The sequence below is a fragment of the Pseudorasbora parva genome, chromosome 25 (genome assembly GCF_024679245.1).
Source record: "Pseudorasbora parva isolate DD20220531a chromosome 25, ASM2467924v1, whole genome shotgun sequence".
Classification (NCBI taxonomy): domain Eukaryota; kingdom Metazoa; phylum Chordata; class Actinopteri; order Cypriniformes; family Gobionidae; genus Pseudorasbora; species Pseudorasbora parva.
The window spans coordinates 22,711,940-22,833,835 of NC_090196.1; the positions used below are offsets into that span (position 1 = coordinate 22,711,940).

Genomic DNA, 121,896 nt, shown 5'->3' on the forward strand with positions numbered 1-121,896 from the left:
GATTAAATCAGTGTGTTAATATTCTAAATATGAACTGCTGAGATATAATTTAATGGGTCTGACCAAACAGTATTGATTAAGAAAAGTAATCAAATCAAAAACAATAAAACTGAATAGGTCCTGAATAGCCATTTATGGGCAATTTTGGAGATTATCTGATATGGAATCCCCTACCACCAGTGTCAGGGTCATGATAGTTGGGGTCCAACCCTCTCTCCAACATCTTGGCAACTTTGTCCACCTGATGATGTTGGATGTAGTCCATAAATTTTCTCAGGTTGACCTTGCAGAAGGAGTGAGAGAAAACGAGAGAGCAGGTGAGGTGAAACAAGAAACATTGACAGCTAATGATTGAGGAGGAAGTTAACAAGTGTTGAAAATGCACAGTTGACGAGAGTGTGAAGGGTCTCTGCTCACTTCCTCTCATGGTGAGATCTCTGGGACACGCATGCCACGATACAAGGCTGGATAAAAATAGATAGGAGAGCAGCTCCCAGTACAGAGACATCAGAGAGAGGAAGAGAGAGGGAGAGAGAGAGAGAGAGAGAGAGAGAGAGAGAGAGAGAGAGAGAGAGAGAGAGAGAGAGAGAGAGAGAGAGAGAGAGAGAGAGAGAGAGAGAGAGAGAGAGGGAGAGGGAGAGGGAGAGGGAGAGGGAGAGGGAGAGGGAGAGAGAGAGAGAGAGAGAGGGAGAGGGAGAGGGAGAGAGAGAGAGAGAGAGAGAGAGAGAGAGAACAGCTGATTTGGCAAGGCAAAGAAATACGAGCGATCTACGGCATGCTACAAACACAGATCAACACACGTCAATGCTAACGCACAACCAAGCACATGCAAAGGCCTCCAAGAAGTAAGAGTATTTGCCAAAGCTGTACACAATATTAGAGTTTGCATTATTTAACTTCTGGATTCTGTTTTACCAACACACGCTTACAATAATTCACACCTTGTTGCCAGCTCACAACTTTAAACTCATTAAGCTAACTACAAATTTGATGCAAAGACTTTATATATAGAAGACGGTGCACTCTGATTACTTGTGATTGGGAGATGTGGAAAATAAGCCCCTCCTTCTAAATGAAAGTCATTGCGTCACTGCAGCTACCCTTAGAAGCTCTGGTTGCTATAGAAACAAGCAGTGTTCTGAGACGTGTGATTAGGACTGTGCATGCGCATTATCATTTCTAATGATTCGTGCTTTCAGAAACAAAATGTATTAGACAGTTGTCAGATTTCATTGGTGATTTCAAATATGAACTTCAAACGTTAGCTTGGCGAACAGTTTTGGAGAATTTTGTTTCCCCGTTCAAAAAGATAGGAGCTGCACTTGCATGCCTGAGGTGTTTCAAAGATGGCCGCCAAGTGAAATGACTTGTCTTAATGAAACTTAGGTAAATGTCACCTAGTGCAGCAACAACATTAGCTCTCCTACACTAGTGTTTTATCAGTGTTAGTCTACAAAAATCCTCTAAAACTTGTTTTATTCATTCAAAAATATTAGTAAATATGAACAAAAAAACCTGTTACACAAAGGGGATTTGTTTATCATGGGAAAACCCAGACAACTTCCTGCAAATTTAGATTTGCTCTGCAAGTAGTCTGGCAAAGAGCCCATTCAAACCCATTTCTAATCCGTCGAAATCCCTGCACCAATCAGAAACGTTGAGGCGGGTTTTACACGATGACGACAGCGCAGCGACGGTGAAGCAGGATGCCGCCGTGGAACATCACTCGTTCGAATCAGCTATCGCATCTGTTTTAAGCAATTTAAGTTTTTCCTTTTCGTTAAAACCCGAGCAAAGAACAACACTCGGCTACCAGATGTGGATTACACCGGCTACTGAGATGAGGAGTATGGGGAGTGTAATCATGTGCTAACACCACCCAGCAGCTCTGGATCGGGCCTTTCTGTGCTTATCTCCTCACACTATATCAGGTAATCATGTAAAAAAATGTAAATAAATAACTAGCGTAACATCTGATAATGTTCTAACACATCTAAAATGACTTAATTTGAATAAAGTTTGTGAACCACAATTTTCCAAAGACTCATCAATATTATTGCGTTCTAATCGCGATACAAATGCCTTACAATGGGGCAAATGCGATCAGAGCTTGATGTTTTCTGTTCGACCATCAATCCAAGATGTTTCAGTCGGTCTGAGATGCTTAGGTTTTCCAAATTTTGCAAAAATGTTGATGAAGTGTCGGTGGACACCAGCTATTATGATAATTATTTCACAACAACGGCAAAAGTCATCAGAAGTCATTGCAACATCTTCCTAGAAAACACAAACAGAATTGCTGTCAGAGTCTCAGATGTTTCTCTGTCACTCTGTATACATTATCGTCCGTTGGTGACGCCCCTTTGGAAGCTTATGTCACGACTGAACATTAGTGATTGGTTATGGCAGATCATACAAATGAAATATATGAGAGTCTGGTAGGACCAGACTAGGATTTTCCCAGCCTGGTCTCACAGAATTCTGTGAAATCAACACGGACCTTTAACTCAAAAATCCGTAGTAGTTTCACGGAATCGCTGAAAATTTCGTGATGGGTTCACGGAAGTGATGCCTATGTAAGTCAATGACAGGCAGCATCCGTGGTCCACACACGGATTCCCAACACACATTTAATTATTTGCGCTTGTAAAAGTAGACATGATTTTATGTATATTTATAGCCTACTTTTATATTTCGGAGCAACTAACTCCATTCCTACCCTAAACCTACCCACTCAACAATATAAAACACATAACAGGCAAATAAATGTACAGTCAGTTATTTATTGCAAAAACGGACCAGAAACAGTATAGAAGTATTAACTCATGTTGCATTCCGAGTCTTCTGAAGTCATAGGATATCTATAAATGAGAAGAGTCAGTATTCTTCAGTTATTACAGTTTTCCATGGATTAAGCCAATAAAATTAATTTGAATGGGTCAGATCAGGTAGAATCTTTAAAGGTGCTGTATTTAATTGTACTAAAACATAAAAATACCATAATACACTTACAGGGAGTGCAGAATTATTAGGCAAATGAGTATTTTGACCACATCATCCTCGTTATGCATGTTGTCTTACTCCAAGCTGTATAGGCTGGAAAGCCTACTACCAATTAAGCATATTAGGTGATGTGCATCTCTGTAATGAGAAGGGGTGTGGTCTAATGACATCAACACCCTATATCAGGTGTGCATAATTATTAGGCAACTTCCTTTCCTTTGGCAAAATGGGTCAAAAGAAGGACTTGACAGGCTCAGAAAGTCAAAAATAGTGAGATATATTGCAGAGGGATGCAGCAGTCTTAAAATAGCCAATCTTCTGAAGCGTGATCATCGAACAATCAAGCGTTTCATTCAAAATAGTCAACAGGGTCGCAAGAAGCATGTGGAAAAACCAAGGCACAAAATAACTGCCTGTGAACTGAGAAAAGTCAAGCGTGCAGCTGCCAAGATGCCACTTGCCACCAGTTTGGCCATATTTCAGAGCTGCAACATCACTGGAGTGCCCAAAAGCACAAGGTGTGCAATACTCAGAGACATGGCCAAGGTAAGAAAGGCAGAAAGTCGACCACCACTGAACAAGACACACAAGCTGAAACGTCAAGACTGGGCCAAGAAATATCTCAAGACTGATTTTTCTAAGGTTTTATGGACTGATGAAATGAGAGTGAGTCTTGATGGGCCAGATGGATGGGCCGTGGCTGGATTGGTAAAGGGCAGAGAGCTCCAGTCCGACTCAGACGCCAGCAAGGTGGAGGTGGAGTACTGGTTTGGGCTGGTATCATCAAAGATGAGCTTGTGGGGCCTTTTCAGGTTGAGGATTGAGTCAAGCTCAACTCCCAGTCCTACTGCCAGTTTCTGGAAGACACCTTCTTCAAGCAGTGGTACAGGAAGAAGTCTGCATCCTTCAAGAAAAACATGATTTTCATGCAGGACAATGCTCCATCACACGCGTCCAAGTACTCCACAGCGTGGCTGGCAAGAAAGGGTATAAAAGAAGAAAATCTAATGATATGGCCTCCTTGTTCACCTTATCTGAACCCCATTGAGAACCTGTGGTCCATCATCAAATGTGCGGTTTACAAGGAGGGAAAACAGTACACCTCTCTGAACAGTGTCTGGGAGGCTGTGGTTGCTGCTGCACACAATGTTGATGGTGAACAGATCAAAACACTGACAGAATCCATGGATGGCAGGCTTTTGAGTGCACTGAAAAAAATTACTTTGTGGTATTGTAAAATCTATTACATTAATTCATGTAATTTATACATTGTAAAATCAAGATTAAGTTGGAACTATATATCATGTAAAATTTACACAATTTATTAATGTAATAAATTAACTGAGAAGAAAGAGTACATTTTACCATATATTTACAAATAGTATTTAATGTTTTATAGTCACAGCACATTCACCTAAAAATACTAAGTAAATTTTAATCTGAAAAGCAAAGTGTGTTTGAATCTGCCCGCCCCGTTTTTGTTGTTGCTCAAAAAGATTCTGGTTCAGTGGCAGAGACGGTCGGTTTGGGATGTTGCTTTTACATGGCTGACTTATTCTGGGTAAGTTCTGACCTTTCTATTTTAGATTTGTGATAACGATGTACTTCGTTTTGATGGTTTGATTATTGCATAGACGTTACGGTTTAAAATTGACTAAAAGTGAGTTTTAATCACAATAACGGTAGCTAAAGCATTATCCACTTCTATAAAGTTGAGACTGGTGTTTAGTCAAAGATAGAGGGGATTAAATGTAGTTAGCCACGTTCTTGTAGAAAAAGTCACCCTGTCTGGTTAACTTCAAAATAATTTAATGTTAGCTGGCCGTGATTAAGTGCTGGCTGCCTGTGTGTGTGTCCTCTAGCTAATGTTAGCATTTTTTTAAAGTGTCTAAGTTAGTTGTTTTTATATCCACTGAAAATTTCACAGCAATTATTATATCAAAGCATAAGTTAGTCTGCACTCTGCACTAAAGAAGGAAAGTTTGGATGGCAGGTGAACTCTGATACCAAATAAGCATTGATGTATAACGTTAGCAACAAGTGCATGAATGTCAGCAATTCTATTTTAGTGAGCTAACGACATGAAGGTCCGGTCACCTTTTTAATGAAAATAAAATGTAATGTTATAAATGTAATTCTGTTTCTTAAATGGAATTGTGTTCTTTCTTTCTTACAAACTGTATGCAGGAGGACAGTCGCAGTGTTGCCGCTGAACATATCCTTAAGATGGTCGTCCATGGAGCTGATCGAGAGGATCCAGTCGATGAATGAGCATTAAGGAAAAGTGACCATTCTGTTTCAGCTGGACTATGCATGTGCTCGTCATTAAAGGGTTAAGTTAGTTCAGTTCAGTCTAAAATGAAATGTCTGTCATTAACTCCTCTCCCTAATGTCGCTCCACACCCGTAAGACCTCCGTTCATCTTCACACACAGTTTAAGATATTTAATATTTAGTCCGAGAGCGTATGCAAGTGTATGCACACTATACTGTCCATGTACAGAAAGGGAATAAAAACATCATCAAAGTCCATATGTGACATCAGTGGGTTAGAGTCTCTTGAAGCATCCAAAATACATTTGGGTCCAAAAATGACAAAAACTACGACTTTATTCAGCATTGGCTTCTCTTCACCGTTTGAATCTTTATTTGACGATTGAACACAAACACGGAAGAGAAGACAATGCTGAATAAAGTCGTAGTTTTTGTTATTTTTGGACTCAAATGTGATACATTTCATATTTGGCTGAACTAACCCTTTAATGTTAGTTATGCCACTGTTGGCTGCTGATGTTTAGTTGAACCATACATGGTTAATTCTACAGTTATTGTAAATTATAATGAATGTACCTTAACTACTTAATCAGTTGATGTGAACATTACTGATTTAATGGTTAATTGTAAATTTTGACATAATAAACTGTTCAACTTTATTGTATTTATGTGTGATTTGTGATAAATGTATTTGATGCAGAGAAAATTATTACATTTATTTGGTTTAAAATAGCAACATTTACATAATAATAGTGAGTAATATAAATTAATTCAACTAAGTAATTCAAAATGTCAAATGGACAAACATTATAAAATCTACTTAATTACTTCATAAGAGTAAATAATACAGATTTATAAAATTTACTTGATTACCTTTAATAAATACAACATGCTAAGTTAAATATAATTAAGTAACATTTACTTAATGTCTTTGCAAATGTTACATTTATAGTTAAGTACATTTTACTTGATATTGGCAAGTAAGCTGTACTTGATATCGCAGCAGTAAATTTTACTTAGAAAAACTGAGTGCAAATTGTTACAAAGATTTTATCAAGTAAATCTTACAAGTTGTTTTTATCAGTGTGTCCTTGCAAAGAAAGGTGGCTATATTGGTCACTGATTTGTTTTTGTTTGGTTTTTGAATGTCAGAAATGTATATTTGTGAATGTTGAGATGTTATATTGGTTTCACTGGTAAAAATAAATAATTGAAATGGGTATAAATTTGTTTTTTGTTAAGTTGCCTAATAATTATGCACAGTAATAGTCACCTGCACACACAGATATCCCCCTAAAATAGCTAAAACTAAAAACTAAAACTTCCAAAAATATTCAGCTTTGATATTAATGAGTTTTTTTGTGTTCATTGAGAACATGGTTGTTGTTCAATAATAAAATTAATCCTCAAAAATACAACTTGCCTAATAATTCTGCACTCCCTGTATATTGCCAAAAAGTTTTGGGACGTCTACCTTTACATGCACATGAACTTTAATGACATCCCATTCTTAATCTGTATGGTTTCATATGGAGTTGGCCCACCCTTTGCAGCTATAACAGCTCTATATAACAACTCTTCTGGCAAGGCTTTCCACAAAGTTCAGTTTATGGGAATTTTTGACCATTCTTCTAGAAACAATTTGCGAGGTCAAACACTGATATTAGACTAGAAGGCCTGGCTCGCAGTCTCCCCTCTAATTCATCCCAAAGGTGTTTGTGGTGTGACAGGCAGCGGGGCGAGGGATCGCGAGAGCGGGCCGGTGATTAATGTTCACGAGTGCCAGCTGCGTGGCACACCGGTCTCATTTCGCGGCCATGTGACGGGAGCATATAAGGAGGAGCAAGGGCTGCGGAAGACGAGAGAGGACCAGGCCTGGATTTTATGTTATGTTTTGTTTTTGTGTTATTATGTGTTTGTGGGCAGTCGTCCGTGAGGGGCTGCCCACGTTTTATTTTGTGTCTTTGCGGGCAGTCGTCCGTGAGGGGCTGCCCGCGGTTTTACTTTCATTTTGTTTATTTATTTTGAGTTAATAAATGTTTGTGAAACGTTCGCCGGTTCCCGCCTCCTTCCTTCCCATCTACGAACTGCGTTACAGTGTTCTATTGGGTTGAGGTCAGGACTCTGTTCCTGCCAGTCAAGTTCCTCCACACCAAACTCGCTTATCCATGTTTTTATGGACCTTGCTTTGTGCACTGGTGCGCAGTCATGTTGGAACAGGAAGGGGTCATCCCCAAACTGTTCCCACAAAGTTGGGAGCATGAAATTGTCCAAAATGTCTTGGTATTACAAAGCATTAAGAGTTCCTTTCACTGGAACGAAGGGGCCAAGCCCAACCCCTGAAAAACAATCCCACACCATAATCCCCCTCCATCAAACTTTACACTTGGCACAATGCAGTCAGGCAAGTATTGTTCTATTGGCAACTGCCAAACCCAGACTCGTCCATTGGATTGTTAGACAGAGAAGGGTGATTGGTCACTCCACAGAACACTACTCTGTCGCCACTGCTCTAGAGTCCAGTGGCGGCGTGCTTTACACCACTGCCGATGCTTTGCATTGCACTTGGTGATGTAAGGCTTGGATGCAGCTGCTTAGCCATGGAAACCCATTCCATGAAGCTCTCTTCTCATCATTCTTGAGCTAATCTGAAGGCCACACAAAGTTTGGAGGTCTGTAGCTACTGACTCTGCAGAAAGTTGGCAACTTCTGTGCACTATGCGCCTCAGCATGTGCTGACCCCGCTCTGTGATTTTACATGGCCTAACACTTTGAGGCTAAGTTGCTGTTGTTCCAAATTGTTTCCACTTTGTTATAATTCTACTAACAGTTGACTGTGGAATATTTAGTAGTGAGGACATTTTACAAATGCACACGTATCAACCTATCACGGTACAACGCTAGAATTTACTGAGCTCATGAGAGTAACCCATTCTTTCACAAATGTTTGTAGAAGCATCTGCATGCCTAGGTGCTTGATTTTATACACTTGTGGCCAAGGAAGTAATCAAAACACTCAAATTCAAGTTGCCAATTGGTGGAAAACACAGCATATTGCAGCCACTGAAGCCAGCAAACAAACTGGGTCAGAGATTGCAGATTCTACCTGACCTAAAAAGCCTCAGCATCTGTTTAAAAAGCTTTAGAGGCATATTAAAATGCAGATAGACGGTATGAGGCTTGTCTCCTTCGATTGTCAACTGCACTAATTCCTGTTGTGTGTACTCAATCTGGCAACCCACCTGATTATTGACTCTAAGGAGGAAGGGGCTGGGGATACAACTCCCTCCAATATTTCAACCACTAGCTGTCAATATTACATACTGCACCTTTGAAGTAACAAATTCACCTTTTCATAATGCAGTCTGATTTTAAAAGCAAACCCCACTAAGCATAATTATAATTCATTGACATTTAGTATGAAGTGGGGTGAATATCTGTTCCTCCGAAACAAAGATGTACACAAAGCCGTTCCTACGTCATCCATTGCAAACCCTGGTGGCTTACGGAGCTTTAATATAATAACTTATTAAGGGAGCTTGAAAGCTCAGAGCAATGAGAGGGAGAATTTTAAATGCTGAGGGAAGCAGTGTGGGGACGGAAGATAAATAGGCTGAGCAATAAAGACCGAGCACAGGACACACAGTGCTGGAAGAAGTCAGCAATTAAAACTTGGTTCGAAGCTTCGGGGCTGCTTTTGGGCGAGGATCGTGGAATAACCTCCACCGGTGATCGCAAAAACGTTCATGACCACAGAGCAAAAACTGGCCAAAACACTAAAACGTCAACATCAATGAACATCTCGACCCGAAAGTCAAAATATATGCAAATGCTCCGGCCCGCTGCATTATTTAGCAGCAGAATCTAAAATGAATCTTGTATGTTAGATATTCAATCCTAGCGACTGAATATAAAAAGCAAGATTTCAAATGTTTCTTTCCTGCTTTAACAGTCGTATCCCAAGACGCCCTCTTCTGCTTGCAATTAAGCAAATAGCTTCCATTTGATATGTATGTAAAAGACTAAATTATCATAACAGAAAACAAGTTAATCACCACCTGCGTGTCAAAAATAGACGTTTTTGATGAATATGCATTTGTAGGCGAATCTACATATGTCATAGCACAATATTTATTACAAAAAATTAAGTCTCACCTGTGTGTGGAGTTTTTCGATTTGCTTTTCATTGACGTTTGGTTGCTTGTAAACTCTGCTCTTGTAGCGGAACTGCAAAATTAAATCACATTGGTTTAATTTGGTAATTAATATCCTCTTTTTTTAAAATATAATATAATAAACATTTTGACAAATACGCCTGAAATAATATTGCAAAACATTTTTTACTACTGAGTAAAAAAAGACTACTTTTGTATTACAAATATAGCATACATTAACTTAGAATTATATTCTATTTCATATCAAAGTACTATAGTATTATCATGTTACCAACACGCTTTTGTAAGCGAGAGAACATATAAATAAGCTTGATAATGTTTTAAAATAATTTTAGAATCTTTAGCTCAAACAAATTATAAAATAGAAATATGTTTCATTATACTCCATTTGCAGCTCTTTTTGGCTGGTCGCTGCCTTGATAGTGATATGATTATATCAGGCCCTGAGGCTTGAATGAACATACAGGAGAACTACAAAGGTTCCTGTTACACCAGCCTGACATCAGCCTTTTCACAGAGAGAGCTGAGAATGCTCCTGTACAGAAAGCACATCTTAGGAAGGACTCCGGCCTTATAACGCTGCATCGGTTGCAATTTAGAACAGTTATCATCACTGTCAAAACCATTTTGTCATTGTGATGCATCCTTGACATGGATAATAAATATGAATGGATATTTCATACTCACATTACACATTTTTATTCCTTATATTAGTTTTTTCATGTTGATTACCAAAGAAACTTTTATTCGTTCCTTTAATTGTAAAAAATAAATAAACACAATTTTAAAAAAATTGCAATACACTTACAATGGAAGTCTATGGGGCAATTATATTACAATTATTTTGATAATCATTAATGATTATCACAGAAAACAAATCTAATGTTCGTTTATGAAAAAAAGCATAAATTATAAATATGCATGGTCCTTTTTATGATTCACAATTTTTTTTGAATTACTTATTGTTCATTTTGATTGCCACAGAAAACCATTTTGATTTGTTCCTTAATTTAAAAAAAATTGGTCTCATTTGTTAACATTAGTTAATGTGTTTTCAAAGAAGTGATGAACTGAGAAATCAACTTTCCCTTGAGCCTTTGCTATATAAAAGGTCATGGTAATATGAGAATATCCTGTAAGGTTCAGAGCTGAAAACTTCCTTGTTAGTAAAAGAAAAGCTTTTATAGACACCAGGCCCAGAAAACAGGCCGCCTCTGTGTGTACGCTGCTTCTGTAACCCCGCCCACCGACTCGTGGAGCTAAACGAGCAATAAACATGTCGAAGATAGAAAGAGAATCGTTTGTAAACGAGACACAGGGGGACACTGGATTTGCAGACATATTGAGATGAGATTAGGGACTTTAAGCAACAGCCACTGATGGAACGGCAACGGCGTTCTGGCGTTCTATTGCGCATGCGCGACTTTAACTGCTACTTCGTGACGTTCTACTGTAACCGTCTACAACGGGAGAACAGCTGATTTGCCGTAGTCATTAATACGTGACAGATTAGATAAGTAAATATAGTTATGTGGCATTTTAATTGTATCTGTTTATAATTTAATGCCAAAAGCAACCATTTCCTTGCTTTTTAAATTACATGTTTCTTTATATTTGGTCAAATTATGTTAAATGAACCATTACGCCGTCTCTTTATTGTTGCTTAGTGATTTTTGCGTTCTTTGGCTACGGCAGTTAAAAGTTTATTTCCGGTCGCTGTTGCCGTTCCATCAGTGGCTGTTGCTTAAAGTCCCTATTAAAACACAATGCTGTGCCTTCTATATTGGATCCGACAGGAATGGTGCAGGACACTCATGTGAGTAAAATGTGTTTTTGTATGTGATAGTATTACATTGTGACAGTACGTATTGATTATGTGTACGTGTCTAACAGAAAATACCTTAGCACGCTGTCACAGGCTGGAGAATCCCTTATTTTTTGGTTCATTGCGATTTGGGATGAGAACCGATCAGATAGGACATGTAATGTTACGGGCCAGTGCTCGCAAATCCCAACATCCCGGGGCTATGTGTTTTTCAGACCAAAACGTAAGCACGTCGGCAGGCCGGTGAATTTTAAATAGTGAAATAACATTTATTTCTTGATCTGCGTTGTTCACTCTCTTGACTTTATATTTGAAGAGAGTTAGGTGGGTTCGCACTTTTATCCACCAATTGAACAGGCCAAGTAATAAAAAAATTAATCAACCGTGGGTGGATAAGAGATAAATCATTGTGTTTGTTTGATAAATACGTTTTGAGAGGCCTGTCAGAGAATTACTCCGGTTGCCGATTTCAAAACAATCCCTCCCGTGAACTGACAGGGGAGTTGAAGCTCATTAAATATGCAAATCTTGTCCAATCCTAGCCGTGGGCGTTTACTTCCAAGTCTCCAGTGCGGCACGCCCATCAAAACTAAGGATAGATTTATTATTATAAATGATCTATTACTTATTAGTTAAGATATTTTTGAATGTAAAAAACGTACAAACGTCATTAGTTGACCTCAGACAACAGTATAAAAAAAGCCAGTTCATGACACCTTTAACTAACAAACTAACAGTAAGTGATATATTATTCTTTTAACATTTATGAATCTTATATTATAAATATATTATATATTATAAATAAATTATTGTTAATGTTAGTTAATAAAAATACAAATGTTCATAGTTTGTTCAAATTAGTTCACAGTGCATTAACCAATACAAACAAAAACATCAGATTTTTAAAAATGATTAGTAAGTGTTTAAATGAACATTAACTAAAATTAATAAATCCTGTAGATATAGTTAACTTATGTTAACAAATGAAACCTTATTGTAAAGTGTTACCAAATAAATAAAACAATAATTGCAATAATGCATTTTCAATGAAAGTCTACAGGGACGTTTTTAAAAGCTTAAATCTTAAAGTTAAAGCTCATATATATATAATAAAGCTTATATAAAGCGAATATATATTAAAGCTCATATTTAATAAAGCACTAAAAATGTATTGTTTTGTACAAAGATGTGTGCTATTTGAGTGTTAAAGTTGCCTAAATCTTCCCACTAGTGACATGACTACTATTCAAGGCAGATTAACTTCTATTTAGGCATCTACCAGCATAATCCCTATGGATGTTTGTGGAAGTACTTTGCAGATAGTGATGTCTCATGTCCCTTTCTGGCATCCTTGCATGCATTGTGCCAAAGTTACATCATGGATCGAGCCTAAGTTGACTAAGAAACATTCAAGCAACAAGCTAGCCAAGGCGTTACCTCAAGGCTCGGAACGCCTTTATTAGAGGATAGCGGATAGTCTCTCAGGGGTCGTTCTTCCTCCAGGAAACCACTCTCCCTCCCATCCACGGCCGGCTGGAAGAGCCCGTAGTTGAGCACATCCCTCAGACTCTGTGTGAGTGTACACAGGATCTGCTGCTTAGCAACCCATACTGTGGCATCAGGACTGAACCTCATGGATTTCTGGCAAAGCCACAGAGAGAGACAGACAGAGAAACGCTCTATCAGGCCATAGCAGGTGTGCAGATTAACTAGGAGAAAAGATTTGTGTTCTGAGGGAGGAAAGAACTAAAGAAAACACAAACAGTGCTATTTGACATTATCTGCTGTTGGTTGACCGACAGAGACATTTTATAATAATTAAAATAAGTAGTATTATTATAATACTAGGTTGTCATTTCATTTTTTTCATGAACCTTCTCTTTGACCCTAATAAATAAACATAATAGCTCTAAAGGTGCAGTCACATTAGCGAAATTCTGGCAACAAAAATTGACTATTGTCAGTATTGTGGTGTATGAAACAAAGAAGTCACCATCAGTGTGGAAAAATCATTCACTCTTAAATGAAGTTCCCGATCACAAGGATTCCTACACTCTCAAAATAAAAAATTAAATGTTTTTACCTTTTAAGGAACAAATGGCCATTACTGGGGGTGGTACTCATAAGGGTCCATTTGTGTACCTCTAAATAGAGGAAAACAATGGTATATTTGTACCCTAAGGACTAATTGTGTATACTTTTAAAGGTACAGTTCCCCACAGAACAGAATGGTACCTCCATTGTACCTTTGTTTTTGAGAGTGTATTGAAATTATTGGATTTTAACATGCACAAAAATTCATTAAACAATGATAAATGTGACCGCACCTTAACTATACCTTTAAAGGCACAAGAAATAGCATCAGTTTTGTGTCTTTTAGTGGATCGCTGTCGTCCCCTATACCTTTCAATAGGGAGGGGACCGCCAGTAGTGGTGTCTGAAACCATAGTGAACGTTATCAAGTACATTCGTCTAATCCCACAATGCACCGCAATAACGAGTCTACAACCAAAGTAACCTCAGTAATAATGCACAGTGAGTCATACACCGAATTAATTCCCAAGATGATGTTCGCAGCGGAATCAATCATCCATCCATTTTATAAACCGCGCTGGTCCACTGTAATATATACAGGTATATAAATTCATTTTTAATTGATTATTAAATTGTTTAATTACAGTTATGGCATGCTAATTTCCATGGTTAAAGAAATCTTTTCATTACTACTGGAGCTGCCAGTTTGCTACATTTCAAATAATTATTAAACAGCACAAATTATGCAAAAGCAGCCCTTCCGGCGCACTCAAGTGTCCGAATTCACTCACTCGTTTTCATTCACTCCTTCAAGTGGATGATATTAGAGGAGTAATGTAAGGAATAGTGAATGGAGGGCGATTTCTAACAGCAGATTTATGCTTTGAGATCATTTATATGCAAATGAACTCCTAATTATTGACAAAATTCAGTCTTTTCCTTCAGGTAAAACAAATCATAAAAGTTGATGACTCATCCTGCACTTCACTGACTTTTGTCTAATTAAATGCTTTCTAGAACGACAATGTCCTTCATGCTAATGCAATCTGCAAAAAATTAGCATATTTAGCGTTTATTGACTAAAGTGTTGATATGACCCACCTGGGATACTTTGAAAGAATACTCTCATCATCTGAAAAATTGCATATTTTCAGTTACTGTGACTGAGACGGTATTGTTGACATGTGAATGCACAATATGGAAACCGGGATAATTGTAACACTCAATAAATGTGACACTAGAAATAACGCAATATGCTAACCATAACCTTATCAGCTATGTGCAAGCACAATTCAGTCCTCTGCCTCTTCCCAAAATAACAGTTTCAGTAACAACAGGCACATATATTTTTTAAGAACTTGTTTTGAGCAAGAGCAGTAAAAATGGCTTCTATTAGTGATTTTCAGTTTTATTTTTATTTCAATAAATTTAATTCTACAACATATTTAGCCTGATTTGGTTGCAAAATTACAATAAACAAACACATAAAATGACTGAAAAAGGCATGTGTCTACATTGCATGACAATGTCAGTTTTAACTTTACGAGTGTAATGTCAAAAATACTTGTTGCCTCTCCCAGTTGCATATGTTCCCATTGTTTGAGTCCACTAAAACCCAAACAGCTCTCTAGAGAAAGCCGAAGCTGTAAGAGGGAAGCAATTTCCTGTAATAATATAATTTTGAAAGATCCACATGGCTCAACAGCCTGAGGTCAAACATGAGTGTTTGTATGTGTGTGTGAACGCACAGACTGCTGCAGGTCAGGGATGACCACACAGATGAGAACTGTGTCTCGCAGGCTGTTGTCCAGTCGGCCACTGGTAGGTCGATCCAGCCTGGGAGGCTCATCTCGGGAACTGTCTGATTCTGAACTGGCTGAGTCCGAGAAACTCTGAGCCATTTCCTCCTCGCTAGACATGGGGCTCCGCGGCATGATCAACACTGCAGAAAGACAAAGTACAATTTACAATAAATTCCATGGCATGCATAATGCCTAAATTAGAAACTAAAGTAAACTAACTCAATTTAATTCAACAAAGATATTTACCAATAAATAAATGCCCAATATACTGGAATATGGGTATGGAAATGAATATTATTTGCTTGTATTTCATAGTAACATTCTAGCTTATATAAAATCAACAATGATTTCTAATGTAAAGATTATCATGGACTTAAATTGCAGCATATTAATATTACTAATTTCCAAAATACACCAAACATCACCTTTTTGTCTTTATAAAATGGCAGTGGAAAGAAATACAATTAAAAAATAATAATAATAAATAAATAAAATAATTTTTAATTAATTAAAAAAAAAAATACTGGCATTAACCAGAAAACAACTTGGAAAATAAAATAACTTTTTTTTACCAAAAATAAAATGCTGGAAAATAAAATAATGAATAATAATAGGAATATAAAGTGAAACATAAATAAAAATAAACGTTTATTTTATTTATTTTTATTAGCTTGAAAATAATACACATTTTAACCAAAAATGTTGGAAAATAAAATGGAGTAAAATAAAATCTTATACTGGATAATAAATATGCTGAATAACCTATAACACATAGGTAAATATCACAAACCACAACTAGAGACCTCTAGGTGGTTAAAATTATTCTTAAAGGTCATTTGACGGATCAGCCTTGGCCAGTCTAAGTGAAGTAATTTCAGAGTTATTATAGCATGATAAAAGATTGCCATGTGCACCAGTGAATCATGCACAATAAGAACATGAACATATTAATAAAGTAAAGAGATGCAATTTTAATTTCCTGTTGACTTCAGTGCTCAATATTCCCATACATAATATTTTTTTCAGGTCATATTTTTTTCCGTTAGCTCCGCTTGTTTATCTCTGTGGCCTTTTGTGAATTCACCGGGTTCACCGAATGTTCAGAACAGTCCCTAGCTGCCAAGACTGAGCGTGTCTATATATGTCTGTGGGTGACTTTAGGAGAACAGCAGTACACTGAAATGTCAGACTGTATATCATGTCATTTTCATATTTCTACTCTAGATCTTTTGGGTCTGCACTACCTTGCAGAGATAATTGAACTGACACTCACCTGAGAATGAAAAAGGCCTTGCTTATCACAAACGTTTGATAAATGAACAGATCAGCCATGTTTAACCTAACATGTACAGTAATGCTAAATCTTTATTTTCATTATATAAGTATTTGTATAAAGTAACGTAGCCATGCAGAGATTACATACAATCAATAATCATTTATTAGGTAAAGATTAGCATGCACTTCAAGATAACGCATATGAATTAATATATCTCTCAGTGGTGGAAATTAAAAAAAGTATTTTTACTTTGATACAGTACTTAAGTACATTTTTCAAGTATGTGTAAATAATCGGCGTATTATTATCTTGGGAATCTTTTACTTCACTATATTCCAAAGCATAATATTGTACTTTTTTAATATTGTAATGATCAAAAATGATCTAAAATAAAATATGAATTAATATACTGAAAATTAAAAGAGGTTACATTCAGATATAAGAAATATAGAAATATTTATTATGTGAAGATGAGCACGCATTTTAAAATGATGCATATGACATTTACATTTACGCATTTAGCAGACGCTTTTATCCAAAGCGACTTACAACCATAGACTGTAAAAAAATAGCTTACAACCGAGGAGGACAGGAAATGATGTCACGGAGAGGTGAAAAACGCAAAAAGTTCCTTAAAGGGTTACTTCAGCGATTAGCATATGGCTTTGTATCAGTAGAAACCCTGGAGTATATTCAAATTATTGTGCTTTCCCCCCTCATATCCCCCTGAGACAAGAGATTTATGCATTTTATTTCTGAAAAAATTCCTCCTATGATGCAAATTGCAGAATGCAGATTGACGATTGCAGCTACAGGCACTCATTTAAACGGAGCTATGGTGAGCAATGTAAGTCTTTTAACTTCTCAAATTAATTTCTATGAAAGTTAAGCTTGCAAAGGCATGAACTGAAACGCGCCAGACTGAACTCGCGTTGTGAATGTATGCCGCGAGTGTAGTCGCGATTACCTCAGCTCTCGTTAGTGCTCAGTGCTGTGATACTCGCGCGGTGACTCACTCATTATATTGAACAGACACGTTCAGTTTTTAATTGTAGTGTCTCCTCTAACTGAGTCACTGTAATCAAGTTGGTGGCGTTGGGAATGGTACAGGGCAGCGAAGCATTCTGGGAATTGTAGTCTTTCATCCCCATGGGACAAAAATACATTTTCTGTCTTTTCTCAGTCTAGAAGACACCAAATTCAAAAATAATTTCACATTTCTACTGCATTGATGACCCAGTTTAAATACAGATTCATCTTCTCAGTGCTGAAGTACCCCTTTAAATACAAAGTTTCGGACATTACTCAGAGTAGCATAAACTAGAATAGGGAGGGGATAGAGAGCATATGAATTATAATTATAATTCCCAAAATCCACCCTAAATCACCTTGAGTGGCCTATTATTTTGTATAATTTTATTTTTAAAATATTATATTAAAAATGTATATTATTCTTTATGACAACAATAGATCAAACAAATCATAATAAAATAAAACTAAGCAACAAATAGAAAAATATATACTAAAAAATAATTGGAATTAAAGAAGAAGAAAAAAACAGTGAGGTCTTGCATTCTAAACCTTTTTATTTTTAGCTCATTTTTAAATTCCACTTCATGGTTCACTGACTTTTGGATCCGAAACTATATTTTATTGGCTGTTGATTTATATATATTTATTACATTGGACTAAAGGTTTCCAAAAGGGACAGATGGAGATGTTTTCTGTTTTCTGTGCACACGGCATATTTATGAAGTATACAAGCGTTAGAGATCACAACAAGATTTTTGAATGAAAAACAAAATGTCTGGGTTGTCACGGCAAGCAATATCAGACAATGCCATCATGTAGAAATAGAGAGAGGCTCAGCCAGTAACTAAAGCAAAGAGGTCAGGTGAAATATCTGACTAAAGGCACTCTGCTAAAGCCTAAATCATCACGGCATGTGCGAACGAGACGAAACGAGACAGCTGAAGAATAATTAGAAGCGCTCACCACATTCTCTGTGCATTTTACCCTGTGAAAGGTTAAGGAATAATAAAATTGACCTTTCCGTGCTAGCGCATCTTGATAATGCTAAACTACCATGTGTAGGTAGTCTAATAACTGCTATTGAATAAAACAACACGATATAACGATTAGGGGGGCTTTGGAGTAAGAATTTTCTTATACGAGAAGTTACACAACCTAGAAACTATCAATCCGCTTATGTAATGTGTTGAGGTAATGTTCAAACATGTTAGCCTACTTTGAGCGCGACCGCGCTAAATGTTGCATGCAATAAAGCGCCAGTGAAAATCAGCCCTTTTTGTGTCTCTCTCCTCCCAGTGGTTTAGTCAGAAGGCCCTGTCATTCATCAGGGCTGTCAGTGTTGGTTTTCTCGCTCGACCTTTACAATCACCCGCCACCAAGACAGGATTCAAGAAGCAGGAAGCATTTGTCGACTATCGCTTGAAGGGTGCCACCAATTAAAACCTTACAGCGTGGAGAGGAAATTGCACCCACATGCACTTTAGTGCTAAGAAGCTGCCAGCAGATTTAACACAACTTCAGTGTTGGCAGATAAACACACAGACACTCACTGAAGTCCTTTCACAGCCGTGTTATTGTGCACTGGATGATATATTGGTTTCCTGTGAAGTGGATATTATCCAGTTGTGGGCATTTAAATAAATTACACAGTACATGCTTTCATCTTGCAGAAATAATTAGATATTATTTGCTTGTAAGAAGTTCAAAGGAACACTATAAGCATAACATAACCTTGCAGAGGTTACATAGAGCTACAATCAATACATACAATTTATTATGTAAAGAATAGGACGCACTTTACTCATTTTGAATTCCCAAATTCATTGCAAAAAATCACCACGACTGGCCTTAAACGACAGCGATATAGAATATAGATTCATTTTAGTATGTAAAGATGAGCATGCACTTTAAACTGATGCATATGAATTATTATAATCACTTCAAATCACTGCAAATTTCACCTTGAGTGGCCGATATTGTTATTATAAAAAACACATCAAAACAACACAAATTATCAAAAAATGTAATAACTGGAATATAAATGGGAAAATAATATAATAAGATATATGAACACGATCATAACAACACATAGAATATTAACTTATTTGCTGGAAAATAAAATAAAACAGCTACTTTGTGCATTAATATAGAATATGTGGCCACAGGTGTGCAATTATCGTCAGTTTTATGATAACTTCAAATGCTTGTGCAATCCTAATTCATTCATTATACATTAGATTTCATATTTTAGACGTGATGCATACCGAGATACATTCGAATGATATATTCGATTTCGAAATCATTCATTTAATTTCCAGAATTCATTATTAGTTCAGAGACACTGACTATTTTGGATAGCATTGCAGAAATTCTCAAGAAGCAGAAAAACAAGCACATACTGACCTAGAAGCATAATTTATGCACTTAAGTTAAAGTTTAGTGTTTTCCCTATTAACTTCAAAAAAACACACCGATGCCTTTTCATTACGGCAATTATTTATTAAAAGTACTGCCAAAGTATTCACTCTGAATATCTGCCACTGTTGCCACGACAACTACTTAACACGTTTGCATTGTTATAGTTAATGGAAGTGATGCATTAAGCATTAAAAAAATGGCAGGTTTGGTATAAACTGTCATAATGTGTGAGGCTTAAAATATAACTTAATATATCCTATGCTCATCAAGGAGAAAAATAAGCATAAGAAGGATTCTGGAGGGATTTAAGCTCACCCTAATATCCTGAAAGACAACAGAAGTAATATTTTCCTTCCTGAGATTTGTTGAGGAACATCTCATATTAAGGTTAGTTCACTTCTGCGTTGTCACTGTATCATTTTAAACCAGCAGTAGCAGTGCACACTAGGTTGCTCTATTCCAAAAGCCTGCCTGAGGGCAGTCAAACTTGCTGTTTCAGAAACATGGACTTTACCAGGAACTGACAGCTCTGCAAGAGCTCAGCCTTCCCATAAACATACATATAAGAGAGAAGCATCTAATACGATACCCTTCATTAAACCAATGCACAACCATTAATATTTCATAACCACATTTTTTCTCATCAAAAAGTGATATGGATGTTGCATCAAAAGCTCTTGGGTTCATAGTTTTTGCAATATAGCAACTCTCAAACTCAAATCCCTTCCTCATAAAACCAAAAGAGAAAAAGAGCAATAACTACATTTTAGTGCTTGCTCATACAAACCTCACCACCATGATGCAAAGATGACAGCCAGGGTGTTGCTATGGTGCTCTAGATGGTTTCTAGGTTGTTCTATGATTGCTAGGTCATCAAAAGAGCATGTACTTAAATCTGTATACTGAAAAATATTTTAACCTAAAAATAAATTGTTTTATTTAAAAATAAAGTCAGTAAGATTCTATTTTATTTTTGAAAGAAATTAAAGGTGTCATGAACTTATGATGTTCCCATTGTTTTTACATTCAAAAACATCATAACTAATAAGTAATAGGCTATTTTCTACACTGGTTTTGAGGCTCTGTCAGATTTTGATGGGCGTGTCACTGGAGACTTGGAAGTAAACGCCCACGGCTAGAACTGGATACGATTTGCATATTTAATGAGCTTCAACTGCGTCAGTTCACGGGAGGGACTGTTTTGAAATCGGCAACCGGAGTAATTCTCTGACAGGCCTCTCAAAGCGTATTTATCAAACACAATGATTTCTCTCTCATCCATCTGTTATTGATTTATTTTTTCATTAATTGGCCTGTCCAATTGGTGGATAAGCGCAAACCACACACACAGCGACGTGCTTATGTTTTGGTAGCCCGTCTGGAAAACACATAGCCCTGGGACGCATAGCCCTCATGGCTAGGCCTCTCACGATAACACATTTTGCTGAACGATAAATTGGCCAAGAAATTATTGCGATAAACGATAATATTGTCGTTCTGAGACCGGTAAAAATGCAGGTACACCTTTTCAAAGATCAATAAGCTTTAATTTCTAAAGACTATTTAACACTAAAAATGGAAAACATTTTAAATAACCACAATAAATGGACAAAACAACCAAAAACAATAAAAGCATGGACTCTCAGTCTGTTTAAAAAAATGCATTTAAATAAGTACCAAAAACAATAAATAAAATGGATGAAAACTACGGATGATTGTGTTTTAGGTGCATATTAGGGGCGGCGCTGTTCACAAAACCCACGGTTCGGTTCGTATCACAGTTTTAGGGTCACGGTTTTCTGTTCTGTACGGTTCTTGTTGTTTTTTTTTTTATTTTAATCCAGAAATGTACTTCAGCATATGATAAATTAATTATCCACAATTTAGGATATAGTATTTGTTTTTCGACTATCATGCAGTGTGTAAACGTTCTGCAAAGACGAAACTACGATAAATAAAGTTATTGCCTCCCAAAAGAAAGAATCAATCCTGAATCATCTAAACAAGTCCTTGGCATTTCGAATCCCACTGCGTTGGGGTTCTACGTCACAAGATAACACATTTGCGTAATGTACACCAATGATGGGCTGTCTGCTAGTGAACAACAATTTGACCCACCCTTCAACACAGGATTTCACTGACAACTGCTTCCCAAATTTTGGAGTTCACCACGGGATTCGCAAAACGCTTGCTCGTGAAAGATGTCAGTACCCAGTTTATTTGGACCAAACTTGCTCCTAAGAATCACAATATCCAAGTATGAATAATTTTAATTGCATATATTTTCTACCGGTGTTCAAAATACATAGGTTTTCGGTTTTATATTGTGTAAGAATCCGGCTAACTCACATTATTGCTGTCTATATGAAATACTTCTGCTAATCAGCTGTGGAACACTATTACCTAAAACCGTGTCTATTAATGCAGATTGTCTGTCGTTCTTACTATGAGTAATGAAAAATGACAGAGCAAGATTTATTCTACAAACTTTTGCTACATCAGTCATTAACGTTAGTTCTCAGCTAACGTATGTGCTGTTATTTTTAGAGTTTCTGCATGTGCACTGCAATAAATTAGAAATATACGCATGGGTTTGTTGATGGACACACTTGTTAATGCTGATGGTGAGGAATTACATCTGCGGCAGAAAAAATGCATGTCACAAAATGATTGCGATTGAAAGTCATCACATGTAAACACCCGATTGGTTTAGATAACATCTCATGTAAACAGTCCACTAATTTTTTCAATCTGAATGAAAAAAAAGTGTGCTTGTAAACGTGGATGGTATCGTGCAAAAATGATTACTGTCCGTCACTGACTTGAAGGAGCAGTCACGCGCAGTCCTACATCACCGGACTAAATTTGCCTAATCTTCGCAGAACTTTAGATCGCGGTGGAAACGCAGACAGTTGCAGGTCTGGGGGGAGAAAAGTTCCTGTACAAAAAGTTCCTGGTACAAATTGTTCCGGGTAATTTTGGTGGAAACGGGGCTTACGTATGATTGAGGCCAAAACTGGTACTGCAATCACTTTCAAATTACTGTAGAGCGGTGTATCCCCTCTCCCCCTCCCCACTGACTCGGGGTTGCCAGATAGGCTGCAGGATCAGCAGGAACGTTTGTAGCTGCAGCTGTGGTAACTAGAGCAGATCAGGTAACCTGGATGCAGAAACACTACTGACTTTGGGATTGGTCGATAGGTGGAGGGCGGAGCTTCAGGCCAAAACACAGCATGTCAACATCAACATCAGTTGAGGGCTGCAACAACAACTTTTAAATGACAATATCCTGACCGGACTACTGTTGTCAGTGATATAAGTGTTTGAAATGAACATGATTTATAATGTCTAGTGACATATCAGGGCCATTTTATGATTCATTGAATTAGATTTCTAACATACAGTTCCTTTAAAGTAGCACAATGGGGCACTTTAACATTACTTTACTACATTATTACAACAGCAAAACAGTAGGGTTATGATATTAGAAATAGCATCTTAACAATTGCATGTGACCACTTTTTACAGTGTGTGACAGGCTGGTCCGCAAAAATATGTCTGATTTCCTCCTTCACACAGATTTCTCGGCTATTTTATTCTCCGCCAGGCGACGGTTCTAAGTCCAATCCCTTAGAAAAGAAATAGGACAGCTCTAGTCAACAAAATGCACGGTGTGCGACCATTCATGCCCATAGCCGTTAGATGCCATATTTGAGTGGGCAATAGAAGTGAAGCTTCTGTGAACTGTCTGAAAGGAGAAAGGTAACTAAAGTATGGGTTTCATCTGGGCCAGCGAGTAAACCGCAGAGAAGAGTGGAAAGAAACAGAGCTGTGGGACTCAAAGGAGCAATAGAGTGAGACGGAGGGATAGACAGTGGCATACAGAGGCTGAAAGAGAGGGAGAGCGAAATGGGAGCGGGCTGGCCTGGATCTGCATCCGCTTGCCTTACCCCTGGTGACTTAACGGCAACACCACACAGTTGTAAAATAGGGCAAGACTGGGGCCGCCCGCATATACGCTGGTGCAGACCAGTAGAACGAATCACAGTCTAAACATCAGTGTTATAAACAAGCGAGGTGAAGCTGATGAAAAATAAATGAGAAGCAAGGCCCAGTTCTATCACAACATGTCATCTAACCTCTCCCATGAGCTGTGTTCAATCTGAGCTCATCGAGAAATCCGCACATCAATACGAGGGACAATTATTGCCCCCGGAGGACCGCCTCTGCTTTACACCGATATCAGTGCAAACAATGGCAGTATATTGTTTCTCAGATAGGTTTTCATCTTTTTATTCATCAATCCATTCAGCCGCTTACTCTCTGGGGAAAATCAATTTAGAGGCTCCATTTAATGATTCCTTCACTCCACGTACTGTCAATTACACAACAGCCCTTAACTGAAGAGCATATAATATAATAATGAAGCCATGATCAGAACTTAATGAAATGCACTTATGTGCATTCATTTGATAAACGGATGTTTGGTGTTGGGGAACTACTCTCCAAGCAGGATCAACAAAACAACCAAAAAATAGCACTAAAGTTACCTAGGGGAGAAACATTTTACAATATATTACTTTTGCATTATTGTTGTTTTTCCTTAATCTCAAATTCCTTGACACTAGTGTATTTGACTGTTATTAAACTAAAAACAATTTTTAAAATTTATTGTGAGGCTTTTTGCTAGTAAAAAAAAAACCCAATTAGGGTTTTAAAATAAATTAAGGTGACAGACTCAAACACCCTAATTTATATAACCAAGTCAACATACGGCACAAGGATTTGAATCCGCGAATCGCAATTAATTCAATTAATGAGCAATTCTAGAGCCATTTCAACCCAGCTCCCCTAAAAATGTGTGATTAACTCAGTAATATGTACACTAATTCATGTTTGCCTGAGTCTCCTTTAAAACCTAACATTAAACCGATGACTCATTCGGCTCATTCCCGAATTTTAGTCTGCGCTATTCAGTGTGTTCTTCAAGCTATAACAGTGCAGCTCCAGCGTCACACAAACGGAGGCCAATGTATGTGCATTTATTGATAGATGCAATAAAATTTGTCATGATACTAATTCAATTTTTTAAAAATCCAAAAGCAAAACATGCGAAAAGAACTATAAAAGGGAGTGGAAATGGCAAATGAGATAATGAGTGGTCCTCTGCAGCCATCTACTGTAGTGAAGTGTCCTTCATTTTGAACAAATCTTTAATATGAACAACGGGTTGTCTCAGAGAGTGATTCATTCATTTTGTGTTGACGTCGCATGCGCAAAATCCCATATGTTCTGTACAGGAAACAGAACTGATTCGTTCATCTCTTGAGTCTCGTGTTTGAGTCATTCATTCATCAAGTCCCAGCCCCATAGTCAAGGCTATGCAGTCTGTACCAGAAACAGAAAAGATTAGTTCATCTCGAGTCTTCGGTCAGAGTCTCGTTCTTTTGTCATGTGACGTGACAGCCGTGTTGGATAGAGAAATGAGTTCATTCACAACCTTCCTCTAGCCTGACAAGCCAGACCCACATCAAGATGTTTGGTCTGGAAACTCACCATTGTTCCCATCCTGCACCCAATCCGAGGGGCGGGATAAACGGTTGTCTTTCAAACTCCCTCTGCACGCGATAGGATAGCTCTACAACCAAACAGAGCAACGAAGGTGAAACAGAGCTCATTGATAGATTAAACATTCGCCGTATCCGGTCGGCAAAACTCCGAACACATCTTCCCTTTTTAAGAATGACTTCAGTGCTGTTCTTTTCTCAGAGAAAAGCTTAACTCCAAGTCTTCCAGAGTCGCGGTCAAAGCTGATTCAAAAGACCGCCGTTCACCAGTTTCTGTGTTTACTAGAAGCACGCAAACGCAACTCGGCCGTCGTCATTATGTTAAGCCCTGTCCACCGACTCTACAGGTCCTTCTCAAATAATTTGCATATGTGATAAAAGTTATGCATATGTGATAAAACATTATTTTCCATAGTGTAATGATAAAAATTTAACTTTCATATATTTTAGATTCATTGCACACCAAATGAAATATTTCAGGTCTTTTATTATTTTAATACTGATGATTTTGGCATACAGCTCATGAAAACCCAAAATTCCTATCTCAAAAAATTAGCATATCATGAAAAGGTTCTCTAAATGAGCTATTAACCTAATCATCTGAATCAACTAATTAACTCTAAACACCTGCAAAAGATTCCTGAGGCTTTTTAAAACTCCCAGCCTGGTTCATTACTCAAAACTACAATCATGGGTAGGACTGCGACCCGATCCTGTCCAGAAGGCCATCATTGACACCCTCAAGCGAGAGGGAAAGAAACAGAAAGAAATTTCTGAATGAAAAGGCTGTTCCCAGAGTGCTGTATCAAGGCACCTCAGTGGGAAGTCTGTGGGAAGGAAAAAGTGTTGCAAAAAACGCTGCACAATGAGAAGAGGTGACCGGACCCTGAGGAAGATTGTGGAGAAGGACCGATTCCAGACCTTGGGGGACCTGCGGAAGCAGTGGACTGAGTCTGGAGTAGAAACATCCAGCTGCTGGTGTTGGTCCACTGTGTTTTATCAAGGGCAGGGTCAATGCAGCTCACAGTGCCAAAACCACCGGTAAATGGTTTACTGACCATGGTATTACAGTGCTCAATTGGCCTGCCAACTCTCCTGACCTGTGAGTTAGAGAATTTGGGGGATATTGTGAAGAGAAAGTTGAGAGACCCAACACTCTGGATGAGCTTAAGGCCGCTATCGAAGCATCCTGGGCCTCCATAACACCTCAGCAGTGCCACAGGCTGATCGCCTCCATGCCACGCCGCATTGAAGCAGTCATTTCTGCAAAAGGATTCCCGACCAAGTATTGAGTGCATAACTGAACATAATTATTTGAAGGTTGACTTTTTTTGTATTAAAAAAACTTTTCTTTTATTGTTCGGATGAAATATGCTAATTTGTGATTTTATTGTTTTCAGTTAAAACAATAAAAGACCTGAAATATTTCAGCTGGTGTGCAATGAATCTAAAATATATGAAAGTTTAGTTTTTATCATTACATTATGGAAAATAATGAACTTTTATCACATATGCTAATGTTTTGAGAAGGACCTGTATACACGATGTGATTGGCCTGACCAGAGTTTGGCGCTTACAGCTCAGAAGAGTATTGAGAGTTGCTAGACGACACTCGCAGGCAGATTAGATTTGCTGCCGCTAGGGTGCGTCTAGATTTCTAGGCTAACCTTCCTCCCAAAACAAATGCGTTTTTTGTTTTTTTTATTCTGTTTTTCTGTTGTTTTTTTTAGCTAGTATGATAATGGATTTTTCCTATGAATCCTGGACACATTGGGTTGGTCAGAATGGATAGGCATTATAAAAGTTTATTGCCCTTATCTTCTGATGATTTTATAATAATAAATATTTTACAACATGGCATCCAGTCAATAATACGACTGTAATGTTGTACATGTTGCGAGACACTGAAGCGGTCATGTGACAAAAGAACGAGACTCAGACAAGAGTCAGACCCGAAGACTCGAGAGATGAACTAATCATTTCTGTTTCTGCATTCAGCCTATGGGGATTTGAATGAACGACTCGAGCGAGAAGACTCGAGAGATGAACTTATCTTTTCTGTTTCCGGTGACTGCATAGCCTTGCCTATGGGGCTGAGACTTGATGAATGAATGACTCGAAGACTCGAGAGATGAACTAATCTTTTCTGTTTCTGGATGCATGTATTAATTTACATATGAGGCTGTCACGCCATGATCACGTCATGATGACAGAACTAACGGCCCAAACCAGAAATCACGAGAGGTGTAATAATCTTTCTAAGGAACAGACGTGATTAAATGTTTAGTGACTAAAGAAAGAACGATTTGGATCAGGAGGCGAGTTGAACTAACAGACTGCATATAGCCTGAAGCAAGCTAAGCAAATAAATCATAATTTCTTTCTTTCTCAAAGTTTGTCCATGACTGCATTAGCTTATAGGTTTTTTTGTTGTTGTTGTTTGTTTTTTAAAGTACTAAATGTGTTGAAAATTTTTACATGTAACATTTTAATTTGATTCTGCTTAAATAAACGAAATGACTTGGAAAAAAAAGATTTGTTAATTTTGCTGAGATTCAAAGATCTGAGTCAGTAAAATGATCCGAACTTCCCACTACTAATCTACTGGTTACAGTGGTAATATATGTCAAAAATATTGGTTTTCCACCTGGTGACAGAAATCCTCCACTAAACCAAAGCATGGCACATTATCCATGTTATCTCCATGAACGAAAAATATAAATGTAGATCTTTTTTATTCATTTATTTTTACTGCAGAAATGTAGCGTTTAAAACATTACGTTTTGAAAAAATATATATATTATATTTTGTCAATCTAGACAATTGTAGTCATATAATGTTTGTCTATTCGTAATGAATACAAATGAATATAGCATGGTTATTTAAAAAAAAAAAAAAACACATGTTAATGTAGTAAATCAACACATATAGCTTTAAATACCATAACTAATATAAACTATGTATGCATGGAGAGCCCTATTCCATCGAACATATAAGTTACTCACCCCTGCGCAGAACACGTTTTTCGTTGTTTATCAGATCCATGATCATTTATTTTATCAATATTTTGGCTAACTTTGAAAGTTTCTTTGATCAGGTTCGAACCTTTAATACTTGATGCACTACTGTTTAGCTTGGATGGTTACTGATTTGAGATATAAGTGCGGAAAGAGGAAACTCTTTTAGCATTGATTGTTTTTCAGCCGCATGTTGGTCAAAACCATGGTCAAAAACCTCCATTAGACGTAGCCCTGCGTCATTGTAATATCAATTCTGATTGGTCAGTTTAATATGCCAGGTGTCTTTGCGCGTGTCGTGTGCATGATGGTTCAACATTTGCCTGGGCTACCGAGTACAAAACAAAACAAAAAACTTAATATATTTACAATATATGCATATGAGTTATGCTCTTTAATTGATTAACTGACTATAACATTCGAACACACTTATAAGCATTCGGTATTCTGCTCAGCAGCTTCCCCTACCTCTTCTGACCACAAACAGCCATTGATTGAACCACTGAACCGAATCACTAGAACGAATGCAATTCAATCCAACATGAGGACCATTTAGAATGATCCGATGATTCACAAATATACATTTTACTTTTAACATGAGAAAAAGTCCCGTTAAGGAATTCACGATTCAGTAGAATGGACTTTCAAACGCTACATAAAAGAGAGGCCACTGAATCAGACATTCAAACGCTACACGAGGAGCGCTTATGAACCGATTCACTAGAATGAATTGATCGTTCAATTTTTTTTACGGTCTATGGTTCAAACCAAGCCTGCAGTCTCCCTCTCATTTACTGAAGCTTTCGCGCCTCGATCGCCCCCCGGTGACCGGTCCCAGTATAGCCGCCCCTCTGTGATTTCTAATGGGCGCGAGGCAAACTAAACAATAAAAAATTACACTTCAAAAAATTTCCCCCAAAGTTAGTTTATGTCACTGAAGGCAGTTATCATCACGATGATTTCATTTCAGGTGTTCGTTTTAAAAAATAAGTTTAGTTTGAGTTAGTTATTTGATGCTATAAAAACGGGGGGTGTGACGTCATGATTGACAGCTGAGACTGACGGCTTCTCTGAGTGAAGTTGTCACTGAGGCACTAACGGACTTTTTTCGACATTTTTGGGAGCAGATTAGAGCTTTAGCTTTAATTTCTACATTTCCATAACTGTTTATTTCACACCAACATAATTAATTGTTCTGCATCTGCGAGAGTGTGGGCGGGCTTTTGATATCGCGACTGTACTTCCTGCTCTACTTCCTGCGCTCTACTGCAACTCCGGTCCCGAAATCGCTACTGCGCAGACTCGGTCCCAAGATGTCCGCGCCTTGCAAGGCTGCCTGAAAGCTTCAAATATGGCAAGCGGAACCGGATGATGTCGAGTTGTCCATATTTTTATACGGTCTATGGTTCAAACGCTATTTGAGAGAAGTAATCTTTTTAAAAGGATACTCCAACGCTTTTTCATATTAAACTATGTTATTCCCTTAAAGGTGCCATCTGTAAAAAGTGAGGTAAAAATATCCAAAAAATGACCTACACGCATCAAAAGAATGAGAAGAAATAAGGGCAATGTCAAGTTATAGTGGTGCAGAGATAGCAACCAATTAGCAGTAGCTTTACTAGCCCCGGCCCGACAGGTATCGTAATACCAGTCTCGGCCATGGGAGGCGGTATGCGGGCAACATAACCACAAGCCAACCTGGCGTACTTGAACCTGATGTCAATCGTGTGGAAAGTAAGTTACAGCCCACTACTTCATTTCAGTTCATGGAAGAGAGTGGACGGATGGCCGAAGCCCTTGGCCACTTAAATGTATCTGATATGATAAAAATAGCTAGCCTAGAAATCTAGACGCACCCTAGCGGCAGCAAATTTAATTTGCCCGCAAGTGTCGTCTAGGCACTCTCAATACCATTCTGAGCTGTGTTCCTCAAAATCTGGACGGCCCAATCACATCATGTATAGAGTCGGCGGGGGGGCCATAATGACGACGGCCGAGTTGCGTTTGCGTGCTTCTAGTTAACACAGAAACTGGTGAATGGCGGCAGTCTTTCGAATCAGCTCTGACCGCGACTCTGGAAGACTTGGAGTTAAGCTTTTCTCTGAGAAAAGAACAAAGAGCGGGAAGATGTGTTCGTAGTTTAGCCAACCGGATACGGCAAATGTTTAATCAGTCAGCGAGCTCTGGTTCACCTTCGTTGCTCTGGTTGGTGTAGCGCTATCCTATCGCGTGCAGAGGGAGTTTGAAAGACAACCGTTTATCCCGCCCCTCAGATTGAGCCCTGTCAATGGTGAGTTTCCAGACCAAACATCTTGATGTGGGTCTGGCTTGTCAGGCTAAAAAATAGCTGTTTTTACCTGAAAAAAAAAGCGGAAGTGCAGGCGCCCGGCGACTGTGTCCCGTCCCGTCATAATAAAAGTCCCGGTACTCGCGAGCTGTTTAGAATAGGCGCCCTCCAGTGGACAAAACGTTGCATAGTGCTTTAACTAAAACAAGTTGATACATGACTTACCTCTCTCATCTCAGTGCGTGCACTTAATCGCTCTGATGTGCGGTGACATTTTGATGGCATTTAGCTTAACCCACTAAGGCCAGTTCATTCATTAGGTACCAAACAGAGATCAAGTTAGAAGCGACCAAACACCTCCATGTTTCCCTATTTAAATACAGTTACACGAATATTTAAACGACCATGGTGACACAAAATAAAATGTGGTGCTTTTCTAAGCAGGTTAAAAAGGATAACCATGGCGAAATAGCACTTCTGAGAGTACTTCGACTATTGACGGAGAGGGTGAGAGGGAGATTTGATTTTATTCTCAGAAGTGCTATTCCGCCATACATTATAGTTCTGCTTTTTAACCCGATTAGAAAAGCGCCACGTTTTATTTTGTGTCACCATACTTGGTCGTTTAACTATTCGTGTAACTGTATTTAAATAGGGAAAACGTGGAGGTGTTTGGTCACTTCAAACTTCTCTGTTTGGTACCATGAACTGGGCTTAGTGGGCTAAGAGAGGTACTAGTGGGACAAGAGAGGTACGTATAAGCTAGTCTTAACTGAGGGAATAACATAGTTTAATATGAAAAAGCAGCGGAGTATCCTTTTAAGGTTAACAAATTCTCCAGAACGAATTACACTTTTAAATGTTGCATACAGTGTGAGATAGTGAATGAGAAAGAACTGTAATGTGCATTTGATAGCTACAACATCCCTCAGCACATAGCCTATATCGAAAAAGTAGCTCATATTTGAAAACCTATAGCTAGGCCTACTACTTTTATTTAGTTACTCCCCAACACTGCAGCTACTATGAATCAGACAAACAGAGTCCTGGAATCACCTACTGGGCCTGCTTGTGTTTATAAATCGCTTAGAAGCCTGAAGTGGACAGTGTGTGGCTGCAAATCCAGTCTGCTAAAATCCTCCTCTCCGCTTCTTATCTCTGTGGGACACAGGATAAAGGAGAGCTTCCAACCCCTTCCCCGTAATGGATAGATCACCACAGCCGCACAACACAGCTGCAGCTCCTTTGCTATACAAGCAGAATCCTTGACCGGCACGCTGAAGATGCCTTACAATACTGATAATGTTGTTTGTCTCCTAATTACCGTTTTCTGGAGGCAATTTGACTGAAATCTTTCATCCACAATCACAACAGCAATCAAACGCATTGTGTTTTGAATGTCGCATGTTGGTCAAAACCTCCCCTGAATGCTTTTGAAATGAAAAAGAGCTCTGATGTATTTATTAGGACTCTTGAGAGGAAAATCACATCTTGACATGTTGCTGAAATACAGTGTGGTAGCAGAAAAAAGGCAGAATTTGCTGAACAGAGCTGTCAGTGTACGTCAAGTTGAAAGCTGAGGTGGATTTCCTGTCTCTTGACATCTCCTAAACTCAGACTTTGCAATACAGTTTCCCAAGAGAAATTTTCATCATGAGATATACAGTTTCATATCAAAACATCACAAAGCAGAAAACACTGAGAGACCGGAAACAATTGTTGGACGTACTGATAAATCCACTGGACGCTGCAGTGGTCTGTTTGGGCAAGATGTCTTTTAAAGTCTACTGATACTTATCAAGGGGGATACAATGGATTGTGGCTCCAGCGGCCCTGAGAAGTGTCACTAGTGAAATCAGTCTTTTCTGTTGCTATGGAGTCGCAGGTTGGAAAGCCCATGAGACCATCACTACCCAAGCAGTGGATGGGAGAAAACCTGAATCTGTGCATAATGTGGCGTGTCTGAATAATGCTGACCTAAAAACTCTTTTAAGAGGCACATAAATTATTGTCAAAACTCCTAGAGGATTTTAAGTTCCCACGGGATACTGGAGTCATTTAAGCTTTGAATTTTACAAACATAATTTTTGGGGAGAGTTTTGTTTTCTTTAATAAACAGGGTGTTTCCAGTTTATATGCAGATAAATAGAGCCTTCTTTCCAGTTTGCATCACTTGTCAAAAAAGTGTTCCTTTCTATTACTAATAAACTGATACATTGGACAAACCAATAAACTGGACACTATTTGACCATTTTGATATTACTATTTTCACTTTTTATCACTACTCTTTCTTAAAATGTGTTTGTCTGCGTTAGTTAAAGACTGATATTATAGCTAAATTGGTAATTCAGCCACTATTTGACCATTTTGACTACGTAGTCATACTTAATTCTAGCCAGAATATGAGTCTGAAACTGCTCCATTGGACTGTGATTATGTGGCGTGTTTCAACCGAACCAGGAAAGACATCAGACCTACAACCAATCAGAGCAATGAAGCAACGCATTACGTTAGTTGTCACATGTCAACAGAGCTCAACTGCACGTTGTTGCCAAGTCTGCGTTTTTTTCTGCGGGTTGTTTTCCATGTCTGCGTGTTGAAGAGACTATTATGTGAAAAAGACCCATGAATGCTAATTTTAGCGGCCAACCTTGCCAAAATAACACACAGGGCTAGTTTAGGGCTAGAAGTTGGCGGGTTTTGTTGTAAAAAACACACAGTACTTACCAACATGATCATCATTTCAGAGAGAAATAGTGAAGGTGAATGCATATACAAACAAGCTCTCCGTTTAGGATTTTAACAAATATAATTCAAGCGCCTTTGATGACATGGATGATTACTTTACTGTTGATCATCTGTCAGTCATCGTCTAAAGCCAGCCCTGATGATTTCATTGGTCCGAACAGTTTCTGTTCGTGCCTAATCACTCCTCTATGGATCGAGTCCAGACCATAGACTGTAAAAAAATATGGACGTAGTGTCCGTGACGTCACCCATAGGATTCCGATAAGCCGTTCTGAAGCTTAAAGTACGGTCGAGCTGGGCGTTGCCATCTTGTGAGTGAGTCATCGCGTGTCACTCCCGGCAAAAATGCGGGATGTGGGTGGAGCTTAGGTGACGCAATGACTATAGATGGCAGATAAATGGCTATCTACCTGTAACCACGCCCTTAATTATGCAGAACTTTAAGGAAAAAATGTTTTATCCTTATTGGCCAAAACCACAGTTTGTACCAGACTGTAAACATGTTTTTTTCTGCTGTAAAGTTGAGAATTTTAACATGGGGCTCAATGAGATTCTGCTCTCTTCTGGAACCTGTCCCTAGTGGCCAGTTGAGGAATTGTAGTTTACATTACTTCCGTATTGGATTCAAGAGAGATCGCAGGAGGTTGCCGCTTGGTCCAGACCATAGACCGTTAAAAAAAAATAGACGACTCGACATCATCCATTTCCGCTTGCCAGATTTGAAGCTTTCAGGCGCCCTGGCCTGTACAGCGCTGACATATTGGGACCGAGTCTGCGCAGTAGAGATTTCGGGACCGGAGTTGGAAGTCGCGATATCAAAAGCCCGCCCACACTCTCGCGGATGCAGAACAATATGTTGGTGTGAAATAAACAGTTATGGAAATGTAGAAATTAAAGCTAAAGCTCCAATCTGCTACCAAAAAAGTCTGTTAGTGTCTCAGTGAGAACTTCACTCAGAGAAGACGTCAGTCTCAGCTGTCAATCATGACCCCCCCCCCCCTCACCCCCCGTTTTTATAGCATCAAATAACTAACTAAAACTAAACTTATTTTAAAAACGAACACTTGAAATTAAATCATCGTGATGATTACTGCCTTCAATGACATAAACTAACTTTGGGGGAAAAATATTTGAAGTGTAATTTTATTGTTTAGTTTTCCTCTTGTCCATTAGAAAACACAGAGGGGCAACTATACTGGGACCGGTCACCAGGGGGCGATCGAGGCGCGAAAGCTTCAGTATCTGAGAGGGAGACTGCAGGCTTGGTCCAGACCGAACTGCCCGACCTAAAATGTTGTGGGCGGGGCTAAGTTCGGCCGGCATCTAATAATGTCAATGGATATGGATACTGTGTGCAAATATTTTGCTTTCCGTGTATATGTGTAGAGTGTAGTACATTTCAGTTACTATAACTTTATTGGTTCTCTGGAATAATTGATTCTTGGTCATTCAGTTTATATATAGTTCTAAATAACCGTTGCCCATGGCAACGCTATATAGTGACCATGTTTCCTAGCTGCATGTGTAATATATAATAAGTAAAAGAAAAGCAAATCAATATTTCATATGAGTATTTAAATGTAAAGTATCTAGTCAAATGGTATTTGTTGCAAATAAACCTCTTCAAAGAGATCAGACAATCTCTCTAGTTATCGGTTTTAACCATTTAAAACCATGTATCGGTTGACCACTATTCTGCATCTCAGTCTGAAGCTTCTTTAAAAGTTATTTACAAAATGATAAGATGGAATTAAATGAGTATTTCTCAACAAATTGTACTGTATCCAATTGTGAAGAGCTGTTACTCTTGTAAGTCTGAACTTTGGGCATCGTTGGTGCTTCCCAGTGATCTATATAGGCAAAATCATTAATTCCAACGTTTAAATGATCGATATCACAGAGAGAGAAAAACATAATCTCAAGTCCAAATGAATAATTATGTCTAAACATCCATTTAGATTCTACATCCCAAGCTTTGACCAGAAGCACAGCTAGACAAAGCTTATCCGATCAGTATCCTATATACTGAGATACAGGAGAAGTTGCCAAGAGCTTGTCCGTCAGCAGCCTAACATCTCCAGAATCACAGATAGTCAGGTGTGGGCTCTGTCCGACAATACAAACTTCGGAGTTTCTTATTTTTGCCTTTAAAGTAACAAAACCTATAATTAAAATTGTATCGGAGAGACGCGTATTGGAGATAAAACAAAGGTGCGTAGGCTACTTACAGCATCCAGTGCACTTTTTCCTTTCTTTGGCTCTTTGTCCTTTGTCCAAAGGAATAGAAATTTCCGTAGAATCGCTAAGGTTTGTCGAGTAGTCCGAACAGAGAAGGGAATGACCCCTTTAGCACTTCTTCGGGGGAAGAGGGCTGTGTATTCCGCATGTGTGGACAGTGTTAAATGCGCAGCATCGACCTGAGCGCGCGCACGCCGGGGAAGCAGGAGATATTTGCGCTGGATTCAGGGGCTCTTTTGACCAGCGTCTCCAGCACTAGAGGGGTTTACTAATGCAGGCGGAGCCACAATCCCCAACTAACACACCTGCATCTAGGACAACACGTTTGGATGGGGGGGTAGGGGGACGGGTAGCATTTACGTGAAAAACATTTAAATAAATTATGCGTTTGTTTTAAAATTACTATTGCATGTTGGTTCATGTAAATGTTTCAGGATTGTACTTAAAATAGACTAAAAGTCGTTTTTTGCACATTCCCTGAGTCTAATGAACTAACTAACTAACTGAATGGATGGATGATGACAGCAGACGTATGGACGGATAGATAGATAGATAGATAGATAGATAGATAGATAGATAGATAGATAGATAGATAGATAGATAGATAGATAGATAGATAGATAGATAGATAGATAGATAGATAGATAGATAGACAGACAGACAGACAGACAGACAGACAGACAGACAGACAGACAGACAGACAGACAGACAGACAGACAGACAGACAGACAGACAGACAGATAGATAGATAGATAGATAGATAGATAGATAGATAGATAGATAGATAGATAGATAGATAGATAGATAGATAGACAGACAGACAGACAGATATAATAATGATAGACAGACAGACAGACAGATAGATAGATAGATAGATAGATAGATAGATAGATAGATAGATAGATAGATAGATAGATAGATAGATAGATAGATAGATAGATAGATAGATAGATAGATAGATAGATAGATAGATAGATAGATAGATAGATGGATGGGCAGGAGGGCAGAGACAGACAGACAGACAGACAGACAGACAGACAGATAGATAGATAGATAGATAGATAGATAGATAGATAGATAGATAGATAGATAGATAGATAGATAGATAGATAGATAGATAGATAGATAGATAGATAGATAGATAGATAAATAGATAGATAGATAGATAACAAAGAAAGTGATGCAATATGAGAGATCCACTGTGTTGGAAGTGATTCATTAGAAAAATTCCTGTGGTTAATCAGTAAGTTGATTGAGAATGTTGAGTCTGTATCTCTGCTGTTATTGGCTGTGTATCGAGCACCACGTCCGAACTGAGCCAAACACTTGAAGATTGCAATGTTCTGCACTAACAATGCATGTGCTGCATTGTGTGCGAAATAAAGAAGCAGCAAAATAAGATTTTAATAAGCATGAATAGATTTTATAATGGATCTGAGCCAACACTCTTTTTCTCTTTCTCCCCCTCCCTCTCTCCCAATCTCTCAATTTCTCTCTCTTTCTCTTGTTGTCTAGATGCATTAATCACTGTAACCTCAGATGTCTCCACCTTCATTTGTCTTTGATTTCTCCGTCAGTCAGAAGTGGGGCAGCGTCTGCTGTAATAAGTCTGGCTTTCTTAACCCTCTCCTACTGTACACCCTTTACGTCGTCCACAACCCACAAAACTGGGTCTCTGCGATATAATTGGAAACTGAGTGAAGACAGTCCCGTCCAGCATATGATACATAGACGGAGACGTTTACAGATTCCAACCCTGTATGGATATCTTCAGCAGAGCGCAAAAAGAAGATACTCTGAAGAACGTTGCTGTTCGGACGCCATTTTATGAACAAACAAAATCTTATAAATATGTTCCTCAGAAGAAAGAAAGTAAAGCAGATTCGGAAGGAGCAAATTGGTGAACTGTGCTTTTAAGTATGCAGCGTTTGAATCGCTTTCTCAAAAGCAGAATACAAATGTATGAATAATTTGTAACCGGATGCTTCATGAGGGATTTTAAGGTTATTTATACAAACTTCTAAAACAAACTGCATTCATACTGAGTCAATAATAGAAGCAACTGCAATAGTATTCTTTACCGCACATATTTTTGCCCTAGATTGGTGGGTTTCAGCTGTGAGACAGTGTTCTGTTGCTCAGCCGGAGAGTATCAGCTGTGCCTCTGGCCTACATTAAACTGACCTGTTTTCTGTATCCATATATTTAGGGCTATTGATGATCGCAGCAAAAACCCTCAGAGGGCAGGATCAAGTTGAATTAACGGTAGATTAAACAGGTGCCTATGACATTATAATGTGGTTTAGGCAGGTTTGACGCAAGTTATTTTGCATAAATACTTCAGCAAGTTGGTACACTGATCTCAAGGGTGTTTCATGGGTAATATCACAGCAGCAGTCTGCCATCCGGTGGCCTCGGTGAAGAATGATCTCAAACCTGAAAGCCGGAGAACACACTCTCAGTGCTATATATACAAAGAGAAGTTTATTGAAAATATGTCAATTTATTTATTGCAGCTGTAGACTTGAATGGTTGTACAGGGGAGCTCGAAACAAACGTCTGCGGTACAAACACAAGACGTGACGTGGAGAGTTCAGGACAGAGGAGAAGGAGAAGAGGAGGGGTTTAGAAGCACTTCCTGTGGACAATGGAGGGTCCGGCCTCCTCATACTCGTCTTTGCTGATCCACATCTGCTGGAAGGTGGAGAGGGAAGCCAGGATGGAGCCACCGATCCAGACGGAGTATTTACGCTCAGGAGGGGCAATCATCTGTAGTGGACAAAGGAAGATTTAATTATCATTATAAATAATTATAATTCAAAATCAATCGAAAAAGTTTTGGTGGTGTTTGTGTTAAACTGAGAAAAGTATAAATTGAAGGTATGAGAATTGTTCCAGAGCTAGACTAATGCTGTTTTCAAGTGTGAAGAGTTTTTAAAAAGTGACCTAATAATTGAGAAATGTGTCCCAGTGAAACTGTAATAAACCTAATAGTACAAATGATTTATATTTTATTAATAATAATAATAACAATTATTGTTTAAATAACTTTTATAATAATTAAAAAATAAATAAGCCATAATTACAGTAATAAATTATAATTTATAATAATATTATATCAATCATAATATTATTATTATTATTATTCATCCATAGTGCACATTGTACACTGGAAAAAAGGGTGTAGAAACAATTTTTACTCCAAAATGTCTTGTATATTTTGACAATTAATTATAAAGAAATGGCAATTATTAATTAGAACAATATTTTCCCAATTAATGAACATAGTATTATTGTTTAGTTTTAGTTTTATTGTTATCTAATGATTATTATTTATCATTGTATCTAGAAATTGAACTGTAATTAAACATCGGTTCAGCATTACAAACTTAAACATAAAAACAATCTATGTCATGAAAAATATTTAAATAGCAAAACAACTAATAATAAATATTAGTTATAATATTAATTATTAAAAAAATATTTGATAATATTCATTATTGTTGTAGTGAAATAATTATTTATTTAGAATTATTGTGTCAAAAACAAAAATAGATTAATAATTAAATATTGCTTCAGCATATTCTGTAGGCCCGTGATTGGGACACTTTTTGCTATTGAGATGACTTGGAAAAAGTGTCCCAGTCAACTTAAATTCACCCTAAATTATTTTATTAAGGATAAAGATGTAGTTGTGAATATTGTTCTAAATGTAAAAGAATAGCAGAGTCCAGCTATAACAATAACACCACAGAGAAATGATGTGCTTGTAATCACATTCAGGACGATTGTTAGCCTAGAAATCTAGACGCACCCTAGCGGCAGCAAATCTAATCTGCCCGCGAGTGTCGTCTAGCAACTCTCAATACCCTTCTGAGCTGTAATCGCCAAACTCTTGCCGGGCCAATCACATCGTGTATAGAGTCGGTGGGCGGGGCCATAATGACGACGGCCGAGTTGCGTTTGCGTGCTTCTAGTAAACACAGAAACTGGAGAACGGCGGTCTTCCGAATCAGCTTTGACTGCGACTCTGGAAGACTTGGAGTTAAGCTTTTCTCTGAGAAAAAAACAAAGAACGGCACTGAAGTCATTCTTAAAAAGGGAAGATGTGTTCAGAGTTTTGCCGACCGGATACGGCGAATGTTTAATCAGTCAGCGAGCTCTGTTTCACCTTCGTTGCTCTGGTTGGTTGTAGCGATATCCTATCGCGTGCAGAGGGAGTTTGAAAGATAACCGTTTATCCCGCCCCTCAGATTGAGCCCTGTCAATGGTGAGTTTCCAGACCAAACATCTTGATGTGGGTCTGGCTTGTCAGGCTAGACGATAGTGTGACAGCCAATCAGAATCAGCCCTGCTTTAAAGAGCACGGGCATTTAAAGCGGCAGACGCAAAACTCAACAAAACTTAGAATTAACAGAACGATATCATCCGCTGGCGTTGATTGTTATAGTTATCTTTCTTGGTGTGAACGGGCCTTGAGTTGTTAAAAAACAGTTGCTCTGAAATGAACTAGTCCCAAACAGTACCTTGATCTTCATGGTGCTGGGAGCCAAAGCTGTGATTTCTTTCTGCATCCTGTCACCGATACCAGGGTACATGGTGGTACCACCAGACAGTACGTTGTTGGCGTACAGGTCCTTACGAATGTCAATGTCGCACTTCATAATGCCGTTGTAAGTGGTCTCATGGATACCAGCAGACTCCATACCTACAGACAATGTCATTTAAATGATGAATAGGCATGGAATATACATGAAACATACGTCTATTTAAATACATTACATATGCGGTAACATGCTAATTCATGTAAGTGCAGATTGCATAATAGTGTTGAACTGCTGGTGAGCCATTGTCCTATCAGCTCTATTGGGTTAGGAAACAGTGATTGATGTTCAATGTCAAGACTAAGAACCCTGTACACCATAAATAGCCCCTCAGCCTCTGGCCATATACTGAAATGCTCCTAATTAGTTCCTGACAAAAGGAGATCCATCACTGTGTCAACTCTCCTAAAAGTGCACTGTAACGCAAAAGATATCGCTGAAAAATGCAGTTGTTTGAATTTTTCTCCGTGGGAACCTTGACCGCTTTGCTGTGCCTGTGGAAGGTGGGTTTAATTGTGTTGCTGCACATAGACTGATGTGCAAATGATTGAGAATTATTAATAACATGAATTTTTCATCAATGGGAATCTAGGCTTGGCAATGGCTCAAAAGGGAGAATATATTTTGAGTGTGGGCTTAGTGGTTCAATGTAGGCCCCGCTTCAGAATGGCTAGAAACCTGATGAATAATTGATTAAAAAACAAGGCATAATGTAGGGATATTCAAAAGCCTGTCTATCATTAAGAAACCTAGTCAAAAACCCTAAAGGAATGTGAACATGATTCTATGGAAGCCCCAAGACGCCATGCATTATTATTTGATCATGTTTTCTTGTGATCTCGACAGAACAAAAGTTGTTTTCTCAATAGCTACACGATTACGCTGATTAAATAGTTTTGGGCTAAACAGAAAAATAATGATTAACTCATTTTATTTTTTTCTTAGGAGAAAATTAAGTTGCACTGACGGAAAAATAACCATATGCCATATATTATACTTTAGATCCAATCATAATTGAATCAAATACAATAATCTAAAAAAAAAAAAAAAAAAAAACAATAATTATTTCCTAGTAGAAACTGAAAATTTGAGTGCTTATTAAAATATTTTTTAATATATATATCTTTTTTTTAATATTCTACCATAAAATACTTTATTAGATCTTATTCTAATTGAATATAAAAATTATAATCTAAACATTAAATTCAATTAAAAAAAATCATTATTTCCAACTGGAAACAGTGAAAATGTTAGTCTTCATTAAGCTATTTTTATTTTAAAATGTTTAAAAAATATTATTATATTATTTAAAAAATTATATTTCTATAATTTAGATCTAATACTCAATAAATCAAATACGAATAATCTTACAATATAATTAAATAAAAAATAAATATTTCCTACTGTAAACAGTGAAGGTGTTAGACATTATTAAACTTTTTTATTTGAAAATATTATTTTATAATATTTTATAATTTAATCTAATCTTAAGGGAATTAATAAAAATCTTTAAAAATCTTTTAAAAAGTACTATTTCCTACTGAGAAAAGTGAAAATGTTACTCTTTTATTAAATTACTTTAACTTTTATTTGACTGTTAGATATATTAGTAGGCCAAACTGTGTCCTAAAATATTTTTGTTTCAGTTATATCTTATACAGTTTCTAGGGGTTTTGACTAGTGAAAAAAACATCCAAGAAGCACAAAAAAGGAAGCAATTATTCAAATGAACGAATGAGAAACTGACCGATGAAAGAGGGTTGGAAGAGGGTCTCGGGACAGCGGAACCTCTCGTTACCAATGGTGATGACCTGACCGTCAGGCAACTCGTAGGACTTCTCCAGAGATGAGGAGGAAGCGGCGGTGGCCATCTCATTCTCAAAATCAAGAGCCACGTAGCACAACTTCTCCTTAATGTCACGAACAATCTCCCTCTCGGCTGTAACAGTGAGTTAAAAAAGGTATTCAATGCATTTAAATAATTAAAGAACAGCAACTTGGTACAGTTCGCTTATCGCAGTTACTAGCGTTGACCATAAGGTGGTGCTGTTTAGCTAATGAAGATAGGCCTATCGCTAATACAGCGTAAACGGTAAAACTAGTCTTACGAGACTTATAAAATAAACTACATTTTACATTTGAGATTCGGTTTATTATCTATTACACGAATAAATTCAAATATTAACCTATAATCATTTATAATATTTTTGAGAACAGCAGAAAGTGTTTAGCTAACCTGTGGTGACGAACGAGTAGCCTCTCTCAGTCAGGATTTTCATCAGGTAGTCAGTCAGGTCTCTGCCGGCCAAATCCAGTCTCATGATAGCATGTGGAAGGGCGTAACCCTCATATACGGGCACATTGTGGGTCACACCATCACCAGCGTCCAGCACAATACCTGGAGCACATCAAAAAAGTATTAAAAGAAATGGAGTTTAGAACAACTATGATAGTCAATGTTAGGCAATGCTAACCTGTGGTACGGCCAGAGGCGTACAGGGAGAGCACAGCCTGGATGGCAACGTACATAGCGGGAACGTTGAAGGTCTCAAACATGATCTGAAATACAGATAGAAACCAATATGTTTTAATAGGATTATGGATATAATAGTACTATCATGTCATGATTTGAGTCTTTAAAAGAGCTTGCCTGAGTCATCTTCTCCCTGTTGGCCTTAGGATTCAGAGGAGCTTCAGTCAAGAGAACGGGGTGTTCCTCCGGGGCCACACGGAGCTCATTGTAGAAAGTGTGGTGCCAGATCTAAGAAAATAATTTTGTATCTTTCATTAGCCTACATATGGAAAAACACCATATTTTCAGCTCATACGTTTTTAAGATATGGTAACATTTGCCGTTGCTTGGCAGATTTTTACGGGCAAAGTCAATGAGGTTCCATTTGTGTCAAAAAGTATGTTCTATTGCGGGCTTATTAAGATAAGCCAGTTACACTCTTTAAAAATATATTTTAAACTAACTAATTATGGAGAGTGGTTCCACAACCAAGTTTTTATTAACATTAAAGGTTTATTTTTAATGCAAAATCCTTGTGTTGTGACAGCACAACTGACTGAAAAGGAATCTATGTAAAATAGTTATGCCCAACTCAATTCAATCACTTTGCTATAACTGAAACTGGTTATGTTTTCAATGTTTTATGTTTTGGTCTAGTAAAAATAGCATTAAAAAAAATCCCTTTCCCCCTTTTTTGATTTATAGTGTTCTGTCGTTTACAAATGGCTGTTTACAAAAATAATGTTCTTCTGTTTGTGCCAAAAAGTGACTTTTTCGTACACTGTTTGCCAGTGTTACTGCTGTTGTTTTATTTGTCACCCTCCCTCTTACAACTCTCAGTGAACACTTGCATTTTACAGATAACCGGGTAAACAAATAGAATGTTAAGATTAAAAAAAAAAGTTTTAAGGACAGTACGATGTATTCTTTTAAAGAGCAGGAAAATAAATGTGTCTAAAGGTTTCCGAAAACTCATTAACACTGTAAAATGCGTTGCAGAACCTTCATTTTAGAGCAAGCAGAAAACTGAGCTTTTTTGTCAAAAATGGAACGCCATAGAAAAATGGAACGATATTCATCATTTCAATAGGAATCATCGTAATCTGGAATTTCAATAATAAATATTATTTCACTAATAAATAATAATTGTATGGACTACCTTCTCCATGTCGTCCCAGTTGGTGATGATGCCATGCTCAATGGGGTATTTGAGGGTTAGGATGCCTCTCTTGCTCTGGGCCTCGTCTCCTACATAGCTGTCTTTCTGACCCATACCGACCATGACACCCTAAAGGTAGACACCATAACACAAGCCTCAGTCACAATCCACATTCCGGGTGACCCTTTCTCGCTGACTTAAAAAATTGTCAATACATTTGATTCAAATATTGAAGCATTTACATTCCTTTACTAGAGTTTGATAATAAACATTAGAAATAAGGACCGTTTAGAGGTCAAAGGTCAAATCATAAGTACTGTGACTTAAGAGGGGCTTTACCGAGTGGATCAAAGTAAGACTAAGCCCCAGATGACGTAAGTGGAACGCCGTGGTCTCACCTGATGGCGGGGTCGGCCCACAATGGAGGGAAACACGGCCCTGGGGGCGTCGTCACCGGCAAAGCCGGCCTTCACCAGACCTGAGCCATTGTCGCACACCAGAGCAGTGGTCTCTTCCTCGTCGCACATGTTTGCTTAGACAGCTGGTGTTTGGGCACCAATGGCACGGGGAGCAAACACATAACATCCATTAAAAAGCAGAAGGGTTTTCTCTTGCCTATTAAATACTTGTTGAATTTATATTGCACTTGAAGCTAAGCGTAAATGATTCAGCTTCTGTGCATAAAAAGAGCTTTTCTGACAACTTGTGTTATTCAGTCCTACCCTCCCTTCGGCAGACTCGCAATGTGCTATAAATAATACATATTTTATTATTATTTGATATCTTGAGTTGAACATAAAAAGCTGTAGTTTATATTTTCATTGTGCTGTTTCTGTATTTGAAGTTGTTACGAAGATGCAAAATCCAACTGTGTATGTACTAAATAATTCATTAAATTATTAATTAATATACTGTATGACTTTATTTTGTCTGCAGAACACAAAATAAGATATTTTGAAGTGCTTTTTTTGGCCATACACTGAAAGCAACTGACTTTCAATGTACACTACAGTTCAAAAGTTTAGGGTTGGTATATATATATATATTTTTTTTATGTTTTAGAAAGAAGTCTCTTATGCTCACCAAGGCTGTGTTTATTAGATCAAAATACAGTAAAAACAGCAATACTGTGAAATATTATTACAATTTAAAATAACTGTTTTCTATTTTAATACAGTTTAATATATTATTTATTCCTGTGATTCAAAGCTGAATTTTCAGCATCATTATTCCAGTCTTCAGTGTCACATGATCCTCCAAAAAGCATTCTAATATGAGGATTTGCTGCTCAATAAACCTTTCTTCTTATTATGAATGTTGAAAACTGTTGTCCTGCTTAATATGGTTAAAATGTATATAGTAAACCCTGACTTTTTCTCTCTTGTTTCTTCTGATGAATTTAAAACGTCAAAAGAACAGCATTTATTTGAAAGAAAAATACACATTATAAATGTCTTCACTGTCAATGTTGACCAATTGAATGCATCCTTGAATAAAAGTAGCCTATTCATTTCTTTTTTTTTTTTAAACTTTCTGACCCCAAATACAATTCTTCAAAATATATTATTTTGTGCTTCACAAAGTCATGCAGGTTTGAGACGACATGAGCGTGAGAGCGGTAGATGATTATTATTTTCAGTTTTGAGTGAACTAAAAACGCTACGTATATATATCCAAAAAAACATCTTCGTCACACTATCTGCTGTAGTCCAACAAAGCATCTAACATAAAGATCCATTGAAGTACACTCACCCAGGAGAGCTTGCACAAGAGGCCTGGAAAACTTGCTCCCTCGAGAGCGGTAGAAAATAAGAGAGTGAGCGGCCAGTTCACCTGCTCTCGTATTTATATAGGAGCTGTGTCACCAGGGCTTCAGAACCTCAAGCCTTTTTAGGACACATTACAAACCCTACATCACTCAAAGGTGGGCTGTCCCATGTGAAGATGGGGTGTCTCACAATGGATACCGTCGACAGTGAGTTGCATTTAATATTAGAAGATAATTTATGGCTCTCGAGGACAGTGTGGACTATTGTTGGAAAGAGAGGTAGCCAGTTCACTAGGAGAGAATGGCATCCCAGCAGCCGATATAAATAAGACACCATGCATTGGTCATAATAGACGAATGGCCATTTGTCTGTTGTCTGTTATTTGTCAGTTGTGAGGAACTTCAAGCTAGCCTTCAAAGGAAATGCGCATTGTCGCCCATATGGGTGTGGACGTTACACCCGGGAACCGAAGCCTACCAAATGAGGAATGATTATCAACGACTATTCCTAAAAGAAAATCATGGCCTCGAGGAAACTGTCAATGTGCCACACTTTGTGAAGCTGTTGTCATGTGTGGGTGGTCTAACAATTACATGGACACAAAGCGACTTGATTGCATAGTGTCAAGAAAACGGTATTGTGCTGTCGACAATGGCACGTTGACTTTTTTAACTCCGCAAATCCCATCTTTTATGTTGTGAGAACTCTTAGACATGTTTGATAAACTACTGTCTAACATATAATTAACCTACAAAAAAAGAGCACATCAAATTATGATTATGGTCCGCCCCACCCCAGAAGTCTTGACCTTCTCCACAATTAAAATATAAAACAACATAATAGCTTTAAATTCATTGTGCTAAAAAAAACAAAAAAAAACGTTTAATTATGAACTCATTTTATTGACTAACAATATATTGCATAAAATAATCTATTTAGCACATTTTATTGTAACCCTGTTACCTAGTGTTAACTAACACTAATGTTTTAAAAACGTTTTTTTTTTTTTTTTTTTTAAGCAAAGCTACTAAAACTTAAGCTAAAAAATAAGGATAAAATATGAATAAATACTATAAAAACAAATAACACTACAGGGGTTCAAACACCCAACAATTAATATCATTAAAACTCAAACTTCAACCCAGCTATTACAAAAAATATCATAAAAAATTATTTTTGTTCAATATATGTCTATATTACCCTAGAAATCTAGACGCACCCTAGCGGCAGCAAATTTAATCTGCCCGCAAGTGTCGTCTAGGAACTCTCAATACCCTTCTGAGCTGTATTCCTCACAATCTGGACGGGCCAATCACGTCGTGTATAGAGTCGGCGGGCGGGGCCATAATGACGACGGCCGAGTTGCGTTTGCGTGATCCTAGTAAACACAGAAACTGGCGAACGGCGGCGGTCTTTCGAATCAGCTTTGACCGTGACTCTGGAAGACTTGGAGTTAAGCTTTTCTCTGAGAAAAGAACAAAGAACGCACTGAAGTCATTCTTAAAAAGGGAAGATGTGTTCAGAGTTTAGCCGACCGGATACGGTGAATGTTTAATCTATCAGCGAGCTCTGTTTCACCTTCGTTGCTCTGGTTGGTGTAGCGCTATCCTAACGCGTGCAGAGGGAGTTTAAAAGACAACCGTTTATCCCGCCCCTCGGATTGAGTCCTGTCAATGGTAAGTTTCCTGACCAAACATCTTGATGTGGGTCTGGCTTGTCAGGCGATGTCTATATACTAATATATAAAAAATATTTCATAGGCCTATAATATATGTCAATATTATATATTAATATATATAGTCTGACAGGTCCTGAACCTTGTAAATGGGCTTGCCACATAGTAAATTTCTTTCCTATGTCAAATGGCTTTTACTTGAGGTCATAAGTTAACAATATCACAATCATTGGAAAGCTTGTATAGCCTTAAGGTCAAATGTTAGCAAAAGTTTACATTTCCAAGGGCACCCGGCCATTTGCATTCTTCAGCTCACGCTGAGATAATCCACAGTCTCTCTCGTTTTACTCTCCGGAGGCCTGAAGTTTGGCGACGTGTCCATTGGAGGCCACCCAGTAACGCACAGTAGCGACAGCCTGCCACCTGGCCTTACATTCTGCTATAGCGACACACTGATAGACCAGCATTGACTGTAGATGGTAAAACAGCCACTCGTGCGCACGCACACACACACACACACACACACACACACACACACACACACACACACACACACACACACACACACACACACACACACACACACACTTTGTGGGGATTATCCATAGACTTAATGGTCTTCATACTGTAAAAATTGTATATTCTATCCCCTTACATTAGCCCTATAAAAATTTTGACATTCAGACATTTTCCCAAAAAAACATCCGGGAAAGAATATCAGAAAAATTGCCCGTTAGAACAAATCATATAAGTCAAGATAAATTAATAAATAACTAAATAAATAAGATACAAATCATGAGTCACGGGATTTAAATAAATGCACTGTAAAAATGATATGATGGTTAAGTTATGACAACATGCTTTTACATTATTTTAACTCTTTATGTTATAAAATATTACATTTTTAAAGTAAATATGATGTATTTTAAGTTGAAACAACTTTTACAAACAAGTTATTTGTACTTAAAATCTTGTTTTTTTGTCATCCATATATTGTATTTTATATTTTACATATATATTTGCATATTGTCCACAACAATATACTTATAATTACAATTCATACACATATAAACAGCAGAAATAGTAAGAGTATTATGCTATTCTAAATATAGTCACTGTATACTTTGTTTGTCTTTGAACAAATGTCTCTAAAGGGACAACAGTAGGCTGCAAGAATGTAGTTACATGTGTTTGTACTCAAACAAATGTACAAATATGTCAATAGAAAGTTAAATAAAGACTCTCTGCAGGATTGCATGCAATATTCAACAATAAAAATATAACTGCTATTGATAAAACCGCTGTGTTCCCAAATGACTGACACTTCAGAGCCGTCACATGACTGTGTCATCGGATTAGAGATTCAGCCTTCCTAGCAACACTTACTTTCTAAGCACAGTACACACATGCACACACACACACGGTTACGACAAAAGGTTTTGTCACGTCTCACTTCTGAGGAAAAAATTTGACCCCAGAGTAAAGGCCACACACCTGTGTTCACTCTCTCGCACAGGTGTCAGTTCCTGCCAGGGTTTGTAGCGAATAAAAACAAACATTTTATGGTGGTTCCACGTTCAAGAGCTTCTGTCTCTGTTGGATCATGTGACCAGACCACTGCTCTTCTGCTGCCGCTGCCTTTGTCTCATAGCTGAAATTCCTCCTCACTAAACATAGATGCATCCGTTCTCAATGGATCTTTTTTGGGAGATAATGAATTGCACAATGATACCTTTGAAGAATATTGCTCATTTATGCAATTTTAAACATACAGTAAGACTATAGACTACTTTTGATCGCACATTTTGTAACATTAATAATATACTATACTATAATTGATGGAGTGTGTTTCATTTCTTAAACAACCATGTAGGAAGACACATCATGGCCATATGCCAGGATGAAAATGTCCAGATTCATCAGGCTCAAACTGTAAAAGAATGAAGGAAGCATGAACAATCAGTTCCAGACATGAATTGGCACCTCTGAGTCCAGAGTCCTGACCTTAAATTCATTGAAAGTCTTTGGGATGAGCTGGGGCAGACTTTGTATTGATCTTGACCAAAAATGTATGCACATCTTAATGGAGATAACATTTATTTCCATCAAGAGAACATCCATGTTTAACTGCTCATTAAAGGACAACTCCGGTGAGAAATGAACCTAGGGGCAATTAACAGATGGTTACAGAGTAGATCGTTCTCTGGGATGCGTTTTCATTGAAATCGAATGTAAAGAGTTTTATCTCTAAAAACAGATTAGCTTATAACACTAGTCTATGGGGCACAGAGTAGTGAAATTAAATCGCTAGTTAATACCACTAACAAGGCTAAAAATAGCCTCACACTAACACAGTAGCATAATGAGGGTCCCAACATGCAAACCGAAGCATTGAGAACTTTGTAAGAGTACAAACAGTTTAATAAGAAGACACTTTATAAACAGAGCGCATTTCGCGTTCACGAACAGGCACCATCTTGGAAAACAGTCTCGACTCATCGAGTGACGAGAGCTCTGCTAAGTGATGAACTGTGACTTGGAATCTCATATGGGCCGTTGTTTCCGGAAGAAAACACTGAACACTACAGAGAAAATAAATAAATAAAAATAAAAATGTCCATGTTATTACATTTCACAAACTTAATTCCCATCGACCAGCTCACTTAGAACAGCACTCGTAGATCGATTCATCGAGACTGTTTTTCGAGACGGTGCCTATCCGTGAACGTGTATCCGTGTTTACAACGTATCTTCTTATTAAACTGTTTGTACTCTTACAAAGTTCTCAATGCTTCGGTTTGCATGTAGGGACCCTCATTATGCTACCGTGTTAGTGTGAGGCTATTTTGAGTCTTGTTAGTGGTATTAACTAGCGATTTAATTTTACCACCCTGTGTCTACCCTCTGCCCCATAGACAAGCGCTATAAGCTAATCTGTTTTTAGAGATAAAACTCTTTACATTCGATTTTCAAGAAAATGCATCCCAGAGAACGATCTACTCTGTAACCATCTGTTAATTACCCCTAGGATTCATTTCTCACCGGAGTTGTCCTTTAACAGAAATATTTAATCAGCCAATCACATGACGTCAACTCAATGCATTTAGGCATGTAGACACAGGCTGTGAGAATGCTTTCCACCTACCTTCGCCTCATGCCTCCTGAGATACCTTCATCTGTGCTAAGATTTTAGCACAGATTTTTAATAACCACAGATAGTCTTGGTTTCTATTTCATCCGAAGGAAGGTACTAGTTACAGTACAGTGTCTACATCACTATACGTGACAGGACAAACACGGACACAAGGTGAGTACCCCCTACTGACCCCACTAACAGCTCTTTCAGCAACAACCAGTTTCCCAGGAGGTCTCCCATCCAGGTACTGACCAGGCTCATTCCATCTTAGCTTCAGTTTGGAACCAATCTTGGAGTACAGGGTGATATGGCTGTTCAAACTGAGCATCAGAGTGGGAAAGAAAGGTGATTTAAGAGACTTTGAATATGACTTGTTGCAAGAAGGGCTGGTCTTTTCAAACACTATCTCTAGGGTTTACAGAGAATGGTCTGAAAAAAAGAAACATCCATTGAGCTGCAGTTCTGTGAGCGAAAATGCCTTGTTGATGCCAGAGGATAGAGGAGAATGGCCAAACTGGTTCGAGCTGATAGAAATGCAACATTTACTCAAATATCCACACATTACAACCAAGGTCTGCAGAAGAGCATCTCTGAACACACAACACATCAAACCTTGAAGGAGATGGACTACAGCAGCAGAAGACACACCGGGTGCCACTCCTGTCAGCTAAGAACAGGAAACAGAGGCTATAATTTGCACTGGCTCACCAAAATTGAAAAATAGAAGATTGGAAGTCATTGCCTGGTCTGATGAGTCTCGTTTTCTGCTCATATTCTTCTGGTCAGGTCAGAATACACAACTCTATTACTTGAGTAAAAGTAAAAATACTGGTCAAATATTACTCCGTTGCAAGTGAAAGATTTTTTACTCAAGTAAAAGTACAGAAGTATTTGTTTTAAAAAGTACTTAAGTATAAAAGTAAATTTCGTTTTTTATGCCAATGCATTATTTTATTATTGTTGTATAAATGCACACTATCAGATCCAATACACTGATACACATCTGATATTCTCCCAGCTTTACTCTTCTCTTTCTTGCAAACGTTTATATTTTTAATATTTTATAAGACATGCACCAAGTGTATGCCAACTAAACTAATCTTGATTTTTTTTTTTTTAAACTGAAACATACTTTCAAAGTATGGCTATGGGTACACACATTTGTGCCTAAGAACAGTCTTCTTCCATTTTGCTATGAACTGATCAGTGTTTAAAAAAAGTTGGGGAAATGTATATGACTATAAGAGTGATTCCTGATAGACTGTCTGAAACAACAACAACAAAAAACCTTTTAAAGAAGGAAAAAAATCATCCACCGACTTTCAGACTTGCAACAGAAACGACTTTCGACCTAGATAGAAATGTAGAGGAGTAAAAAATACGATATTTGTCTTTCAAATGTAGTGAAGTAAAAGTCATAAGTTTCCAGAAATAATAATACTCCAGTAATGTACAGATACTCAAAAAGTGTACTTAAGTACAGTACTCAAGTAAATGTACTTAGTTACTGTCCACCTCTGGGTGTAAACAAGATGAAAGCATGAATCCATCCTTCCTTGTATCAATGGTTTAGGCTGTTGTTGTTGTTGTTGTAATGGTGTGCAGGATATTTACTTTTGGCACGAATTGGGGAGTACCGACTGAGCATCATTTAAACTCCACAGCCTCCCTGAGTAGTGTTGCTGACCATGTCCATCCCTTTATGACCACGGTGTACACATCATTACCAGATCTCAATACAACAAACCAGCTTTGGGATGTGAGAGAACAGGAGATTTGCATCATGGATGTGCAACCAAGAAATCTGCAGCAACTGCGCAATGCTATGTCAATATGGGCCAAAATATCTGCAGAATGTTTCCAGCACCTTGATGAATATATGATAAGAAGAATTAAAGCAGTTCCAAAGGGAAAAGGGATAATAAAGTGGCCGGAGAGTGCATTACTAGCTTGCCCCTGATAGATAGAGTGCACAGTTTTGTTGAATATTAACAGTGAATGTAATACTCCATGTCTCTTCAAAGCATTTAGCATCTTCCTGGTGACTGGGAGAACTACAGTATGTCAGAGAGAATTTTAATGCGCTTGTTATGGTGGGCCAGGAAGCCACATGAATTTTGAATAAACTGCCAAGAACTGCTTCAGAAGGGTGTTAAATAGATATGCTAAAACAGATCTGTTTTAAGCTCTTTGATGAAACAGAAATGCTTCTGAAATTAGATTAAAAATCTAGTTTTAATCCTTCAGGAAAACCAAACCCCAGTGAGTTAAAGAAAATGAGATACAACAAGCTGCAGTTATTTTGCAGTGGAGTATATGCATATGTCAAAAGTTCAACTCAGTGATTTGATTTCTGTTAGAAGCGGCAACAAATCACTCCTGAACTTGTAAATCAGTGGCTTAAAGCAATACGCAGCATAATTAATTGAATGGGTTTATTATATTGATGATTAGTTTAATGAAATAAAAAATACTATTTAAACAATTTAAATGAAATGACACTGAAATTTGAAATGTAAAATGTTCATGCTAACCCGGCACCAGTTACTGTCAATCACAGAGATGTCAAGAGAGGATAATTAATATATATATATATATATATATATATATATATATATATATATATATATATATATATATATATATATATATATATATATATATATATATTACAAATTAATTTGAAAATGCAGTCTCTAATAAGATCTCTAAAAGACCGTACCTAGATGATTTATAGGGGTTAATTGCAGTTCAGCCAGAGGATGAACTCCATTCAGGCTAAAGGGTAAAAAAAATGACATGGTTTGAATTATATGTCACTGTTAAGAATAGTTCATTGCTAAGCACCATCTGTGAACACATCGCATACTGGGAGGCACCATGCGGGAGTAAATCTGTCTCCCAACTCAGGTCGATAAATCATACAAAAACAAGGTTTATTTATGTGCATAAAAGATGCATGCATGTCCTGTATGTCACATGTCCTGTAAACTGCAGACATAAATTATAAATGCGCTTCTGACTCCATATTGGGTTTCTTGCAAAATTTGATTACAGCTCTTACTCGAGCACATAGATTCTCCAACAGTCATGAATAATAAGCTTTGGGCATTCAAGCATTTTGCTCCATCTTTCACTCAAACAGATAGTCCAGCCCAAAATTGTCAATATCCCTAAGTTAGCTCCTCAAAATATGCACAAGAGGCATATTTATGATTAGTGTAAAATCCTGCATGTAAAAGCACTCTTTGTTCAATGTATCATTTAATCAGGTAACACTCATTTGCAATTTTTGCAAAACAGGAGAAATCCTTTTACATTAAAAGAACACATAGCACCTTTAAAATCACATCTGATCAAATATAAATAAAAAATAATATTACAAAACAACAACAACAAAATAAAATGGAATAGGCATCATAATTTGTAATAAATAAATAAAAAAATATAGCCTAATAGACTATATTTTATGGTGTGAAATTATATATACAATCAGACATAACATTATGAGCAAATATTCAGAATATTGTGTTGGTCTCTCTTTTGCTGCCAAAACAGCCCTGACCCGTTGAGGCATGGACTACACTAGTCCTTCTAGATTTAAGCCATCTTCACTTGTTCTGTAGTCCAGTTCTGATGCTCATGTGCCCACTGTTAGAACTTTCAGGAGCATGGACACCCTGACTGGTCTAATTTAACCCCATACGCCAAACAATACGTGTATTCTGACACCTTTTTATCAGAACCAGCATTAACTTCTTGAGCAATTTGAACTACAGTAGCTCGTCTGTTTGATCGGACCACACGGGCCAGCCATCGCTCCCTACGTGCATCAATGAGCCTTGGTCAACTTTTGATAGATACTGACCACTGCAGACCGGGAACACCCCACAAAAGCTGCAGGTTTGGAGAAGCTCAACCAACCGTCATCTAGCCATCACAATTTGGCCCTTGTTAAACTCGCTCAAATCCTTACACTTTCACATTTTTCCTGCTTCTAACACATCAACTTTGAGGACAAAATGTTCACTTGCTGCCTAATATATCCCACCCACTAACAGGTGCCGTGATGAAGAGATAATCATGTTATTTACTTCACCTGTCAGTGGTGATCATTGACATGCGTGATCGGCGTTTTATATATATATATATATATATATATATATATATATATATATATATATATATATATATATATATATATATATATATATATATATAATTGTAATATTTTGATTATTAAATGAATAGGGTTGAAAAGAAAGTAAAATTATAGACATATACAGTATAGATAATAGACACTGTATATTTTATGGTAATCAATTTATATAACAGCAATATTAATTCATAATATTAAAAATTTACATGTAACATAATTGTGAAATTATTAAAAAACTATTTTTTTTCCATAAAAATAAATGTAGGTTAAATAGTAAATTTGACTACAGAACCTAGTTATACTTCCATCTATGAACAGCTAAATCTAATACATTTTTGGGGTAATTATATCCACCTTAAGAATACCTGCATCATCACCAGCACATTCAGAAGAAAATGTGATGGAACCCGCTTTTACACATGCAGACTGTTGAACATAAATGCGATCAATGTATGATGAGGCACGTACTCGCTTGTGACAGAAGGCAAATATTTTTTGACCTTTTTACCAGGTCACTCCCATTTGCAGACCCGACCATCGGATTTGTCCCATGGGCCTTGACCTTAGATTGAAAACTCATGTTCTTTTCCCACAGTTTTCCCTGAACCAACTCCGTGCATTAGTGTCCAGTTTTAGGAGGTCCATAATCCATGCATCTTTTTGTGCCCCTTCCATGAATTCTGTCAGGGATATATGACCTGTGGATGAAGAGAAAGACTGTCTTTAATTCATTCTTTCAACATCCACTCTCTCTATATCTGTCCACTGACAGGCTTATTTTAGCAACAGTCTAAGCCTACACATATTTAGGCTGCTACACACAGGATTATTATATAAGGCTGCTTATTCATCCATGTGCTCATGTGGATTTTAAGAAAGTAAACATCATTTTCACACACTTATGAGTGTCCAAATAGTGTTATCACGGGAGATTTCAGACATTTTCCTCAAGCAACAAATATGATTTCCACCACAACTCCAATGATGTAGGCATATTGTATGTATTCTTTCATGGAAATTACACACACACACACACATATATATATATATATATATATATATATATATATATATATATATATATATATATATATATATATATATATATATATATATATATATATATAAACAGTATTTATCAAAATTGTAATATATATATTTAGTGATGTCAAATCGATTCATCGTCACTAACCACATGGAAAATAAAACCTTGTGTTTACAATATATGTGTGTACTATGTGTATAATTATTATGTATACATAAATACACACTCATTTGTGTATATATTTAAAAAATATTTGCATATACATACTATATACAGTATATATTTTTATTACTGGTCACATGTGAACCCCCCTAAACCCCTTGTAATTTCAGGAACTTATTCCAATATAAGAAAATCCGTAATGTGCCAGTGACATACTGACTTTATGCCGTCAGTTCGCGGTGTGTCCATTCTATTCTCGCATCACAATGCACTTTTGCTGGAAGCAATGTCCGTAGAGAAATGATTTACTGAGTTTAATGTGGAAGACCTTGACTGGCCTTCACAAAGCCCAGACCTGAATCCCACTAACACCTTTGGGATGAACTGGAATGCTGACTGTGAGCCAGACCCCATCACCCAACATTAGCCCCAGACATCCTGATGCTTTTGAATGGAAGCAAATCCCGATAGACATGTTACAACGTCTAGTGAAAAGACTTCCCAGAAAAGTGAAAGCCAAAATAAAAATAGATAATATGCTGGAAATTATGTGATATGTATTACATAATACATTTACAAATTAGGGATACTAGTGCTTTTATTTTTTCAATATACTGCAATATATGCATTGAAAAGGTATGGATCCATAAATATTGTATTTGTATATATATATATATATATATATAGAGAGAGAGAGAGAGAGAGAGAGAGAGAGAGAGAGAGAGAGAGAGAGAAAGCTGCACTAAGCTTGAGCACTGAGCTAACGTATAGATTTTTTTTATAAAGCTGAACACATTTTCATAAACTTTATCTCACTTTATTGTTTGTGTTAAGTGAAAAATATTACAACTGAATGTCAATGCGGGTCATTGAGGTTCCCTTTGACTGATGATTGTGCACATGGTTTGTCTTAAAGCATTTGAAAAACACCATATAGACATATAAAAAACATTAAAAACTTGATAACATTTATTTGAGGATGGAAAAAAAGCCATTTACCATCTTTGTCTACATCTAAAATGTCGAATATCCTGTCACAAACGTCACTGGGTGTCATACCGATGCTGTTTTTCTTAAGTTGGCAAATTATCTAGAAGAAAAAAAGCAAGACACCTTTTAGAAAAGGAAATACAAAGACGACAATGGTGAGAATCAAGACCACTCTCACCCTTATTATACGTTTGACCTCTTGTTTGTCCAACTTTCCACTGTCATCTTTGTCATAGACTCTAAAAGACCATTTCAATCTGTCCTCTAGGTTTCCTCTCAGAACCAGGTGGATGGCTGCTACAAATTCCATAAAGTCTATAACATTATCCTGCAAATGGGCACAAATGATTCTCGGCTGATGAGTTGATCACATATGCACATAATCACAGCTTATGCATAGAAATTGCTGCTTTGCAATCACTGTTAAATTTTTAGTAAATGTGCACTTGCATTTTAATATTTTTAAATGATGTAAAAATACTTGAACTTTACAACTCTTGCACTTTCCTTGTTTGTAAAAAAAAATGTAATCAAAGAAACTTACTTTGTTTGTGTCAAAAGATTTGAAGAGTGTTTCCATGTACAAAGCCTCGTCTTCCGATGTGCTCTCAACTCCGAAGATTTTGCGGAATTCATGAAGATGCAGGGCTCCGCTTGGGCACTCTTTCATGAATCTGGTATAAAGAGGCTGGATGTCTGATAGTTCCACGTCCTTATCCTCATAACTTTGAATTTGACCCATACTCAAGTCCAGTCTTTGTCCAAAATGATCATATGAAATTGAAAATGCCCACGATAACCGAAGCGAAAGTGCCGCGCTGCATTCTCTTCACAGGTAAACTGACATAATCCACTTACAACTAGAAACGTGTTGTCTTACTATGAACGTACTGGTATTTTTAGAAGGCCTAAATCTCATTTGCTCTCTGATCTGGCATGCGGAATCTTAACGGTGAAAGTTCACGATCTAAAATGAGAAATCTAACTGACCTGTTACTAAAAGTATGCAAACTGAAAGGAAAATCTCATAAATTAAAAACAGCAAATACTTTAATTGAATGTTATAATTAAATAGGCTAAATAAATAACATTAAAAGCACAACAAATTCTTTGAATAATTATTTTTATTATAGCCTATTAGCCTATATAATTTATTATATCATAATATTGTAGCCTATTAGCTATATATTATATAGGCTATTTAAATCAGCAACAATTAACACCGCTGGGCACTCTTTTTATTTAGCTATTGCCTTTTTTCATATCACATATTTTAGTATTGATCATAAATTAAGTATCAATGGAAAGCTTACAAACTCAAAATTCATCCGGTGAAACTGTAGGCCTACTCTAAATTATTTTAGCTCCTCCCCTAGTGGGCGGTGTCAGGTTTCATATTACAAAATACTTAATAATCAAAACCTTTTCTAATCTTAAATCTTGACAAATCAAGGTACCATATAGTGTCTGTTTTGTGACAGAAGTGAAATTTAAAATCTAAATTGATAAATTTGTTACAGGAGAACGCATCAAAGAACATTTCAATGGAATGTGGGTGACACTTGGTGGATATTGTTGGTACAGCGCCCAAACAAAATCTCACAGGAACTTCCGTTTTTGTGATATCAACTTCAAATTTGGAACACAACTTCCAAATTCCATAACTTTTTCATACTCTCAAACTTAGGTCCAAACTTAGGTCTATATTCCAAAGAATTCTTGAATTAGAAGCATTTAAGTTTGGATTATTTTATAAAGTGCATTTTCATGTCTATTCTCTCAGGGTGACAATTTAGAGGTTATAGTACAATAAATACCACCGTGGTGTATAAATACTTCTCATAAAATGTACTGCAGTGTGTACATTTTAGTGCCATCTAGCGCTGAGGTTGTGAATTATAACTTCCCACCACTCACCTCTCCCTTTCATAGGACATAGAGAAGCTACGGTGGCCGACACAGGACAAAGATGTCGTCTGAGACAGCAGAGAGTAGCCAGCGCTCTGTAGAGCAGATTGTACGCTTAGGGCTTCCGTAGAAACATGGATCGCAAAATAGCGACTTCACTGGAGTATGAGTAGATAGAAATGTCTCACTTTCCGGTAATAAAAACATTACGGTTCATTATGTACCGTCTTTGTTATGTATATTATATTGCATTTATGTCAATAGAGCCTCATAAATACTACACACTGCCCCGTTAACATATTATTATGGTTGCGTTAAATAATTTGTATGTCTTTACATCCTTTTAGTTGCATCCATCTACACCCAGTCATAGTACTGAAACTGTTATGTACTTCTGTGTCGTTGGCAGCACAAAAAAGTTAAAAACAAATCAAGTTAACATATTTTTATATATATTTTTATATAATTATTAATTAATTTTCTCTCTTAAATTATTGATTATTCGTGAAGACTAGCTGATTAAATCGGAGGGCCAACACACTCACCAGTGTCACAAAATGCCTTGCGTGACTAGTTAAGTTAAACCCCTGACCTATCACCTCACTCTACCAAATTGCCTCTCTGTAAAACATATGGTTTCACTGGGGCTTTTAAAAAGGCCAAACCATTCTCACCATTCTTACCTTTCCACTTTCTGAAGTAACTGTCCTGATAGGACCGTTTAATTACGGCGGGCTATAAATACACCCTTTAACAGGTTAAGCTGAGTTTCTCACTTCATAACTGCAGTCAGACGAGAGGCAAGACATTTAGTGTTTTTTACATTGCCTTGCAATAAAAGGCACTAAAACTTGTAAAGGGCCTTACTGTTCATATCAGGAATAAATTGTTCGGATTAAGAAACTTTAATTAATGCTTGACCTACAAATAATATGTATTCTCGGAACAAAAATATAATTTGTGTCAAAGTGAAATAAGATTAATTCATGAATTAATTCGCCTAATCATCTATCTATCTATCTATCTATCTATCTATCTATCTATCTATCTATCTATCTATCTATCTATCTATCTATCTATCTATCTATCTATCTATCTATCTATCTATCTATCTATCTATCTATCTATCTATCTATCTATCTATCTATTTATCTATCTATCTATCTATCTATGTCCGTCCGTCCGTCCGTCCGTCCGTCCGTCCGTCTAAATGATTTATATCGCAAATCAAATGTTTTTATTTAAATGTGTCAGAATAAATAAATTAAATAAATAAATGAACAGCACATAATAATAACAACAACAATAGTAGTAGTAATAATAATAATAATAATAATAATAAAACATATTTGTTTATTTTAAAATCAGCATTAAGAAAGAAGCAAGAAAAATATAATTTTAAATGACTGGTATTATATTATCATACGCCACATGGTGATAGTAACATAATAAGGTCAAGTCCATTTATGCCCTCTTTACACAATATTTCTGAGCACTGTTTTAACAGCAAAGCTTAATACCTTGCCCAGTGGACTTTGGCCTAGATGCAGAATCACATCAATTTCACTTCCGGTCAATAAAACCCAAATCCACTCCCGTTTCACCTCTTGTCCTCTTTTTGATGAAGGGATATATTATTCAGCAGCATGTATAAGAGACAGTTTGTCAGGACTGAGTTTCTCACCTCATCTCAGCTGTCAGCCTAATCCTTTACTTTGTATCACCACAATCCCACATGTTTATAAAACAACATTTTAATTTTTGTTATGAATATGTAGGATGAATTTTTCTAATAAAAGCAGGATTTGCGGGCATGGGGTTCTGAACATTACGTGCCCCCAAATATAGCCTTGCTATATGGTGGTTATGGTTTGAGTACAGCTTTCAAAACTGCAAAAAGGAAGCCTTAATCTGTAAAAACGTATACAGTGTTTCCACATTAGTGTTAACAGTGTATTTATTTGCTCTGTTTTTTTTTCAGTTGTAGGCCTAATCATACAAATAGGCCTAGAAAAAAGCCACAAAAAGGTCAAATATGGCACATATAAATTACTATATCTACAATTCTGGTTTACCTAAGAAAGTAAATCAAGCATAAGACTATTTCTTGTTTTATTCAGTAATCAAACATTTCCCTGTGATATATTCAGTCATAATAGTAACCGCGGCTCTCCAGTGAGTATAATAATTACGCGCTGCCGCCCCCTATCGACCAACAGCTCAACAGCATCCCCAAATTCCGTAAACATCCCTACGTCACTTCCGCTTACATTGAAAAACATAGCAAGCGCTGTATTTATTTCGTATTAAGCCATATTTTTCCATTTTATATTCTTGTGCGTCTCCATCAATATTGAAGTGCAGAGACGCCCTTTCTAAAACCGTATTAATAGCCTCAGTTATGAAGGTGAGTGGAGGATTTTGGTTGTTTTTGCGTGGCAGTATTAAAGCCAAACCTGTTCTTACCTGATTCTACACGAGCACAAACTGTTGAATTGTTTAAAACAGAAGCATTTGCATGCTGGCCCTTTTGTTACTGTGCCATTAAAGGCGATTTATTCGGATATATGTTGTGTAATCTCGCTCTGATATTAGATAAACGGGACAGTGAGTCGATGGCTAAAGAAGGTATAATATTTCATCAGCATGATAATACAAAAGACATTGTATATGGAGGTTTACAACCATAAAGTTTATGATTTTGGCTGTATATTGAGGTTTACAACCATAAAGTTTATGATTTTGGCTGTATACGATGCTGTAAAAGGGTTGTCAGCGAAGAGATGATGATGATGGTGATGATGATGACGATGGTGATAATGATAATTGTTTTTGTCATTGCGTCATGTTATACAGTGCTGTTTGTACTATAACTTTTCAGATACAAATATGCTTTGTAATTTAAGAAAGTATTTATATAAATGTGTTTAGTAGACTTTCAGAAATATGTCATAATGAAGATCAAACGTATGACAAAAAATATATGCAATAAAATGCAAATAAAAGGATGATGGTAGCAATTGTTTAATGGAAGATTGGCAAATACATTTTTTGTGAGGTGTCACGTTGAAATTAATTTTGTTATACAATCAGATAATCAGATGTTTTGGGTGTGATGTAAACCAGATACTACAAAACATCACTGATATCATCTAACCAACTTACTTAGCCTACTGTATGTTTGTGCTGCTGTTTTTCCACTGAAATGATTTCACTTCCTGCAGTGTGATGTCATTTGTCCTTTTTTTAACAACTTGACTCAATATGTCAAAGTTCTAATGGAATTATGATTGTGTATTTATCTTATATCTTGATTTTTTTGACTTCTAAAATTGTGCATTATGACATATAACATTATGATCACTGACAGGTGAAGTGAATAACATGATTATCTCTTCATCACAGCACCTGTTAGTGGGTGGGATATATTAGGCAGCAAGTAAACATTTTCTCCTCAAAATCGATGTGTTAGAAGCAGGAAAAATGGGCAAGCATAAGGATTTGAGGGAGTTTGACAAGGGCCAATTTGTGATGGCTAGACAGAGCATCTCCAAAACTGCAACTCTTGTGGGGTGTTCCCAGTCTGCAGTGATCAAATGTGGTCCAAGAAAGGAACCGGTCCAGTGTTGAACCGGTGACAGGGTCATGGACAGCCAAGGCTCACTGATGCACGTGAGGAGTGAAGGCTGGCCCGTGTGCTCTGAGTCAATGAAACTCAAATTGCTCCAGAAGTTAATGTGCGGCACTTAGCTTGGGAACACATGGCACCAGGATGCACTATGGGAAGAAGGCAAGCAGGCGGAGGCAATGCGATACACAATATTAGGAGAACATGAAAATGTACTGCATAAGAGGAATGACTGTGTTGTTGTTGTTTGCATTATCGTTTTTGTGTTTATGTATTAACAGCATGAACTGTATAATTGTGTTAATTCAAGGGCCCGAGTGCAGAGACTGAGGTGATCGAGGAAGCACCTGCTGACCCTAATAATGAAGAACTTCCACCTTACCTGCGTGAAGAACCACCTGAGGGTAAGTTCAGCCTGATTATTTCATAATATTTAGTTCTTAAATATGAATCCACATATAATTACATTTATATGTGTGCAACATCTCCATGAACTTTTATTAATCAACAAACAAGGTTTTAGGAAAAATTAAACTTTTTTTGTTTAGCATTTGGTGATGAAATGGCAATGCAAAATAAATATTTATACTCATATTATATATATATATATATATATATATATATTAGAGATGCAACAATACAGTTAGTCCACGGTTCAATACATACCTCGGTTTTTAACCACAGTTTTTCGGTTCTTTTTTTTTTTTTTTTGCTATTCTATTCTTAGGCAACAGGAACAGAAAAAGGTTAAGAGGTTATTTCACTTAAAAGACTTGAAAACCCTTACTTAAACTTAAAACTTTACCTAAAAACCCAGTGTATTCTATAATATAAAATAAATATATATAAAGATTTAGAAATGGCAGCTCATAGATGAATAAATGTAGGCTAAAATTAAAACTACATAGTCTTCAATATGTAACACTTATTAAAAGCTACTGTATTAAAGGTCTTTTTTTATTAATATAATTTTAGAGGTGAACTGTCCCTTTAAGGACAGCGTGTTCAGTAGGCTGCTGCTGTCAATTGATTACCTGCTCACATCTCGTATAGACGCACGCGATTTTACTTTCACTTTAGACATAACAGACTGTGTTTATATGTTAACCTTGTGTGTATTTGACAGTATTAGCACAGTAAGATCTGTCCAGTAATCACGTGTGTTTGACAGACGTTTAGCGTGCGTTCTCAATGCAAAACAGTGCATGCATTGAACAGTCTGTGCCTTGCCGGTTAAACATTTAATTTGCGTGCACGCAAATTAAATGTTTAACCGGCAAGGCTTAAAGCGTGGTTAAACACCCCCTAACTTTAGTGCATATGATTGGATATTTGCTCAAATCAGCGCTTAGACTCACAGGCACACTCAAAAAGAGCCGAAATAAACCCAAATAGGGATTGTGACATCCCTTATATATATATATATATATATATATATATATATATATATATATATATATATATATATATATATATATATATATATATATATATATATATATATATATAGTAAGGAAAATAAGTATTTGAACACTCTGCTATTTTGCAAGTTCTCCCACTTGGAAATCATGGAGGGGTCTAAAATTGTCATCGTAAGGTGCATGTCCACTCTGAGACATAATCTAAAGAAAAAATCCAGAAATCACAATATATGATTTTTTAACTATTTATTTGTATGATACAGCTGCAAATAAGTATTTGAACACCTGTCTATCAGCTAGAATTCTGACCCTCAAAGACCTGTTAGTCTGCCTTTAAAATGTAAAAATGCTCCATGCAAGATCTCACCTCGTAGGGTCTCAATGATCCTAAGAAAGGTGAGAAATCAGCCAAGAACTACACGAGAGGAGCTCGTCAATGACCTGAAAAGAGCTGGGACCACCGTTTCCAAGGTTACTGTTGTTAATACACTAAGACGTCATGGTTTGAAATAATGCATGGCACGGATGGTTCCCCTGCTTAAACCAGCATATGTCCAGGCCCGTCTCAAGTTTGCCAATGACCATTTGGATGATCCAGAGCAGTACACATGGGACAGGACGACTGCAATGTATTAAGGAGAGGATGACCGGGGCCATGTATTGTGAGATTTTGGGGAACAACCTCCTTCCCTCAGTTAGAGCATTGAAGATGGGTGGAGGCTGGGTCTTCCAACATGACAATGACCCGAAGCACACATAACAGCCAGGATAACCAAGGAGTGGCTCTGTAAGAAGCATATCAAGGTTCTGGTGTGGCCTAGCCAGTCTCCAGACCTAAACCCAATAGAGAATCTTTGGAGAGAGCTCAAACTCTGTGTTTCTCAGCAACAGGCCAGAAACCTGACTGATCTAGAGAAGATCTGTGTGGAGGAGAGGGCCAAAATCCCTCCTCCAGTGTGTGCAAAACTGGTGAAAAACTACAGGAAACATTTGACCTCTGTAATTGCAAACAAAGGCTACTGTACCAAATATTAACATTGATTTTCTCAGGTGTACAAATACTTATTTGCAGCTGTATCATACAAATAAATAGTTAAAAAAGGATTTGGGGGTTAACCCAAAAATTGGGATTTCTGGATTTTTTTTTTTTAGATTATGTCTCTCACAGTTGACATACACCTATGATGACAATTTCAGACCCCTCCGTGATTTCATGAAGTTGGAGAACTTGCAAAATAGCAGGGTGTTCAAAATACTTATTTTTCTCACTGTACGTAACATTCATATAGCACTTTTCAAGGCACTCAAAGCGCTTTACATTGAAGGGGGAATTTCAAACCACCACCGATGTGCAGGAGACATATTGTGCCAGAACGCTCACCAGAATACATACATATATTATATATATATATATGTAGGTCACTTCATATGAATGCCTAATGAAACATTTATATTTTAGCTGTTGTTACTGAAGTTTTTGTTTTTAATATATAATTTTAGTCACTTTTGACTTCATTTTGTGGTGTAACAAATTGATTTTTTTAAAGTTAAAATATCTAAACTGCATTTTTTATTTTGCAAAGGGTACCTTTATTCTTGAATATGCAATACCATTCATAAACTTTTAAATAGTGAATTTGAAAGAAGTCTCATTTATTTGATCAAAATACAGTAAATATTATTATAATTTAAAATAAATGTTTTCTATTTTAATGTAGTTGAAAATTATATTTATCCCTGTCATGGCAAAGCTGAATTTTCAGCATCAGTTCTCCAGTCTTCAGTGTCACATGATACATCAGAAATCATCTTAACATGCTAATTTCCAGCTAAAGAAACAATTTGTCATATTGATGTTAAAAGCAGAGTGAAAAAAAGAGTCTTTGGCATGCTAATAGATATGACAATGTTAATATGTTTAGTCTTGGTGGAATAGATCTGCTACTGCTGTAATTGCTTCGGTTTCAGAGCAAACATTGACATTCTGCTACTAATACACAACACGCTGCTGTACAATAGCATATGATTTACCCCATAAAAGATCTATACATGTGGAGCTGGGGAAGGTGGCAGGTTTCTGAAAGCGTGCTGCAACTGTAATGCAAACGCTGACCAAATATTTGAAAGTTGAGCTGCTAACCAATCGGCTGTGGTATAGAGAACAATGCGATTCCTTTCTGTCTGTGCCATCTAGAGTTTCATGACAGAACTTTGTATTTGTGCTACTTAAAAGGTTAGTTCACCCAAAAATGAAAATTCTGTCATTAATTACTCACCTTATTTCGTTCCAAACCCATAAGACCTTTCTGAGACCAACCCCTACATCAACGCTAAGACCACTTTCAAGGCCACGAAAGGTAGTAAAGACATTGTAAAAATAGTCCATGTGACTACAGTGGTTCAACCGTAAAGTTATGTAGTGGTGAGTACATTTTGTGTGCAAAAAACAAACTAAAATAATGACTTTATTCAGCAATTTCTCCTCTTCCGTGTGAGTCTTCGACACATGCATGTGATGCTGATGCACAATCTAGCCAATGGTGAGCCAGCGTTCTGCTGTAGAACCCGGAAGCGCTGCACCGTGTTTACAATGTAAAAGTCACGGAAGCGATTGTTGAGTAAAGTCGTTGTTTTAGTTTTTTTGCACCCCGCAAAAAACTTTCATTATGAACTAAAACCCTTTAACATTTTTTTGTCAAAAAAAAAATGCAAATAATTCTGTATATCTGATTAATGTAAAAAAAATAAAAATAAGTAAAAGTCGTATACTGTAATGTTTTATCAATTGAATGCATTCTTGCTTAATAAATGTATTAATTAAAAAAAAAATTGTACTTACCCAAAGTTTTGAATGGTAGTGCATTTTTTTTTTTAAATTTGTCATATAATCACTTTTTTTTTAATCAAGTTTAGAATAAAAACACAGAAATCCTCGAAAATCATTTTTGTCAAAGTGTATATACACAGGCCTCTTTTACTGTTGTAGTAAAGTGTAGTGATCTGCAGAGGGCCACACTGATCAACATAACACAAAGGAAGATTTCAGCAGTGAAAAATCGCTCTAATGTTTTTGAGTGTCAAATTGTACAAAGGTTTAAGTAAGTTTAATACCCAAATCCATTAATCTTTCCAAACCGCTTCGCAGAAAGCCCTGCAGGTGCCCTCTGGTACACACGGGGCTGCATCTGTAGTTAATAACTGGCACGTAGGCTATATTAATACCTTTCATTAAGAGCTAAAGATCTTTCAGTGGCTGAACATGTTTAAGTTAAAGTGGGCTTTTGTGCCCACACCGTGATCAATGTCCTCCCTTTGTTCTCTGTGCTATTTGATCTTTACGTCCAGAGACGGCACAAAGAAACAAAGCTCTCTTGTCTTGTCTCTTCATAAAAAGTCTATTCGAGGTGAAGGCTCTGATGCGGCTGCTTTGCCAGGAACAATCTCTTTAGTTTAAATGGCAGCATTATGTTGCTATAAATTGCTTTGGGATCCGCGGAGCCTGCTGCCCACCAGTGCAGCGCAGGTGATTGCGTAACAGCAAATGCCTGCCCTCTGGCTTTTTTGGCTGCTGCCTCTGTGCGGATCCTGAAATAGTTTATTATATCGCTGAGTTCTCTTTCCGTCTTTGTTTCTGGGAACTTGCGTAGATTCAAGAATTCTCTCAGATCTGGGTTGTGCATATTGAACTGTTCGTTCTGATTTAGGGTGTGTGTTGATTTTTGTGTATACACAGAGCTATTTTGGGTGAATCAAACTGTCTATTTTGGGGAAATTGGCCATCATGATAACTGGCGTTTTATAAGAAATGAGTTTTGAGCTTGAGTACACAAGTGCATTGAGCCTGGTCAGAAGGAGGGGAATTGTTTGGACCAGGCTTAATATTACAGAGTAAATAGCAGAAGGGATTGAAGTACAAGCAGAATGATCCCAGCTCAGTATCTCCGCGACCTCACCTACTTCTGCTTAGGTTTTCAAAGCCCAGAGTGTTCTGTTTGGGCTCAGACTTGAATTCGTTTGTCGGCAGAGTTTGGTTGACGTGAAAGCGGACTGCACCCGTGGTCACTTTGCTCATGTGAACTCAATTGTTATGAACATTTTTATTCACTCAATCGAGTCTGTCTAGGACTCCTAAAGTGATCAAACAAAGGCCACATACCTTTTAAATGAGAACATTATAATTCAACAATATACATTGTTTAAAAGCTACTGTATTATTACCTTATTCAAGAGCAGTGATTGATTTTATTAAAGGTCCCATGGCATGAAATTTTTATTTTATGAGGTTTTTTAACATTAATATGAGTTCCCCTAGCCTGAATGTTGTCCCCAAGTCGCTAGAAATTTTGATCAGTATGAAACGAGTTCAAGCTGTCTTTCTCTGCCTTTGAGAAAATGAGAGCCCAGACGAGCTGATCTAGAATTCTCCTGTTATGACGTCATACCAGGAAAGGTTACTGCCCCTTCCTCTGCTTTGCCCGCCCAGAGAATTAGTAGAGAAAGGAGTCAGTTTTATCAGTGGATGTCAGCAGCACAGGCTTTACCATACGGTTTCAACAGCACCGCCACAAACAATGAGTAACAGTGTTCATTAATGCCTGATCTGGGATCAGTGAGTTCTGATGTGTAGCTAATCATTCAAGTTTACACAGACTTTCTTTCTAAATCGTTTAATACTGTCAGTCCTGCAGCTGGCCGTCTTGATGCATCATTGAATCAAGCCAGTGACTAAAACCATCAACTTCATGTAATTTCTGTTAGCAGCATGAAACAAATCTGTTATTTAAATGATTAAACTACAGAGAGCAATCAAGGAATACTCTTTATAATGTTCGGATTGGTCCATCACCTGTTTGAATGACGCTGCTCATTATGCTCAACTGAAGCTCTTACTTTATTCATGTCGAATTCGTGTTTGTTGTTAGCTGTGGTGAAAGCATTTTATGAGAGAAATAACGTTGCAAAGTTCACTCGTGTTTATTCAGAGCTCTCAGATACAAACAAAATAAACTTGCGCTCTCAAAAACTCGGTACAATAACAATTCCTCAGCAATCTTTCCCCAGCTCCGTTTCTCTCTGTCTCTCTCTGGACTGGCAGCGCTGCTCTGCTCGCGAGTGCCGCCTGACTAAACCAGGCCCCCATCTAATTTAAATGCAAAGATGTCAGCCAATCACAACAGTGGGTGTTTTGACTGAAGACTCACAGCAGACACGCCCCTTGAAACAGAGCATTCTAAACTGAGGGCTAATATCAGTAAAGAAAAAATGCCTTTTATTTCTAAATTATGACAACCCATGCCATGGGACCTTTAACATAATTTTAGAGGTGAACTGTCCCTTTAAGGACAAGTGTTCACAATCACTAGGCTGCGCTGCTAAGACCTGCTCGCATCTCATACAGATAGGCGATTTTACTTCCACTTTAGACATAACCGATTGTGTTTATATATGTTAACCTTGTGTGTGTTTGTTTGACAGTATTAGTGCAGTAAGACTACTTAGTCCAGTTATCACGTGTGCTTGACAGGCTTTTAATGTGCGCGCTCAGCGCATTTAAAACGCAATGAAATGTTTAACTGGCAAGGCTTTAAAACGCAGCTAAACACCCCCTAACTTTAGTGCATATCGAATATTTGCTCATATCAGCGCGTAGACTCACAGGTACACTCAAACAGAGCCGAAATAAACGAGATAAATATTTAAAACAGAGAGAATTTTAAATATTTAATTAAATGCAAAACTGAAAAAACGCAATTTACAAGCGCGTATATTGAACCGTACATGCCGTACCGAATGGTTCAATATTATATTGAGAATTGTGGCATCCCTAGTTTTCAGTAACACTTTAGTATGGGGAGCACATATTTACTATTAACTACGACCTTTCCCTAAAAAAACTCCTAATTTACTGCTTATTAATAGTTATTAAGGGGGTTGATAAGTTTAGGTATTGTTTAGGATTAAGGGATGTAGAATATGTTAATTCAGATTAATGCAATAATATGTGCTTTATACTAATAAACAGCCAAGTAATATAGTAGTAATATGTATGCTAATAAGCAACTATTTAATATTGAGAATTGGACCTAAACTAAAGTGTTACCAAATTGTCATATCGGTCCATAAAATATTTTTAATAATAATAAAATAAACACACAGATTATGTACAAAAAACATGTTATATGCAATTAATCGCAATTCATATATTTGACAGATATATATATTATATATATTTAAAATAAGTGCTGTCAAATCTATTAAGTACGATTAATTGCATCTATCATACGTTTTTGTACATAATATTAGTGTATATATTATTATTATTATTATTATTATTATTATTATATATTTTATGCACAATATGAACATTTGGTAACACTTTAGTTTAGGTCCTATGTATAATATATAATATACAAACCCGATTCCGAAAATGTTTGGACACTGTACAAATTGTAAATAAAAAAGGAATGCAATATTTCACAAATATCATAAACTTATATTTTATTCACAATTGAATATGGATAACATATCAAATGTTGAATAATTTTGAAATGTCCTGCCAAATATTGGCTCATTTTGGATTTCATGAAAGCTACACATTCCAAAAAAGTTGGGACAGGTAGCAATAAGAGGCCGGAAATGTGTGTCCATATTTCCATATAAGGAACAGACCAATTTGCAACTTATTAGGTCAAATGGCAACATGATTGGATATAAAAAGAGCCCCTCAGAGTGGCAGTGTCTCTCACAAGTCAAGATGGGCAGAGGATCATCAATTCCCCAAATACTGTAGTGAAAAATAGTGGAGCAATATCAGAAAGGAGTTTCTCAGAGAAAAATTGCAAAGAGTTTGAAGTTATCATCATCTTCAGTGTATAATATCATCCAAAGATTCAGAGAATCTGGAAAAATCTCTGCGCATAAGGGTCAAGGCTGAAAAACCATACTGGATGCCCATGATCTTCGGGCCCTTAGACGGCACTGCCGCACATACAGGAATGATACTGTAATGGAAATCACAACATGGGCTCAGGAATACTTCCAGAAAACGTTGTCAGTGAACACAATCCACTCTGCCATTCACTGTTGCCGGCTAAGACTCTATAGGTCAAAAAAGGAGCCATATCCAAGAATTTTTATTTTTTTTGTGAATGAGACGATACGGCTTCCACTGGATGTTTTTTCATTCAATGAAAAGAACTGGTTATTAGTTTTTGGTAGATTGGAGAATGTGTGTTTTTTTTTTTTTTTTATGTTCTTTGTGTGTTTTTTTATTGTTCAGGTAGCTTATTTTTTGCAAGCTAACTGTCCAGGATATTAGCTTAGCATACTTTTAGCTATCACAAATGTTTACCTGTACATATTATGTGTTTTAAGGCCCCCCCCCCCAAGATCCTAGAAAGACCTAACTCTAAGGCTGATTAAATTGTTGGTATGATCGCAAAAATGAACAGATACTCATGACCTATGACTCCTGTTCACATTTATTATTCATTTTCCATAGCTCTGAATGAATTGTCTTGGGAGAGCTGCTCACATTCTTCACATCTTTGCAGGTACTGTTCTGTCTGTGTGTAAAGTTTTTGGTGGCAAGTCCAGTGTGAATAAAACATGACTAAAACGGTGAAGCTGGAATCTTCTCAACTTGAGGTGTTACAGCCGCTAGTACTTGCAATGCTACTCTTTTTGATAATGCGGTTCAACAGTTGTTCATTATCAAGCATGAGTGTTTACTAGGTGAATATAAAATCCCTTATTGCCTGACGAAAATCTTTTTTGTTCGAAACATTGCATTATATTAATGTTTATTGGGAGCAGATAAAAGTGTGCTGTTTTTTTAACTTCTTTGTTTATATGGTTTGACTTAAAAGTACTTCGTGAAAAGAGTCCGGGGGTGGGGATGCGCCAAAATACATTGCTTGCCCGCTAATCATTATATGATAGCAAAACCTGCCTAAACTAGGTATATGTCGTATCAAGCAAGTAAGTTTTATTTCCTGAAGTGTCCCTGATGTTGTAGACATACAGAATGAATGCCTTTAGGGCGTATGGTCGTCTAAGGTCAGACATAGTCACAGAGGATTTGGAGCGGAACCAGACAGGCTAGCCCACATGCTAATATTCATGTGGAAAAATACAGCCAAAATGGAGCTCTCCTCCCTGAGGCGTCCACGCTGCTGCAGACAGTGTACGGCTTACAGACCGTTTCTTCTGTTGATGCAACATTTGCACCTGATTTTTTCTTCTCAAGCTTCTACTGTTACCTCATCTGTAAATGTCAAATGTGAGGACAGAATGAAAGGCAGGGTAGTAGTTTATAGAAAATTACAAGTGGCGAACGCAGTTGTTTCACAATTATGTCCTTTGTGTGTTTTAGAGCGAGCAAGCAGCGGCGAAATTCAAACAAGGTTAGATTGTCAAACCCTGACGGTGTGATTGCACTTTATTTTCTGAGCGAACAGGCTGGAACTGACGTAAACCTGAGAAAGACCATGCCATAGATTCAGTCAGCTAATTTGAGCTTCTGTTACTACTGTATATCTGAAGCATATACTTGTTGAGGCGTTCATTTAGACATCAATACCCTGTGTTACCCATCAATAAAGTGATTTTTATGTATGTCATTGTTTCTGTCAGTCCAAGTGCGTAAAATATCAGATAATGGCATTTTTGACAGAGTAATTGCAGTACTACCTCGACTTTCATAGCCTGTTTTTTAGCATATGATTGGTTACGTTCACACAGTCAGTGTTGAGGATTGACAACTGTATTTATTAGTAGGTGTGAGTCTGAAATTGTCTTGTAATAACTGTAACCATAGCAACCAGTAACTGTAGTAAATGTCCCCAAACACCTTGAATTGCTTCTTTTAAGGATTTAATTTGTTTTTCATTTTCACATGCATTAGGCCAAAAGCAATTTGGTCCAATTCAGTCTTGTTTTGTTTCAAAATTATAATCATTTCACTGATTCTTGAGATAAGAGGCAAAACATGTTTTAGATGTTAAAAAATAAAAACACTACATTAAAAACTGGTTATTCTGTAGACAAAGGTCTCTGATAATGAACCATGTAAGGGAACAGGCTTATTTCTAAAAAATAATTTAGTCAACTAAAAAGCATGCTAATTTAATTTAAACTATCCAAAAACAATGTGAAGTCTTCAGTTATTTAATATTGGTGTTCAGTAAAGGAGCTTTTCTGTTTATTTTTTGTTTGCTTTCACACTTGAACAACCCAGTTTCTAGATTCCTTAAAGGGGTACTTCAGCGCTGGGAAGATGAATCTGTATTTAAACTGGGTCATCAATGCAGTAGAAATGTGAAATTATTTTTGAATTTGGTGTCTTCTAGACTGAGAAAAGACAGAAAATGTATTTTTGTCCCATGGGGATGAAAGACTACAATTCCCAGAATGCTTCGCTGCCCTGTGAGGCCATTCCTAACACCACCAACTTCATTACTGTGACTGAGTTAGAGAAGACACTACAATTAAAAACTGAACGTGTCTGTTCAATATAATGAGTGAGTCACCGCGCAAGTGTCACAGCCCTGAGCACTAACTGCACGAGTGATGAGAGCTGAGGTAATCACGACTACATTTGCGGCATACATTCACACAGGAGTTCAGTCTGGCACGCGTTTCAGTTCATGCCTTTGCAAGCTTAACTTTCATAGAAATGAATTTGAGATGTTAAAAGACTTACATTGCTCACCATAGCTCCGTTTAAATGATCCTGTCTGCAAGCTGAGCTCTCCCTGCCAGCTGAGTGTAATCTCCATCCCCCATGCGCAGATTCAAAACATGCGGAAATAGCTCCCTCTGCTGGCTGTAGTCTTTAGCCTCTGGGCAAACATTCCTCCTATGATGCAAAAATCGTAATTTTGCATCATAGGAGGAATTTTTCCAGAAATAAAATGCATAAATCTCTTGTCTCAGGGAGATATGAGGGGGGAAAGCACAATAATTTGAATATTCTCCAGGGTTTCTACTGATACAAAGCCATATGCTAATCGCTGAAGTAACCCTTTAATTGGTTCATTGCGATTTGGGATGAGAACCAATCAGATAGGACATGTAATGTTATGGGCCAGGGGGCTTGCAAAGCCCAACATCCCGGGGCTATGTGTTTTCCAGACCAAAACGTAAGCACGTCGGCAGGCCGGTGAATTTTAAATAGTGAAATAACATTTATTTCTTGATCTGAGTTGTTCACTCTCTTGACTTTATATTTTGAAGAGCACACCTGTGTAGTCGATGCTTATCCACTGATCGGGCGGGCCAAGTAATAAAATAAAAAAAAATCCCAGTTGGATGAGAGATAAATCATTGTGTTTGTTTAATCAGAGAATGCTGTCAGAGAATTATTCCCGTTGCCACTTTCAAAACAATCCCTCCCGTGAACTGATAGGGGAGTTGACGCAAATCTTCTCGAATCCTGTGAAATTTACTTCCAAGTCTCCAGTGCGGCATGCCTATCAGAACCGAGCGTTAAGGAGAGAGCCTCAAAACCAGTGTAGAAAATAGCCTATTATTCATTAGGATGGTTTTGAATGTAAAAACCATGCAAACGTCATAAGTTGACCTCAGACAACAGTATAAAAAAATTAAAAAGCCAGTTCATGACACATTTAAAATTACTTAATATGTTGGAGGAAAAAAAAGACATTTCTTTCAAAATTAACAAAAAGCTGACGGTGTAAAATACTGATGGAGTTGACAAATACTGACGGTGTTGACAAAGGTCGAGCTGAGGCCAAATATACAGTATATGTAAATAGAAACATGACATCACATTAGAAGAATTCCCCATGTACAAAAAATTTATTTAATCATATTATACAGCCTTTTTATGAGCACTTGTCAACCATCAGACATAAAACCAGACGGAGTTGACGTCTAAAGAAAGTTGACAAAATTGAAAACATTTTCCCACCCTAACCCAATGTGTTCTACAGTGAAGCAATTTAGTTTTTTACCTCAGTTGTAGCTACATTAATAAACTTATCCAAATGGCAAGATTTATCCCAAAACTATTTAAAGACACTGTTACAATGCGATGATGGAGTTGACATGTTAAGGCTGTGACCACAGGGACTTCAATATTGTTTGTTTAAAATATAAAAAAATATATAACTTCCAGGACTTTGTGTCTTACCGTGAGATCCGCAATGAGCAGGAAATAGTAAGTGCTCTTCTATTTTGAGTTAAAGCTTCCCATGACACTGCCGGATTTATTTAGAATGATAAAAAATCCTGACGGAGTTGACGCAAAGTGAGGACACAGCGTTTATAAAATGCCATAAAAAATGAGCATAAAAGAATAATGTCTGTGCAAAGTCTTCTTATATCTCATAGAAGTAACTGAAAACTAGTTGACTTAAGTTTTATTCATACAGCACAAATCTACTTAGCTTGCTGTCAAAATTTTGGTTTCGATTCCTTTAAATTTAAGGTGGTCACTTTAGATATAAAACACAGTTGTCACCAAACTGTGATGAACAGGCCAGTTTTTAGCAGTCCAAACAGGACCAGCAACCTGTATTTTGCTGCCGTGTGTAGCCACACGTATCCTTGATGCCGAGCTCCAACTCACAACCACACACCGGCAATCTTTCAAATCGTTCTGTGCAATTACAGCTTACGGTGTGTATTTGCCTACGAGAGCTGCCGAAATTAAATCAATCTATGCCTTTATGTCGACAAGAAAGAATCAAGTTAATAATGGCTAAAAATGATGTTTTATTGAGTTTGTGCACTTCTGTCCTGTTTGCTTGGAGCCGTGCTGCTGTTCCATCATCCTGACAGATCCAGTGCGCATGAGGGGCTCAATCTGATGTTGTGTAAAAGGATGATGGATGAACCATCAGCCGCACGAGGCTCCCGGTGCATCGTCCACCTGCGGTTCTGCCTCGGCGTTTTCATTTGGTCCCCATAGCCGAAAACACAGATCAACATATGCGCTGATCAAAGAGCCCTGAACGGGATGATGGATCGGTTCGAGTACGGAAAGAAGCCTGTGGTATCGTGTTCGGTCTTACGAATTGTTTTTCATTTTAAGTAATGTGTTTAATTAAATGTAGTCTGGTGGAGATGGATTACTTCAGAATTATCAGATGGTGTGATACGAAAGAATTACTGCCTCCCTTTGAAGGTAGATTGAATTTTAGGTAATTCGATGTTATAATAGTCTTAATGCTAAAACGGATTCTTTTGAATAATTATATCGCCCATTAATGTTAGTGGGTGGAAATGCAATGTAATGACTTTTCAGTAGTGTCTCCAACTCTCCTACTTGGGTTGGCCAACAGATAGCCCCACCCCCAAACTCAATCCTTTGGTTCAGTCAGTCTTACCATATTGGGCAAAGTTTTGATAGCACCACCACCACTTTTCAGGGAAATAAACCTGTGAAAAGGGTAAATGCGCATTCACACCAAGAGCGATAACTATATTAGCGCTCTGTTTATTATAAGCACACGCTGCAGTTTTGATGTCTGTCACTTTAAATACTTTAGCTCCTTAAAGTCCTCATGAAATCAAAATCGACCCTATTTACTTTGTTAGTATGTTACAGGTCTTAGGGTGAGCAATTACTCCATACAAGTTAATAAATATATATATATATTTTTTTGTGGTAATCTTTAATAAACATCTGAGAAGTAACTTCCGGGCTGGAAAAGGCATTCCCTCTCAGATGGCGGCAGTTTGAAGGCTTAGGTTTAAAAATGCGTAACCACTCCACTCCAGCTGTTAGTCTGCTATGAACAATCGATGGAGAGTAGTGCTGAGGTAAAACCCTGCCCTCTATTCAATATTCTGTTTCATTTGGAAATACGTCACAGCACTGAAGAACACTCACTTGCTACTTCCGGAAAAAAAAACTTTATGAAAGTGATTCCAATGATGTTGTTCCTCTCTGCCGTTATCGTTAAAGTTGTTTGCAATGGTTTTACTTTTAAAATTCTCAAGAAATTTTAATTTGTTAACATTAGTTAATTAGCCTGGATACCAGCCGAACTTAGCCCCGTCCACAACATTTGAGCTCGGGCGGTTCGGTCTGGACTTGATCCATAGAGAAGTGTTTATGCCCGAATAGAAACTGTTCGGACCAATGAAATCATCAGGGTGGGCTTTAGACGATGACGGACAGATGATAAACAGTAACGTAATCATCCACGTCATCAAAGGTGCTTGGTTGAATTAGTTCTAATCCTAAACAGTCTTTGTTAACATTAGTTAAATGATAACGGCAGTTTGATGAATTGGGTTTCAATATCCTTAACCTCTCCCTTTCAACCGATCGTCTGCTTTGAGCACAAGACGGAGAGGAGGAGCACTGAAGTAAAACCCTACCCTCTGTTTATTATTCAGTTTTACTTGGAAATATATCAGAGCAGAACTGAAGAAAACTCAGTTGCTACTTCCGGTTGACTGGGACTTTGTCATGACTGTGGGCAGGACGTGATTACTAATAAGAGACAGATATCCGTCATACACAAGTCTCAGGGAATACTCAATTTGTTCCCAAGTCTGCTTGCCATGGTCTAAAATGTTTGAACGAAACTACAACAGCGTGCTGCTAGACGTTACACAGTTGTCCATGTCTGTTGCTATGGTTTCTATGCCGGTAAAAGCGGAAACCAAAAATACCTCAAAAATCTTACATATTGCACCTTTAATGTATTAGTTAACTAATGTAGGTAACTAATGTTAACAAATTAAACCTTATTTTAAAGTGTCACCAATTTTTTTTTATTTGATTAATGTCCTTGTGTGAACGGGCATTTTTTAATTTAAGTCTTGTTAAATGTAGTTTTTATCTCCATTTTATTCTCAGTTTGTCTCATCAATTTTGTTCTTGTGTTCATTTAGCTTAAAATGTTTAACAATAGTTTCTCAAGTGATTAGTGACCTTAAAAAAAAAAGATGATTTACGTAATTTTAAAATGGTAAAATTCCATCAAAATGAATAATTGAATAACTGGTTAAGGATTGTTCAATTATTCAATTAAAATACATAGGATTATTCAATTAACTTGTGTAAGTCTTAAAAACAAAACAACAATGGTGTACAGGTGGTTTGTAAAATTTTAATAATTTATACTTAATCATTTTTAATAATTATACGTTTTATAGTAATAACATGTATCAGAAATTACCATTAATTTGTGGCCATTTTTATTTTAATTTGTTCATCAAAATCTATTTAAGTCCCCATTCCTCCCCCTGTTTTATTTTGATTAATGTTTTATTCATTTAGTTTATGTTTTAGTCTTAACTACAATAATCATAATAACACTGTTAGGGGTTAACCGCTTATGACCCAGGACCAGTAGTGAAGAAATGAAGACAGAGTCAGGATTGCAATTAATTAAAAGAAAAATTTACTTAAAATAGTTTGCAGTTTCAAAAGCAGAAGCCAGCTTCAAGTCTCACAAGGAGTTTGTAGGCCGCGCTCCCTCTCTCACCGTCTTGTTGCCTCGCCCTATCATACATACAATTGTCCCAACAGTTATACCGTTTTCAAGGTCTTATCCACATCATTACTGCAATGTGGATGGTTTTGATTGGCTCAGAGACAATTCACAGTCATGGTAAATGTCCACTCATGTCAGTTAATCTGATGCACTCTTCCATAGACGTGTCACTTCTTGACGCTTTCACCCCAGAATTAAGCCCGCAGTGACCTTTCAGATCTGGAGCAGGCGCCAGCTTGCCCAGAACAACAAGTCCACCCTCTTCTTAGGGTGCCCATTGTACACCATTTGATCTGTAACATGGAATATTGCGCACATACACAGATGCACAGTCTCTCCAAGGTTGGAGCTGATTAAGCTCCAGTTCTAACCAAAACATACTGATAACATGTGCTTTCTTTCAGTGAGAGGGACACACACAATAGTACAGGCAATATTTATCTTGAGTCTTTAGTGTTTCACTAAAAGGAAATAGAAAAGGAATAAAATATAATAAATGAAATGAAAAACAAATCCATATTTCATATCTGGAAGCCGGGCTAAGTGAGCAAACCCTGTTACTGCACTCCTGACATGTTAGGGGTGTGTGATGCCACAAAAATCCAAACACCCGACCTTGTGGCAAGTGTTTAGCGACACATCACACATCTCTAGACCAGACCCTCAGTCACTCCTCAGAGACCAAATATACACTTTAGAAAACAAGAAACTAAAAGCAAAATCATAACTTGATAGAATCATTATAATATAGGATAAATATTGATTTAAGTTTTGACTATGAATTTAATTAGGATATAAATACAGGTATATTGAAGCGGCAGTGGATTTCAGAATCGTCCTTTCAGCACTACCTATGAATGGCTTTCTTAGTTGTTTTGCATATCAAAGGCATAGTTTTCCCAAAAATTTCAAAATATGTGGCCTTATTAGTTGTTGTTTTTTTACTTTCCATTTCTTTTCTTTTCCTGTCATTGCGCTCTAAGCTCCTGCCCCTCAGCCTCTGAGCTTAATGGCCAGATGAATGGAACCTGTCCTGTGTAACAAACCAGAAATGCATACCAACTAGGTACCTAGGTACGCACACAAATAGATATTGTCAATTTACTTTGGACAGTGGCTGTGGGCAGCATCTGTGAATGTTGGCTCTCCCTGCTTGTCTGATCACAGGGAGACATTTGTCACTTGAATGCTTTGTCACAAACCAAAGGAAATGTGAAGCTTTCTGGCCATTATATGCACACTCATGCTGGGCTGTCTGGCACACTCGAGCGAAACTCGGGAGCCATCAGGACTGATGTGCATCAGTTGGCTTTACAGCTCATTTCATTGGCTGCGTCTGAAATCATCCCCCATACCCTTAAATAGGGCATTATTTGAGGGGACAGCCACGGTTCGAAACCATAGTAGACGTTATTGTGTGCACTTGTTCAATCCCACAATGCACTGCAATAACAAGTGTACAACCGGTGTACGCTCAAGAGAGGATACCCATAATGCACTTGCAGTTATGAAACACCCATCTATCCCTTTTACAGTTCAAGATAAATATTTTCATTACTGCTGGAGCTGCCAGTTTGCTACGTTTTTAATTTAATTATAAAACTGCCTGCACAAACTGCACACTCAGTGTCCAAATTCGGCTCACTCGTTTTCATTCATTCACTCCCTGTGTCTGAAATCTCACCCTATACACTCATTCACTGTCATTATCTGTCAGAACACAACCTGGAGCTTTCCTCAGAACCTACTCCATAGCCTTGAAGGATTTATGACCGCTCCAAGCAAAACCTTTTTCTTTCTTTTTTTACATTGCAGTCTGAGAAAACAGGATTTTGTTTCCTTTTTTGAAATAAAAGTTCAGCCTAGTATGTAAAAATTTTTCCAAAGCCCAACCAGCCCTTTTATAGCAACTAGCCTACCTGCAAACGCAAGTCAGTGATTAAGTTGTGGAATCGTCAGTTAGGGAAAAGTAATTATTTTCCGTCAGTATATACACATTACCATTCAAAATTACAACAAGTCAAAAGTGCAAAAGTCTCTTGTGCTTAAAAAAAAAAAAAAAAAAAAAAATATATATATATATATATATATATATATATATATATATATAATACTATTTCCCACTAGTACTGTATTCACGTTTTTTTTGATAAAAAGAATGCAGCGTTGAAAAGCATAAACAACTTCTTTTGGAGGAAAAAAATATATATATTTTATATGTATGTATGTATATGTGTGTATGTGTATAATATATACACACATATACATACATACATATAAAATATAAAATATATAAAATATATATATTTCCCAATTCCCAAATGTCATGTATATCAAAATTTATATATACAAATACAAGGTAATTTTTTGTAAATATATTTAAATATTACATTTCAGATTTTGCTCCTAAATATGTTATAAAACTGATCTTTAAGGCACAATATGTATGATTTTTTTTATTTAAAATATCCAAAAACCACTAGAACAATCTTATATATTTTGTTGACTTGCATTATCCCAAATGTTTCCAAGAATGTTTAAATCCAGAGAAATACGTTTTTATTGTTTTTATCCGGTACATGACAATATCATACAAAACTACATACTACATATAAGGCCAAGTTTTAGACAGTGGTTGTAATTAACAAATATAAACAGAATACAAAATGTGGAGGAAAAAAAAATATTTGAAAAATAATTACATAATCTTGCATCTAAGTAGTGCAAAATAATGAGAAAGTGCAAAATAATGAGAAGTCAGAGTTATTGTGTCACAGAAATAAGTAATTTTAACCAGAACTGTGTTCATGCGTTACCTGTCATTATCCATGGTTCCCTCGATTTCCAGTTTTACTTTCGTAGAAACCATGGAAACCCCAAAGACCCTTAAATATATTATGTGTTTTATTTGACAGGTGAGCAACTGTTTGGAGACATTCATCAACAGAAAACGAATCATTGTTATAGCTCAATACATTTAGTCTTATTTTTTTAGGATTCTTTGTGTTCTTGATTTACCACGATTACCATGTTTTACCACACCTCAGAGACAATGTTGCTAATGTAGAATAATCAGAGAGAGCTTTCTCCATTGTGCAATTACGTTTTAAAATTAATTGCATGTCAAGCAACACATGTCCTCCAATCTTTATTGATATGAATATTCCATTGATCTAAATTACTGTAAAGTGCAACAAGTCTCTCATAACAGCCATTGAGCGAACACAAAGAGTTGTCATAAGAACTTTCAACTCACTCAAATAATTTAGTATGATTATTTTTTTTAGTTTAACATTTAAACAGCACAGCGTTTCCCACAACAGAAAGAGCAGAAGCATCCAACACTAGTGAATAATAAAAGCCTCGAAAACCAGCATGTATCGCTGATGTCTTTCATTAGCATTCGCTCCAGCAGCCTCGTTCAAGTTTAATGTATTAGCTCATCCATGAACATGATTTCTGCCCAAGTCCATTGAATTCTTTTTTTCCATTGGCTGTGGAGATGAAGACGGAAACTCCCATGAATCCATGCTCATTAATGGCGTCATCAAGCTATGCGTTTGTTTTGAATAAGCGACCTCTAGCGGCAAAAATTGCGTATTGTGCCTTTAAAACAAAGCAGTTATATTGACTGCAGATATTTTTTGCAAGCAATATTTCACATTGGACCACTTAAAGATATATTTTGTTGTCCTCAATGTCTTTAGTGGTGAGGATTCATCTCTTGAAATCGTCCTTTTATGGAAGTGTGGGTGGAAGAAACAGACCTTTTATGAAAATCATAATATAAACAATATTTAGAGAAATAATGTGAATGTCTAGCAATAGAGAAGGAATGATAAAGGGAAAGGCAGAAATGTTTTAATTTAATTTAAGAAAGGCTGTCTCTGACCCGAATTTGACCATGCTTTTCACATCCAATTATTTTCTTCTGCTATGACGAGCAGAAATAATTTTTTTTAGAAAGGGAGCATAATGGTGGGTGAAATGACAGGTTGAGTGAATGCATCTCCCTCCACGGCTGTTTTCAAAGACTGACAGTTGCTCTCCACCAACTCTTTGGCATAGAACAATGAAAAGCAGCAAGGAGCCGACTTGCCATCTGTAGTATGACTGGTAAATTATGACACTTCATTACAGCTTCCCCTCTCTCTCTCTCTCTCTCTCTCTCTCTCTCTCTCTCTCTCTCTCTCTCTCTCTCTCTCTCTCTCTCTCTCTCTCTCTCTCTCTCTCTCTCTCTCTCTCTCTCTCTCTCTCTCTCTCTCTCTCTCCTCTCTCTCTCTCTCCTCTCTCTCTCCTCTCTCTCTCTCTCTCTCTCTCTTCTCTCTCTCTCTCTCTCTCTTCCTTCTCTTTATTTCTCTTCCTCACCCTCTGTTCTTTTCCTCACTAACTACCTCTCAGTCTCTGTAGTTTTTACTCATTCTCTCTGTCTTGCTCTCTCAGTCTCTTTCTCCCTCTGACACCTATCCCCAGCCCTGTGTTGCTTGTGGTAAATCGGGACATCACAAAGCGCATGGGTCGATTCATCGCCAATTTTCTGACACATACACAGTCATTAATGTGTGTTTCGTGCAGTTCAATGTCAATTGTTAGTTAGCTTACTATCCCAAGCCAAAAGAGTCCATCCTAAAGTCTCTGATATCCTGGTCCCAGTTCCTCCTTTATTTCTTTATTTCTTTTTTGCCCAATTTAATTGTCCACCAAGTACAACTACTCTGTTCTTGCCATGAATTTTTAATTTTAATTTATTATTTTACACATGCAGGCACACGCATGTGCACACACACACACACACACACACACACACACACACACACACACACACACACACACACACACACACACACACACACACACACACACACACACACACACATTCAGTTATTAATTCATTATAATCCATTAATTTTATATATATATATATATTTTTTTTTACTAATGTCATATTTTTAAAAAACTATTTTTTATTTGTGTTTATTATGTATTTATATTTGTGTGTGGGCATGTTTTTGTGACATATGTGGACACAAATGTGTATAATGACATGGGTATGACAGGTATTACAAGAAGAAGGTGAAATATGAGGACATTGCCCATGTCTCCACTTTTTAAAATGCTTTTAAAATCATACAGGATGAGTTTTTTTGAGAAGGTAAAAATGAAGAATGTTTCCTGTGATGGGTAGGTTCAGGGCATGGGCAGTGTAGGGGGATTTGTCCCCACAATTTTGTGTGTGCGCTTGCATGCGTGTGTGTGTTGTTTACTTCTGTAGGTACTTCTGAATGGGCTTAGGCCGGGATTTAGTTTGTTTGAAGTGAAAGTATTTTATGAATTTAATCTATATGCGGAGAGCATTCACTCAGTATCGTTATCTCATTTTTGACCAAAAGTGGCTTTTAGAGGCTTTTTTATTGTTTACATTTATTAATTTTTATAATTATAGATTTAAATCAATTATTAGGTTTTACTTCATCGAAATATACATTCAGCAAAGGACGAGCTAGATCAGTGTCAATGCAATTCCTGTATTTCCATGCAATCATGTTGCCGCTTCAGACTAAGCTGCTTTTGATATTGAGACTCCTGGCATAAGCCAGAGGAAAAAAATGCGACGGAACATCTGTCCCCACAAATATGAAAGAATAATAAAGTTATGTTGTGCACGTCTCGTCCCTGGTCAGCAGAATCTCTCATTGGCGTGTTGCTGCACACTGCTATCATTGCAAATCCCTGCTCGGCAAAACCAACAGTAAACAAAAAGGCGGCGTGGGTGAACTGGGGGTTTGCCTGCTTTGAATTATTTAAGATTTTACCTTGACGATTCTGCACACCATCTGCATGATGTATAATTCAAGAGACATGCTTAGGGTGGGATGCCTTAAATGAAGAGCTGTGCATCGAGTGGACACAGCGTTGCAGGTCCAAACATTATGTAGGCTAAACCCTTTGATGTGTGTGATATGAGACATCTCCACTTTTAAAAGCTTCACTCTTTGATATATATTTCAGAGTCTGTACCACAAATTCCGGTTACACTTGCCGTTTCATCTATGGATAGTAAGGTCCAATGTACATGGCTTTTTTTGGCACACCCTGAGACTTTTTCTGCGGATTGACGTGTCTTTCTAAATCCCCAAAGCACTGAGTCTGACATGAAAAGCAGGACAGGGCAGGAACCGCAAGCCAGGTTCTCCTCCAGTAGGCTCAGCGGGAACGGGCAAGATTTTTTTCACTCCATCTGTAGCTACTGAAGTGCAAGTGTGTGTCATCCGCCTGTCAATCACACACTGTATAGCAGAGAAATCCATCTGGGGAAAATAGAGACTGCTTGAATTATTAGTGTCGGAGTGCTGAATCTAGATCAGTACTGTTTTTGCAATCCCCTAACTAATTTCTTACGACAAAGGGACATCTGCTCTGAGATCAGATGTCTAAGACAAAACTGTGGGCCCTGCTTTGAGAATCATAGAATCGTGGTGGCTAAAAGTAGAGCTTTTGCACCAGGTTTTGTCATATAACCAAGATTGAATGGTTGTCTCTGAAGGAATACGAATCGGTTTCATTTGGATCCGCCGTTGTAGGCTGTGAATTGAAACTGCTCAGGGGGAATCTGAACATAAGTGAAGGTTGTTGTACTTTAAGATGGATTGTTCTCAGCACTGTTTTAGAAAATTGATTGATGACATTAAAGAGATTGTCATATTGTCATCATTACTCACCCTCATGTCATTCCAAACTCCTATTGTTTCTTTTTTCCGTGAAAGATGAAAGGAGATATTTGATAGAAGGTCAGAGCTGCTCTTTACACTGATGGTAAATGATACTGTAAAAAATTTTTTTTCTTTTAAACACAATAGTTTTGAGTCGAGATTCATCTTCCTTCTGAAGTTTGACATTTTATATATATATATATATATATATATATATATATATATAGGGGGTTTATATATTAGGGCTGTCAAAACTAGTGTTAATGCACATATTTTTCAGTTTAATGTGTCAAAAATATTGAATGCAGTTAACGCAGCATCCGTTTTTTTCCCCGTCATCATTTGTCTATAGTGTTTATATGATCACGCTCTTATTCACACAAATGCTTTTACACCATTCTGTTGCCACAAGACAAACGAGAACGAGCTGTCTGTGACACATGACGCACAGAAAGACACGCGCCAGTAACAGAATTATGCCATAATCCCCATTTTGTTCTCATAAGAGCAGTCTTAAATAACATCTTAAATGAACTTAAAGAGTTGTGAGAGAAAGAGATTTGTGTCATGTTCTGCAGTGGCAGATATTAAAGTGACAGCAGCCTAATAAACCTTTGATGTCTGTCTTTAATGTATAATATACATGTTATCTGTTTCATATCTGTATATGGAATCTTTACATTTCTAATAGCAGCCCATGATGTGTTACTCTAGATTTGAAGTAGCCTAAAAGACGTTCTCAGACGGTAGCACATTTAAATGTTTTAATTGAGAGAAGTTTAGAGCTGAATGACTTGCAGTCTGTTTGGAAAAGAATAACATTTGCTTTCTTTAGCTTCACTGGATTTGTGAATTAGCAGTGGCATTAGCAGCTCATCCTTGAAGACGGTCCTTGCATTCCATATTTCCTTTTTGGTGTGTTTATTTGCTAATACATTTTTGCTTGTCTCATTGAATTTCTACTGAAGGTATTTAGTCTGCGTTACAACTGGTTTGATGTCTTTCTAGGTTTAGTTTTCATGGTTGCTGTAAAAGTGCATTTCTCCTTCATAGAAACTCTTGGAGCTCTCACACCATTAGAAAGTCCCAAAGGTCATAGTCGTGATTGACTTTTGATGGAACGTGTTTATAAAAAGTCTCTCCTAGCTGACTTGATGACTTGCATTTATAGAGATTTTTTTTTTTTTTTTAACCAAATACACAATGGCAAATTAAATATTCTACTAAATAGAATGATTATCCAGCGATAATTGTTAGTTCTATGCTAATATGATAATGAAGATAGTGTGCTGTTGGCTTATAGAGAAGGCATGAGCACTATAGGTCAGTAGTAATGATGTTGTTGTTGGTTATATGCTAATAGTATAATGAAGATCATTAAAAGGCTAATAAGCTATTTAAGTTTATGTGAAGTTTTTGTGATAAGTTACAGAACAATGCATGAGCTAGTCTATAGAAGTCTAAAGAAGATGTCACTTAAATGCTAATAGGCTAATAATTGGTTAATGTATGAGAGAGGCTTAAAAGATATTGATGAAATTGCGATAAGCTACTGAAGATCTTGCCATATGTTGTGAGCTGGGCTAATAAGCTAATGAATATGAAATGTCAGTGCACTGGAAGGATTTTGCTACCGAGACAGCACTTAAAATGACTCCCTGATCTGTACCTTGACTTCTGAACTAAAGAGCTGATTGAGACACAACAGGTAAATAAGTTAATTGTAAGCTATACGTTAAGATTCTAATGAAGGTGTGGGTTAAAGCTTATAGAACATAGCGTGGGGTAGGCTAATAAGCTATTTGGGTAAGTTATATGCTAATAGAGTAATGGAAATGACACGTGAGATATGGTTTAATGACGTTAGGATGAGCTAGGCTAATAATAAACTATGAAGATACTGTAAGCTAGCATAATAGAGTAATGAAAATGAAGTTATAGAGTCTGATGATGTTAGCATGAGCTAGGCTAATAATAAACTATGAAGATACTGTAAGCTAGCATAATAGAGTAATGAAAATTACATGATGGAGTTTGATGATGTTAGCATGAATAAACAATGGCGATAGTAGTAAGTTATAGGCTAATAATGGACAATTGGACTTAGGGTAAGGCATGCTTTCATGCTTGTACATTTTTTAATGTTTAGGTTTTGAATAAACTTGAAAAGCAACTATGTTAGCATATTAAATCACACAATAGATGTTTATTGTATGTGCTAGAGCTGTTAGGGGTTGCACCTAGCCTGACAAGCCAGACCCACATCAAGATATTTGGTCTGGAAACTCACTATTGACAGGGCTCAATCCGAGGGGCGGGATAAATGGTTGTCTTTCAAATGCTTCAACAAACCAGATCAACGAAAGTGAAGCGGAGCTAGTTGGCAGATTAAACTTTCGCCGTATCCGGTCGGCAAAACTCAGAACACATCTTCCCTTTTTAAGAATGACTTCAGTGCCGTTCTTTGTTCTTTTCTCAGAGAAAAACTAAATTCCAAGTCTTCCAGAGTCGCGGTCAAAGCTAATTCGAAAGACCGCCGTTTGCCAGCTTCTGTGTTTACTAGAAGCATGCATAGACAGTAAAAGCATGCAAGCGCAACTCAGTTGTCATTATGTTAAGCCCTGCCCATCGACTCTATACACGATGTGATTGGCTTGACCAGAATTTGTTTTTTACAGCTCAGAGGTATATTGAGAGTTAGACGATACTTGAGGCAGATTAGATTTGCTGCCGCTAGGGTGCGTCTAGATTTCTAGGCTAGGTTGTACCGACTAGTCGACTTTAATGCTCTGCCATGACGCTTTAAGCTTGATGTCGACTAGTCGCTGGCCTATAGAGGGCGTAACAGGATAAGCAATTGTCTGGCACACAGACTCTGCTTTCAGTTAAAAATGACAAATAAATGCATACTCCGAGAGCTCTCCACAAGACGTGTGATTATACCATCTGGATGCTCAAAATTGATCGGGAGAATGCACGCTTATTGTACACGTAAGTTAATCATCGCGTTAAACTAATGCTTGCAGCATTGCAACGCGCACATAGTCGATCACACATGACACAGAGAACGCGCGCCTCACACAAAACCATTCAGTAGCGCAGAAATGTATTGCCAACACTGTTCTGGGATTTATCAATAAAATAGCTTAGAAACTAAAATGTTCTAGCATATATTTCTTGATAACTAAAAATCACAGCTTCACTATTAGAAGAGAGACGCTGGCAGGTAGAATTAAGTCACACAATCACTCACTAATGCATTCATATACATGTAATCTTTATTGTGCTACTTTATCTGTATATTATTCAGAACGAGCAGAAATCTGTGAGAAATATAATGACCATAAGACAAAAGAATTGATATGAAAGCTGTTATGTAGGACCAATAACCTAATGGGCAGTGCTGTGTCATATGCCATAGCTGTCCTGTACACAAGGAAAACTGTGTTTGCATCTCAGCTCAAAGTTCAGACTTATTTGTTCATTAATGATGTCATTAGTGACTTGTCGACGTAGAATAAAATTTCAAAAAAACATTTCTTAAAAAAATTGGAAGTCGTTCAACCCCTAGGATAAATTGAGAATAACGATTTTTTTGTTGTTGTTATATATAGAGGTCACTATTCTCCTAAACTGGGTAAACCCAGCACGATCTGCCGGCTAGTTGATTTCGCCCTGCAACTCAGTCTGGAAACCTTTACATTCATTTCTACTGCTGCTGTTACACTTTTACAGGAACCAATCACAGACTGGCCACTGGGCTTGCTATTGGCAGGTTTAACACAATGACGGATAGAGAAGGATGGATCAATGTCTGATGGATCACGCTTCTTATTGGTTGAAGAACTATCCAATTGCATAGTCATTTTAATTATGCTCGTTGAGCATGCCTCTTGTGCAGTAGAAAATATATTGCAGACTTCTCTGGCCAGTGTTCAATCTTAAATTGAGCTTGGTCTGGTGATAACCAGACAAACAATTTCTCACAATTTCTAAACAAAATAACATGTAATTTAATAGGTTCTGACAAAATGATAATTTTGCAGTCTATTTAAAAATATAAAATTAAATTGAATTCATTAAAAATAATTATTCAGTAAGTAATATGTTTCTGACAGCCACCTACTGCTGTAACAATGTAATTTATACGATCTTTATTTGAAGGTTTTTTAAAAGGGTAATTTACTGTATTTTGAAGCTACTATAGACATCAGTGTTTACTTCTTTGATTGTAACAGAACTTAGGATACTGTGTGGTTAATAAGACTGTTTGTTTCATATCTATACATGCCAACTGATCGTAGCAGTGCAAATCTGAATGTTCGCTGTGATCATACTTGTCATACTTGGTTTAATAGACATAGCCGGATCGTTGTCGTTTAGGAATATGATTACATGGATGTTTGAATCGAGCTCTAGTATGTGCTATCTTTGACAGCATATATAACATCGGCACGCAAGATGTAAGTTAATAGCAGGCTGGTGAATATCGTACAATGTGTCTAAGACATGCTTTCATATCTCAGGTTTCGTTTTTCCGAAAAGGGCATGCTTGTGCATCTTTAAAAGCTTTGTTAGGATTTTCAAGGCAGCGGTTATGGGCTTCCATCGAAGGCTTGTGAAAACAACTACGATGGCATTTAAAATCACACAATGGACCCTGTCATCGATATAAATATTGAAGCCGAACAGCACAAGTGACTCATTTGCACACATTATCAGATCCTGGCGCCACGGGATTGATTGGCGAGAAAGGTCTTTTTCTGCTTATTGAAGTTCACAAACCTACATTGGGAGGACTGGGATGAGTAAGCGCAAAGGTTCAAGTGTCATACGTGTCTCTCCCAATAGGTCAGACGCTAGCAAGCTTGCGCACCCGGTGGAAACATTGACCTTTTCCATAAATGGTTCAGCGCTAGTTATTTATTTATTTAATGCAGTTGTATCAGGCCAGCGGGGGGAAAAGACCACATTCAGACTCCATTTCAACCGAGTTCTTGTCAGTGCCATAATTGCCATTGCTTGTCATCGAATGGAGCTTCTAATCATAGCAGCACTGATGGCCTCGCAAGTATGGGCTCTGCAAAACTGGCCGCTGTTGAGCTTTGCGAACGCTTCTTTGGGCTTTTTGCATGTGCTTTTGCATGTTACAAATGTATGTCCAAAATGTCTAACTACAGGTGTGTGTCTGTATGATCTAATTTTAAGGTTTTCCATGTTTTTCCTTTTTTTTTCTCTCCCAGCGCTTCTTGTACTAACACCATGTCCAGCAAGGTCCAACAGTAATTCAGTACATTCCCTTCCAGGCCGTTCTCTCGAAACCTCATTTTAACTTGACCCTTCATTGTGTTTTGCCTCAGGCATCTTGGGCAAAGGGATTAAAAATAGAGACCTCAGCAGGGACGAGGTGACATGGTTCTTGTTGGTAAGAGGAGTGGAGCGCCGGAGAGCTCAATCCCGCTGGGGGTTTTTATCACTGGGGAAGGTCCGATTACCCCCTCCCTTCTCTTACTACTCCTTTTCTTATTTCTCTCTCTCTCTCTCTTTCACTCCCTTGCACACTGTAAATCTCGGTGCCAAGTGAGGAGAACAATATTTTCACCATTATTTCTCGGCACTACAGAGAGATGATGTGGGTATTGATATAGACTCATAAATTTACTGAGGCGACAGATTTACGCCAGAGGCTGGCAACCCACCTCTCGTTCAGGAACATGTTCGGCTTTGATTGGTTGGGAATGGATTCTTGGCTATCCAATTCAGCTTAGGTCAGACAGGTCTAAATCAAGAGGACTATATCACAGGTTTTATAGAGATGGCAGTTTGGTACATACAGTAAGCTCAATACTATAGTCATACATCTCCTCATCGGGGAATTGCGTCCTTCTGCATAATCCCTGCTTCAACAAACTGCACAAAATTAATTAGTTTATTTGTATTTTTAACTTTTCACTGGTTAGTTCTCCATGTTCTAGTTTTTCGAAATTTACTTTTTTTGTATATCTGTTGGCTCTGTTATTGTAAAAATTCAGAAAAATCAGTTAAAGGTAGGGTAGGTAAGAACCCTACTTTTTTTCCAAATTTGGACCAAAATGTATTTTCGATGCTTCAAGAGATTCTAACTAACCAACTGATGTCACATATGGACTACTTTGATGATGTTTTTATTCCCTTTCTGGACATGGACAGTAAAGTGTGCATAGACTGCATGGACCCCGTATGTCTATTTAATGGTCGCGGGTGCGGGGCGGGTTGTAAAAATATATACAGTGGTGCGGGGCGGGCCAAATAACTTCATAAAAGCGGACTCGCGGGTTGGTGCAGCACTAACAGTTCCCCTGAACACTGCAAGATGAGTTCACATGCAGGTGTTCTTCTGGCGTCGCGTGTGAAATGTCTTCATCCCAGGTAACGTTACAGTCAGTGGCATATGTTTCAGCATGTCATATGAATATAATTTCATGGGTTTTATTTTTTTCAAACGCCAAATAATCGCGATGCTCACGTTTACAAGCCAGCGTCAGTATAGTAGTCTATTGGTTACCGTTTTACAGAATCTATATGATACTTCAGTTCAATGTTTGAGTGGTAGGTAATCACCATAACAAGCATGACAGCATCGGTCAGGCACGCCTCCTTCAGCTCACGCCAGCGAGCAAACGCTGGTCACATGTTGATCCTTGTTCTGCCTTTAATCCGATCACTTTTTCGTTTCCTCTTATTGCTTTCCTCCAACAAAACCTTTTCTTTCTTATTTGTCTCTGCTGCTTCGGACATGACTATATTATCCGACGAACAAAGTTGGGCTCGCACGTCCGAATTTAAGGAAGTGTGGGTGTTGGTGAAAGTGACGTATATGCCGTAAAGCAGTCGAATTTTGTAGTTCTTTTTGTTCTCGGGTTACTACCCGAAACCCGAAGTTTAAAAGTACGATTAAAAACGATACAGACCCCATCAGGCTATGGCAGACGTATCATTCAACCTATTGTAAGTCGATGTATCATCACAAGAGTCTTGAAAATATATTATAAAGGTTGAAAAGTTACCTGGTGCTGCTTTAAACTGTGTTCTGAAGATGAACGGAGGTCTTACGGGTGTGGAACGACATTAGGGTAAGTCATTAATGACATAAATTTCATTTTTGGGTGAACTAACCCTTTAAAGTTAAGTTTACATTAAAAAATGTAATGTTTAAGCAAGCAGAACTTGCAGATTATTATTATTTACATTTAATTGCTCTTAACCTGAAATATTTGAGTAAGCTAATTTATACATTTAACTTAAAATGATCATGTAATCTCAATTTAAATTTCAAATAAGATATGAATTTCCACTTAACATTTAATCTTGCAAAAAACACATTATATAACACTTTTCTATAACAATTTTAGCATTTACTCTTCCTTTGGAGTGCCAAAGAAAATATAAATCCCATTTCAGTTTGTCTAAATAAAAAGAAACAGGTCCATACAACTCAAAACAACGAAATGCAGAAAAGTGAATTTGATTTAACTAATTTGTTTAATTTGAGGTGGCTCTACTCAAACCAAAATAATTATTTTGAGTGTTAGGGTTTACAGTGTATATTTAAGTAACTTTGTCTTGTCATTAACATAAAAACTAAATTATAATTTTTAAAAAAGTGCTACATGTTTTTGCAATTTGGTTGGATTACATGACTTCCGTTTGGTGGATAAAATATGAAGAAGCAGTGAAGAAGCTTTGTTCAAATGTAAAATAAAACTATGCCAAACTACTTGTCAATACTTACTTGTTTTTCTCTTTGCAAAATGTTGCCCTCCAAGTGGGTTTCTGGTGGAAAATGCTTTGTATCTGTCTCTTGTGTTCTTTCTCAGACTTTATCTCCATTCTCATTCTATCAGTTTGTGAATGCAGCATTGTTGGTGTTATCTAAAGGTCTTACTAGTGGCTGTCTTCGACAGGAACGTATTATAGAGTTGAGGCCAGGGTTCAGGCACCAGCGGATCTTATGAGAATGTTCAAGTGTGCCCAGATAATTTTCTCAGCTCAGTCTGTGCACCAAGGAGACCACTTATCTTGCTTCGGGTGGGGCTTTTGGATCTTGTCACAGCCTAAAACTTTATTTATCCAAGATTGCTGCAGGCTTCTTCCTGAAATTGATGTTTAGATTGACTTAGGAGAGGCATCCGGTCAATCTGAGTCAGTCAATGATTCTTAATCGATTTTCTGTCAGTTAGGGACAACAAAACAATGTTCTTTTGAAAGCTTTAGCACTTAAAAAAGACATGTGAAATACTCCATCCAGTTTCTTTGTACATATTTATTTAACTGTCAAGGCCAACATGGTAACCTTTTGTATGGTGCTTGTTGAGTGGGTTTTTAGCTACTGATGCTCACCCTCCACAGAACTTGGGCCGTCTCTCGAAAGAGTAACACGCCTCAGAATATCTTAACCTTTCCATCTAAGCCTTCAAATGTCACTGTTCTCTTTCCTGCATCTGAAGACAAACTGACATTTTCTATTTGCTATAGAATTTGATTGATCTCGAAGGTTCCTGTCAAAAACGAATAAATTGGTTATTCTTCCAAAGAAAGAAAGCTGTTTCGTGGAATGCTTTGATGAATTGTGTGTTAAATATTTGTTTGGCATTGAACAAACAATGGTTAGCCATTAGTGTATTAGAGTATAAGCTCAAAGTTAATTACTCAGCAAATTCTAGCAAATGTATGATTATGATGAAGAAAAAAGAAAAGTTTAGGGTTCAGTTCGGTCTTTGTGTAAGGTTACACAATGTTGTCAATAACCTCAGACAATTATTTCGACCTACAGTGTATAAAACTATGCAAAAGTCATGTTTGCATTGCCTTGTAGGAACCTTAAAATTCACAAGATCACAAGACTGTGTAGTCTAGAATATTAGAAAATATTCAGTTATTTGATCCAAATGGGATCGTTCAAAATGTATACTATCGTGAATAAGATATATCATATAAAATTGTTTAAATATAGTCCACAAGACCAAAAAAAAGTTATAAAAACGACCCCATTCAAAAGTTTACATACCCTTGATTTTTAATACTGTGTGTCATTGCCTGACCCTTGAGTCCCATGTTTGTCCTGAGCAGTTAAACAGCCCAATGTTCTTCAGAAAAAAAACCTCCCGGTCTTGAAGATTCTTCAGTTTTCCTGCATCTTTTGCGTATTTGAACCCTTTCTAGCAGTGACTGTATGATTTTGAGATCCGTCCTTACCCATTTTCCACCAGCATAAACCGGGTGTTATTTCAGAGCTAGGGCTAATGCCGGTTCGAAGTTGGTTCAATCGACGAGCCTTCTATGAACCGGTTTGCCTTTCCACGGGCTAGAGAGCCACCACAGAGCCAGGTCTTACGTCACTGTGCGTCTCATCTTTCTCAGTAACACTAGCGAGGTAGCGGGAAACACAAACACACCAGGCTTGTTTGAGATGCATCGGCGCTGCGCAGATCGATCCGCGTATATATGATATCAAAATACCGCATGAGTGATTCAAAAGCATAAGGAGTCGTTTGCTCTCGTTGTACTTTGATGTCATACGGCGATCGGGCTGCACAGCACCGATGCATTGCCAACTAGCCTTCCATCAACAAAGGCAAACTTTGCGCTACTATTGATGCTCATGGCTTTACGATCCTACATCGACATCAAAACACAGCGACTCCAACGCATTTGTACAGCTCACCGTGATTTGTATAGATGGAGATTACAATCGAGCAGCTATCAGCTCAATTAGCTGCTATTTAAAAAATGGCGGTCACAAGTTTGTTTTCGCCTTGCACGGTAACCCCACCCCCAGCCGCTGACACAAGAGGTTCTTACTTCTAGAACAGCAATGTTTTGGTGCTATTTTTGAACCACTTTTTTTTTGGTTCGGAGCTTGTGATTTGGGTGTGGAAAGACAAAGAATCGATTTGAAACTAGGCTCTGACTCCGAAGCACCAGCACCAGCACTACCTTGGTGGAAAGGTGTGTATTCTAGACCAGCAATGTTTTGGTGCTACTTAGGAACCATTTTTCCTGGTTCCAAGCTGGTGCTTTGGTTGTGGAAATCGGTTCTTTGGTTTAGAAACTAGGCTCTGGTCCGACCCAGCACTCAAACTACCTTGGTGGAAAATTGAGGGACTCAAACGCAACTATTAGAAAATGTTTAAACATTCACTGATGCTCCAGAAGGAAACCAAATGCATTAAGAGCCATGGGTTGACATGTTTTGAAGAGGGTTGGTTAAATATATATATAATTTTTTTTTTTTTTTTTCTTTTTTTTTTTTTCTTTTTTTTCTTATGTAGGACTGCCCTTTAGAAGCACCAGAAGATACTTGCATGTTTTCTGGATGACAAATTAAGTACAATTCACTTTGTACTTGTACAATTTTAATCTAAATATATATATATATATATATATATATATATATATATATATATATATATATATATATATATATATATATATATATATATATATATATATATATATATATATTTAATGTTTTCATATGATGTGATTTTAGAGTAAACCATTGTAATCCTACTCTTAACTAACAATTAAACTTCTAGGTATTAGTCACCGCTTATTTAAAGCACTATTTGCAGTTCAAATAACGTTTATGTGAAAGAATTATAAGCACATTACTCATTTTTGAAGTTTGAGACAGCACAACAAAGATTTTGCTGATACAGATTATCTTGAGTTGATGAACTCGGATAATTAATGCTCTAATCCTCCACATCATCAATATGTTTGACCTGTATGACTAGTAAGATTAATAGCAAATAATTTTTCCTTCCTGCATTCTCTGTACATACAACAAACAGTCTCTCTCCCCCTTTTCAATCAGATCCTACCAGCTGCATTATCCCATTCTTTTAGGTCAGTATTCAGTTAAGCCAGATTAGGATGAGGTCTTTCCCTCCCTGTGCTCAACAGAAATCATTCATGATGTGCACATGTTTGTTATTGTCTGTGTGATTTAATATGCAGATGTAATGTTTAACGATACAGAACAGAGGTTTGTGACAATGTATTGTTTGCACATTATTTGCATGCTGTGGGTGACTTATTATTTGCACCATTTGGCTGCCATATATTCTGTTCTGTATTGGATTGACATTTCCAGAACTTAATTATATTGCAAATAACACATTGTTGTCACACTATGCTATTGATGACTCTGTTATTTGCATGCAGTGTCCAAATTCTAGGCTAATATTTATTTCACATTTGTTACTCAAGTACCCATGTGCACAAAGCCCAGACCATATTTCTATTCTGTTAGTTCAGTGGGACTTCTAAATCATGATATGGTAGCAGATTGTTTTATTTAATCTGCAATGACAATGGCTGTCAATAACAAGGTTGTTTCACATGCCAGTGTGAAGCTCACAATCGGTGGCCTCATTCATGAATCATGCACTTAAAACTATTTTTAAGTAAGTGATTGTTACATGGTAGCCTACATCAATTATGCAGCATTGTGCATAAGAACAGTTTTATGAACAACCACAATTCATATTAATTTATGAATTTACATTGAAATTGCTTGTAAAATGAATGCAACACTTTACATAACAATATTAGCAAACAATTTCCATAAAAATGTTCAATTCCGTTCACATTTATTTGTATAGCACTTTTCTCAATACATTACTTTACAAAGCAGACAATTTACTTTTGAATGGTTTTATGGAAAATTTATTTGAAAACTGCTCATCGTATGAATGTGACAATTTATGTTAGAATGGATTTACAGACAGTTTACATGAAAACTGCGTATCGTATGAATTTGACAGTTTACGTAAGAATGGATTTATGAACAATTTACATGAAAATTGCTCATAGTATTAACATGAGTTTACATTAAAATATAATTTGTATCAAAATCGTTTGCCATGTTATTGTCTTATTTTATGTTAGAATGGCTTTACAATCAACTAAAAAAACTTTATATAAAAATTAAATGCAAAAAAAGTATTTATATTCAGTTAGTTAACTATTTTGAATGAAATCTGAATGAAAAAAATGTGACGGTTTAGGTAAGAATTACAATTTATATTTTAAAAAAGTCATATGAATGATGCATTTTATATTAGAAGTGCTTTGCAAATGTATATACTAAAATTGCTTGTCAACAAATTCATGGCTGTTACATAAGAATGGATTTATGAACAATTTACATGAAAATTGCTTGTCGATCTGAGTTTACATTAGAATGGCTGTACAAACAATTCATATGACTATTTCTTGTCACGTGAATGGGTTTATGCAAGATTATTATTATTTTGTTTTTTGAATGATTCACACAAATTTTGCTTGTTTCATGAGACAGATGTGACATGTGGGTCTACTTATTATCCCAAGACATCATCATTGGTCTATCCTTCTTTCATTGTAAATGAAGTATGATAATGTAAATTCAGAAATAATCACATTCCTTTTTTGAAACATGCTTCACTACTTTGCTCATTCAGGCTTAATGTAAAAATGGAAGATTTCTGAAAATGCCGCAATGCTTTGAGGTTTGGTAGCGTGGAAACTGTAATTACATCTCCCCAGGCCCAGCTGACTCGAGTTAGTCTTAATTGCATGTGCGAATGGGAATCTGGAGGAGCGAGTTTCGTACCCGGCTACCTGCCAACATTGTCACTCATCGCTGATCATCATAGTTGAACTCCTCAACTGATTCTACCAGCTTGTTGTCTAATAATTTGGTTATTTTGCTAAAAACAGAAATCAAATTAAACTTCCAGTTATCTTACACTCAAAATTCGTCATAGAAATCAGTCGATCGCTTGTCTAAACTGAACGTGAGACTCACAGTAGAGACATGGTGTTAGTAGCAGATTTTGCATGCTTCATACATATTAATGAATTTCGACATTTGCAAGAGGCCGTTAGGTGAGGAAAGCAGGCTTTAGTTAAATCTGTTCATCATCTCTCTGGTCGCATCTCACAAATGTTTCACATCAAGGCTGGTTTTGTTTATCTAAGCGCGTGTCTGTTGTTGTTTATGCGCGTGCACGTATGAGCTACATGTGGGCCGACCTTGACTGCTCCATGAAGTTTTCCCTCCGCCGTCCCATGGGACTCATCTGAAGATGCGCTGCTTGTCATTCACATGGCTTCTCGCGGCACATCGATTCACCAGGGAGCTCATCGTGCAACCCAGACACGCGGTCCTTGACAGTATTGATTGAATGTAAAAGATATAATTTCTGTTCACAGTCCGCAGAGTATTGTGGGGTGTGTAAATGCTAGTTGTCTGGTGGAAGGAAAAGAGTCGTTTTTTTTCTTTTCTTCTTGTATCCTGCCTAAAGAACAACAGAGGGGAAAGATGTGTGTGTGCGTGTGTGTGTGTTTCTCAGACCACATCTGCTCAGTGTTTTACTCAAGTCTGTAGATGTGAGCTGCTTTCACAATGCTGCCCTGAAGCTTTAAGTATCACATAACCATCACAAAGAGGAAAATAAATAATACTTACATAAATGTTATTATTTTTCTGTGAGGGTCCTAAAACACATGGTTTCAAAATCATGGCTTTAGGAGACCAAGTGCTCTTAACTGAAAAATCGCAATTATAATATTTATATTTGCCCTGGATTGGTTCGTAAAAAAGTGTTTTGTTGGCAACAGAAAGAACTGGGAACGGCAAAAGGGAGCTGGACTTGAAATAGTCTTTCACATTTCCTTACATTAATCAATGGTTTCTGGTTGGTTAGTAGATCGTTGTTTGGTGGGCCAAGTCAAAAAAGCAAAACCCAAGTTAAGTTCTCTATATATGGTTCAGGATCTTCCTTCCTTACTTGTGCTTTTGCATATCAATTATTGGACTCTTAAACTCGGCATTAAATGAAAGATTGTGCTAGTCTTTTCTTGTCTACAACGGATGCAACAGTTGTCGCTCGTGTCTCATCACATCGCGACAGTTATAGGCTGTCTACAGTGGAAGTGACAAAGCGCCCTTTGCAAAGCATTTGTCCTTCACGTCAGTACATCATAAATAGAACGAGGCATCAGTTTACAGTCTGAATTTTGTTGCTTGCGTTGCACCACATCCAGTGTACACAGAATCTGTGTTTATAAGTTTAAATTTTTTTAGTAACATCACGTCGCACCACTCTCGTCCGCTGTATACACACTGTTTAGAGTGTAATGGCTTCTCAAACAAGAAAAAATGTAGGGCGGGGCTTCCATCAGGAATAATTGGATGGTTGTTGTTTGCTATTGGTCGATCTCATGTGAGGGACAGGTTGTCCCGTCCTCGTGCCTGTAAACCAAGCACCAACCTTCCGAAAGTGGTTTTGGTCTATATAACTGTGAGGGGTTGAATTATTTTATAACTCATCCGTTTGAATTATATTACGCCTTAAATTTCTGCATATTTAAGGGTGTGGCCACTTGAGTTACAGGTGGATTGCCGCTGATGTCACTACTGGCTTTTTGTCAACCAGGCATCTCAGCTCAACTCGCATTTTTGCCCATTTTCGCTTATCCGGGAGTGGAGCGCTGCCAAGATAACAACGGCGGGGCCCGCCCACTTTTGGGCTTTAAAAATGCTCTTTAGAAACCTACGGGTGACATCAAGGACACGGGCCCTCATTTATCAATCTTGCGTAGAAACGGGCGTATATGTTGGTGTAAGATTATGCTTACACTCCTCTAACCTCCTGATTTATGAAGCTGTGCGCACCTCTGAAATCCAGGTGTACGCAATACTTGCCCTTGGTAAATGCCGCGGCTGAAAACGATCGTCATTAGAATATCATGCCCCTATATATTCAAGTCTCTGCCTCCCCCACACCCTCATTTTACGGCATGGACACACGGAAGACGGCAAAGAAGCTAAACTTCTCCGACGTGGAGATCGGGCGCGTCTCAATCATCTCACTAGTCCACTAGTCAGGGCACTGATTAGGACATAAGTCAACGGGCTGACACCCTGATCAGTGCCCTGACTACTAAACTAATGAGATGATTGAGCCCATTGATACGATCACCAGGGAAGTGGAAAAAAACGGAAAAAAAATTATTTGGGAGTTTAAAGAGTGAGATTAAAGGCACCTACAAAAACAAAATGTGGACCTAAATTAAGAGTACTGTTAATAGTGTGGGGGTTGAGAACCAAACTCCAGCAGTTTAAATAGCTGTTTGAATGAGAAATAACCTATCACAATGCATTATTTTACAGCACATGTTTTGAAACAATTAGCATTTAATTTCGTATCACGGCACATGTAGGCTATTGGGGTGTACGATAATGATGATGATGTGATGTGGAGTACCATTCATTCACATTAATAATTGCATGACAATTTGTAAGATTCTTATTATTATTATGATGATATTTTATTATTATGACGCTTATTGTTATTTAGAAGAAGAATGTCGTTATTATTTACTTTATTATTAATATTATTTCAAAGAAGAAGAATGTTATTATTATTTTGTCAGTCTGAATTATTTTCAGTCCCAGTCCGTGCGCAGCTGCCGGGCCTAACCCTGAACCGTCAGGTAAAGCGCACAGGCTCGCGACTGGAAGAACACATGCCTACAAATCAAATGCTTTGGTAAAGTCACACACGTTAAACATTGAAGTCCATGTTGCACAAAAATAAACACTGAAGTTTATGATTACTATGTTGTTGTTGCTGTTTTTACAGTGGGTCATGATATAGCATATCTTTGTCAGTGCGTTTTGTGGTGTTAGGAATTGTTTTTCTGCGCATTTTCGCACTAACTCAAAACGTGCGTACACCACCTCCTGAGCTGGCGTACGATTTGAGCGTGCCGTACGCCAGCGTCCATATTGATAAATCTCAAAGTAACCATGGGTTTGGGTGTACGCAAGGTGTACGCTGGAAATTTGGTGTACGGACTTTTGATAAATAAGGGCCAATATGCCCATTTAAAGGAGCGGCAATAGCTCAGTGGTTCATGTAGGTTGTCTACAAACCGGAAGGTTGGTGGTTCCACCTGACCAAGTGTCGAGGTGTCCATGAGCAAGACACCTAACCCCACCAGATGGTGCCTTACATGGCTGGCATTGCCGTCGGTGTATAAATGAATGGGTGAATGTGAGGCAAAGTGTAAAGCGCTTTGGATGGCCATAGATTTGTTGAAAATACTAAATAAATGCAGTTAATTTACCATTTATACAATCAATGATATAGTCTTGTCCAAGAAGAACTGTCAATTGTGATTTCATTGTGAACTTTAAACATCAAAATAGTCTGCATTGGTCATAATAAGACTAATCATTTTAACATCAAAGAGCAACATTTACTAACAGCTTGCGCCAGCACAACCCCACTGTTGTGATTGGCATTAAAAAAACTACTTTGGGATTTACTAAAGGCACGCAGTGAAATATTTGTGCTGAAAAAGACAGCTGACCTTATTGCATATGCATTTGTAGGAGTTTCCCTTTCAGACGCAACATTAATGGGAGGTGAGTATTTAAATAAATCACACAAGGAAATTTAATAGGTTTGTACTAGTCAATTGACTGGTATTTGCACCATTAATTAAAGCCAGAAAAAAAGAGCTAATTTTCCCTACTCTTGGTAGTTTGCATTGGTCATTATGGAAATAATCCCTCCGTGTTCTTTAATTTGTGCAGAACTTTCCATTCCCATCAGGATTGCATTCTCATGCTGATTTGCCCTGTTTGAAAAATCTGGACCTTAATGTTTACACTTCTGCTTATTACATCTAATGTTTTTCAGACTTGGAGAAAGACCACCCTAAGAATGAAGCAGGCGTGGTGTGGAGAGTGACCGGCGGGCTGTTCAACTTCACCAAAGGAGCGGTGGGCGCCACCCTTGGGGGAGTGGCCTGGGTAGGCAGCAAGAGCTTCGAGCTGACCAAGACGGCTGTGACGAGTGTTCCTGCAGCTGGAGTGGGATTGGTCAAAGGCGGTGTCTCCGTGGTAACGGGAGGCGTCGGGGCAGTGGGGTCTGCAGTGGCCGGTAAAGTTACACCAAAGAAAAAAGACAAGTCTGATTAGACTGGCTGACTCGCTCCCACCCTTTGTTCGATTCGGTGTGTCTGTGGATGTCTGGGTGGTGTGTTCTCACTTTCAAGGGGGTTGGAAAGCAGGTGGCTGGTTCATTTAGCCCATGGGAAAATAACTGTTTTGCATTGATTCACCTTAGTTAACGTAAAGAACTGCAATATGGCATATAAACACACTTCTACCAACTTTAGAAAGCTACTGCGGAGGTACATGAGATAATTGGGATCTTATGCCTTTTGTTTGCTTATATGTTTGTGTGCATTTGTGTATTTTGACTATTGGCTGAAATGTTGGTCTGTATTATTAATGCTGGGAAGATCATCTTTGGGATCAAATGGTAATATCATAATCACATTCTTTAACAAACTGGCTCCATTACAAAGGAAATGCTAATATGCCAGCAGTTTTGCTTAACAAGAAAACTTGGTTTAAATAATTTTTTTGTGGTAATATCAGCTCAAACAGTCATATAAATTAGCCCTAATGAGGTATCTCTAGAAAACATCGCTAAAAAAGTCAGAATTATTCCTCGAATATGTGGATAATCATAATACGTTTTGTTTCAAGCCCAAAATAATGTGAGAACTTTGAAGTATTATTTAATGAATTGAATAAATGTGACACTACATGACCCTGGTCATCTGATAATGTGGGTTTTAGACTACGAACTCTCAAACGTTCTTGGATTTAATGTCAGAAAACGTGTCATTTCTTTAATACTGATTTTACAGTAATATAAAATCTGCTGTTTTCGCAGTGAGCCGTTTTGCTATCATCACATTGTTGTTTACGTCAGTCCTGGTAAGTGTGGAAATCTCCGAATGGACATCATTGGCGTCGATTACATTAATGGCGAGTCTCCAGTGTAAACACTCCATTTTGTAAGACAATGTTTAAGCCGTTGAAATCGAATCTGTCTCCAGGAAACCAGTGCCTGGAGTTAAGAAAAGGAATGATTCTCAACTTTAAAAAAAAGGATGCAGGGTAACAGAAACTACACCACATTGTCTTCAGTCCATTTAAAAGGCTTTTTAGTAACTCTTCGTTTTCTCTTTGGGAGACATCACTTGTGGTTCACTTGAGATGATGTTTTATTGGCCGTACATGTGCCTGAATGTCTTGGGAGTTATAAAAACTCACTGTGGTGTGTTTAGTGTTCCAGAACAGTGCAAAATAATCACAGATGTATTTCCTGCAACCCTTTTACAGCTGTTTACATCATAGAACCAGCACAATTGAAAATGTGCAAAATGAGTATTTGTCTATTTTTCCCCTTACTGCTTAAATGTTTGTCTCCTTTTTTATTTATGTAAAAACAACATATGGCATATTATTATTATTATTATTATTATTATTATATTGCTGCAATGCATGCGTGAAGCTCTAGTGCTCTGTACAACATGCTGTTGATTGTGAGTATGTATTTAATTTTTCTTTCTGTTTTTGCTATCTACACACTTTCTGTTAGGTTCCCATGTCTTGAAGATGCTGTTACTATAAACTGGACTTTAAAGACCAAGTAGATTTTGTCTATAATAGAACTATTTTTGCTAAATTGATGCTGTATTCTACAAATAAAGCATTCTGTATTTTAGAAATGCATGAGTTCTTTGTATCATTTGTTGTTTTTGCTGCTGTTGCTTTTTATTTAATGCACTTCTTTATAGGGGTGTGACGATATGTATGGTTGATGGAAACGATATGATTCGCGATATATTGTTGATTTTCCAAGGCTCAACTTGCTGTAGTAGTCCTATTTATAAGATATAACTCAACCATACGCAAATTTAAAAATGTACCACAAATATAAACCGTCATCATGTACTCAGCTTGTCGTTTATCGTACACAAATAAAGATATTTGTGAAGATACTTTAAATGGAGGGATTTCTGTCCCTCCATTTAAAGTCCATTATTCCTCTCAAACTTAAAAAGTGCATTGCAGGGGGTAAAATTAGTTTTTTGCCAGGGTTCCCTGCTAAAATTAGCATTTCGGGGCTAAATATAACATAATTGGGGGAAAACAGCCCGCGGCAACAGTGTTGAACTACACCAAACCCGTGGGAAAACCGTCTCAAAGTCAAATATCATTTAAAGCGGCACTCCCTAGGGAAGCGCAAACATAATTTAAAGCGGCACTCCTTATTGAAACTGCAAACATAGTTTAAATCTCCAGATTACATTTAGTTTTAGCTGACCTGACCCTGTATTGGAAGCATGAGAAATGTGTACGGGGAAAAAAAGAAAGTTTACAGAGTTTCATTATATTAAACAAACATATATAACGTATAATGATGCAATGGGGGAATATTTGTGGGTCCTAATAATAATAATACACAAATAATAATAAGTATAATAATAATAATATTTTAATTTGAAAAGAATTTTTAACTCTTCATGTTGGCTTAAATTATCGGGATACATATTATTTATATATATATATATATATATATATAGTGTATCGTTAGACCCCTACTTATTTACCATCAAAAGAATGTGAGCATAGAGAAGAATTACTGTCCCGCAATGATCCGGTGGATATATTTTAATACCATTGATATATTATTCATTTTAGCTTTAATCATTTATGTAACACTGAATGCACTAATGTGAACTGACAGTCCAGATCTGGGTTACAGAAGCAGTTTATAAAAGTAAATTACCACATAATTCCGATCACATGGTAAAATCCGTATTTTATCAATGCTGGGGGGTAAACTTTTAAACGGCATCCATTCATAAGATAGTTTTTTATCATGCAATTGGAGCGAAATAAAATGGTTTCTATCAGAAAGAAAACTATACTAGCATGTTTAGATTAGATGTCAGGTCTCCGGTATGGGCACATGCACATAAACCTTCTTGGTCTTTTCATGGCATACTGAATCAGCACAAAAAAATTATTGAGCCAGTCAGCCATGGGTTTTATCTTCAAAAACAATTGCATGGCTCAACAACATCATCGTTCCACAATATTAACTAAGGACATTAGTGATTTTAGTGTCATGTAGTAAATGCACCATAAAAGGGCAAGTTGTTTTGTGGCTTTTTAACCTCACACCGTGTTGTAACCAGGCGAAACGGAATAAAGCGATAAAAGTTTGCTGTGAATGACAAAAACCAGTAGGCTACTTTTTGTCTTAACCCACAGCCAGTGCCATCTGGTTTTTGGGCCCCTTGTACTGTATATTGTTTTGGGGCCCCTGCGCACTTTTAAGGGGCCAGACACACTACACTTTTCATTCCATTGACTTCCATTCATACTCATGCAAATGCAGAAGACAGGAAATCCAAGCTCATGAGAGTTTCGCTACATTCCAAAATTTAGGTTTGGTGAACTCTGCCCTGGACATTTGTTACACATGAAGAAGACATGTGACAATTAGAAGATTGATCAACCATGGCGTGACCTCTTAGCTTAGAATGAAAAAAACCTGCAAACTTAAAAAAAAAAGTGAAAGCGACATGAAGTGAAGGCCAAGTATGGTAACCCATATTCGGAATTTGTCCTCTGCATTTAACCCATCTAAGTTAGTGCACAAGTCTGCAAGTTGAGTAGACTGCCTTTTTTTACATTTTGTATGTATTATATGCTAAATTATGTTTTTTTTTAAAACACACTGCAGAGATTGACGTCATATTTTGTGTTCGTAGAAAAGAATCGTGCTTAAAGTCTAGTGTGGCCATTGGCCAATTAGGCTACTTTATCTCTGTTTATTGTATCTTGCTTGAAAATGTATTCATATGCCTTCTATTGCCTTCAAGTTTCTTATCCTGTACTTTAAGTGGTCTTTATGATATATGTATTACCTGTAATCTTTATTTGTTCAATAAAAAAAAACAGAAATAAAACAACAAAAACAACAACAAACAAAAAAACCTCTCTGCTGACCCGCTGATCTGGTGTGTTAAATAAAGACGACATATTAGGCCTACAAAATGTGCAGTGCTTCCCACCCAGGACCAGGATTGAAAACTAGTGTCCTAACCAGCCATGACTGCGAAAAAATGACAATTGATTTAATTATGTAATGACGTAATAAGTTCGACTGTTTGAAAGAATCGATTCACACAAATGAGCCAGACTTGTCACTACCAAGCAAGCACAAAACGGTTGAGCAACATAGTATTCAAAATATTAATAATTGTAATATAATTATAATATTATAATAATATTAAAATGGGGGGGGGGGGGGGGGGGTAAATCTGTCAGTTAATCTGTTGTAAATCTGTGGCAACAATAGACTTGCCCACAAACATTTCACATAAATAAGTTAATTATTAATATAATTTCGACTTTTTGAATGAAAAATGAATGGGCGCACGAGTCCTATAGCTCGTGGGGGGAAATATTAAACCGACGAGCACGCAGAGATTCTGACAGGGGAACATGTTTTCTGAGGTAAGACTTTTTCTCATGACATAAATCAATAGCTTATAGTTTGAAAAAAATAAAACATCTGAGAGTAGCATTTAGGGGTAAAAACAAAACAAAAGGGAAAGCGGAAAAAAGAGTAATGTTCCGGCTATTCAGACACATGAATCAGCCGACAGTTTAGATTAAGAATAATAATGGTTATGAAGATAGAGAACAGTGGAATCTTACAACTCTACCCTTCTTTTATTGTCTCATTTATAAGACATTTGTAGTAAATTGGACAGCGTGATGATATTTCTAAAAACGTAGCAATATGCCTACGTGTTAGCGTCTCTGTCAAGCTAGACATAGGCCTACAGCTCATTTTTTAATTTTAATACAGTTTATTATTATTTGTTTGATTCGTGATTCATTTAAATAAATGAAGAAAATAGCATTACCGTACAATTAAAATAACAATTTTACATTTTTTGTTTTGTTTTTTTGTAACACGAGATGCAAAACTCTCAGGTGATACAGGCATATAGGCTAGTTGCCTAAATGTACTTTGCATCTTGGAGTCTTTTAATCACAATAAGTGATTTAAATGAACGACAGCTATGAAGATCTCAAGCAGGTTGAGATCTTCAGTGAGGAGGAGCATGATAAATTGTTATCCTCTGAAGAGCACTCACACTGTTCAGTTCAACAAAGATATAATCTCAGAACGGCAGAAACTGCTTCTTGTCATTTGGGGGGCAGGAGACAGCTGTTGTTGGCTGGAATTTGCACCATTGGACATCTCTGGGGCCTTTTTTTTATCCTGTCTATTCTCTCACATATTCACTCTCATCACTGTATGGGTTGAGAAAAATAGCTTCCTCAGCATAGTACAGATCAATTTAAGTGGGTAATTTACACAAGAATATCTGCTTTAAAGTAGCACCGACACCCTTGTTTTAAATCTTTAGTTCCTAGCATATTTTTTAGCTGATCTGTCCAATGATGCTGCCAAATTATTGGTGGCTTTTTTGGCAAAGGATAAAGCGAGATCCCTCAAAAAGCCAATTACTTGTGCACTTTTGTAGGGTTGATGGAACTGTTAAAAGTACAGCAAACAAATGGCTTAAATGTGGATAGAAAATTGTGATACTTAAACCTCAGGTCATAAAAGAAGCCACATGCCAAGAAAGTGTATACAAGTGTCTTAAATGATCAAATTTGGCCACATTTAAATGATTTTAATGGGGCTTTTTATTTTATTTAGGCATTTTTGTCACTTGTATTGACAGGGATGACAGGAAATGAAATGGGACTGGTAATTGTGGCATTATAGCATATGTTTTGAAGCATTGCAACTGGTTTGAGCTGGTCATGAGCTGGTTTAAGCTGGTCATGTGTCACTAGCTCCAGCTCAGGACCATCTTGAACCAGCTCATGACCAACGAAGGACCAGCATAAACCAGCTCAAACCAGCTGCCATGCTTCAAAACATACATAACTAGCATGCTGGGGTTTTTTTTTACCACAGATTTGGAACTCATATTGCCTTGAACCAGAATCTGTGTCAACGCACTACAAGGTTATGAAATATAGCTGTTATGGCTATATTGCTGGCATTAATAGATATTACTGACTGGGGAGCAGTAATTATCCAAACTAAACTGTGGAGAATAGCTAAGCTATTCATGGATGTTATTTAAAGCTTGCATAATTGATCATGTTTATAGGGTTCATTCTTTTCAACTGCTTTGTAAACATTATGGCTGATTAACTAGCTCTTCCTCAGTGCAACTTTAGCGCACAATCCTTAGTTCCTGAAGTAGCTCGCTCCACTTGAATACATAAGCTTAGTACTTTGAACACAGAAGCTTCGTTTATATGCGCATCGCATCACGGTTATGAGTGTATTGAGTATACTTTTATGTGCTGTATTGTCCTGCAATGTGCTGCGTTTACTGTCTTCAACTAATGACAAAAGTGCCTCGAGTTGACATTGCAAGCCCAATTACCAAAGTAGACATGATTAGCTATTTTTTCAGACCACAAGGGGGGGCCATTTCTCCTGGATGTCTTAAAAGATCAAAAAAGGAAAGACTAGACAATGGTACCTTGTATGACATTAATGTCTATGGTACATGAGTGTGTGGAGCATGTATATCTGATGACGTTCTTGTGGAATGAAATATAATTCGTCCTCGCACACTCTCCACGCTCTAATGCTGCTGACACAAATCTAAAATTGAAGATTGAACATTAATATTCCCCATTAAAACGGAATGAGGGTTAGCAATTGAGACAATCAGGAGATTAATGCTTCCGGTTAAATAACCTGAATGTGAATCCAGATTATCTAGATTATGTAAAATCCATGAAGGATTAAAACAAATTAAGGCCATTGTGACAACCTAGCAAGAGTCATACTGTCCTTTAAATTAAAAAAAGATGAGCGTCTGTTCATCTATAAATGAAAAAGGTTTCGCCAGTGATTCCATCTTATTTATGCTTCTCTACATTTATTAAGATGTCAAAAATAGCAAAAGTCTCTTTCACATACAATGAGCCAAACATTTTTCCCATGGACACTAAATACAAATCTATATGCACTTAATCAATGAAAATTAGTGATATGATGATGAGGTCAGCTACTAAAGAATGAATCATTTCATGCATTTCATATGAAAATCTGTAAATTACATTAAACTACCAAACTGTAAACTCTAAAAACTTGGATTGCATTGTATTTTTCTGAAGTAGTATCATGGCATTTAGCAAAATATAACAAAAACCTTATGTCATTGTGATGTAACAGCAATAATTGATTATTACAATGTGTTTGTAAATCATAACCACCAGCAAGCAGACTGAAGTGCATTATTTTACTCTTTTTTTCTTTTTCTTTAGCCAGATACAGCACCAATTATGCATTCTAAAAGCAAACCAAACACAAGCTTAAACCCCCAAAACTTTGTGGCAGACAAGACTTTACACTGAGAAACAACCTGAGAAATAGTCTGACTGTGACATTCACAATTTTATTGCACGGCTGTTATCATACATGACAGCATTTTTAGTCCCACATTTTCTTGAGAGTAGTCTGGGTTCTTTGACCAACAAAAATATTCACATTCACTGTTGTCAAAGCAATGACCAGCATACAGAATTTCTTTGTCAATAGTGTGGTGCTCTGTTCTGTTCTAATATATAAATAATGAACATTACTATCTCAATGCAATCAAGGTTGAAGTTGAGATCTCTTTACAGCTAAGTGTTTTTGGTTCTTGTGCTGTTCAGAAAATCATAGGGTGGCTGCAAGGGAGTCTCCGGAGTAAAAAAAAGTTCATAGTGCAAATGTCAATCACATTAAGGCAAGAATATAAATGTAGAAAAATAGCTGTGCGTGCACGTGATTACCTTTGTTACAAAAAAGGTATGAAGGTTTTGTCCTCGATGAGAGAAAGCGACATGTTTTTCAGCTCCTCTGGGGAGTTGACAGCTTTGTAGCCGAGCTCATCTAAAATGTGCTGACAAACAGTTTGTGTGTAATCAACTATGTCATGAGACAATTTCAACCTCCAGCTCTCCGCGTTGGCCGCCGAGTCCCTCAACGTGCCGTACTTATGCTTTGCTGACACATCGTTATTGCCTCTTGTGTTGTTATGTATCCAGTCCACCACGCTTTTTTCCAAGGAAAGACCAAGGAATTCATAAACCTCCTTGGTTTTTTGGAGCGGATTCCTGGCTAGGTCCTCGTATCTCACCAGCATGTATCGTCCTCTAAGCCAAGGCGGTCGGCTTAAACCTGTGGACACCGAGTTTAAAAAGTCGTCACACACTGTTGTGAGCTGAGTCAAATCCAAGTTGTAGGGTTTACGGCCTGTGGCTCTCCAGATCCGCCATAGGCGGTATGTGTCTCTAAAGGTTTCAATCCTTGAAGATAATATCCCACGCGGGTCCCGCACCAGCTGGATAACTTTCAGATTCAGCCGAGGGTCCTCAATCAGTGCCTTAAGATCATTGACCTCTGGAATACGCACTGTTTTAATGGCCACGTGGCGTCTTTCCCGACATGATTCGGTAGCTAGGGTCAAGTTAAGGGAGGCACACTTTCGAACACAATCCCCTTCTTCTATATTGCCATCATTGGAGCTGAAGGCATCACAGACCGGCATAGAGCAGAGGGCTTTGCTGGCTCCTCGGCGAAAGATTTTATCCGTGGTGTGGTTTGCCGGCTGCGGTTTGATGTAACTCTCTAAGAAATACAAGTCGCAGTTGTACAAGCTTCTAAGAAGGTCACGACTGGCTCCCAGCATCACTCTGCGCTCAACAGCGTATCTGCTAGGAGATAGGTGAGGGATTAAGGTCGTTTGGACATGATAGAGTGGTTCAAAAAGATAAAACACATCTGAGTGCTGGTTGAACAACTGTCCAACGAAAGAGGATCCGCTACGGGTCGTCGCCAAGATGAGGATGTGAGTCTTCCTGGAGGAATTGTAATTAAAATACGGGTACTCATCACACATCCGATCAAAGGACTCCACATCCTGTCCCAAGCCACAGTTTAAAGGGTTAGGAACAGGGCACATATGAAAAGGCTTAGCTGTGAAAGTCCTGATTGCAGTGTATTGGATCGCTATGGACACCAATGCAAGCAGAATCACAGCCTTCCAGGAACATTGCATGGCTGGGTAACTTCATTTAGATGATGCAGTCCGATGTGATCCTATCGACAAAGATGCAGCTGTAAAAAAAATCTCACAGTGAGTTCAAAAACAACTGGAAAGTAAGGCATAAAGACATATAAACATCTAACCAGGTCTGAGATAACAAAATAAGTTTAATCTGAAAAGTTATCTTCAAAAAATGTCAATATCAGAAGCAAAAAAACAACTTTAAATAGGTGTTAAAGACCAATCTAAACTTGAGAGGCTCCTTGCTAAAACGTCATTTCAAGCAGTCAAAGACAAATGTGCCTTCAAAATCTATTATATTATATTTTACACAATGCTTCACAATGCAAGCCCTTAAGCAGTCATTCATTGCAATATGACACTTTGATAAAGTACTTCATGTTTTAATGCAGCCAAACTCCTACAACTAAACCGCTTCCTACAGGCTTTTACACAAGCCTGAGGTATTTTGTTTTTCCCTTGGGGAAATCAGCAAAGGTTCAGCAAACCAGCATCCAGAATGCAGTCAGGTTACAAAATCAGTTCTTTTCAGAAACTGCCACCAGCTCAGGCACCTGTAGAGAGATGCATTAATTGCAATCCCTCACAATGCCTTATGCATGCTTATTATGATAGGTTTGAAAGGCAGCCGTCGACGACCGCGCGCGTCGAGTTCTGATTTACCGCAGTGCAACACAACTCGGTATTCAGTTGGAAATAAAAAAAAATAGCAGATCCGATCTGTCTGTCGACTATATAGAACGGTGACCAACTTATCCCATATTCCAGCGCGAACATTTCAGATATCCAACTAGGCTCGAAAATAGCGTGAAATAAATACTTCGATATACTTGCCTCATATAAAGCTGTATGAGAACATGACGAAAATTTAAACAAAAGAATAAAATCACCATATGCCGTGATGGCTTTGCGTAGGCTAGTCGTCCCGTAACGCCCGTCATAGACGTTTTAAAGCTTTAATTCACGTATTCAGATGTCGAGGGGTTCCTTAACCCCCCAAAACCGACGAAAAGGTCGTATATCCTCAAGCAGCTCCATTCATGCTCTGGATAAAACATTCAAAGACGGGCTCCGTGGAGAGACAACGGATGAATAAGGTATTGATGCGCATCCTCAGACATCTCTCTGTGACTAAACGCGAAACACCGGACGGATATCTCGTTCGTTCGTCGTGAGGAGAAGACTGAAGAGAGGTGTGCCAGTCGGTCCCAGATTAAGTAAAACGTAGACAGCCCTACGCGAATATTCATCCCCTTCCCTCAAAACCACAGTTGACAAAGGCTGAGGGGAGAGAAAAAAACAGCACGGGGGGAGGCAGATTTGGTTCACCATACGCGTCCTCCATCAGAACATGTCTGTGCTCGATGCTAAAGCTTTGGACATAGAGTTAGTTTGGTTGAGGATAACTGGTGGTGGCATCTAGAAATTTCACAAATGTATACAATGTCTTCCGTCGCTATAGCCTTATAAAGGCTATAGCTTATTGGTGTGCAAAATGATTCGTATTCAATTTATTATTTTCTTAATTTCTTTTGTTCATTTTTCCTTGTTATGAATATTAACGTTTTAATGCCTTATGTTACATTTTGGTTTTACATGCGTGCATTTTTCCTTCAGACTTGATCGCATTATGATGTACCATATTATTAAAGTGCATCTGTTTTCATCTTTGCAGAGATGATCAAGATATGCTATTTCCTACAAAAACTTGCATCGTGACCAAATCAGATCTGCTAGGAGCATCTTTAAATAGCTGAAAAATAATTAACAAGAATTTTAACAGGTATTATTCCTAGACCCTTCCTGTTATGTAACAGCATATAAAATGTTTAGTTTCATCAGACTCATGCTTCTCTCTTGTCTTTTTTTTTAATTCTGCAAATATCTAACTTCTTTTTGGTCTTTCTTATTTTAAACCTATTTGCTATAACAATTTTCGTAATTACTGAAATTCATTTGTTGTCTTTATAATTTTACATTTTTACTTAATACATGTGTTATATATATATATATATATATATATATATATATATATATATATATATATATATATATATATATATATATATATATATATATATATATATTGCAAGGAATATGTAAGGACAGACATAGCCAGCTGGTGGATTTCAGTACTGTCTGACTGAAGGGCTAAAAGTAATTATGTAATAGCACAGTATGTGTAAAATATTGTTTTTCCACATTGTCAGGGTGTGCACTTCCTCATACCTCAATTTATTCACATAATTATGTTTTTTCCCCATATGATCGAATGTTGGTTTTAAATATTAGTGCTATTTTTGTTTATACAAGACTTTAACTGAGAGCCATATTTTTTTTAATGAAAAAGCAGAATGTCGAGACTGTTCTTGTCCATACAATGAAAGTGAAAGGGAACTGTCAATTTGCAAAAATGACAAAAAGCACAACAAATGTTCCATACCAGTAGTCCATATGACTCATGCGTTGTATTGTAAGTCTTTGATGCAATATGATAGCTTTGTGTGAGGAATGGACCAAATGTAGGTTGTTACACACAGAAACTCTTGCTCTTCTGCCATATAGCTTTAAAATATAATTTTGTGTGTCATGGCAAATCTGTTGCAACGCATCATTGCATCTTAATACGCGTTTGAGTGTATGTGGACATTACTGAAATTTGAGATCTGAAAAGGAGCCTCAGTCTGTTATTCACATAAGCCAGAGGTGCTGATATTTGTCTCGTGATTTGGTGGTTCACAATTCAGTCATTTTGATTTCATATTAAAACACTTAAAGTTGCAATTAAACAGAAAACAAATATTTTCTTCTGTATTATTACATCAGAGTGTAACATTATCATGAAAATAAGAACAAACTTTGGTGTGGACAAACGTGCTAATATGCTAATACACTACAGTACATTACCAGGTTGATTTCAAATTGCACACCATCAAAAAAATAAATCGCAATTTCATGATCTTGTGATATGGCATCATTTTTTTCAGTATATTGAAATTCAAAACTTTGTCCAATTTTCAGTATATTGAAATTCAAAACTTTGTCCAATCCTTGACTTCAAAGCACTTAACCTGGGTTGAATTCCTCTAAACTTCATAGGCTTTGTGAAACCCATAAGCATCATCATAATTTTTATTGTTTGGCGCTTTCATTTTCATTTCATTTGATTTTAGCTTCAGGATGCAGTTTAAAAAGTACGATGGATTATCATTCCTACATACAATCTAAAACTTGAGTTCATTTGGACCACAAATCTGCACTCAGCCATTCTTCACTTCATCTGCAGAGTTCAAGCCAGACATTGGCATTTGAAATGGGGCTTTTCCCCCAGTTCAGTGTCTTGCAATCTCAGAAGCTGCCAAATGTGAGATTATGGTTGGCTTTTTGCGAAATCAGTTTTATCTGTGTGTGCTCAATGCAACCCCAATTTCAATCAGTGTGTGTACTCAAGCATTTGAAAACGTCGGCCTGCATATCGGCAAGGCATAAAGTGTGCAGTGCTGGGGTGAAGATGGGTGTGTGTGTCCTTTATCCACCCTGCTGAGAGCTGGTAATAAGCTTTCAAACGCAAATGATCCTCCCAGCTCTGTCCACCGAACACTGCACTGCATCAACGATTCGGCAGTTATTTTCTAGTGCTCTGAATTTACGAATCCTCTATGACAACCGTGTCCAGAGAAATGAGGAAACCCAAAGCATGAAACGTGATTTCAATATGCGATTGTACTGTGCAAGAGGCAGACGAAGCGAAACCAGAATAGACTTACGACAAACTCTGAAAGACCTCTTATACTCTGGCTTGGTTTAATGGACTAGCAGGAAGGCCCACAATTAACTCTTTCCTTGCCATTGACGAGTTATGTAGTGATCTCCGAAACCGTAGTGGACATTTTTGAGTGCACTCATTAAATCCCACAATGCACTGCAATAATGTGCGTATAATATACATGTATAACATACAATAGCGAGTGTAATAACATACAGCTGATGTACACTCAACGGCTCGAGAATATCTATAATGCTCTGTGAGAGTCGCGCACTAAATGAATTCCAAGGTCTCGCCAGAAGATGGCGCCCGCAGCGGAATCAGTCATCCATCCATTTTATAAACCGCGCTGGTCCAGTGTGATATCATGCAGGTATCAATTCCTTTTTAATCTTTATTACAGTTTTTCTCAGTCGCTTTGGTGCATTTCTCACATCACTATTTACATTTGCACAAGAGTTAGTTCACATAATAGTAGCATTTTCTTAGCCTAGAAATCTAGACGCACCCTAGCGGCAGCAAATTTAATTTGCCCGCAAGTGTCGTCTAGGAACTCTCAATACCCTTCTGAGCTGTATTCCTCACAATCTGGACGGGCCAATCACGTCGTGTATAGAGTCGGCGGGCGGGGCCATAATGACGACGGCCGAGTTGTGTTTGCGTGCTTCTAGTAAACACAGAAACTGGAGAACGGCGGTGGTCTTTCGAATCAGCTTTGACCGCGACTCTGGAAGACTTGGAGTTAAGCTTTTCTCTGAGAAAAGACAAATGAACAGCACTGAAGTCATTCTTAAAAAGGGAAGATGTGTTCAGAGTTTTGCCGACCGGATACGGTGAATGTTTAATCTGTCAATGAGCTCTGTTTCACCTTCGTTTCTCTGGTTGGTGTAGCGCTATCCTATCGCGTGCAGAGGGAGTTTAAAAGACAACCGTTTATCCCGCCCCTCGGATTGAGCCCTGTATATGGTGAGTTTCCAGACCAAACATCTTGATGTGGGTAAGGCTTGTCAGGCTAGCATTTTTTAATACCGTCCAACAAATTGCAAATGAACATGCATCAATTGCTTTCCTACAACTCTCTGCTGTTTTATAACATTATCATTTGCTTATGTCATGTCAGTCAAAATTAACTATACTTGTGAATGCTGAATAGTCATTCCATATAAAACTAATAGTCCTCATTTCATTGCTTGAATCATTACATACAAAAATCTTGAACTAGTCGTCAGGCACCCTGAAAATGTCACCTAAATTGAAACATTTCTCTCAGGTGAATCTCAACTTTCACAGATGAGAAGGGGAAGCATTAGTTCTATGTATGTTGTATGTTCAGTTCCGATGATATGTACTGCAATATTGTAAGTTTGTTATGTTTGTTGTAAATAAGGGTGTATTTTGTCTTTTGCACAATTCTGTTTGAACAAATTAGAATTGAAAAGAGCATATGAAGTAAAAATGTGAAACATACATATCCAGTGTCTTGTACTCAGTTACCTCACTAACTACAGTAATGTGTAACTTTACTGTATTTTCAAATGGCTAGGCTAGTGCTCTCTTGAGCATTTTCAGGTAGTGTCACCAAGATCTGACTTGTTTTGCATTGGAAAGCATTTACACAGTAAACTCATTTTTGGTTTTTGGTTTTGTCATAATGCAAACTTGACAAAATCATTTGGTTATCTTGTTCATAAACAATGGTGTCAGGACTTTTCATCTTGATGACACTGACACTTTCATTGACATGAATAATTACTTTTGAGGAATGAGCTATCCATTTTGAGAAAGTGGCACGCTTTTGCAGGTTATCAACTAGGTTTTGCAGTTTGTAATTGTTTTGAGAACTGCATTAACTGTTGTGCAAATGTAAATAGTGATGTGAGAACTGTACCAAAGCGACTGTGAAATAGTTTAATTACGGTCTATGCATGCTAGTTTCCATGACAGAGCTCAAGATACATCTTTTCATTACTACTGGAGCTGCCAGTTTGCTCCGTTTCAAATCATTAATAAACTAAAAGCAGCCCTTCCGGCGCACCCTGAATTCATCACTCACTCATGTTCTTTCACTCCTTCAAGTGGATGATATTTGTGGAGTAATGTAGGGGATAGTGAATGAAGGTATAGGGGGGTGATTCGTTTATGTGAAAGCACTTCCCAAAGTTTTGGGAAGCTAAAACTATTTTTCACTGTTATAAGGTAGGGGGCGTTTTTACGCATCTTTTGAAAGAGTACTGAATCTCCTGATCAAAACACAGGTGAAGAAGATGCAAAAACAGGGGATAGCATATAAATCAAAACCGCCTGACATTACTGAATGAAATTTCGACACGAGAAGCTATAAAACCGTGCAAGCTTTGGCCAATTTTCTCAGATTTTGCTTAAAATTTCGCTTTTTTACTGAAACTTACCCATATTCAAGTATTGTTTAAATCAAATAAAGCTAGAATAAAACTGGGTTTTTTGTTGTTGTTGAAAAGCAGATTATGAGTTATTCTTTTGACATATTGCATGTTCATACAACAAAATATTTTGGGGGCCATGATATTTTTGTGAAAATTATCAAAAACTCTGGCAGGAAACAGACATATTTTTTTTAAAAGACGCAGACGGGGAAAGAGATAAATTATTTATTTGTTCATAACTTCTTATCACAGACTTCAAAAGGTTATTTTACACCCCGCAATGATGCCATTTTGGGCTCCACAAAGAACCTTTCATTTAAAGAGATTTCATTTAATTTTCTCGCAAAAATGAAAATTAGCCCATGATTTACTCACCATAAAGTTTTAAAAAAAATATCCTGGTTCATAAATACAGTATATTTTTCTGTTTTGAAGTCTATAAAAGTTCATCTAGCCATCATAGCATATGCCTTTTTATGAACTTCAAAACAGAAATGTTAAAGTTTCTTAATGGAACCATAAATGCCAATAAAGAACCTTTATTTTTAAAGGGTTATTTCACCCATAAATGAAATTGATGTCATTAATGACTCACCCTAATGTCGTTCCACACCCGTAAGACCTCCGTTCATCTTCAGAACACAGTTTAAGATATTTTATATTTTAGTCCCAGAGCATATGTAGTCAACGCCCACTTTACTGTCCATGTCCAGAAATCTAATAAAAACATAATCAAAGTAGTCCATATGTGACATCAGTCATTGATGACATAAATTTCATTTTTGAGTGAACTAACCCTTTAAGATCTTATAAAGTATATCCCAATATGATGCTTTCCATGCTGCCAACATGTTGTTATTATTGACCAGTAAAAGCTTGTCAGGCTTTCAGCCAAATTTCCCCAGCTTAATAACCGAAACTTCACCAACACAGACATAATGCATATGAGAACTGTCTGAGCGTTGTCTCTGATGGTTCATGCGCGAGTCAGGAACATTTGGGTCTCGGTGGTCAAGGTTGTTCCTCTGCCGGATTTGGATCAGTGCCTCCAGACGAGACAGCTGACTTTATTTTGTGTAATTGAAAAGAGTTTGTGTGGGAGAGAAAGGGCTGAAAAACAGTGGGCCGTCAAGTCCAACTCTAATTAAGACAGGAGCTGCCATGGTGCTTTCCATTACACCAAACGGCTCCCTGGATCTGAGAACAGAAGCTGCATATAGTAGATTAGCTGACTTTAGATCAAGCCACGATGAGAATAAACAGCGCAGGCGGTCTGTCAGTACTGCAAATAATAAGTGTCTTTGTTTTTTTGTTTTCATTTTTATTTTGTTCTCTCTAACAGAAGACTTTGATTTTATTGGACAGGTGTGAAAGTGAGTATGACATGTTGAAAGCAGTGTGGGTAGTGTTGCATATAATTGTGTTGTTCTCTGGCAAGATTTGCCACAAATAGCTCAGTGCTTAAGCATTTAAAAAAATGTCGGCCTGTATATTATTGGCAAAACAAAAAAAATAGCCATGATTAGCTACTGTATTTTTACAGACCACAAGGGGGTGTACTTTCCCCTGAATGCCCTAAAAGGTCAAAAAACACAAAACTTTGCATACGTAGTTGTTTTTCTTGTTTTTAATGGTGCTATTTACTCTAGTGTGGACTGTTTTTTATTTTTGCAATTACCTTATAAAAATGTATGTGTACAGTCAACTCCCTTTGATAATGTCAAAATATTCACATTCACTGTTGTCGAAGCAATGACCAACATACTGAATATCTTTGTCATTTGTGTAGTGCTTTGCTCATTATTTAAACGATGAATAGATTATCTCTGCCCATGATTGCTTTTATTACAAAAAGGTTTTGTCCTCTCTGAGAACGCAATGTTTTCATCTCCTCGGGGGAGTTGACAGCTTTGTAGGCAAGCTCATCTAAAAACTGCTGACAAACGGTTTGTGTGTAATCAGCTGTGTCATGAGACAATTTTAACGTCCAGCTCCCTTGATGTGCCGTACTTATGCATTTTTTGAACACAATCCCTTTCTCCAATATTGCATTTGCAAAAGCTGAAATTCTGTCCCCTGATTTGAAGCGCGTAACCTCTGAATTGGTCATGGGTATGTGTGGCTGTCGTTTCTTAAAATGGCGTTTGTTGCTTATGTCGCAGACTTGCTTGGGACAGGAATATCATCCTCTTCCTGCTTGAAGATTTCGGACTGTGTTGGTGTGTGGGGAAAAGTTGGACATATTTAATGGCTTCTTGTAATACATTCTGCCCTCCTTCCAGCAACAGTGTGTCATGGTTTTGCGGCGCACAGAGAGCATTTTAAACAGCCCGGAGCCCTTGACGAGGGAGTAATTGCCCGATCGTGTTTTGATATGTATGTGTGGAGATTTTTGGCAGCAATAAATGACTGCACACTTTTGTAATAGGTCACTGAAAAGTACAGGGTCAAGAGCGTGGTTATGAATAATTCAGAATGTCCTCACTGAGATGAGGCTTGCTATTGTGATGCATCCATGTAACATTGAAAATCCCATAATAAATCCCAGGCTGAAAACATTCCCGATAAATATGTCTAGGTATGCATGCTTTTTGTAAATTCATATGCCTCTGAAAGCGTCCAAGTTATTAAAATGATTTAATTTTGGTCATGCAGAATCACTGAATATGATTGAAGATTGAAAAAAAGATTGAGTAGTCGTTTGCACTTTGGTAAACGAGAGACTTAATTACACATCCAATATGAGTGTAGTTGAAGGCTCATCCCTGTTACTAATTAACCCCACACAACCATCATGACTCTCAGATCACATAAATTATAGCCATCGGAAATATTATTTTTGTTCAGACGTGACCGTGATTTCAATCTGTGTGACATTTATGGACCACAAACAATGATGTATGCCAAGCAAATCGCTTTTAAGTGGGAGCAATCACTTTTTCAGCCCACTGCTCTTGTGCTTTGTTTAATTGAAAGAGAGTCATTACAAAAGCCATATCAGCCCTAATGCTACAAGAACAAGACACTTTACATCATATTGGCATCAAGTAAACAGTCGCATGAGAAAAAAATGTATTTTTCCCTATTGGTATCAGCACAAACAATCTGATTTTAAATGTTCTTATTATACGATTCATTTGATTTACACAGATTTTAGCTAAACAGGTGGGTTCACTTTGGTGGTCGCTGTTATTGAATAATAATAATAATAAACTTTATTTTCTGTAGCGCCTTTAAAAGTAGCATCTCAAAGTGCTTCATAGAAGGGGGAGGTGGAGCATACAATTACACAAACAATACTTTAAAATAAGTGTGATTAAAAAAAAATAATAATAATTGAATTGAGAATCTTAATGTAATGAACTCATGGCAGTGTCACATTGTTGTATTCTTCTGCACTATCATAGTTTTGCTTATGTTATTTCAAATTTCTTTCAATACAGCTTTAATGCTCATGACACCACTGATAAATAGGGGCCAAAGTTGTTTAATTCCAGTCCGAATTTCTGTTCTGGCAGCACAGAAGCCAAATGTTAAGACAAATTAAGCATGCGTTTGTTTTGAAAAACACTAATAATATGAGAATATGCAAGGTTCAAAATAAAAGTCTCTTTTAGTCTAAACTTATAGTCACTGGCTTCTGACAATGGCCGTAGGCACGTTCATGAGAGAGTTGAGTTCCAGCTAAAGGGTGACCTCTGACCCGTCATAGGGCGATGGGGGGTTGAGTGTAATGTAGGCCAGTAAGAGCTGTGCATGTAAACCTTACTCCCCTGGCCTCGAAATGGCGCTATAGCGACTCATCCTAGAGGCTTTGTTTACTACGTTCATGTTAGCGCGCCCGCCTCCAATGCCAGAGACTCTGGTTTGAATCCAGCAGATCAAGTATGAACTGTTACATATATATAGCTAGGATGGCTTAAGGGTGAGTAAAGTATGGGATTATGTTATTATCTAATTATTTCTTTAAGCCCAATTTTTTATGCCCTTCCCTCAAGAACTTTCCTATACATCTCGACAATTCAACAGAAATTTACGTGCTATTATTTTGCGGTCACGCCCTTCAATCTCATCACATTGAATTGGACCAGCAAACTCGATAAAATGTGATATTTTATATTGGGATTATATTGTTGATTCCGCAGATCTTTCAAATAAAGATTGTGATTGTGAAAGTCAAAATGTTTTTCGGAGTGAAAGAGAAGATTGAATTTAAAAAAAATAGAGTGTGGCTAGTTTTTTCTCACTGGGAATTGATTGGATCTAGAGAAGAGGTTATTCCATTCAGCTTGCTGTCAAAGACAACAACAACCAGTTGGGGAACCGCAGAGTCATGCGTCACAACAGTGCCAGGCCAGCAGTCTCAAAAGCGGAGCATATATATTGGCATTACTCACAGGATTTCTACTTACGTACGATGGGGATTGTCTTCGCCAACAACATTTCTTTCTGCTATTTTTCTAACCATGTTGAAGATAACTATTATTGCTGCCCTGTACCTGTTGTGGAAGTCCAGAATATGCCAGAAAGCTGAACGTCAACATTTCTGGGTTCACGGCACCATACAGAGGTGCACACAACTCTGTAAATTTCACTGTC

The 121,896-nt window shown here is 37.4% G+C and overlaps 5 protein-coding genes across 7 annotated transcripts in view; 1 reads left to right on the forward strand and 4 right to left on the reverse strand.

Annotated features, from left to right (window-relative positions):
* Positions 1–35,915, reverse strand: part of shank2b (SH3 and multiple ankyrin repeat domains 2b) — a 128,924-nt gene extending 93,009 nt beyond the window's left edge. Inside the window, exons 1-5 of one of the 2 annotated variants that reach the window (XM_067436154.1) lie at positions 35,686–35,915; positions 15,059–15,252; positions 12,714–12,917; positions 9,432–9,503; positions 175–283 (exon numbers count right to left, since the gene is read on the reverse strand). In XM_067436154.1, the coding sequence (XP_067292255.1) occupies positions 175–283; positions 9,432–9,503; positions 12,714–12,917; positions 15,059–15,244 (571 nt within the window). In that variant the 5' untranslated portion in view covers positions 15,245–15,252; positions 35,686–35,915. Of the gene's footprint in view, positions 1–174; positions 284–9,431; positions 9,504–12,713; positions 12,918–15,058; positions 15,253–28,410; positions 28,544–35,685 lie in introns of those variants that run through there. The other variant, XM_067436153.1, reaches the window with a different exon arrangement.
* Positions 35,916–38,178: 2,263 nt separating this feature from the next.
* On the reverse strand, positions 38,179–45,788 carry acte1 (actin, epsilon 1). Its single transcript, XM_067437272.1, has 9 exons — positions 45,723–45,788; positions 44,369–44,511; positions 43,971–44,099; positions 42,950–43,060; positions 42,774–42,858; positions 42,536–42,697; positions 42,047–42,238; positions 40,222–40,403; positions 38,179–38,464 (listed from the first exon to the last, which is right to left on the reverse strand). Exons 2-9 carry the CDS (start codon positions 44,495–44,497, stop codon positions 38,321–38,323), a joined length of 1,134 nt encoding a protein of 377 aa, XP_067293373.1. The 5' UTR covers positions 44,498–44,511; positions 45,723–45,788; the 3' UTR covers positions 38,179–38,320.
* A 9,364-nt stretch (positions 45,789–55,152) lies between these two features.
* guca1g (guanylate cyclase activator 1g) lies at positions 55,153–57,760 on the reverse strand. The gene is made up of 4 exons (XM_067436838.1): positions 57,451–57,760; positions 57,085–57,234; positions 56,916–57,006; positions 55,153–55,407 (listed from the first exon to the last, which is right to left on the reverse strand). The coding sequence occupies exons 1-4, from the start codon at positions 57,646–57,648 to the stop codon at positions 55,286–55,288; spliced, it is 561 nt and encodes a 186-aa protein (XP_067292939.1). The 5' UTR covers positions 57,649–57,760; the 3' UTR covers positions 55,153–55,285.
* Positions 57,761–61,059: 3,299 nt separating this feature from the next.
* zgc:101566 (Transmembrane protein 263-B-like) lies at positions 61,060–102,211 on the forward strand. The gene is made up of 3 exons (XM_067436770.1): positions 61,060–61,221; positions 62,753–62,846; positions 101,793–102,211. Exons 1-3 carry the CDS (start codon positions 61,216–61,218, stop codon positions 102,071–102,073), a joined length of 381 nt encoding a protein of 126 aa, XP_067292871.1. The 5' UTR covers positions 61,060–61,215; the 3' UTR covers positions 102,074–102,211.
* A 7,242-nt stretch (positions 102,212–109,453) lies between these two features.
* Positions 109,454–112,629, reverse strand: chst1 (carbohydrate (keratan sulfate Gal-6) sulfotransferase 1). 2 transcript variants are annotated; one of them, XM_067436009.1, is made up of 2 exons: positions 112,020–112,629; positions 109,454–111,179 (listed from the first exon to the last, which is right to left on the reverse strand). In XM_067436009.1, the coding sequence occupies exon 2, from the start codon at positions 111,118–111,120 to the stop codon at positions 109,858–109,860; it is 1,263 nt and encodes a 420-aa protein (XP_067292110.1). In that variant the 5' UTR covers positions 111,121–111,179; positions 112,020–112,629; the 3' UTR covers positions 109,454–109,857. The 2 variants fall into 2 exon arrangements, with proteins under 2 accessions (XP_067292110.1, XP_067292109.1); XM_067436008.1 differs by having other exon boundaries at positions 111,964–112,627.
* Positions 112,630–121,896: the final 9,267 nt, after the last annotated feature.

Bases quoted from the DNA above. Each gene is read 5' to 3' on its own strand.
- acte1 (XM_067437272.1), bottom strand. From the start codon at position 44,497: ATGTGCGACGAGGAAGAGACCACTGCTCTGGTGTGCGACAATGGCTCA. The intron at 43,061-43,970 runs GTAGTCCATACA...TTATTTTCTTAG, and splicing joins ACTGGGACGACATGGAGAAG to ATCTGGCACCACACTTTCTA. The intron at 42,239-42,535 runs GTTAGCTAAACA...TCACTGTTACAG, and splicing joins CTACTCGTTCGTCACCACAG to CCGAGAGGGAGATTGTTCGT.
- guca1g (XM_067436838.1), bottom strand. From the start codon at position 57,648: ATGGGTCAAATTCAAAGTTATGAGGATAAGGACGTGGAACTATCAGAC. The intron at 57,007-57,084 runs GTGAGAGTGGTC...TTTTTCTTCTAG, and splicing joins AGGTCAAACGTATAATAAGG to ATAATTTGCCAACTTAAGAA. The intron at 55,408-56,915 runs GTAAATGGCTTT...CTTCATCCACAG, and splicing joins TTTAGATGTAGACAAAGATG to GTCATATATCCCTGACAGAA.
- zgc:101566 (XM_067436770.1), top strand. The intron at 62,847-101,792 runs GTAAGTTCAGCC...AATGTTTTTCAG, and splicing joins GCGTGAAGAACCACCTGAGG to ACTTGGAGAAAGACCACCCT.
- chst1 (XM_067436009.1), bottom strand. From the start codon at position 111,120: ATGCAATGTTCCTGGAAGGCTGTGATTCTGCTTGCATTGGTGTCCATA.